The following is a 144,179-nucleotide window of genomic DNA, read 5'->3' on the forward strand; positions in this document are numbered from 1 at the left end:
GGCACTCCAAAAGGTCCCAGATACGTCACAAATAGTCCTTTTGTTCGATAAAGTCCTTTTTTATATCAATAAAAACTCCGTTTAGCTGGCTCGCTTCAGTAAATAATCCACCGGTTTCCCTCCTTCAAAATGCATACAAAATTAATCCCAAACGTTACCAATAAACGTATCCAAACAAGTCAACAAGGTTTATAACCAAAGCTTAGGTACCCTAATACATAACTAAATGATCAAATTTAAGACGGAGAATAGTATGTTCATTACCGGAGATAAATAACAAAGAACGTGCTTTCCTCCACGCGCATGGAAACACTACAGCCAAAATGGGAGCCACCTAGAATAACTACAACTTCTGGCTCATTTTTCCAAATACCAGCCTGAAACTCTTTCTAAAGACTGTTGACATCTAGTGGAAGCCCTAGGAACTGCAATCTGGGAGGTTTTCGCCTTATAATAAAAGTGACAGCCATTGAAAACAGTGGTAGGCTGAAAATGTTTTTTTTTGGGATGGTTTGTCTTTGGGGTTTTGCCTGCCATATCAGTTCTGTTATACTCACAGACATTACTTTAACAGTTTTAGAGTGTTTTCTATCCAAATCTACCAATTATATGCCTATCCTAGCTTCCGGGCCTGAGTAAAAGGCCGTTTACTGTGGACACGCTTTTCATCCGGATGTCAAAATACTGCCCCCTACCCCAAAGAGATTTTAAGGGGATCGTCGTCCAGTCAACAGGACAGTTGTAAATCATGCAACACCTTGTGTCAGGATGGCAGATTTTAGAGAAAAAAACAGATGTCGGTACATATAACTGTCTTATATCGGCTGAAAACTTAAATTCTTGTTAATATAACTGCAATGTCCAATTTACAGTAGCTATTACTGCAAAAAAAATGCCATGCTATTGTTTGAGGAGAGCTCCTAACAAAACACTTTTTTCTCCGCGATAGGTTTGATAAATGCACCTCCGAAAGTGAAATAAATGGCAAATGGCATTACACTTACAACTTGTCTATAAACACAGCATCAATATAAACATATACTTAAACATTCACTTCTTGGAGAGAGAGAAACGAATTACTTGTATTGACAAAGGATCAAGATTTATGACACCATCTCTCTCCAGCCTTGTGTGAGAATCTGCCAGGCTGAGATCTTATCAGATCTGCCCTGGAGCCACAGAGTCGCAAATTACTCTGTTCATGAGCAAGCTCCAAGAACCGTCTGGGATGACTGTGGGATGACTGTGGGATGACTCTGGGATGACTCTGGGATGACTCTAGAAGCTCGCCCCATGGCAGCACAATAAAACACCTTAATAAAGGCCACTATGGAAAACGCTGCGGTGGCGTGTGCATGCAAAAAGACTATGTTTACCAATACAGCAATTCAACTTCTGCAAAAGTATTTGTGCAACCAATGCAATAATAACACTTCTGACAGTAAGGAATAATAGGAACATATGATAAACAATTTGTTAACGCAGCATTGGCAACTCTTAACATTAAAGAATAGTAAACAACCATAACAGTAGAATATATGTCTGAAAGCTATCAAAGTAACATGAAGTAATGATAGGTCATTACACAGTATGTACAAAGCCCAATAAAACTTTCCTGCAACTTACATTGATGCACCGTGACATTCAGAAATTGGTGTTACTGTTGACAATTTTAAAAAAACGTCTTCAGAAATGTGCATCTTCTCCCTTCCCGACGACGATAACACTCTGACCTGAGTAGGCAGGTGTTCGTGTCCAGATGAGCATTTCCAAGCGCTCTGATTGGTTAGGAATGGCAGGGCTATAATAGGTGAGGAATAACTAAGGTAGGCCGAGCAGCCAAACTAACGGGATTTAAGGGAAACTGAAGAGACTGTGAGGGGAAGTTACGTCGAGAGGAGAGGAGTAGTACTGCCTTTTCTACAGTAGGAGTAAAATGTCTCTATTATCAGCACTTACGACCAAATGTATACTTCGAGACGCTTTGTGGATACGCTATGATACGGCCCCTGGTCTACCTGTTAGACACGGAGCACTGAGGTCTATGATAAGTGTTGTGGGTTAGACACGGAGCACTGAGGTCTATGATCAGTGTTGTGGGTTAGACACGGAGCACTGAGGTCTATGATCAGTGTTGTGGGTTAGACATGGAGCACTGAGGTCTATGATCAGTGTTGTGGGTTAGACATAGAGCACTGAGGTCTATGATCAGTGTTGTGGGTTAGACATGGAGCACTGAGGTCTATGATCAGTGTTGTGGGTTAGACACGGAGCACTGAGGTCTATGATCAGTTTTGTGGGTTAGACACGGAGCACTGAGGTCTATGATCAGTGTTGTGGGTTAGACACGGAGCACTGAGGTCTATGATCAGTGTTGTGGGTTAGACACGGAGCACTGAGGTCTATGATAAGTGTTGTGGGTTAGACACGGAGCACTGAGGTCTATGATAAGTGTTGTGGGTTAGACACGGAGCACTGAGGTCTATGATCAGTGTTGTGGGTTAGACACGGAGCACTGAGGTCTATGATCAGTGTTGTGGGTTAGACACGGAGCACTGAGGTCTATGATCAGTGTTGTGGGTTAGACACGGAGCACTGAGGTCTATGATCAGTGTTGTGGGTTAGACACGGAGCACTGAGGTCTATGATCAGTGTTGTGGGTTAGACACGGAGCACTGAGGTCTATGATCAGTGTTGTGGGTTAGACACGGAGCACTGAGGTCTATGATCAGTGTTGTGGGTTAGACACGGAGCACTGAGGTCTATGATCAGTGTTGTGGGTTAGACACGGAGCACTGAGGTCTATGATCAGTGTTGTGGGTTAGACACGGAGCACTGAGGTCTATGATAAGTGTTGTGGGTTAGACACGGAGCAACAAAATAAACAAAACACTGTGTCCCACACTGGAGGCTGTTGAAGGGAGGATGGCTCATAATAACTGCTGGAACGGAGTCAATGGAATGACATCAAACACCTGGAAACCATGTGTTGGCTACCATTCCACCTATTCCACTCCAGCCATTACCACAAGCCTGTCCTCCCCAATTAAAGTGCCACCATCCTCCTGTGGTGTCCCTCCCTACTAATTGGGGGCAATGCCATTGCACTCCAGGTACTTCTGGGAGTGAACCCGAAGTCCTCTGAAAATAAATGGCACATCTCAATTAATCTCATCTCCTAAATTGGAAGAGAATTTAACCCACCTAACCCTGTAGTGTCCCTGCTATCCCCCCCCCCCCTCTCAGGAATTTACTTTTCAGTGTGTCTGGCTCTCATGGTCATCAGCCTGTTGGAGACAGTCGTCATCACTAATGTGCTCCATTCCAACTCCAAGAAGTACCGCGAGGTGCCCCACTGGGTCCGTGTGGTCATCCTGAAGCACATCGCCCGTGTGATCTGCTACCAGTGGCCCGAGGAGCTTGTTCAACCCTCAGCCTCCAGAGGATCCACCCAGGATGACAAGACAGACAGACCAAACCCCAGAAGCCCTCCCTGGGTCCTTGCACCAGCCAACCCTGTGCACATCCCTGCCCAGCACACTACAAGCACCATTGGTGAGGAGCCATTCGCGGGTAGATTTGATTAGCAGACATGAAACTGTTATAAAGTAATAGTTTGGGATAATTTCCATTTCAACCTTCAAGTCAATTTAAAAAGTTCACAATTTAAATAATTTCCGGAATTTAAATTGACTGGGTTACCAGGGAACTGCCCCAATCCCTTCTATATAAGAAAATAGCATATTACCAGAAAGCTTAACACTTTCTTAGGTAATATGCTTAACCCTGTAGGTAATATGTTATTGTGAACATGTGCCAGCTCAAACATGATCAACTGCGTATTGAGCATCCAGTCTTGCTGACCAATAGCAATGTTTCAGCACCATAGGCTAAGCATCTGTGTTCATCCCTTTGTTGTTTTTAGGTCCTGGGGTGGTGTCCTCTGTGCCTGAGCTGCGTCAGATCTGCCAGGACCTGAGTGACTTGCGTGCCCACCTAACGTCGATGCAGAAGGAGGGCGTGCTTCAGGAACAGTGGTGCCACGTAGGCTACGTGCTGGACTTCCTGCTCTTCCGTATCTACCTCCTCCTCATCTCCTGCTACGCCATGGTCATTATCTGTATGTGGTGCATCTGGATCAACCAATGAGAGACCAAAAGAGTGCATTTGTTTTAGCTTGCCCATTCCATTGGTCTGAAAGTGACATCTCAGATCACCTCAGGCAGTGGGGCGAACTAAAACAAATGCACCCAGAGAGAGAATAAATAAGGGGGGGTGGAAAAGAGTGAGACCAATGTACCATAATTCTCTGCTTTTTTTTAAATGTAGTTTTAATTTCGTGAAAAATCAAGTTTACATATTTATTAGGCCACCTGCCGCCCCCCTCTAACCACTAGGCCACCTGCCGCCCCCCTCTAACCACTAGGCCACCTGCCGCCCCCTCTAACCACTAGGCCACCTGCCGCCCCCTCTAACCACTAGGCCACCTGCCGCCCCCTCTAACCACTAGGCCACCTGCCGCCCCCTCTAACCACTAGGCCACCTGCCGCCCCCTCTAACCACTAGGCCACCTGCCGCCCCCTCTAACCACTAGGCCACCTGCCGCCCCCTCTAACCACTAGGCCACCTGCCGCCCCCTCTAACCACTAGGCCACCTGCCGCCCCCTCTAACCACTAGGCCACCTGCCGCCCCCTCTAACCACTAGGCCACCTGCCGCCCCCTCTAACCACTAGGCCACCTGCCGCCCCCTCTAACCACTAGGCTACCTGCCGCCCCCTCTAACCACTAGGCTACCTGCCGCCCCCTCTAACCACTAGGCTACCTGCCGCCCCCCTCTAACCACTAGGCTACCTGCCGCCCCCTCTAACCACTAGGCTACCTGCCGCCCCCTCTAACCACTAGGCTACCTGCCGCCCCCTCTAACCACTAGGCTACCTGCCGCCCCCCTCTAACCACAAGTCTACCTGCCTGCCGCCCCTAAAGTCAAATGCCCCTACACTCCATGTAGGCTTACTACATGTTATTTATCTGGTATACTAAATGCCTGTGGAGATTTTAGTGAAACGCTACCATGTTCACCAAGAATAACACCCCACTGAAGGTTTAGAGGCCCCGAGGGTTTAGAGGCCCCGAGGGTTTAGAGGCCCCGAGGGTTTAGAGGCCCCGAGGGTTTAGAGGCCCCGAGGGTTTAGAGGCCCCGAGGGTTTAGAGGCCCCGAGGGTTTAGATGCCCCGAGGGTTTAGATGCCCCGAGGTCTGAATACACATTTTTCATGAACAATAAACTGAAGTACTCTTGACTGAAAGAGCTGTGTTCTGTGTGTGTGTGTGTGTGTGTGTGTGTGTACACACCAGCCCTTACTATGCCAGTCCTCATTACCCACAGGGCTCAATTAACACTTAAGCCTGCGAAGCTGTAAAATAACAAAATGGAAAACAGCTATAAATACACCTCCTAATTGTCTTGCCTTCTACTTGACTCCATTCGCTTCATTGGACTCCTGTCTAAATGTAAGATTGTGTCTTGTGGCAGAAAAACATCAAGCCGTGTTGACATCCCAATAACCTCTCCTTCCTCCTCATGTGTTCCCTCGTTCACTACTCCCAAGTTTTAAAGCATTAGATTGGTGTAATGCACGCGCTAGAGGGAGTTTCCATAAACCGGTCAATTCTTCTAAATTTCATGGAGGGAAGTGAGTGCAGTCTTCAGGAGAAACAAGACTGGGACGTAAACCAAAGCTACTTTGCCCCTAAGGGCTACCGTACAAACCACCCATCCATCCCACAATCCCCCAGGAACCAGCAACGACAACAGGAGAAAACAGTCTGACCAGTCTTTAATTGTCATCATATTTGAATTATATAACAGTACATAAAACACAAACAAACAATAGCATTTTCTTCCAGTAGTTTACTTAAAGCTCCACAGCACCCTACACGTTATGTTATATTTAATAAGGACGGGAGTCTGCTTGGATCGGGGAGGCCATCAGTAAAATCAACTGAAGATCAGGGCCTGTATTCGCAATGTGTCTCGGAGTAGAAGTGCTGATCTAGGATCAGTTTTGCCTTTCAGATCATAATGGATACTACTATATGGACAGGGGGACTGAACACAGGCCCAGACACCTTCCGGGCGACGATTATATCAATAGCGTTTCTATTTAAAGCAAGGCTTGTTAAAATGTTAGATGAATAAGGTTATACTCCCCTGGTTGGCAATAGACTACACACAAATATCTGTCGGGAAGGGAACATTGAATTATGAGTTTTATGAGGGCCAACACTATGCTGTTCTGGAGTTTGTTTTCTCTCCAGTCTGTATATATGTAGTCGTGTTATATTGTGGGCTAGTTTCCCACAGACACAAAGTCTAAAAGGAAATTCTCCATCCCAAAAGCTTCTTAGTCAAGAGGCTTAATCTGGCAGGAAAACCAGAGCAAAATGTTGTGTATTACCAATCGTCTTGTGAATGAGCACACTCCCCCACCCCAAGACACAACATCGCTAACCACAGCGACCAAACAGAAAACCAAATAGATTTGTCCCAAAACTCAAACACAACCGTTCCATCAGTCGTCATAAACATTAAAATGGTGAAACTTTGGATGATGGATTAACACGCTGTGGGGAAACCGAACAGACCCTCTGAATACAGCAAAACCATGAAAGACAGTAAAGCCCTTCAGGAATATTGGACCTCAGCCCAAGAGGCCCAAGTTGAATCCATGTAGCAACAAGATCAGGATGATCGTACGAGGCTGAACGGTACTATAACCTGTAAAGCCCTATATGCTTTGTGTGAGATAAAGATCACCAACACCCCTTGCCCCCCCCCCCCCCCCAACCCGACAAACCAGTGCAATTCAATTGAATAAATCAACAACAAAAACACTTCATATTTGACACAAAAACAGAAATATTAAGTGTCCAATTAGGCTGGTGCTTTTCAGCAGGTACAGACCCACACAGTAGACACACACTCCCACTCACACAGTAGACCCACACACTCCAACACCCACCCACACACCCACCCACCGCCCTCTCACACACACACACCCACCCACCCCCTCTCACACACACACACACCCCCACCCCCCCTCTCACCCCACACACACCCACTCTCACACACACCACACCCCACTCACACAGTAGACACACACACACACCCACTCACACAGTAGACACACACACACACACACCCACCCACCCCCACACACACCCACCCACCCCCTCACACAGTAGACACACACCCCCTCTCACACACACCCACCCCACACACACCCCACCCCACCCACCCCCCCCCCCCCCACTCACACACACCCACCCCCCCACTCACACACACCCACCCCCCACCCCCACACCCACCCCCCACTCACACACCACACCCACCCACCCCCCCTCTCACACACACACCCCCACTCACACAGTCACACACACACCCACCCACCCCCTCTCACACACCCCCACCCACCCACACACCCACCCACCCCCTCTCACACACACCCACCCACCCACCCACTCACACACCACACCCCCCTCTCACCCCCACCCCCCCACTCTCACACACACCCACCCACCCACCCCCACCCCCCACTCTACCCACCCCCCCACCCCCACTCTCACACACACCCACCCCCTCTCACCCACCCCCCCTCTCACACACACCCACCCCCTCTCACACACACACACCCACCCACCCACCCCTCTCACACACACCCACCCACCCACCCTGTTTTGTAGGATGCACACAAAGCAGGACAAACACGCTGCCTCATCTTACAAAATATCCGTAACTCTGTGCAACACTGACTGAAAGACTCCCTCCAAAGACCTGTCATTCCAACTCCTCCAGAACGACCAATGGTGCACCAGCTCTGCCAGTATAAGACCATTGGTCGCAGAGGCACTTGGCTAAAATAGCCTGAAATGGGTTGGAGTAAATCACACTTGGATTAAAGGGATTCTCTTTTTATTTACTGTGGTTGATTTCAGTATTTCTACCTTCCTTGTTCTATTTAAATTGATCAACTTGTTTATATAAATGGCAGGACTACATCATACGTTGGATATCTGCAATCAGACCAGAAAACCATAAAAGCAGCCAATATGTTAATATAATATGTTATTTAGTATATTGGCAAGACATTCAAAAAACAAAAAGCATGATTCCAAACCATCAGAGTTCATCCACTATCCAGAAGCTGGACTTTCAGGGGAAAGAGGGATGAATGGAGGGAGGAGTTGAAGGAATAAGGTCCCTACAATCATTGTCATGTTGTGCTCTTGGTTTTTCCATCTTTCTTTTCCAGCTCCCTCGTTTCCTCAGTTTCGTTGTCCTAGCTCCCCGCCACCCTCGTTCGTTTCCCTCAGTTCGTTGTCCTAGCTCCCCGCCACCCTCGTTCGTTTCCTCAGTTCGTTGTCCTAGCTCCCCGCCACCCTCGTTCGTTTCCTCAGTTCGTCGTCATAGCTCCCCGCCACCCGTTTCCTCAGTTAGTCTTCCTAGCTCCCGCCTCCTTCGTCCTCCTCCTCATCCTCCTGCTCCTCCATGTTCTTGCGTGCCATCCTCTCCCGCCGCTCTGCCAAGCGCTGGCACCGCGGACACTCCTTGCCTGCCTGAAAACATTTGCTGTGGAAACACGCCTTGCACTCTGAAAGACAAAACACAAAAGAAAGATATCAGAGGAAAAAAACTAGCACTCTGAAACACTATGTAAGAGAGAGACACACAAAAATGGGTGGGGTCCCGTTAAAAAGACATCGACTTGTGGATGTGTAGAGGAAGAAAACCAGGACATAAATGGACAACGTCCTTATTCGCTCAAAAAGGGGTGTTCCACCTCATAACGCCCCTGTTGACCAACTTAAGCAAACATGGGGGGAGCGTTCGGTAACGCTAATAACCGGTTTGACAACATTGCTCACAATGGGAAGAGGACTGAGGTGTTGTGATGTCAGGACAGAAGAGCCAATGATAGTCTCTGAAGCGAGGGGGGAGGGGTGACAGAAAACTATAAAATAAGAGGTAAGGCTGGTGGCAAAGGCAGAAGGTGGGACAGAGGAGTGGTAAAACACAGAAACTTGTCAAGAGTCAGTTTCACCACTCAAACCAGTTCAGACATGACCGCAATGAGAAGCCTCAATAGAGGCAGAGACACCGCTTCTAAAGCCCAAAAATGTGTGCCATGAACCATTTCAGAAAACACCTGTGTGGAAGCACACATTTTTTTAAACCCTATTTTTCTAATGAATATTAATTGTTCCCACGATAATGAAATGACAAAAGAAACTGAAATTCACAAATGTGTTTATTTGACATTTAAACAGAGAAGTTGATGCTTAAATAATAAATGGTGAACAGCCAGGCACACATCGAACGAACAACACTTTCTCTCAGTCCAGTTGATCCTCCATTACCCACATCTCTCTTCCCCACGCTTCACAATTATAAACCTGTCTCTTAAATAACACACAAATAACTACTTTCAAGTACTAAAAAACAACTTTTTTTCAGACAGGGCAGACAGCAATAGCAACTCTTGAAAATTATGCCATGTCACATTTGAAATTGATGAACACAGCTGACAAACACTGTAGCCGAAAAACACTCGGTTAAAAACAATGTTATCTGACAATGACCTCGAACACACACACATTCTGTACATCAGAAGGTGAGGCCAGTAGGACCTTTTGATCTTTCACAGCCATACTGAGTAGAGGCCAGAGCTCAGTGAGGCACCAAGGAGAGGCCAGAGCTCAGTGAGGCACCAAGGAGAGGCCAGAGCTCAGTGAGGCACCAAGGAGAGGCCAGAGCTCAGTGAGGCACCAAGGAGAGGCCAGAGCTCAGTGAGGCACCAAGGAGAGGCCAGAGCTCAGTGAGGCACCAAGGAGAGGCCAGAGCTCAGTGAGGCACCAAGGAGAGGCCAGAGCTCAGTGAGGCACCAAGGAGAGGCCAGAGCTCAGTGAGGCACCAAGGAGAGGCCAGAGCTCAGTGAGGCACCAAGGAGAGGCCAGAGCTCAGTGAGGCACCAAGGAGAGGCCAGAGCTCAGTGAGGCACCAAGGAGAGGCCAGAGCTCAGTGAGGCACCAAGGAGAGGCCAGAGCTCAGTGAGGCACCAAGGAGAGTCCAGAGCTCAGTGAGGCACCAAGGAGAGGCCAGAGCTCAGTGAGGCACCAAGGAGAGGCCAGAGCTCAGTGAGGCACCAAGGAGAGGCCAGAGCTCAGTGAGGCACCAAGGAGAGGCCAGAGCTCAGTGAGGCACCAAGGAGAGGCCAGAGCTCAGTGAGGCCAGAGCTCAGTGAGGCACCAAAGAGAGGCCAGAGCTCAGTGAGGCACCAAGGAGAGGCCAGAGCTCAGTGAGGCACCAAGGAGAGGCCAGAGCTCAGTGAGGCACCAAGGAGAGGCCAGACAACAGTGGCAGCCACAACCAAAGATGTCGGAACATCCTACAACTACCTTCCACCAGTAGTGCCACCCTGCACCATAAAAACCAGTCCAACCAACCACCATAGCGAGGAAAACCAGTCCAACCAACCACCATAGCGATGAAAACCAGTCCAACCAACCACCATAGTGAAGAAAACTCAATCCACCACACACACAGAAACGCAAAGAATTCCACGCAAGAAGTGATCAACATTGAAATTAACGAGGAAGTTTAAATTCTAGGCTGTTACTGCCAATGTGAATTGATACCCAAGTAAACAATATCCTAAGTTACATATTTCCCTACCAATTCACCTCGGTCCACACGTGTTTCCATCACAGCTAGTGCAAGTCAATGTTAATGTGCTACATTCTGCATCTCACAGTCATGTCTTTTGGAATTGAAGATACTTTCCTAAATCCAAATTGACCAGTAAGCCATAGGGGTTTGATTTGAAATACAGAAACTGATTAGTGATTGATTGTAACCAAACCTTTTCTGCTATTATCTTCATCCATTCATCCCACAATACTCAAGAGAGGGAATTTCTTTCTGTTTAGAAGTCATCTATGTTTTCCAAGGAGAGGGCAATGAAACGCTGCTTTCCTCACTTCCTCGCACTCCTCCCTCCATCCTCTGACTTCACTTCCGTTAGACTTGGCAAGAGAGCCTTGGTCACCGCCCTCCATCTATTGCTCTGTTCCTCCCCCTCTACTTCTCTCCTCCTCTTCCGTCTCCACAGTCCTCCATCTATTGCTCTGTTCCTCCCCCTCTACTTCTCCTCCTCCGTCTCCACCGCCCTCCATCTATTGCTCTGTTCCTCCCCCTCTACTTCTCTCCTCCTCTTCAGTCTCCACCGCCCTCCATCTATTGCTCTGTTCCTCCCCCTCTACTTCTCCTCCTCCGTCTCCACCGTCCTCCATCTATTGCTCTGTTCCTCCCCCTCTACTTTTCTCCTCCTCTTCTGTCTCCACCGCCCTCTCACCCCGGTTCTTTTCTCTCTCCCCCCTACCGATTGTTATCCTCCTGGCTTTGCGTGTTTTGCAGGATCTCCAGTTAGATGGGGTCTCCTGCTCTTCCATTCTCTCTTTTTCATCACTCATCTTCCTCCCTTCTTTCTTTCTGGTGTCTCTGGAGAAAACATTGAGCAACCTAAGGCCCAAAACCGGAGGTTTCACAGTGAACCATCCGTCCTTTCCTTCCACTACTACGCTGCTGTGAGTCTCTTGTTCTTCACTTTCTCCTTTGTCTGAACTATCTTTTTTAAAGAATTTCTCTTTACTGTCACACTTGTCTAATTCCTCTAGCTCTCCTTTCTCCTTTTTCCTCTCCACTTCCCCTTTTGAGAACGCTTTCGCTAGCCTCCCAACCCCTGGGACTTTCCAGAGTCCTCTCCTCTCTTCCTTCTCTGTCCCATCCACATCCCCTTGTTTTTCATTCTCTCTTTCCCTGCATCCTTTGTCCTTGGAGAAAGTGTTGGTTAGTTTGCTGACACCGAGGGCCTTAAATAAATTGCCCTTCTCTTTCGTCACGTGTCCTTCTGCACTTCCCTCACTGTCTTCCCTTTCTTTGTTCTCAACCTCCTCAGTTTCAAACTTTGCTTCCTCCTCCATTCCTTTCCCTGTCTTGGTCTCTCCTTCTTGCCCTCCTTCTAGATTCTCCTCATCTTCCTCCTTTCCTTTACTCCAAAAGGCCTTGGCCAGAGTTCCATGTTGGAACGCTGTGAATAACCTCCTCGTCTCCCCTTCTGTTCTCCTCCTCTCCTTTTCTCGCTCTCCAGTCCAGTTCTCATCTTCCCTTGCCTCACTCTCTTCCTCCCCCTCTTCCTCTCCTCCCTCTCCCTCCCTCTTGTCTTGGGACAGGGCCCTGGCCAGCCTGCGGAACTTCCAATTTCTCCAGGAGGGGGAGAGGAAGGGAGAGGGGGCCTGTGGGACTCCCAGTCCTCCCACCAGCAGGGGGGGCTCACCTTCGCAGCACGTGCACTTGTTCAACTGGAAGGGGAAGATTATGTCTTTGTCGTTGCCGCAGAACTCACACACAAAGCCCTTGGCCTGACACAGCTGTGGGAGACAAAGACAGGGATAAAGGGGAAATTGAGACATTGTGGGCAAGAGTCAAACACTGAGAAAACAATTATTATTATTTATTTATTTACTTTGAAAATGTCACGTTAGAACACCCACGAGTCCACTGGAACACATGGCGCAAACAGTCATTTGACACACTCAGTACTAGCCATCTTATAGAATGACAACTCCAGAATGTTAGTTCACAATCACACTGGCTTGGTGAAGACCAATCATCCTACTCATATGGATATTTTATTTAACCTTTATTTAACTAGGATAGAGTAAAAATACAATTCAAAATGTAAATCCCCATATCAAAATCAACAATGTATCTCAATTAGCGTATCTGAGAGTGAACTACTGTGACAACAGGACTATCTGGTTCATGATAAGCATTCTCACCACACAGCCAGCCACGTGCGCGGAACCCAATTTCAGAAGCTCTCGTAGCCGGGGGGCCAGCTCTCCGTTGCGCACAGCGTTGAGGTCGCTGAGTGAGAACAGGTGCAGGTCCTCAGTCAGGTGACCAGGGAGGCTGTCGAACTGGTCCAGCACGCTGTGGGGGCCAAACGCAGGGACACACGTCAGGGGAACTCATACCAACAATACCATTCCATAGCTGGAATACTTTACCTGTTAGTGCAGACACACAGTCATCTCAGAGGAGTAGCACAGGAATACTATTAGGAGACATGTCAATGGAATGGACAGTCTCATACCAACAATACCAGTTATTGCAGGACACACACACACACACAAACTACTTTAATGACTTTTTCCATTGGCAAGATAAACAAACTTAGGGATGATATGCCAGCAACAAACGCTGACACGACACATCCAAGTATATCTGACCGAATTATGAAAGACAAGAATTGTACTTTTGAATTCTGTAAAGTCAGTGTGGAAGAGGTACATTTTTTTTTATTGTTGTCTATTAACAATGACAAGCCACCGGGGTCTGACAATCTGGATGGAAAATTACTGAGGATAATAGTGGACGATATTGCCACTCCTATTTCCCATATCTTCAACTTAAGCCTACTAGAAAGTTTGTGCCCTCAGGCCTGGAGGGAAGCAAAAGTCATTCCTGTATCTAAGAATAGTAAAGCCCCCTTTACCGGCTCAAATATCCGACCAATCAGCCTGTTACCAACCCTTAGTTGGTAACAGTAACAATGCTATTTTACAGTAAACAAATTGACAACCGACTTTCAGCACGCTTATAGGGAAGGACATCCAACAAGCACAGCACTTACACAAATGACTGATGATTGGCTGAGAAATGAAAAGATCAAACGATAAAAAGATTGTGGGGTCTGTTTTGTTAGACATTATCGATTATAGTCTGCTGCTGGAAAAGTGTGTGTTATGGCTTTACACCGCCTGCTTTATTGTGGATAAAGAGTTACCTGTCTAACATAAAGAGTGTGTTCTTTAATGGAAGCCTCTCAAACACAATAATCCAGGTAGAATCAGGAATTCCACAGGGCAGCTGTCTATGCCCTTTACTTTAAAAAAAAATTGACTAACGATATGCCACTGACTGAGTAAAGCCAGTAGGGCTCTGTATGCGAATAACTCAACACTATAGTTACGACAGTGACTGAAATCACTGCAACACTTAACAAAGTTAGTTAGTTAGTTTTAGAGTGGGTGGCAAGGAATAAGTTAGCCCTAAATATTTCTAAAACTAAAAGCATTGTATTTGGAACAAAACATTCACTAAACCCTAAATCTCAAATAAATATTGTAATAAATAATGTGGAAATTGAGCAAGTTGATATGACTGCTTGGAGTAACCCTGGATTGTAAACTGTCATGGTCAAAACATATTGATACAGTAGTAGCTAAGATGGGGAGAAGTCTTTCTGTAATAAATCAATGCTCTGCCTTAACACCATCAACAAGGCAGGTCCTACAGGCCCTAGTTTTGTCGCACCTGGACTGCTGTTCAGTTTTTAGGATTTAGGAAAATTGCAATTGGCTCAGAACAGGGCAGCACGGCTGGCCCCCTCAGAACAGGGCAGCACGGCTGGCCCCCTCAGAACAGGGCAGCACGGCTGGCCCCCTCAGAACAGGGCAGCACGGCTGGCCCCCTCAGAACAGGGCAACAGGGGGCAGCACGGGCCCCAGAACAGGGCAGCACGGCCAGCACGGCTGGCCCCCTCAGAACAGGGCAGCACGGCTGGCCCCCTCAGAACAGGGCAGCACGGCTGGCCCCCTCAGAACAGGGCAGCACGGCTGGCCCCAGGGCAGCACGGCTCAGAACAGGGCAGCACGGCTGGCCCCTCAGAAGCACGGCTGGCCCCTCAGAACAGGGCAGCACGGCTGGCCCCCTCAGAACAGGGCAGCACGGCTGGCCCCTCAGAACAGGGCAGCACGGCTGGCCCCTCAGAACAGGGCAGCACGGCTGGCCCCTCAGAACAGGGCAGCACGGCTGGCCCCTCAGAAGCACGGGGCAGCAGCACGGCTGGCCCCTCAGGGGCAGCACGGCTGGCCCCTCAGAACAGGGCAGCACGGCTGGCCCTCAGAACAGGGCAGCACGGCTGGCCCTCAGAACAGGGCAGCACGGCTGGCCCCTCAGAACAGGGCAGCACGGCTGGCCCTCAGAACAGGGCAGCACGGCTGGCCCCAGAACAGGGCAGCACGGCTCAGAACAGGGCAGCACGGCTGGCCCCTCAGAACAGGGGCAGCACGGCTGGCCCCTCAGAACAGGGCAGCACGGCTGGCCCCTCAGAACAGGGCAGCACGGCTGGCCCCAGAACAGGGCAGCACGGCTGGCCCTCAGAACAGGGCAGCACGGCTGGCCCCAGAACAGGGCAGCACGGCTCAGAACAGGGCAGCACGGCTGGCCCCTCAGAACAGGGCAGCACGGCTGGCCCCTGGCCCCTCAGAACAGGGCAGCACGGCTGGCCCCTGGCCACGGCTGGCCCTCAGAACAGGGCAGCACGGCTGGCCCCTCAGAACAGGGCAGCACGGCTGGCCCTCAGAACAGGGCAGCACGGCTGGCCCCTGGCAGAACAGGGCAGCACGGCTGGCCCCAGAACAGGGCAGCACGGCTGGCCCTCAGAACAGGGCAGCACGGCTGGCCCTCAGAACAGGGCAGCACGGCTGGCCCCTCAGAACAGGGCAGCACGGCTGGCCCCTCAGAACAGGGCAGCACGGCTGGCCCCTCAGAACAGGGCAGCACGGCTGGCCCCTCAGAACAGGGCAGCACGGCTGGCCCCTCAGAACAGGGCAGCACGGCTGGCCCCTCAGAACAGGGCAGCACGGCTGGCCCCTCAGAACAGGGCAGCACGGCTGGCCCCTCAGAACAGGGCAGCACGGCTGGCCCTTGGATGTACACAGAGAGCTAATATTATTAATATGCATGTCAATCTCTCCTGTTGAATGCACCAAGCTATATGTTTGAACTACTGGCACACAGCTAAGACACCCATGCATACCCCAAAAGGTCTCTTCACAGTCCCCAAGTCCAGAACAGACTATGGGAGGCGCACAGTACTACATAGAGCCATGACTACATGGAACTCTATTCCACATCAAGTAACCGAAGCAAGCAGTAAAATTAGATAATTATATATTTTTTTAAACACCTTACGGAACAGCGTGGACTGAAGCAACACAAACATTGGCCCAGACACACACATGATAACATACGCACTATGGATTTTGTGTTGTAGATATGTGGTAGTGGTGGAGTAGGGGCCTGGGGGCACACAGTGTGTTGTGAAATCTGTGAATGTATTGTAATGTTTTTAAAATTGTATAAACTGCCTTAATTTTGCTGGACCCCAGGAATGCTAATGGAGAGCCATAATAAATACAACACAACTTACTCTCTAGCTAGGCGGCAGGTCTTGAAGAGGTTTTTCATGTGGAATAGCTGGACCCTCAAAACCTGAAGAATATTAGGAAAATATACTTAGTTCACAGAATGCATTTCAAACTCATAACCATAACGCGTTTTCCTTCTAGTACAGGTGAGTTACAGTGAACTGAAGTAAAGTAACTAAACAAACCTAAAATAAGATAAGCATTAAACAAACCAGCATTAAACTAACCAGGCAAGTGTAACAAAATCAAGTGCTCTCACCCGGACAGTCTCCAGGGCTTTGGTTTTCTTGTAGAGGCCACTGTTGATGTCGTTGGGGTTGAACAGGGGGTCTCCTGATATCTTGCCCAGCAGGTCCCGGGCAAAGTTGCTGACATAGTACTTGCTGAAGTCCCACTTCCTCAGCACACGGCCCGGCACCACCACCTGGGCGTTCTCATGGCAACACTGGCAGAAGTAGCGGCCCAGGTACTCACAATAGCGCATTCGCTTGATGTAGTCTGTCCGGTGGGGGGGGGGGGGGGGGTTAAGAGTTTTAATGTGAGTGAGGCAGGGGGGGGGTTGACACAAAATGGCCACCGTGGGATAGGGATAACATGGGTGGTTGTGCTATGGCAGCGGGCATCTTCAATGTGGTTTGTACCTGGGTCTATGCGAGTCCCGCATCCTGCACACCGGTAGTTCTGCTTGGCCACAACGATCTTCCTCCTGATAGAGAGAAAAGGGGAGGGAGGAGGGTTAGTGAGAGACAGGCAGAAAGACAGAACTAGAGACAAACTGACAGCGACACAGCGAGAGCGACAGCGCGCGAGAGACAGCTCGCGAGACAGCGACACAGCGAGAGAGACAGCGACACAGCGAGAGAGACACAGAGAGAGAAACAAAAAAGTGGGAGGCAAACAGAGAATAGTGTGAAGTCAGCAACTAAGTTTGTGACCCGTGTGTGTGTGTTAAGGACTCACTTGGGCGCGGGGTGAATGTTGAAGATTATCTGGGGTCGCGGCGGGGCCCACTCCAGGTTCCCTCTCACTCGGATCCTCAGCTTGTAGATATCAGCATGCTCCCCGTCATCAGGAGAGATGGGCAGGGAGTCAGGGATGGGCAGGAGCTGAGTGTAGCAGGATACAGGTCAGTGTGTGTGTGTGTGTGTGTGTGTGTGTGTGTGTGTGTGTGTGTGTGTGTGTGTGTGTGTGTGTGTGTGTGTGTGTGTGTGTGTGTGTGTGTGTGTGTGTGTGTGTGTGTGTGTGTGTGTGTGTGTGTGTGTGTACCTTTTGTGGTGCGTCTTGTTCTGGGACCAGCCAGTCGAGCTCTGAGGCTGCAGGGAGCTGCATGCCCTCAAACTGCCTGAGCAGGCCCATGGCCACCGACTCAGCAGAGTTAGACTGGAGGAACGACGGAGAACTGAGAGGGAGAGAGAAAGATTGATAGTCGGAATAGAGAACAAGCATACACCAAACAGTTTAATTTCAACTAGCGCAAACAATAGCCTCATTTCAACTAGCGCAAACAATAGCCTCATTTCAACTAGCGCAAACAATAGCCTCATTTCAACTAGCGCAAACAATAGCCTCATTTCAACTAGCGCAAACAATAGCCTCATTTCAACTAGCGCAAACAATAGCCTCATTTCAACTAGCGCAAACAATAGCCTCATTTCAACTAGCGCAAACAATAGCCTCATTTCAACTAGCGCAAACAATAGCCTCATTTCAACTAGCGCAAACAATAGCCTCATTTCAACTAGCGCAAACAATAGCCTCATTTCAACTACCGCAAACAATAGCCTAATTTCAACTACCGCAAATAACCTAATTTCAACTACAGTAAATAACCTAATTTCAACTACAGTAAATAACCTAATTTCAACTACAGTAAATAACCTAATTTCAACTACCGCAAACATTAGCCTAATTTCAACTACCGCAAACATTAGCCTAATTTCAACTACCGCAAACATTAGCCTAATTTCAACTACCGCAAACATTAGCCTAATTTCAACTACCGCAAACATTAGCCTAATTTCAACTACCGCAAACATTAGCCTAATTTCAACTACCGCAAACATTAGCCTAATTTCAACTACCGCAAACATTAGCCTAATTTCAACTACCGCAAACATTAGCCTAATTTCAACTACCGCAAACATTAGCCTAATTTCAACTACCGCAAACATTAGCCTAATTTCAACTACCGCAAACATTAGCCTAATTTCAACTACCGCAAACATTAGCCTAATTTCAACTACCGCAAACATTAGCCTAATTTCAACTACCGCAAACATTAGCCTAATTTCAACTACCGCAAACATTAGCCTAATTTCAACTACCGCAAACATTAGCCTAATTTCAACTACCGCAAACATTAGCCTAATTTCAACTACTGCAAACATTAGCTTAATTTCAACTACAGTAAATATCCCAATTTCAACTACAGTAAATAGCCTAATTTCAACTACTGCAAACATTAGCCTAATTTCAACTACTGCAAACATTAGCCTAATTTCAACTACCGCAAACAATAAGCAAGCATCTGCCTCTGAATTTACAAGGTTGCAAGTTCGAATCCAGCAATAGAAAGACAAACATTTTGACGATATTATTCCACACAGCTACAAGGATGCACTTTCATGCTAGGTTTATGACCTCATATTGGAGCTGATCGAGACCCAAGCTGATGTATAAAACAATCTTTCAATTATCTACAAGCACCATGAAACCTGTAACACAAGAAATTCATTTTGACTTGGTGAAAATCAGTTTTTAGGAGCTAACTTTTTCCATGTGGTTTCTTCCTTCACAAACTCCTAAATATTTGGTAAAATTATTCATTTTGTGTACGGTTTCCTAGAAAACAAGGGTGGCTCAATTTACCCCTTTGGCTCAATGTACCCCACTCTCCTCTACCAGGAGTCGGCAACCTTTTTCATGTGAAGCGACAATTAATCATTTATCCTACAATTTCTACCAATCTACATGCCAGTTATGATTTTCATATGTGCATTACAACTAATTGTGCACGTAGATTATACACTTTTGGAAATATTAGACCAAGACTTATCCTATCAGAGGGCAAGTTGGTGAGTGCTCTTGACCAGTTGGTGAGTGCTCTTGACCAGTTGGTGAGTGCTCTTGACCAGTTGGTGAGTGCTCTTGACCAGTTGGTGAGTGCTCTTGACCAGTTGGTGAGTGCTCTTGACCAGTTGGTGAGTGCTCTTGACCAGTTGGTGAGTGCTCTTGACCAGTTGGTGAGTGCTCTTGACCAGTTGGTGAGTGCTCTTGACCAGTTGGTGAGTGCTCTTGACCAGTTGGTGAGTGCTCTTTGCACAATTTCCACAAGTGCATAGGGCAAAGGATAGAGAGGTCGATTTGGCATTAGGCCAAAATCTTTGAGGCGAGAAGGGAGGAAGTAGTTCTTACATAGACTCTGATCTGAGGAAAGAGCGGCCACTGGATGTCACACCGCGCTTTATGTCTGCATCTGAGAGAGAGAGAGAGAGAAAAAGGAACCTCAACATAACAGCAGGACATATGCCCAGGCCGTGAGCAGAACAGACCCCCACTGTTACCCCCCCGCCCAAGCCCCATCCTGCGACCTAAGAGGTATGTATCAGATGCTCAACATGCTCTGCTCACACCTACTGTGATGGTCTGGGCCTAAACCACACAAAACAACACTAGACACTATGGAACACAAAGCTTTTACTATCTCATCCTGGAATATATACAAGGTCTGAGGTCATCTGTCTTTGACCTAAAGAGCAGGAACCCAGACATCAAAGAAATTGAAAATACAGACATTGTCTTCCTACAAGAAACATGGTATAGAGGAGATGGACCCACTGGTTGCTACCCAGAGAGCTAGTAGTCCCATCCACCACACTACCAGGTGTGAAACATGGTATAGAGGAGAGTGACCCACTGCTTGCTCCCCAGAGAGCTGGTAGTCCCATCCACCACACTACCAGGTGTGAAACATGGTATAGAGGAGACGGACCCACTGGTTGCTCCCCAGAGAGCTGGTAGTCCCATCCACCACACTACCAGGTATGAAACATGGTATAGAGGAGACGGACCCACTGGTTGCTCCCCAGAGAGCTGGTAGTCCCATCCACCACACTACCAGGTGTGAAACATGGTATAGAGGAGACGGATCCACTGGTTGCTCCCCAGAGAGCTGGTAGTCCCATCCACCACACTACCAGGTGTGAAACATGGTAGAGGAGACGGACCCACTGGTTGCCCTCTAGATTACAGAGAGCTGGTAGTCCCATCCACCACACTACCAGGTGGGTGGTATAGAGGAGAAGGAGCCACTGGTTGCCCTCTAGATTACAGAGAGCTGGTAATCCCATCCACCACACTACCAGGTGTGAAAACAGGGAAGAGACTCAGGGGGTATTGCTAATTTGATATAGGGCAGACCTAACCCACTTTTAAATTAGTCAAAAAAGTAACATTTTACATCTGCCTAGACATGAATAAGGAAATTCTCAGAAAAATGTGAAAACAAACAAACACCATTGTAAATGCAACCTATATTTATGTTGATTGATTTTCCCTTTTGTACTATAATTATGTGCACATCATTACAACATTGTATACAGACAATTACATTTAACATGTCTTTATTCTTTTGTGAGTGTTAATGTTTCCAGTGATTTATTTTATTTTACTTTTGTTTATTAATCTCTCTTCCTTGCTTTGGCAATGTAAACATATGTTTTTCCCTTGCCATTAAAGCTTCTTAAATTTTGAGAGAGAAACAGAGATAGATCGAGATTAGGCTCAGTGCTTTTAAAAAGCACAACTATCAAATCACCTGGTTCAAAAGAAAAGGCATCAAATTCAGACAATCACAAAAGAAAAAAATCACTACCTTTATATGCAAAAGGACTGATCTATCATTAACCCGTTAGTTCGCTGCGAATTCTGACATATTTCAACAAGTGTCCTTTGTCTTATGAAAGCCGTATGTCTCACCAATGCTGGAATTATTATCTTATAATTTATTGATAGCTACGCCCTTATAGAACACAGCAAATGCGATTAGGTGGCAGCCATTTTGTTTGTAGTCCATTGTAAAGGCTCTTAACTCTAGTCTTGCACGTGTCATATCTGATGTTTATTTTAAAGGAGATACATGTAATATAGTTGCATTGTCATTTCAGTAAATGTCAATAGATTTAGAGTAATAGTGGAATCATAGTGTTTCACAATATCCCCCCCCCAAAAAAAAACACAAAAAAAATGGGCCCACACAAAACATACTTTAGGTAATGAAGCAGATTATGTTGTTCCTTTCACGGGTCACATTATTTTACATGATGAAGTTTACCGTAGTTCCCCAGAACAGTTGAGACAGTCATGTGTTTGTTTGTATAGAGCACAACGGGAGAAAGCAGGAGCAGGAGAATCCAGCAGTGTATTTGGTTAATGAAAACTGGGATAGAGCCCAACCCTACCCTCCCAACCCATAGCTCCCTGACCTCCTTAGCCCCGCCCCCCACCCGATACCTGAGAAGAGGGAGGCGTGCGACAGGCCGCTCTTAGACACCGCCATCAGGGACTGGCCCTCACAGCCATCTGAGAGACAGATTACACTCCGCAACCAGCCCCACATATATACTACTACTACACACCACCACATATATACTATATAGTACTACACACCACCATATATACTATATATATATATATATATACACATATACATATACATACACATACATATACATATACATATATAACTACTCACCAACACAAACAGTTGAAGTCTTAAGTTTACACACACCTTAGCCAAATTCATTTAACCTCAGTATCACAAATCCTCACATTTAATCCTAGTAAAAACTCTGTCTTAGGTAAGTTAGGATCACCACTTTATTTTAAGAATGTGAAATGTCAGAATAATAGTAGAGAATTATTAATTTCAGCTTTTATTTCTTTCATCACATTCCCAGTGGGTAAGAAGTGTACATGCACTCAATTAGTATTTGGTAGCATTGCCTTTAAATTGTTTAACTTGGGTCAAACGTGTCAGGTAGCCTTCCACAAACTTGGGTGAATTTTGGCCCATTCCTCCTGACAGAGCTGGTGTAACTGAGTCAGGTCTGTAGGCCTCCTTGCTCGCACACACTTTCAGTTCTGCCCACAAATCTTCTATAGGATTGAGGTCAGGTCTTTGCGATGGCCACTCCAATACCTTGACTTTGTTGTCCTTAAGCCATTTTTCCACAACTTTGGAAGTATGCTTGGAGTCATTGTCCATTTGGAAGACCCATTTGCGACCAAGCTTTAAATCCGACTGATGTCTTGAGATGTTGCTTCAATATATCCACATAATTTCCCCCCCTCATGATGCCATCTATTATGTGAAGTGCACCAGTCCCTCCTGCAGCGAAGCACCCCCACAACAAGATGCTGCCACCCCCAGGCTTCACGTTTGGGATGGTGTTCTTCGGCTTGCAAGCCTCCCCCTTTTTCTTCCAAACATAACAATGGTCATTATGGCCAAACAGTTCTATTTTTGTTTCATCAGACCAGGGGACATTTCTCCAAAAAGTACAATCTTTGGCCCCATGTGCAGTAGTAGTCTGGCCTTTTTTGGAGGTGGCTTCTTCCTTGCTGAGCGGCCTTTCAGCTTATGCCGATATTGGACTCGTTTTACTGTGGCTATAGATACTTTGTAACCGTTTCCTCCAGCATCTTCACAAGGTTCTTTGCTGTTGTTCAGGGAATGATTTGCACTTTTCGCACCAAAGTGCGTTCATCTCTAGGAGACAGAACGAGTCTCCTTCCTGAGCGGTGTCACGGCTGCATGATCCCATGGCGTTTATACTTGCGCACTATTGTTTGTACAGATGAACGTGGTACCTTCTAGCGTATGGAAATTGCTCCCAAGGATGAACCAGACTTGTGGAGGTCTACAATTGTTTTTCTGAAGTCTTGGCTGATTTCTTTTGATTTTCTCATGATGTCAAGCAAAGAGGCACTAAGTTTGAAGGTAGGCCTTGAAATACATCCACAGGTACACCTCCAATTGACTCAAATGATGTCAATTAGCCTAAAAGCTTCTAAAGTCATGACATAATTTTCTTTAATTTTCTTTAATTTTCCAAGCTGTTTAAAGGCACAGTCAACTTAGTGTATGTAAACTTCTGACCTACTGGAATTGTGATACAGATATACAGTGCCTTGCGAAAGTATTCGGCCCCCTTGAACTTTGCGACCTTTTGCCACATTTCAGGCTTCAAACATAAAGTTATAAAACTATTTTTTTGTGAAGAATCAACAAGTGGGACACAATCATGAAGTGGAACGACATTTATTGGATATTTCAAACTTTTTTAACAAATCAAAAACTGAAAAATTGGGCGTGCAAAATTATTCAGCCCCTTTACTTTCAGTGCAGCAAACTCTCTCCAGAAGTTCAGTGAGGATCTCTGAATGATCCAATGTTGACCAAAATGACTAATGATGATAAATACAATCCACCTGTGTGTAATCAAGTCTCCGTATAAATGCACCTGCACTGTGAGGTCTGTGACAGAGGTCTGTTAAAAGCGCAGAGAGCATCATGAAGAACAAGGAACACACCAGGCAGGTCCGACATACTGTTGTGAAGAAGTTTAAAGCCAGATTTGGATACAAAAAGATTTCCAAAGCTTTAAACATCCCAAGGAGCACTGTGCAAGCAGTAATATTGAAATGGAAGGAGTATCAGACCACTGCAAATCTACCAAGACCTGGCCGTCCCTCTAAACTTTCAGCTCATACAAGGAGAAGACTGATCAGAGATGCAGCTAAGAGGCCCATGATCACTCTGGATGAACTGCAGAGATCTACAGCTGAGGTGGGAGACTCTGTCCATAGGACAACAATCAGTCGTATATTGCACAAATCTGGCCTTTATGGAAGAGTGGCAAGAAGAAAGACATTTCTTAAAGATATCCATAAAAAGTGTTGTTTAAAGTTTGCCACAAGCCACCTGGGAGACACACCAAACATGTGGAAGAAGGTGCTCTGGTCAGATGAAACCAAAATTGAACATTTTGGCAACAATGCAAAACGTTATGTTTGGCGTAAAAGCAACACAGCTCATCACCCTGAACAAACCATCCCCACTGTCAAACATGGTGGTGGCAACATCATGGTTTGGGCCTGCTTTTCTTCAGCAGGGACAGGGAAGATGGTTAAAATTGATGGGAAGATGGATGGGGCCAAATACAGGACCATTCTGGAAGAAAACCTGATGGAGTCTGCAAAAGACCTGAGACTGGGACGGAGATTTGTCTTCCAATCAAGACAATGATCCAAAACATAAAGCAAAATCTACAATGGAATGGTTCAAAAATAAACATATCCAGGTGTTAGAATGGCCAAGTCAAAGTCCAGACCTGAATCCAATCGAGAATCTGTGGAAAGAACTGAAAACTACTGTTCACAAATGCTCTCCATCCAACCTCACTGAGCTCGAGCTGTTTTGCAAGGAGGAATGGGAAAAAAATTCAGTCTCTCGATGTGCAAAACTGATAGAGACATACCCCAAGCTACTTACAGCTGTAATCGCAGCAAAAGGTGGCGCTACAAAGTATTAACTTAAGGGGGCTGAATAATTTTGCACGCCCAACTTTTTCAGTTTTTGATTTGTTAAAAAAGTTTGAAATATCCAATAAATGTCATTCCACTTCATGATTGTGTCCCACTTGTTGTTGATTCTTCACAAAAAAATACAGTTTTATATCTTTATGTTTGAAGCCTGAAATGTGGCAAAAGGTCACAAAGTTCAAGGGGGCCGAATACTTTCGCAAGGCACTGTAAGTGATATAATCTGTCTGCAAACCATTTTGGGAAAAATTACTTGTCAAAACTATAGTTTGTTAACAAGACATTTATGGAGTGGTTGAAAAACGAGTTTTAATGACTCCAACCTAAGTGTATGTAAACTTCCGACTTCAACTGTATATACCACACACACACCACCACACACACACTACCACACACACACAACGAAAATACTACTACACACCACCAGCCCCACAACGCCACATATACACTACCAATCAAGTTTGGGGTCACTTAGAAATGTCCTCGTTTTGAAAAGAACAGCCCGTGTAGATATTACTTTTTTTTAAATATAATTTTTTAATCCAGCTACAATAGTCATTTACAACATTAATGTCTACACTGTATTTCTGATCAATTTGATGTTATTTTAATGGACTTTTATTTGTTTGTTTTTTTGCTTTTCTTTTCTAAACAAGAACATTTCAAAATGACCCAAACTTTTGAATGAGTGTGTGTATACACTACCTATATACTACCTCACACCCCCACACGTAACCTTTAACCTACTACATACCCACACATATATACTACATCCTATACACTAACTACCCACAAAGCAGTACTTTGTGTACCCCTCACACAGATGAAGGACATGGGAACACACATGAAAGCCCACCCAACCATGCTGATAGTAAGCAATGTTTGGTAAAATGTGTATTCAAATGTTAGCCCACAAACCCAATAGTTAAGACTGGTACAGTATCTTAGAAGCAGAAAACATAACACCTCCTCTAATCTTTTTCATTCAAATAAGTCTGTGCGTGTAGGTTAAAAACACCCACCCCTTTTCGTGAAGCCACAGTTATGACTACCAGTCTGTGCCTATTAACCTTACATGAACCTGCCTTCGTATGCGCTTATCATAGATAATAAAAAAGATTTATAACTTTTACAAAACACACACACCAATCTATCTTTCCCTAACAGTCCAGAGAGCAATGTTAACGACTGCCAGTAAAAATGGGAGACGTTTTCCGGACTTGGTGGGTGAATATGATGGGACACCTGCCGATGAGGTGGTGAATGATATGGGACATGACGTGCATTTAATGTCTCCCCTCCCTCGCTCTACCTTTCAGCTCGCACTCCTCCACCTCCTCGGCCGAGCCAGAGTTGGACAGGTGAAAGGAATCCTGGGAGCTCCTGCGGGAGCATCCACTGTCTGTTGAATGGAACACTAAAAGAGGGGGAGGGGGGGAGAGAGAGAGAGAGCCAGATGGTTAAAATGAATACCAGCAAAATGACGACATGGGGAATAAGCCCAAAATGGAGGAGTTGTATGGGTGCCAGAATATGTGAGCGAAGTTGAGCGGTTGGAAATCGTGGTGCTGACGCAGAGCTCCAACCGCTCCGCTAAAAACCGCTCTGTGCTCACAGAGAAGAAAAAACTGCTGCTCCAAATTTGCTCCATACACTAAAAAAAATTTTTTTTAAATCACAATTTAACCAACACCCATCTATTTTTGTGACTACCGGGACCTACCATTTCATTTTTAAGTATTGAAACCAAACGATATGGATTTGAATGAAAAGTATTATAAGAAGGAACGAAAATGAATTTCAGCTATATTATTTAAATTATTACAAGGCTATAGCCTAGAAAGAAATACATTGTGAAGCATTTGCGAGCGCCACACAATAGGCTGTTAGGGACATAAAGCACTCAGCATTTAAACAACATTTCATTGTATTAAATCATCATAGTCTATACATTTTGAGAACAGCATTTGGAAAGTACTCAGACCCCTTGACTTCTTCCACATTCTGTTACGTTTCAGCCTTTTTTTAAATTTATTTTTATTTCACCTTTATTTAACCAGGTAGGCTAGTTGAGAACACCTTTATTTAACCAGGTAGGCTAGTTGAGAACACCTTTATTTAACCAGGTAGGCTAGTTGAGAACACCTTTATTTAACCAGGTAGGCTAGTTGAGAACACCTTTATTTAACCAGGTAGGCTAGTTGAGAACAGGTTCTCATTTGCAACTGCGACCTGGCCAAGATAAAGCATAGCAGTGTGAACAGACAACACAGAATTACACATGGAGTAAACCATTAACAAGTCAATAACACAGAGAAAAAAAGGGGAGTCTATATACAATGTGTGCAAAAGGCATGAGGAGGTAGGCGAATAATTACAATATTGCAGATTAACACTGGAGTGATAAATGATCAGATGATCATGTACAGGTAGAGATATTCTTGTGCAAAAGAGCAGAAAAGTAAATAAATAAAAACTGTGGGGATGAGGTAGGTGAAAATGGGTGTGCTATTTACTAATAGATTATGTACAGCTGCAGCGATCGGTTAGCTGCTCAGCTAGCTGATGTTTGAAGTTGGTGAGGGAGATAAGTCTCCAACTTCAGCAATTTTTGCAATTCGTTCCAGTCACAGGCAGCAGAGTACTGGAACGAAACGCGACCGAATGAGGTGTTTCTGTAGCTCAGTCCTTCTGTAGCTCAGTTGGTAGAGCATGGCGCTTGTAACGCCAGGGTAGTGGGTTCAATCCCCGGGACCACCCATACGTAGAATGTATGCACACATGACTGTAAGTCGCTTTGGATAAAAGCATCTGCTAAATGGCATATATTATATATATTAGGTGTTGGCTTCATGATCAATGAGATACACCTGCTGGAGCGCGTGCTACGGATGGGTGTTGCCATCGTGACCAGTGAGGCGGAGCTTTGCCTAGCATGGCCTTGTAGATGACCTGAAGCCAGTGGGTCTGGCGACGAATATGTAGCGAGGGCCAGCCGACTAGAGCATACAAGTCGCAGTGGTGGGTAGTATAAGGTGCTTTAGTGACAAAACGGATGGCACTGTGATAAACTGCATCCAGTTTGCTGAGTAGAGTGTTGGAAGCAATTTTGTAGATGACGTCGCCGAAGTCGAGGATCGGTAGGATAGTCAGTTTTACTAGGGTAAGCTTGGCAGCGTGAGTGAAGGAGGCTTTGTTGTGGAATAGAAAGCCGATTCTTGATTTGATTTTCGATTGGAGATGTTTGATATGGGTCTGGAAGGAGAGTTTGCAGTCTAGCCAGACACCTAGGTACTTATAGGTGTCCACATATTCAAGGTCGGAGCCATCCAGTGTGGTGATGCTAGTCGGGCATGCGGGTGCAGGCAGCGATCGGTTGAAAGCATGCATTTGGTTTTACTAGCGTTTAAGAGCAGTTGGAGGCCACGGAAGGAGTGTTATGGCATTGAAGCTCGATTGGAGGTTAGATAGCACCTTATTCGAAAACAGATTCAATAATTTTTCCCCTCATCAATTTACATACAATACCGCATTATGACAAAGCAAAAACAGAATTGACTTTATTTTTTGCACATTTGTTGATGTGCATTTGACAGCGATGGCAGCCTCGAGTCTTCTTGGGTATGAGGCTACAGGCTTGGTAAACCTGTATTTGGAGAGTTTCTCCCATTCTTATCTGCAGAGCCTCTCAAACTCTGTCAGGTTGGAGGGGGAGCATTGCTGCACAGCCATTTTTCAAGTCCCTCCAGAGATATTTGATCAGGTTCAAGTCTGGGCTCTGGCTGGGCCACTCAAGGACATTCAGAGACTTGTCCCGAAGCCACTCTTGTGTTGTCTTGGCTGTGTGCTTAGGGTCATTGTCCTGTTGGAAGGTGAACCATCACCCCAGTCTGAGGTCCTGAGCACTCTGGAGCAGGTTTTCTTCAAGGATCTCGGTTCTTTGCACCGTTCATCTTTCCCTTGATCCTGACTAGTCTCCCAGTCCCTGCCGCTGAAAAACATCCCCGCATCATGATGCTGCCACCACCATGCTTCATCGTAGGGAAGCGAGGCTTCCTTCAGATGTGACGCTTGGCATTCAGGCCAACATTTTAGTTTCATCAGACCAGAGAATCATGTTTCTCATGGCCTGAGAGCCCTTTAGGTTCCTTTTGGCAAGTCAAAGTGGGCTGCTGTGCCTTTTTACAGAGGAGTAGCTTCTGTCTGGCCACTACCATAAAGGCCTGATTGGTGGAGCGCTGCAGAGATGGTTGTCCTTCTGGAAGGTTCCCTCATCTCCATAGAGGAACTCTGCCAGAGTGACCATCAGGTTTTGGTCACCTCCCTGACCAAGGCACGTCTAGGATGACTCTTGGTGGTTCCAAACTTCATCCATTTAAGAATGATGGAGGCCACTGTGTTCTTGGGGATCTTCAATGCTGCAGAAATGTTTTGGTACCCTTCCCCAGATCTGGGCTTCGACACAATCCGGTCTGTGAGCTCTACGGACAATTCCTTCTACCTCATGGCTTGGTTTTTGCTCTGACACTAACTGTCAACATGTCCTGGTAAACCATCTGGCCAAGCGGTGAATGTTGACCTGTTTTAAGGTCTTGCTCACATCGGCTACGGAGAGCGTGATCAAACAGTCATCCAGAACAGCTGGTGCCTTCATCCATGCTTCAGAGTCGCTTGCCTCGAAGCGAACATAAAAGGCATTTAGCTCGTCTGGTACGCTCGAGTCACTGGGTAGCTCACGGCTGGGTTTCCCTTTGTAGTCAGTAACAGTTTTCATGCCCTGCCACATGCAACGAGCATCGCAACCGGTGTTGTAGGATTCAGTCTCAGTCATGTATTGATGCTTTGCCTGTTTGATGGTTTGTCTGAGGGCATAGCAGGATTTCTTATAAGCGTCGGGATTAGTGTCCCACTCCTTGAAAGATGCAGCTCTAGACTTTAGCTAGGTGCGGATGTTGCGGGTAATCCATGGCTTCAGGTTGGGATATGTGCGTATGGTCACTGTGGGGAAGACGTCGTCAATGCACTTATTGATGAAGCCAATGTCATTGGATGAATCCCGGAACATATTCCAGTCTGTGCTAGCAAAACAGTCCTGTAGCGTAGCATCCGCATCATCTGACCGCTTCCATATTGAGCGAGTCACTGGTACTTCCTGCTTTCGGTTTCGCTTGTAAGCAGGAAATAGGATGATAGAATTACGGTCAGATTTGCCAAATGGAGGGTGAGGGAGAGCTTTGTACGAGTCTCTGTGTGTGGAGCAAAGGTGGTCTAGAGTTTGTTCTCCTCTTGTTGCACATTTGATATGCTGGTAGAAAAGAGTTAAAACAGATTTAAGTTTGCCTGCATTAAAGTCCCCGGCCACTAGGAGTGCCACTTCTGGATGAGCATTTTCTTGTTTGCTTATGGACTTATACAGCTGGTTGAGTGCGGTCTTCGTGCCAACATTGGTTTGCGGTGGTAAATATAAGGCTGTATTTTTTTTTAACCTTTGTTTAACTAGGCAAGTCAGTTGAGAACAAATTCTTATTTACATTGACGGCCTACCCCGGCCAAACCCGGACGACGCTGGGACAATTGTGCGCCGCCCTATGGGACTCCCAATCACGGCCGCATGTGAAACCGCCTCGATTCGAACCAGGGACTGTCGTGACGCCACTTGCATTGAGATACAGTGTCTTAAGGCCGCACAATTGGCCCAGCGTCGTACGGGATTGTCCGGTGTAGGCCATCATTGTAAACAAGAATTTGTTTTTAAGTGACTTGCCTAGTTAAATAAAAGGTTAAATAAAATACAAAAAGAGGATGTCTTCCTCAATTGACCCTCCATAAACGTAACGGACATACCAGGAGCTGTGCCAGGCCTGCCACATCTGTTGACTCATCCAGCTGTAACATAGAATTCACTGGCTTGTAAAGCTGTAATTGTTTCAAAATATCTCCTGCCATGTCACTGACGCGTCGTGAAACAGTGTTGTTTGACTAAGGCATTCCCCGAGCCATATAAGCGGCAGCAGGAAAACTTAAGTCCTCCACAATAGTAAAGGGCTTGCCTGTCCGAGCCACCATGTAGCTCAACATATAAGGCGCTTCTAGCCCCTTCTTATTAAATGGCATTGTTGCTTTTACACGTCTTACTACTCGAAAGTCATCGTATTTATCGGCCAAAAAACTCCTGTCGCTTATTTTTCAAATGGGCATGTTTCATTTCTAAATGTCTGCGCAAACAGTGAAGGTTTCCTGCGAGAGAGTAACGGTTAACGTGATTGGATGTTCATTATTTGACTAGGCTGCCTGTATTTGACATTGTGTTGTTATTTTGCTGAACGCTAGATGGTTTCATTTTACTTTTGGCAGTGAAACAAGGCTACTCAGGCGAGAGAAAAAAAACATCACCCAAATGTATAACCTCGTTGGAAAATCTAAATGGACTGTTTGAAAATGTGAATCACATTTGGGCGTAACCCTCGACGGCATACCCACATACCCCGGTTTGTGAATAGCCGACGTAGTGAGAGGTAGTGAGAGGCTCGACGGCAGTGAGAGGCTCGACGGCAGTGAGAGGCTCGACGGCAGTGAGAGGCTCGACGGCAGTGAGAGGCTCGACGGCAGTGAGAGGCTCGACGGCAGTGAGAGAGGCAGTGAGAGGCTCGACGGCAGTGAGAGGCAGTGAGAGGCTCGACGGCAGTGAGAGAGGCAGTGAGAGGCTCGACGGCAGTGAGAGAGGCAGTGAGAGGCTCGACGGCAGTGAGAGAGGCAGTGAGAGGCTCGACGGCAGTGAGAGAGGCAGTGAGAGGCTCGACGGCAGTGAGAGAGGCAGTGAGAGGCTCGACGGCAGTGAGAGAGGCAGTGAGAGGCTCGACGGTAGTGAGAGAGGCAGTGAGAGGCTCGACGGCAGTGAGAGAGGCAGTGAGAGGCTCGGAGGCAGTGAGAGGCTCGGAGGCAGTGAGAGGCTCGGAGGCAGTGAGAGGCTCGATGGCAGTGAGAGGCTCGATGGCAGTGAGAGGCTCGGAGGCAGTGAGAGGCTCGATGGCAGTGAGAGGCTCGATGGCAGTGAGAGGCTCGATGGCAGTGAGAGGCTCGATGGCAGTGAGAGGCTCGATGGCAGTGAGAGGCTCGATGGCAGTGAGAGGCTCGATGGCAGTGAGAGGCTCGATGGCAGTGAGAGGCTCGATGGCAGTGAGAGGCTCGATGGCAGTGAGAGGCTCGATGGCAGTGAGAGGCTCGATGGCAGTGAGAGGCTGAGAGGCGATGGCAGTGAGAGGCTCGATGGCAGTGAGAGGCTCGATGGCAGTGAGAGGCTCGATGGCAGTGAGAGGCTCGATGGCAGTGAGAGGCTCGATGGCAGTGAGAGGCTCGATGGCAGTGAGAGGCTCGATGGCAGTGAGAGGCTCGATGGCAGTGAGAGGCTCGATGGCAGTGAGAGGCTCGATGGCAGTGAGAGGCTCGATGGCAGTGAGAGGCTCGATGGCAGTGAGAGGCTCGATGGCAGTGAGAGGCTCGATGGCAGTGAGAGGCTCGATGGCAGTGAGAGGCTCGATGGCAGTGAGAGGCTCGAGGCAGTGAGAGGCTCGATGGCAGTGAGAGGCTCGATGGCAGTGAGAGGCTCGATGGCAGTGAGAGGCAGTGAGAGGCTCGATGGCAGTGAGAGGCTCGATGGCAGTGAGAGGCTCGATGGCAGTGAGAGGCTCGATGGCAGTGAGAGGCTCGATGGCAGTGAGAGGCTCGATGGCAGTGAGAGGCTCGATGGCAGTGAGAGGCTCGATGGCAGTGAGAGGCAGTGAGAGGCTCGATGGCAGTGAGAGGCTCGATGGCAGTGAGAGGCTCGATGGCAGTGAGAGGCTCGATGGCAGTGAGAGGCTCGATGGCAGTGAGAGGCAGTGAGAGGCTCGATGGCAGTGAGAGGCAGTGAGAGGCAGTGAGAGGCTCGATGGCAGTGAGAGGCTCGATGGCAGTGAGAGGCTCGAGGCAGTGAGAGGCTCGATGGCAGTGAGAGGCTCGATGGCAGTGAGAGGCAGTGAGAGGCTCGATGGCAGTGAGAGGCTCGATGGCAGTGAGAGGCTCGATGGCAGTGAGAGGCTCGATGGCAGTGAGAGAGGCTCGATGGCAGTGAGAGGCTCGAGGCAGTGAGAGGCTCGATGGCAGTGAGAGGCAGTGAGAGGCGATGGCAGTGAGAGGCAGTGAGAGGCTCGAGGCAGTGAGAGGCTCGATGGCAGTGAGAGGCTCGATGGCAGTGAGAGGCTCGATGGCAGTGGCAGTGAGAGGCAGAGGCTCGATGGCAGTGAGAGGCTCGATGGCAGTGAGAGGCTCGATGGCAGTGAGAGGCTCGATGGCAGTGAGAGGCTCGAGTGAGAGGCAGGCAGTGAGAGGCTCGATGGCAGTGAGAGGCAGTGAGAGGCGATGGCAGTGAGAGGCTCGATGGCAGTGAGAGGCTCGATGGCAGTGAGAGGCTCGATGGCAGTGAGAGGCTCGATGGCAGTGAGAGGCTCGATGGCAGTGAGAGGCTCGATGGCAGTGAGAGGCTCGATGGCAGTGAGAGGCAGTGAGATGGCAGTGAGAGGCTCGATGGCAGTGAGAGGCTCGATGGCAGTGAGAGGCAGTGAGAGGCTCGATGGCAGTGAGAGGCAGTGAGAGGCGATGGCAGTGAGAGGCTCGATGGCAGTGAGAGGCAGTGAGAGGCAGTGAGAGGCTCGATGGCAGTGAGAGGCTCGATGGCAGTGAGAGGCTCGATGGCAGTGAGAGGCTCGATGGCAGTGAGAGGCTCGATGGCAGTGAGAGGCTCGATGGCAGTGAGAGGCTCGATGGCAGTGAGAGGCTCGATGGCAGTGAGAGGCTCGATGGCAGTGAGAGGCTCGATGGCAGTGAGAGGCTCGATGGCAGTGAGAGGCTCGATGGCAGTGAGAGGCAGTGAGAGCTCGATGGCAGTGAGAGGCTCGATGGCAGTGAGAGGCTCGATGGCAGTGAGAGGCTCGATGGCAGTGAGAGGCAGTGAGAGGCTCGATGGCAGTGAGAGGCAGTGAGAGGCAGTGAGAGGCTCGATGGCAGTGAGAGGCTCGATGGCAGTGAGAGGCAGTGAGAGTGAGAGGCGATGGCAGTGAGAGGCTCGATGGCAGTGAGAGGCTCGATGGCAGTGAGAGGCTCGATGGCAGTGAGAGGCTCGATGGCAGTGAGAGGCTCGATGGCAGTGAGAGGCTCGATGGCAGTGAGAGGCTCGATGGCAGTGAGAGGCTCGATGGCAGTGAGAGGCTCGATGGCAGTGAGAGGCAGTGAGAGGCAGTGAGAGGCTCGATGGCAGTGAGAGGCTCGATGGCAGTGAGAGGCTCGATGGCAGTGAGAGGCTCGATGGCAGTGAGAGGCTCGATGGCAGTGAGAGGCTCGATGGCAGTGAGAGGCTCGATGGCAGTGAGAGGCTCGATGGCAGTGAGAGGCTCGATGGCAGTGAGAGGCTCGATGGCAGTGAGAGGCTCGATGGCAGTGAGAGGCAGTGAGAGGCTCGATGGCAGTGAGAGGCTCGATGGCAGTGAGAGGCTCGATGGCAGTGAGAGGCTCGATGGCAGTGAGAGGCAGTGAGAGGCTCGATGGCAGTGAGAGGCAGTGAGAGGCTCGATGGCAGTGAGAGGCTCGATGGCAGTGAGAGGCTCGATGGCAGTGAGAGGCTCGATGGCAGTGAGAGGCTCGGCAGTGAGAGGCTCGATGGCAGTGAGGCTCGATGGCAGTGAGAGGCTCGATGGCAGTGAGAGGCTCGATGGCAGTGAGAGGCTCGATGGCAGTGAGAGGCTCGAGGCAGTGAGAGGCTCGATGGCAGTGAGAGGCTCGATGAGAGGCAGTGAGAGGCTCGATGGCAGTGAGAGGCTCGATGGCAGTGAGAGGCTCGATGGCAGTGAGAGGCTCGATGGCAGTGAGAGGCTCGATGGCAGATGGCAGTCAGAGGCTCGATGGCAGTGAGAGGCTCGATGGCAGTGAGAGGCTCGATGGCAGTGAGAGGCTCGATGGCAGTGAGAGGCTCGATGGCAGTGAGAGGCTCGATGGCAGTGAGGCTCGATGGCAGTGAGAGGCTCGATGGCAGTGAGAGGCTCGATGGCAGTGAGAGGCTCGATGGCAGTGAGAGCTCGATGGCAGTGAGAGGCTCGATGGCAGTGAGAGGCAGTGAGAGGCTCGATGGCAGTGAGAGGCTCGATGGCAGTGAGAGTGAGAGGCTCGATGGCAGTGAGAGGCTCGAGGCTCGATGGCAGTGAGAGGCTCGATGGCAGTGAGAGGCTCGATGGCAGTGAGAGGCTCGATGGCAGTGAGAGGCTCGATGGCAGTGAGAGGCAGTGAGAGGCTCGATGGCAGTGAGAGGCTCGATGGCAGTGAGAGGCTCGATGGCAGTGAGAGGCAGTGAGAGGCTCGATGGCAGTGAGAGGCTCGATGGCAGTGAGAGGCTCGATGGCAGTGAGAGGCTCGATGGCAGTGAGAGGCTCGATGGCAGTGAGAGGCAGATGGCAGTGAGAGGCTCGATGGCAGTGAGAGGCTCGATGGCAGTGAGAGGCTCGATGGCAGTGAGAGGCTCGATGGCAGTGAGAGGCTCGATGGCAGTGAGAGGCTCGATGGCAGTGAGAGGCTCGATGGCAGTGAGAGGCTCGATGGCAGTGAGAGGCTCGATGGCAGTGAGAGGCTCGATGGCAGTGAGAGGCTCGATGGCAGTGAGAGGCTCGATGGCAGTGAGAGGCTCGATGGCAGTGAGAGGCTCGATGGCAGTGAGAGGCAGTGAGAGGCTCGATGGCAGTGAGAGGCTCGATGGCAGTGAGAGGCAGTGAGAGGCTCGATGGCAGTGAGAGGCAGTGAGAGAGGCTCGATGGCAGTGAGAGGCAGTGAGAGGCTCGATGGCAGTGAGAGGCTCGATGGCAGTGAGAGGCTCGATGGCAGTGAGAGGCTGAGAGGCGATGGCAGTGAGAGGCTCGAGGCAGTGAGAGGCTCGATGGCAGTGAGAGGCTCGATGGCAGTGAGAGGCAGTGAGAGGCTCGATGGCAGTGAGGCAGGCTCGATGGCAGTGAGATGGCAGTGAGAGGCTCGATGGCAGTGAGAGGCAGTGAGAGGCTGATGGCAGTGAGAGGCTCGATGGCAGTGAGGCAGGCTCGATGGCAGTGAGAGGCTCGATGGCAGTGAGAGGCAGTGAGAGGCGATGGCAGTGAGAGGCAGTGATGGCAGTGAGGGCAGTGAGAGGCTCGATGGCAGTGAGAGGCTCGATGGCAGTGAGAGGCTCGATGGCAGTGAGAGGCTGATGGCAGTGAGAGGCAGTCGATGGCAGTGAGAGGCAGTGAGAGGCTCGATGGCAGTGAGAGGCAGTGAGAGGCTCGATGGCAGTGAGAGGCTCGATGGCAGTGAGAGGCAGTGAGAGGCTCGATGGCAGTGAGAGGCAGTGAGAGGCTCGATGGCAGTGAGAGGCTCGATGGCAGTGAGAGGCAGTGAGAGGCTCGATGGCAGTGGAGGCAGTGAGAGGCTCGATGGCAGTGAGAGGCTGAGTGAGAGGCGATGGCAGTGAGAGGCAGTGAGAGGCTCGATGGCAGTGAGAGGCAGTGAGAGGCTCGATGGCAGTGAGAGGCTCGATGGCAGTGAGAGGCTCGATGGCAGTGAGAGGCTCGATGGCAGTGAGAGGCTGATGGCAGTGAGAGGCAGTGAGAGGCTCGATGGCAGTGAGAGGCTCGATGGCAGTGAGAGGCTCGATGGCAGTGAGAGGCTCGATGGCAGTGAGAGGCAGTGAGAGGCTCGATGGCAGTGAGAGGCAGTCGATGGCAGTGAGAGGCAGTGAGAGGCTCGATGGCAGTGAGAGGCTCGATGGCAGTGAGAGGCAGTGAGAGGCTCGATGGCAGTGAGAGGCAGTGAGAGGCTCGATGGCAGTGAGAGGCAGTGAGAGGCTCGATGGCAGTGAGAGGCTCGATGGCAGTGAGAGGCAGTGAGAGGCTCGATGGCAGTGAGAGGCAGTGAGAGGCTCGATGGCAGTGAGAGGCTCGATGGCAGTGAGAGGCAGTGAGAGGCTCGATGGCAGTGAGAGGCAGTGAGAGGCTCGATGGCAGTGAGAGGCTCGATGGCAGTGAGAGGCAGTGAGAGGCTCGATGGCAGTGAGAGGCAGTGAGAGGCTCGATGGCAGTGAGAGGCTCGATGGCAGTGAGAGGCAGTGAGAGGCTCGATGGCAGTGAGAGGCAGTGAGAGGCTCGATGGCAGTGAGAGGCTCGATGGCAGTGAGAGGCAGTGAGATGGCAGTGAGAGGCAGTGAGAGGCTCGATGGCAGTGAGAGGCTCGATGGCAGTGAGAGGCAGTGAGAGGCTCGATGGCAGTGAGAGGCAGTGAGAGGCTCGATGGCAGTGAGAGGCTCGATGGCAGTGAGAGGCAGTGAGAGGCTCGATGGCAGTGAGAGGCAGTGAGAGGCTCGATGGCAGTGAGAGGCTCGATGGCAGTGAGAGGCTCGATGGCAGTGAGAGGCAGTGAGAGGCTCGATGGCAGTGAGAGGCAGTGAGAGGCTCGATGGCAGTGAGAGGCAGTGAGAGGCTCGATGGCAGTGAGAGGCTCGATGGCAGTGAGAGGCAGTGAGAGGCTCGATGGCAGTGAGAGGCAGTGAGAGGCTCGATGGCAGTGAGAGGCTCGATGGCAGTGAGAGGCTCGATGGCAGTGAGAGGCTCGATGGCAGTGAGAGGCTCGATGGCAGTGAGAGGCAGTGAGAGGCTCGATGGCAGTGAGAGGCAGTGAGAGGCTCGATGGCAGTGAGAGGCTCGATGGCAGTGAGAGGCAGTGAGAGGCTCGATGGCAGTGAGAGGCAGTGAGAGGCTCGATGGCAGTGAGAGGCTCGATGGCAGTGAGAGGCTCGATGGCAGTGAGAGGCTCGATGGCAGTGAGAGGCAGTGAGAGGCTCGATGGCAGTGAGGCAGTGAGAGGCAGATGGCAGTGAGAGGCTCGATGGCAGTGAGAGGCAGTGAGAGGCTCGATGGCAGTGAGAGGCTCGATGGCAGTGAGAGGCTCGATGGCAGTGAGAGGCAGTGAGAGGCTCGATGGCAGTGAGAGGCAGTGAGAGGCTCGATGGCAGTGAGAGGCTCGATGGCAGTGAGAGGCAGTGAGAGGCTCGATGGCAGTGAGAGGCTCGATGGCAGTGAGAGGCTCGATGGCAGTGAGAGGCTCGATGGCAGTGAGAGGCAGTGAGAGGCTCGATGGCAGTGAGAGGCAGTGAGAGGCTCGATGGCAGTGAGAGGCTCGATGGCAGTGAGAGGCAGTGAGAGGCTCGATGGCAGTGAGAGGCAGTGAGAGGCTCGATGGCAGTGAGAGGCTCGATGGCAGTGAGAGGCTCGATGGCAGTGAGAGGCTCGATGGCAGTGAGAGGCTCGATGGCAGTGAGAGGCTCGATGGCAGTGAGAGGCTCGATGGCAGTGAGAGGCTCGATGGCAGTGAGAGGCTCGATGGCAGTGAGAGGCTCGATGGCAGTGAGAGGCAGTGAGAGGCTCGATGGCAGTGAGAGGCAGTGAGAGGCTCGATGGCAGTGAGAGGCAGTGAGAGGCTCGATGGCAGTGAGAGGCAGTGAGAGGCTCGATGGCAGTGAGAGGCAGTGAGAGGCTCGATGGCAGTGAGAGGCAGTGAGAGGCTCGATGGCAGTGAGAGGCAGTGAGAGGCTCGATGGCAGTGAGAGGCAGTGAGAGGCTCGATGGCAGTGAGAGGCAGTGAGAGGCTCGATGGCAGTGAGAGGCAGTGAGAGGCTCGATGGCAGTGAGAGGCAGTGAGAGGCTCGATGGCAGTGAGAGGCAGTGAGAGGCTCGATGGCAGTGAGAGGCAGTGAGAGGCTCGATGGCAGTGAGAGGCAGTGAGAGGCTCGATGGTAGTGAGAGGCAGTGAGAGGCTCGATGGTAGTGAGAGGCAGTGAGAGGCTCGATGGTAGTGAGAGGCAGTGAGAGGCTCGATGGTAGTGAGAGGCAGTGAGAGGCTCGATGGTAGTGAGAGGCAGTGAGAGGCTCGATGGTAGTGAGAGGCAGTGAGAGGCTCGATGGTAGTGAGAGGCAGTGAGAGGCTCGATGGTAGTGAGAGGCAGTGAGAGGCTCGATAGTAGTGAGAGGTAGTGAGAGGCTCGATCAAACAGCAGCAGAACAGAGACATGCAGACACTTTCATAACAGGAATCAACATAATGCATAGGCTATTAACTGTTGACCGAAATTAACGGTTCTAGAACAATCTACAGGAACGTTATGTAGCAAAAATCACAGAAAATGTACACACTTAAGCAACATGCTTCAGTAAGAGAAAGACGGTGGGTAATTTTGAGTTTATCGTCCCAGCTCTAGCGTGTGTGTGTGTGTGTGTGTGTACGTGTGTACGTGTGTACGTGTGGGTGTACGTGTGTGTGTGTGTACGTGTGTGTGTCTGGCCCATGTGTCGGCTCTTACAGCGCTGTGAGGGAGGCAGGCGGGTCCGCTGGATCTGGCGTCTACGCAGTCGGATCTTCTGTTTGAGCTGCCGGATCTCTGAGTCACTGTCGTCACCCTCCTCCTCATCCTCCACCAGCCGCCGCAGGTTGCACTTCATCAGCTCGATGGCGGCGATCAGAGATTCCGAGATGCTGAAGTGGGCGTTCTCCTGGAATGAGATGCAGATGGCCGGAGGAGAGTGAGGCCTTGTTGTAACACTTTCAGTACGGACGCTCCCTTCTGCCCAAACTTGAAGTTGACTGATTTAACACAGTTGGGGTGGTGCACAAATTAAATTAATTATATATATTTACATTTTATTTATACAGATTATTCTCATTGAGATAACATATTTTTTCCAAGAGAGACCAGGTCTAATAGCAGCAGGGGAAAACAACTTACATGCACTAACATCATGAAACTAAAATATAAAACAAACGGTACAGCAATTAGATATTACATTAACACAAACATCTTGACTAAAAACAGCTGGCCTAAAAACAATTACACTCTTCTATGATATATACATCGATCAAGTTTTTAAACTCCACCAACGAAACTAGATCATCACATTTTAAAATGTTCAGGAGAGAATTCCAGGACCACGGAGTTAAGTAACCAAAACGATTTCTACCATGACCTGTTCTAGTTTTTGGTTCTGCTAGAAGCAAATCAGAATGGGACCATAATTTATATTTATTTACCAACCGGACTATAAAAAGAACAGAGATAAAATGGCATTTTACCCAACATGGCCTTATAAATCAGTGTATACCAGTGTTTAAGCCTACGCAAGGTCAATGACGACCAGCCAACAGTGCTGTTGAGATCACAATGATGTGTTAGACGTTTCTGATTTGTAATGAACCTGAGGGCTGAATCAAGTGCTCTCAGGGAAGTGGTTGAGGCCTGCATATATATAATATCACTACAATCTAAAACCGACAGTAATGTACATCGTACCAGCTCCTTCCTGGCCTCCAAAGAAAAACAAGCCTTATGCCAGTAATAAAAACCTATTTTCAGCTTGAGCTTCCTTATCAAGTTCTCTACATGCACAGTAAGCTCAGCTTGTCATCAACCCACACACCCAAATATTTGGACACTTTAACTTGCTCTATAGTATGTCCAGCCAATGTAGCAATGACATGATTAGTAACATGCCTGGCATTTGAAAATACCCGGCATTTTGTTTTACCCAAATTAATAACCAGCTTTAAAAATCATACAGATTCTGTTGTGATGTGAAATACTCTTTGGGCATTTTCAAAAGCTAAAGATAAACTACTACCACTTAAATAAAGAACAGTATCATCTGCATCAAAATAAAAAGTGGGTCAGAAGCAGGTTTATGAATCCTCCCCAAGGCTCACCTTCTCCAGGTCAGCACAGCTGCCGAAGTCCTGCTCTGACAGGTAGCTGATGAGGCTCTGTCCCTCCAACGGCTTCCGGAACATGCAGTCTGGAACACTGCTGTACTGGGAGCCGTCTGTGTAGACCACACGCAGCGAGAGAGACACACGCACGCAGCAAGACACACACACACACACAAACCACTGTTTAAACTTGAAGCTGCTGGTGTATGAGACTCCCCCTTGCCTTGTTCCACATGTTGTTGTGTTACAGCCTGAATCACCCAGAAACACATAATACCCCATAATGACAAAGTCAAAACAGGTTTTTTGAAATATGAAAATATATTGAAAATAAAATACAGAAATCTTTCATTTACATAAGTATTCACACCTCAGTTAATAGTTTGTAGAAAACACCTTTGGCAGCAATTACAGCTGTAAGTCTTTCTGGGTAAGTCTCTACGAGTGATTACAGCTGCGAGTCTTTCTGGGTAAGTCTCTAAGAGCTTTCCACACCTGTATTACACAATATTCTTTTAATTCTTCAAGCTCGATTAAGTTGGTTGTTGATCATTGCTAGACTGCCATATGCAAGTTGTCATAGATTTTCATGCCGATTTAAGTCTAAACTGAAACTCGTCCACTCAGGATCATTCAATGTCATCTTAGCAATTAACCGTGTATATTTAACCATTTGTTTTAGCTTATTGTCCTGCTGAAAGGTTCATTTGTCTCCCAGTGTGTTGGACAGCAGACAACCAGGTTTTCCTCTAGGATTTTTGCTGTGCTTAGCTCTATTCTGTTTATTTTAATTCAACAACAAAAAATAACTCCCTAGTCCTTGACAAGTGTAACTGGTATGAAATAGCTAGCTAGTTAGCGTTTCAATCAGTGACATCACTCACTCTGAGAACTTTAAGTACTATCCATTGCTCTGCAAGGGCAACGATGCTTCAAGGGTGACCTGTTGTCGATGTGTTCATGGGTCCCTGGTTCAAGCCCAGGAGACGGACAGAAGCAGAACTGTTACACGAGCATACCAATAACATGATGCAGCCACCACCATGTTTGAAAATATGAAGTGGTACACAGTGATGTGTTGTATTTGCCCCAAACATAACGCTTTGTATTCATGACATAATAGGTCATTTCTTTGCCACATTTTTTACAGTTTTACTTGAGTACCTTATTGCAAACAGGATGGATGTTTTTGAATATTTTTATTCTGTACCAGCTTCTTTTCACGCTGTCATTTAGGTTAGTATTGTGGAGTAACTACAATGTTTTAAAGTCAACATTAGCCTCATGGTGAAATCCCTGAATGGTTTCCTTCCTCTCCGGCAACTAAGCTACAGTTGCCGGAGAGGAAGGAAACCGTTCAGGAACCTTTCAGGGAAGGATGCCTTTATCTCTGTAGTGACTGGGTGTATTGATACACCATTCAACTTGTAATTAATAACCTCACCATGCCCAAAGCGATATTCAATGTGTGTTTTTGTTTGTTTTATGAACAATTACGTGCCCTCCTTTGCGAGGCATTGGAAAACCTCCCTGGTCTTTCCTGTTGAATCTGTGTTTGAAATTCACCGCTCGACTGAGGAACCTTACAGATAATTGTATGTGTGGGGTACAGAGATGAGGTAGTCATTCAAAAATCATGTTAAACACTATTACTGCACACAGAGTGAGTCCACAAATTATTATGTGACTTGTTAGACACATTTTTACTCCTGAATTTATTTAGGCTTGCCATAACAAAGGGGTTGAATACTAATTGACTCAGCTTTAAATTGTAAATTAATTAGTAAAAATATCTAAAAACATAATTCCACTTTGACATTATGTGCTATTGTGTGTAGGCCAGTAACACAAAATCTCAATTGACTCCATTTTAAATTCAGGCTGTAGCACAACTGGAAAAAGTCAAGGGGTGTGAATACTTTCTGAAGGCACTGTAGGTAACAGGAACAGGACATGTGTGAGGTTGGCCTTGAAATACATCCACAGGTACACCTCCAATTGATGTCAATTAGCCTAACAGAAGCTTCTAAACCATGACATAATTTTCTGGCATTTTCCAAGCTGTTTAAAGGCAGAGTTAACTTAGTGTATGTAAACTTCTGACCCACTGGAATTGTGATACAGTGAATTATAAGTGAAATAATCTATCTGTAAACAATTGTTGGAAAAATGACTTGTGTCATGCACAAAGTAGACATCCTACCTGACTTGCCAAAACTATAGTTTGTTAACAAGAAATTTGTGGAATGGTTGAAAAACGAGTTTCAATTACTTTTAGTGTATGTAAACTTCTGACTTCAACTGCAGGTAGTTTTAGTGTTAGGACCAGTCTACTCAGTACACAGCGAGGTAGTTCTAATGTTCGAACCAGTCTACTCACTAGACTCCATATAGAGGGAACTGGGTGTACTGCCATCACTGCTGCCAAGGGAAAAAGGGCTGTAGTCCTCCAAACGACAGTCCTCCGCAACCAATGATTCTGACACAGAACACACAGCTGACGTTAGATTGACCACAGAGAACGGACATTAGATTAGTGTCTTATCATCAAGTGCCAAGAAACAGCCTGTTTTTCCTGACAGGTTCTGTATTCAACGTGTTAAATGTAGCTAACAGACTGGTAACTGATCGATTGTGTCAGCAAATAGGGATTTCAACTTTACCTTCCATTTTGAGACATGCTCAATTAAGACACCCACAAAGGATATATTGAAAAGTACACGTCGGAATTAAAACTTCAAATGTTTTGTTATCAGCTAGGTAAATGACATCACAGGGTAATAATCTATCAAATATAAAGTCTTAAACATTGATGTGCATGTGGTGTACTCTCTGCAAATCCAGAGCAAATATTGTGATGATACAATGATTCTGGCCAAATTCTTATCTAATAAATGTCAAGTTATACTGGCCGCAGAAAGCATTAACAGAGACAAGGAAACAATTGATAGTAAAATGATGATGCATTCAATGAATGACCCCAAAAAAACATCAAAACATCACAACGTAATAAAAGTAAGGTGCACCAACCAACACAATGAAAACACAAAGCTGTTTTGGCCTAGCGTCTTGTTGTTTTGGTCAAACTAAGATCCAAAACAGCAACCAAGAAAACAACCGCACAAATGAAGAACTGGGGGCAAGGCCAGGTGAGAGGGGAAGAAGGAAGAATAGCATGCGGAGGGGCAGGGAAAGGGAGAGAGGAACAGGAAGTGATGGAGCGCAGAAGAACTGCACTGCCAACCTGCTACAGGATCCTCTATTATAACGCTGATTTCCCTGTGGCCCCCTCCTTCACGCAGACAAGGAAGAGAGACAGGGAGAGAGAGGAAAGATTACCACAAAGCAGAGAGAGAAAGAGAGAGCACAAGAGAAGGAGGAGAGAGATGCTCATCTCTTGGCAGTAGTACCTGTAGAGAAAACAAAGTCTTCAGTAATAAAATGATCACCGACCTCAACCCAAAGTCTTTTGGGTTCAGATCACAATCTACTTGAATGGAGCACTACTCAACCGTGAGGCATCGAAGACGAGCAAACTGCCTACTATTAAAGACATGTTATAGATGGAAGGAACAGCATGACAGAAAACATCTCATTGTGATTGAAGAATCCATCGAATCAAAGCACTTCTGGGTAATTTAGAACACACTAAACAAACACGGAGAGGTATTTATCCAAAATGGAGGTGTATGGGATAAACCACTTCTCCAATCTTTTCAGCCATATAACAATCAAAACATATACCTGATAATCTACTAAATCATCAGCTATTAAAGACAACCAAAACCCACTGGATTCTCCAATTACATTGGATGAGTTACAGGACCAAATGCAAACCCTCCAAAAGGCCTGTGGTGTTATTATTAGTGTTAGTGTTAGTATTATTATTATTATTATTATTATTATTACTACATATTCGTCACCAGACCCACTGGCTCCAGGTCATCTACAAGTCCATGCTAGGTAAAGCTCCGCCTTATCTCAGTTCACTGGTCACGATGGCAACACCAATCCGTAGCACGCGCTACAGCAGGTGTATCTCACTGATCATCCCTAAAGCCAACACCTCATTTGGCCGCCTTTCGCTCCAGTACTCTGCTGCCTGTGACTGGAACGAATTGCAAAAATCGCTGAAGTTGGGAGACTTATCTCCCTCACCAACTTCAAACATCTGCAATCTGAGCAGCTAACCGATCGCTGCAGCTGTACATAGTCTATTGGTAAATAGCCCACCCATTTTCACCTAACTCATCCCCATACTGTTTTTATTTTACTTTTCTGCTCTTTTGCACACCAATATCTCTAACTGTACATCACCATCTGATCATTTATCACTCCAGTATTAATCTGCAAAATTGTAATTATTTGCCTACCTCCTCATGCCTTTTGCACACAATATATATAGACTCCCCTTTTTTTCTACTGGTGTTACTGACTTGTTAATTGTTTACTCCATGTGTAACTGTGTTGTCTGTTCACACTGCTATGCTTTATCTTGGCCAGGTCGCAGTTGCAAATGAGAACTTGTTCTCAACTAGCCTCCCTGGTTAAATAAAGGTGTTCTCAACTAGCCTCCCTGGTTAAATAAAGGTGTTCTCAACTAGCCTCCCTGGTTAAATAAAGGTGTTCTCAACTAGCCTCCCTGGTTAAATAAAGGTGTTCTCAACTAGCCTCCCTAGTTAAATAAAGGTGTTCTCAACTAGCCTCCCTGGTTAAATAAAGGTGTTCTCAACTAGCCTCCCTGGTTAAATAAAGGTGTTCTCAACTAGCCTCCCTGGTTAAATAAAGGTGTTCTCAACTAGCCTCCTGGTTAAATAAAGGTGAAATAAAAAAAATTATACCACCTTTATTTCAACAAGGATCACAGCCTGAGACAAAGTTATCTTTTACAGCTGGGCCCTGCGTATACATGTTTACACATACAGTTTAGCTACAATGATTTTCAAAACTACACAAGACGAACAAAACCATCACAGATAACACAACAAAAAAATACTGCAACAGGTTACATTTACACATTTAGGTTATTCCCCCTAAACAGGTTATTCCCCCTAAACAGGTTATTCCCACTAAACAGGTTATTCCCACTAACAGCACAATAACTTGCATTACCCAAAAGTTACAAGCAATACAAAAATAAAAATGCTCATTTTAAATATTTAAAATGAGCAACAGGGGGACAAGAGTCTCAAGTCTAAGTTTAGTCTGCAGGCTTATTCCATAGGCGAGGAGCGTAACAGGAAAAGGCAGCCATACCTAACTAATGGCTCTGACTGGATGCTGTCGACTCTAACAGCCTGACTACTATCCTTAAGATAGTCATGAAACCAAACGACAGGCATCCAATCCCAGTCCTATCGACGACAGATTACCCAAAAGTATTGCATGGTCTACAGTGTCAAAAGCTTTAGATAAACCAATGAACAAGGAGGCACAGTACTTTCTATTATCAAGGGCATTAGTAATATCATTTACAACACGTACAGTGGCCGTAATAGTACTGTGTTTAGGTCTAAAGCCAGATTGATTACCGGAAAGAGTATTGTTAACAGTTAAAGAAGATTGTAGTTGCCTATTCACCAATGACTCTAGAAGTTTAGCCAAAAAGGAGAGCTTAGAGATGGGCAGATAATTATCCAACTCACTACCATCACCTCCCTTGAGGAGTGGTGAAACAAAAGCGGTTGTCCAAGATTTAGGAATCTTACCTACGACAAATGTTTGATTCAAAATATGCGTCACTACACCAACAATGTTGATGGTATACTAAACGATAAAATATACAGACCACAAATTCAAACTGGCTATACTTAAACCCTTCAGCATTACCCTCAGCTCTGGAATCTTCCCAAATATTTGGAATCGAAGTCCTGATCACCCCAAATCCACAAAAGTAGACTCAAATTTGACCCCAATAAATTACCGTGTAATATGCACCAGCAGCAATCAAAAAAAAATCCTCTGCAGTATCAACAGCAGACTCCACATTTCCTCAGCGAAAACAATGTCCTGCGCAAATGTCAAATTGGCTTCCTATCGCATACACCCTGCACACCCTTGTTGACGAACGAACAAAAAAAGAAGCAAAGTCTTCTCATGCTTTGATGATATCAAAAAAAGCTTTTGACTCAAAAGGGTCTGCTATATAAATTAATGGTGGAAAAACAAAATCAAATGTACACAAAGAACAAGTTTACAGTTAAAATGTGCAATAAACACACATATTTCTTTCCTCAGGGCAATAGAATGAGGCAGGGATGCAGCTTGAGCCCCACCCTCTTCAACATATATATCCATGAATTGGCGTGGGGATTAGAACAGTCTGCATCACCCGGCCTCACACTGCTAGACTCCAAAATCAAATGTCTACTGTTTGCAGACTACCTGGTAATTCTGTCCCTAACCAAGGAGGGCCTACAGCAGCACCTAGATCTTCTGCACAGATTCGGTCAGACCTAGTAAGACAAAAATAATGTTCCAAAAAAGGTCCAGTAGCCAAGCCAACAAATATCATTTTATCTAGACACCATTGCCCTAAGAGCACAAAGGACACCTAGCTCTGCCTAAACATTAGCACCAAAAGGAAACGTCCACAAGGCTGTGAAGGAACTGAGACACAAGACAAGGGCCTTCTATGCCATCAAAAGGAAACGGACCCCACAGAACCCCAGGACAGAAACACATTTAGACCCAAACAAAGCAAAAAGATAATTATTTCCCATGTGTCAAGTAATTAAAAAATAAATTTAAAAAACAAAGCAAACTAGAATGCTATTTGGCCCTAAACAGAGAGTAAACAGCAGCAGAATACCTTACCACTGACTGACCCAAAATGAAGAAAATCTTCTGACTGCGTACAGAGCCGCCATAGCCGGTCTTCTCTTGAGAGCCAGGTCTGCCTATGTGCACACTGCCCACAAAATGAGGTGGAAACTGAGCTCCTAACCTCCTGCCAAATGTATGAGTACAGAGACACATATTTCCCACAGATCACACAGACCCAAAGAATTTGAAAACAAATCAAACATTGATAAACTCCCATATCTGTTAGGTGAAATACCTCAGAGTGCCATCACAGCAGAAAGATGTGTGGCTGGTTGCCATGAGAAAAGGGCAACCAGTGGAACACAAACAACATTGTAAATACCACCTATCAAATCAAATTTTATTTGTCACATACACATGGTTAGCAGATGTTAATGAGAGTGTAGCGAAATGCTTGTGCTTCTAGTTCCGACAATGCAGTAGTAACCAACGAGTAATCTAACCTAACAATTCCACAACTACTACCTTATACACACACAAGTGTAAAGGGATAAAGAATATGTACATAAAGATATGAATGAGTGATGGTACAGAGCGGCATAGGCAAGATGCAGTAGATGGTATCGAGTACAGTATATACATATGAGATGAGTAATGTAGGGTATGTAAACATTAAGTGGCATTGTTTAAAGTGGCTAGTGATACATTTTTTCCATCAATTCCCATTATTAAAGTGGCTGGAGTTGATTCAGTGTGTTGGCAGCAGCCACTCAATGTTAGTGGTGGCTGTTTAACAGTCTGATGGCCTTGATATAGAAACTGTTTTTCAGTTTATCGGTCCCAGCTTTGATGCACCTGTACTGACCACGCCTTCTGGATGATAGCGGGGTGAACAGGCAATGGTTCGGGTGGTTGTTGTCCTTGATGATCTTTATGGCCTTCCTGTGACATCGGGTGGTAAGTGTCCTCGAGGGCAGGTAGTTTGCCCCCGGTGATGCGTTGTGCAAACCTCACTACCCTCTGGAGAGCCTTACGGTTGTGGGCGGAGCAGTTGCCGTACCAGGCGGTGATACAGCCCGACAGGATGCTCTCGATTGTGCATCTGTAGAAGTTTGTGAGTGCTTTTGGTGACAAGCCAAATTTCTTCAGCCTCCTGAGGTTGAAGAGGCACTGCTGCGCCTTCTTTACAACACGGTTTGTGTCGGTGGACCAATTCAGTTTGTCCGTGATGTGTGGAGATCAGCGGGGTGGAGATGTTACCTACCCTCACCACCTGGGGGCGGCCCGTCAGGAAGTCCAGTACCCAGTTGCACAGGGCGGTGTCGAGACCCAGGGTCTCGAGCTTGATGACGAGTTGAGGGTACTATGGTATTAAATGCTGAGCTCTTGTCGATGAACAGCATTCTCACATAGGTATTCCTCTTGTCCAGATGGGTTAGGGGAGTGTGGTTGAAAATTTGATTTGATTTGAAATTGCGTCGTCTGTGGACCTATTGGGGCGGTAAGCAAATTTGAGTGGGTCTAGGGTGTCAGGTAGGGTGGTCCTTGACTAGTCTCTCAAAGAACTTCATTATGACGGAAGTGAGTGCTACGGGGCGGTAGTTGTTTAGCTCAGTTACCTTAGCCTTCTTGGGAACAGGAACAATGGTGGCCCTTTCGAAGCATGTAGGGACAGCAGACTGGGATAAGGTTTGATTGAATATGTCCGTAAACACACCAGCCAACTGGTCTGCGCATGCTCTGAGGATGTGGCTAGGGATGCCGTCTGGGCCTGCAGCCTTTTGCGAGGGTTAACACGTTTAAATGTTTTACTCACGTCAGCTGCAGTGAAGGACAGTCCACAGGTTTTGGTAGCGGGCCGTGTCAGTGGCACTGTATTGTCCTCAAAACGAGCAAAGAAGTTATTTAGTCTGTCTGGAAGCAAGACATCATGGTCCGCGACGGGGCTGGTTTTCTTTTTGTAATCCGTTATTGACTGTAGACCCTGCCACATACCTCGTGTGTTTGAGCCGTTGAATTGTGACTACTTTGTATCTATACAGACGCTTAGCTTGTTTGATTGCCTTGCGGAGGGAATAGTTACACTGTTTGTATTCGGTCATGTTTCCGGTCACCTTGCCCTGATTAAAAGCAGTGGTTCACGCTTTCAGTTTCGCAAGAATGCTGCCATCAATCCACGGTTTCAGGTTTGGAAATGTTTAATAGTTGCTGTGGGTACGACGTCGCCGATGCACTTTCTAACGAACTCGCTCACTGAATCAGCGTATTCGTCAATGTTGTTGTTGGACGCAATGCGGGACATATCCCAATCCACCAGCATTGAACAGCCCTGAGCGCGGGAGCTTCCTGTTTCAGCTTCTGTCTATAGGCTGGAAGCAACAAAATGGAGTCGTGGTCAGCTTTTCCGAAAGGAGGGCAGGGGAGGGCCTTATATGAGTCGTGGAAGTTAGAATAACAATGATCCAGGGGTTTTACCAGCCCTGGTTGCACAATCGATGTCTTTCTGCTGATTTATTTTCCCTTTTGTACTTCAACTACTTGCACATTGTTACAACACTGTACAAAGCCAATAATATAACATTTGAAATGTCTATTATATTCTTCAAAAACTTTTGTGAGGGTTCCCCTTGTTAATTTACAAATTCTTTATTGCCTATTCAATTTACTTTCATAATGTAAACACGTGTTCCAATGACAATCAAGCCCGTTGATTTGAATTGAGAGGAGAGCGGTTAGCAGTGTGAAAATAGAGGATGAGGGTAAAGTAAAGTGGTTTTAGTAGCAGTGGCACTGTGGTAACTGAGCATCAGAGAGACAGGTAGTTTTAGAAGCAGTGGCACTGTGGTAACCGAGCATCAGAGAGACAGGTAGTTTTAGAGGCAGTGGCACTGTGGTAACCGAGCATCAGAGAGACAGGTAGTTTTAGTAGCAGTGGCACTGTGGTAACTGAGCATCAGAGAGACAGGTAGTTTTAGTAGCAGTGGCACTGTGGTAACTGAGCATCAGAGAGACAGGTAGTTTTAGTAGCAGTGGCACTGTGGTAACTGAGCATCAGAGAGACAAGAAATGTGCAGGATTTGATTCACACCCCCTAGGCATGCGGACCCTCTCTCTGCAGCATAGCCAAACTCTTACACAAACCTTGGTCTTACACACATTCAGCTGATGCAATGCAAGCACATCGGAATGACTTTTTTTTAACATTTCAATTCACACCAAAACAACATAAAAGACACTTACAGGCTTGCTCTCACGCTCAGAAAACATACCCTAGCCTCTCACCTGCTGCACACACACACACGCTCACCATGTCTATGTTTGCTGTTGATCCCTGTGTCGGACATTGAGCGGACGTGCCCTCTGCTGCCCCCCCGACCCGGCTCTCTCTGACCCTCTGAAAAGGATGACCTTCGAGGTGTGGGAGGTGGGACCGAAGCCAAGGAGCTCCTTCCAGGGGACTGGACCTGAATCTCACCATCCGATTCGCCGCCGCAAGGATCGCCACCGGGGGTGGAGCTTTGAGAGTCGCGGCGATTACTACGATGCCCCAGGTTACCGATAGCCAGATACTCGGGGCCGTCGTCGTAGTCGCCCTCGCCAGAGTCTAGGGCGTCGGAGTGGGCAGGGCATGGGGAGGCGGGCTCTGTCAAGGCGATGGAGGGGACCACCACTGAGGGACCGGGAGGGGGGCTCATGCCCCTTTCGCCATCTCCCTCAGACCCCCCCACACACCCCCAGGGGGCTCCCGAGGCCCTAGCGGCTGGAGTGGAGTCTAGAAGGGAAAAAAGAACAGTATGGGCTAAATCAGACTTAAAAATATAACTCTGTATTCAGACCCCTTGACTTTTTCCACAGTTTGTTAGGTTAAAGCCTTATTTCTAAAATGTATTAAATTGCCCCCCCTTCCCCCTCTTCAACCAACACACTATAAATGACAAAGCAACAACTTTTTTTTTTTGCACATTTATCAAAATAAAAAATAAAAAACTGAAATCTCACAAGTATTCAGGCCCTTAACTCAGTACTTTGTTGAAGCACCTTTTCTACCCATTATATCCCGGAGTCTTCTTGGATATGACGCTACAAGCTTGGCACACCTGTATTTGGAGAGTTTCTCCCATTGTTCTCCACATATCCTCGCAAGCTCTGTCAGGTTGGGTGGGGAGCGTGTTGGTTTACCACTAGAGTGACTCATTGTGGTCCAGAGTGACTCATTGTGGTCCAGAGTGACTCATTGTGGTCCAGAGTGACTCATTGTGGTCCAGAGTGACTCATTGTGGTCCAGAGTGACTCATTGTGGACCAGAGTGACTCATTGTGGACCAGAGTGACTCATTGTGGACCAGAGTGACTCATTGTGGACCAGAGTGACTCATTGTGGACCAGAGTGACTCATTGTGGACCAGAGTGACTCATTGTGGACCAGAGTGACTCATTGTGGACCAGAGTGACTCATTGTGGACCAGAGTGACTCATTGTGGACCAGAGTGACTCATTGTGGACCAGAGTGACTCATTGTGGACCAGAGTGACTCATTGTGGACCAGAGTGACTCATTGTGGACCAGAGTGACTCATTGTGGACCAGAGTGACTCATTGTGGACCAGACCAGAGTGACTCATTGTGGACCAGAGTGACTCATTGTGGACCAGAGTGACTCATTGTGGACCAGAGTGACTCATTGTGGACCAGAGTGACTCATTGTGGACCAGAGTGACTCATTGTGGACCAGAGTGACTCATTGTGGACCAGAGTGACTCATTGTGGACCAGAGTGACTCATTACCAGAGTGACTCATTGTGGACCAGAGTGACTCATTGTGGACCAGAGTGACTCATTGTGGACCAGAGTGACTCATTGTGGACCAGAGTGACTCATTGACTGACTCATTGTGGACCAGAGTGACTCATTGTGGACCAGAGTGACTCATTGTGGACCAGAGTGACTCATTGTGGACCAGAGTGACTCATTGTGGACCAGAGTGACTCATTGTGGACCAGAGTGACTCATTGTGGACCAGAGTGACTCATTGTGGACCAGAGTGACTCATTGTGGACCAGAGTGACTCATTGTGGACCAGAGTGACTCATTGTGGACCAGAGTGACTCATTGTGGACCAGAGTGACTCATTGTGGACCAGAGTGACTCATTGTGGACCAGAGTGACTCATTGTGGACCAGAGTGACTCATTGTGGACCAGAGTGACTCATTGTGGACCAGAGTGACTCATTGTGGACCAGACCATGACTCATTGTGGACCAGAGTGACTCATTGTGGACCAGAGTGACTCATTGTGGACCAGAGTGACTCATTGTGGACCAGAGTGACTCATTGTGGACCAGAGTGACTCATTATGGACATTGACCTGTTGTAATGATGACGCAAAAACATTGACATTTTACACTTGTCCACAGTGGTTTACAGGAGCAATTAGGGTTAAGTGTCAGTGCTCAGGGGCACGTCGGCTCTGACTTTCAGTTACTGGCCCAGCGGTCTTAAACAGCATGCTACCTACCGCCACAGAGCGCATGTCTAGTCTAACCTCCAAACTGTTGCTCCAATATAGTCTCCCCCACTGTCCCCCATCTCTCACCATCCCCCTCTACCCGCCCTCTCTCACCCCTCTCCCCCCTCTCACCATCCACCTCTCCCTATTTCTTTCCCTCCCCATTACCCTCTCCCTCCCCACCTCATTAACCCTCTCCCTCCCCACCTCATTAACCCTCTCCCTCCCCACCTCATTAACCCTCTCCCTCCCCAGTACCTCCCTCCCTACTAACCCTCTCCCTCCCCAGTACCCCTCCCTCCCCAGTACCTCCTCCCTCCCCCATTACCCCTCTCCCTCCCTCCCCCAGTACCCCTCTCCCTCCCTCCCCATTACCCCCTCTCCCTCCCTCCCCATTACCCCTCTCCCTCCCTCCCCATTACCCCTCTCCCTCCCTCCCCATTACCCCTCTCCATTACCCCTCTCCTTCCCCATTACCCCTCTCCTTCCCCATTACCCCTCTCCTTCCCCATTACCCCTCTCCTTCCCCATTATCCCTCTCCTTCCCTACCCCATTATCCCTCTCCCTCCCCATTATCCCTCTCCCTCCCCATTACCCCTCTCCCTCCCCATTACCCCTCTCCCTCCCCATTACCCCTCTCCTTCCCTACCTCATTATCCCTCTCCCTATGTCCCTTCACTCCTCCCTCACCTGAGTTGCTCTCTGAGATGGCCCCTGTGTTATTACTGTTGGGCGTGAGTCCTCCGTCTCGGTGGGGGAGGGAGCACTGGGAGGTGGTGAGCCTGTGGTTGAGCTCCCCTCTGGGGGGACCCTGACATTCCCCGGACCTCCAGCCGCCCCCCGGCAGAACACCCAGAGTCTGACTCTTCAACAGGCCCTCCATGTACGGAGAGCACATTAGAGTGGACAGCTGAGAGAGGAAGAGAGAGGGGGTGGATTAGAGGAGGGGTACTATAAGATATGAATACAGACACAGAAAATGAAGTATAGGGGAAAGAAAATTCAAGTAAAAACATGAAGAGAAAAAAGGAAATCATTTCAGATTGGCAAAGCTGAGAGGTAATGGAAAAGACATAAGGAATGAGAGGTAGAGAGAGGTAGAGAGAGGTAGAGAGAGAGAGAGAGAGGAGAGAGAGAGAGAGACAGAGAGAGAGAGAGATCAGCCACTGAAGAGCATATCAGGGATAGGAGCCTGAGACACCAACAAGCACACAGAGAGAGAATGATTGGTGTGCCTGCTCAACTCTATCTATATCTGCGTGTGTCACCTTAACTGTGTTGACAAGGGCCAGAAGACGGGGGTTGTTTTGCTCCACGGCCTCCAGACACTGGAACATGGCCGCCACATGGGGCTCACTCAGCAGAAAGGCCTCCACTGAGAGACAGAGAGACAGAGAGACAGAGAGACAGAGAGACAGAGGCATGGGGAGAGAGAGAGAGGAGAGAAAAGGGAGAAAGTCAAGATAAGATAGGGGCAGTGTAAAAATCAATAATACACTCAGTCAATCAACATCCAAGACCCAGATGATTGATTACATCATTCTTTCATCAAATTTCTATTTGCAAATGGTATTGGTTTGGCTCAACCTCACACCCACACAGAGAGACAGGGAGAGAATGATTGGTGTGCCGCCCACTCTCACTCCCCCGCCCACTCTCACTCTCACTCCCCCGCCCACTCTCACTCTCACTCCCCGCCCACTCCACTCTCACCCCCCGCCCACTCCCCCGCCCACTCCCACTCTCCCGCCCACTCCCACTCCCCCGCCCACTCCCACGCCCACTCCCACCCCCCCGCCCACTCCCACTCCCCCGCCCACTCCCCCGCCCACTCTCACTCCCCCGCCCACTCCCACTCCCCCCCACTCCCACTCTCCCGCCCACTCCCCGCCCACGCCCACTCCCCCCCACTCTCCCGCCCACTCCCACTCTCCCGCCCACTCCACTCCCCCCCGCCCACTCCCACTCCCCGCCCACTCCCTCCCCGCCCACTCTCCCGCCCACTCTCCCCCCCGCCCCCGCCCACTCTCCCGCCCACTCCCCCCGCCCCCGCCCACTCTCCCGCCCACTCTCACTCCCCCGCCCGCCCACTCTCCCGCCCACTCTCACTCCCCCGCCCCGCCCACTCTCCCGCCCACCCACTCCCCCGCCCCCGCCCACTCTCCCGCCCACTCTCACTCCCCGCCCCCGCCCACTCTCCCGCCCACTCCCCCCCCCGCCCCGCCCACTCTCCCGCCCACTCTCACTCCCCCCCCGCCCACTCTCCCGCCCACTCCCCCCGCCCCCGCCCACTCCCCGCCCACTCTCACTCCCCGCCCCCGCCCACTCCCCCGCCCCCGCCCACTCCCACTCCCCCCCCCCCCCACTCCCCGCCCACTCTCCCCCCGCCCACTCTCACTCCCCGCCCACTCACCCCCGCCCACTCTCACTCCCCCGCCCACTCTCACTCCCCCGCCCACTCTCACTCCCCGCCCACTCCCTCCCCCGCCCACTCTCACTCCCCCCCACTCTCACTCCCCGCCCACTCTCACTCCCCGCCCACTCTCACTCCCCGCCCACTCTCACTCCCCGCCCACTCTCACTCCCCCGCCCACTCTCACTCCCCCGCCCACTCTCACTCCCCCGCCCACTCTCACTCCCCCCACCTCACTCCCCCCCACTCTCCTCCCGCCCACTCCCCCGCCCACTCACCCCGCCCACTCACCCCGCCCACTCCCCCGCCCACTCTCACTCCCCCCACCCACTCCCCCGCCCACTCTCCCCCCGCCCACTCACTCCTCACTCCCCCCACCCACTCACTCGCCCACTCACTCCGCCCACTCTCACTCCCCCGCCCACTCATCAGGCAGATTTTTGTTGGGTTCAAATGCCAAATCTGTTTTGTCTCCCACTCTTACCATTGTAGTACTTGCTCGTGTGTCCCTGGTGTTTGAGCAGGGGTCGGAGCTGGGCTGACAGCAGGTGGACCTGTAGGCTGTGCAGCAGCCAGCGCTCGGCCTTGTAACCCTCCCCAACACTCTTCAGCCCACTGCTCAGCACAGGCTCCAGCTTACTAAACTACAGGGCCAGAGAGGGGAAGGAGAGAGGTGATGGTAGAGGGAGAGAGAGAGAGAGAGAGGGAGAGAGAGAGAGAGGTGTTGGTAGAGGGAGAGAGAGAGGGGAAGGAGAGAGGTGTTGGTAGAGGGAGAGAGAGAGGGGGGAGGAGAGAGGTGTTGGTAGAGGGAGAGAGAGAGAGGGGAGGAGAGAGGTGTTTGTAGAGGGAGAGAGAGAGAGGGGAAGGAGAGAGGTGTTTGTAGAGGGAGAGAGAGAGAGAGAGGGGAAGGAGAGAGGTGTTGGTAGAGGGAGAGAGAGAGAGAGGGGAAGGAGAGACGTGATGGGAGAGAGAGAGAGCGAGAAAATAGGAGTATATAGGAGAGAGAGAGAGGGGAAGTGATGGAATAGAAGGGTAAGGAGGAGGAAAAACAAAGAGGGAGAATAGATGAGAGGATGGAGAGAAATCAATAGAGAGAGAAAAACACTTGAATCAGTTATTTAACCCATTGCCCTTTACGGTTGTGAGGTCTGGGGCCCGGCTCACCAACCAAGAATTCACACAATGGGACAAACACCAAAATTGAGAACGCAGAGCAGAATTAGGTCGATATCCGCTAATTATCAAAATCCAGAAAAATAATAATTTGACAACCACCGAAAAAAAGGAAGCGATTCCCAAACCTTCCATAACAAAGCCATCACCTACAGAGAGATGAACCTGGAGTCCCCTAAGGAAGCTGGTCCTGGGGCTCTGTTCACAAACAGACCACACAGAGCCCCAGGACAGCAACACAATTAGACCCAACCAAATCATGAGAAAATTACTTGACACCTTCGAAACAATTAACAAAAAAAGAGAGCAAACTAAAACGCAAGTGGGCCCTAAACAGAGAGTACTCCGTGGTAGAATACCTGACCACTGTCGCTGACCCAAACTTAAGGAAAGCTTTGGCTATGTACAGACTCAGTGAGCATAGCTTTGCTATTGAGCTAGGCCGCCGTAGGCAGACCTGGCTCTCAAGAGAAGACAAGCTATGCGCCCACTGCCCAGAAAATGAGATGGAAACTGAGCTGCACTTCCAAAACTCCTGCCAAATGTATGACCATATTAGAGACATATTTCCCTCAGATTACACAGATTTAAAAAACAAATCCTGTTTTGATAAATTCCCATATCTACTGGGTGAAATACCAGTGTGCCATCACAGCAGCAACATTTGTGACCTGTTGCCACAGAAAAGGGCAACCAGTGAAGAACAAACACCATTGTAAATACAACCCATATTTATTTATATTCCCTTTTGTACTTTAACTATTTGCACATCATTACAACACTGTTTATAGAGACATATGACATTTGAAATATGAGAGAGAAACTCACATCAAAGCTGTGCTCACATAACCATTATATAAACAGGTGACCACTCTCTCTGTGGCTGATCCCAGTCTCTCCAGCTGTCTGAGATCTGTAACAGTAGTCTGGTCTGAGATCTGTTTGGTATGTAACAGTAGCCTGGTCTGAGATCTGTAACAGTAGCCTGGTCTGAGATCTGTAACAGTAGCCTGGTCTGAGATCTGTAACAGTAGCCTGGTCTGAGATCTGTAACAGTAGCCTGGTCTGAGATCTGTAACAGTAGCCTGGTCTGAGATCTGTAACAGTAGCCTGGTCTGAGATCTGTAACAGTAGCCTGGTCTGAGATCTGTTTGGTATGTAACAGTAGCCTGGTCTGAGATCTGTAACAGTAGCCTGGTCTGAGATCTGTTTGGTATGTAACAGTAGCCTGGTCTGAGATCTGTTTGGTATGTAACAGTAGCCTGGTCTGAGATCTGTTTGGTATGTAACAGTAGCCTGGTCTGAGATCTGTTTGGTATGTAACAGTAGCCTGGTCTGAGATCTGTTTGGTATGTAACAGTAGCCTGGTCTGAGATCTGTTTGGTATGTAACAGTAGCCTGGTCTGAGATCTGTTTGGTATGTAACAGTAGCCTGGTCTGAGATCTGTTTGGTATGTAACAGTAGCCTAGTCTGAGATCTGTTTGGTATGTAACAGTAGCCTGGTCTGAGATCTGTTTGGTATGTAACAGTAGCCTGGTCTGAGATCTGTTTGTGCTAATGTAAAAAGGGCTAGCTGAGTTAATTAAGAGAGCAGCAGAGGTTGACAAGGATGTTGATGAAGTATGACCCAAGTAAGAAAGTCACTATGGTCCTTTTTTAAAAACTCATTGTCAACCGTGGACCTACCAGTTCAGATTTAGCATCAAATTAGCACCAGGCCTCATAGTGGCATCCTACTCCCTATAAGATGCACTTCTATTCACCAGGCCTCATAGTGGCATCCTATTCCCTACTTAGTGCACTTCTTTTGACCAGGGGTCATAAGGTAGTGCACTAAGTAGGGAATAGGGTGCCATTTGGGATGCAGCTGATGTCTGTGGTCACAACAAACTGTACTGGATCCACCATAATATACACGGGGTGAATCGTCATTGGAAGGAGATAACATACCCGTTCTACATGAGAGGCCAGGTGAGGGCTGACGTACCTGTTCTACATGAGAGGCCAGGTGAGGGCTGACGTACCTGTTCTACATGAGAGGCCAGGTGAGGGCTGACGTACCTGTTCTACATGAGAGGCCAGGTGAGGGCTGACGTACCTGTTCTACATGAGAGGCCAGGTGAGGGCTGACGTACCTGTTCTACATGAGAGGCCAGGTGAGGGCTGACGTACCTGTTCTACATGAGAGGCCAGGTGAGGGCTGACGTACCTGTTCTACATGAGAGGCCAGGTGAGGGCTGACATACCTGTTCTACATGAGAGGCCAGGTGAGGGCTGACGGAGCGGACACGCCACACAAAGGGCCAGTAGTCTTTCTGCTTGTAGTACACCTGCAACGCAAAACCAGCCTTTTACTACAGTACAATGGCATTGGTATGAGGCTCATCTTCCAGCATAAAAAAAAATACTAAATAGAATCTGAGAAAAAGCAGAACAATTATGATCTGTTCATTGTCAGCAGCTCTTTGTCACGAGAAATTTTCAATCACAATGATAATAACTAACAATCAATAAACTTTGACTAATCCGAGGTTCGTAAAACCCTGGGTTTAATAATAATTGGGTAAAGACTCCGCTTATGCAAAAGGTTAGTACAGTTAATTCACGAAAGCCGCTCTAAAGTCAAGAATGCAAACACAGTCTTTATAACACACACACACACACACACACACACACACGTTAAAATATTAAGCCACGCCTTCCTCAGACAGTCAGTGTTTTTCCACTACACAGACACACTGGTTCTTTAATCCGCAACACGTTTCATAATATTCTGCCAGCCTAACAGTTGATTCCCTGCACGGGTGGAGACAGAATGTCCTGTAAGGAACACGATAGAACAACTTGTCTGTCGATAGCTCCTCTAATCATTTGTTTCCCACTTGCACCCTGCTTACATTCAGAAAAAGGAACAAAAAACGTCCTTGTTCTAATTCTGACAAACTACACAACATCAGATCATTTTTGTGATTCTAATTAATATATGTTTTAAGGTTGGAATATTTTAAATTATTACCTTGAAGCATATAATTCCCTGCTCACTCTTTTGCACCCTGACTCAAATAAAATGTAAGGAAGGAAAGCAGAAGTTCCATTGAGCAGATGCTCCATGGCAATAACATGACAGAGCGTCTGGAAAACAGACAAATAACAGTGCCTTGTGTAAGCCAAGCTTTTCTCAAAAAAACTACAAAATGACAATCGTAGAAGAGTAGTCATTCCAGTGGCCTGACCTGCTCGTGCTTGAGGCCGTGGCTGAGGATGTGGTTCATGTCCTTGTGCAGCCGCTGCAGACCCCCGTAGCGAGACCACACGTTGGGGTTGCTGCTGGACACCAGGCCCTCCACCGTGGTCTTTAGACTAGACAGCAGCTTCCAGTGTTCCCTCCTGGAGAGAGAGAGAGAGAAAGAGAAGTCAGGTTTGAATGAACTCGTGCTCCATCCAAAACAATCAAGAGCAGACAGTTGAGCAGAGAGATAAACGTTTGGAAGTCACTCCTCAGTAAAAGGCACCTAAAGACTCTCAGACAATGAGAAAATGATTTTCTGGTCTGATGAAACCAAGATTCAACTGTTTAGCCTGAATGCCAAGTATCATGTCCGGAGGAAACCTTGCACCATCCCTATGGTGTTGCATGGTGGTGGCAGCATCATGCTGTGGTGGTGGTGTTTCTTTTTAGAGTACCCCTTATAATTGGTGCAACAGAAAAGCCTCCTGGTGAAGTCATTAATCCCACAGTTAGCCTAGATGTGATTAGCAAAGAAGTGTTTCCCAATGGTTGAGAAAGTAGTAGTTGTTTTGTTTTTACAACATAGTGACCGTGCAGAGCATCTAAGACACTAGCTGTAGCCTACAGAGCCAAGGTGATGTGGGCGACAATCTCCACGGCTAATCGTAAACTCTTAAAACAACAGTTGACTCCAAAAAAGTAAATGCACAGACTAAAGAAAACATTAAAAACGCCTGCTCTTTCCCTGACATAGATTGTCCAGGTGAATCCAGGGAAAGTGATGATCCCTTAATTTAAAAATATTACATTACATTTAAGTCATTTAGCAGACGCTCTTATCCATATTTTACCTTTATTTAACCAGGCAAGTCAGTTAAGAACAAATTCTTATTTTCAATAACAGCCTAGGAACAGTGGGTTAACTGCCTATTCAGGGGCAGAACGACAGATTTGTACCTTGTCAGCTCGGGGGTTTGAACTTGCAACCTTCCGGTTACTAGTCCAACGCTCTAACCACTAGGCTACCCTGCCGCCTCTACACTCTAACCACTAGGCTACCCTGCCGATGCCACTTGTTAAATCCACTTCAAAATCAGTGTAGATGAAAGGGAGGAGTCACAGGTTAAAGAATGATTTTTAAGTCTAGAGATAAAGTGACATGGATTGAGGATGTGTGCCATTTCAGAGGATGAAATGGGAAAGACAATATTAAAGTGCCTCTGAACGGGATTTGGTAGTAGGTGCCAGACGCACCGGTTTGTGTCAAGAACTGCAACGCTGCTGTGTTTTTTCACGCTCAACAGTTTCACTTTTGTATCAAGAATTGTCCACCACCAAAGGACATCCAGCCAACATGATAACTGTGGGAAGCATTGTAGTCAACATGGGCAAGGATCCTTGTGGAACGCTTTCCACACTTTGTAGAGTCTTACGCCCGGACGAATTGAGGCTGTTCTGAGGGGAAAAGGGGTGCAACTGAATATTAGGAAGGTGTCCCTAATGTTTGGTGTACTCAGTGTATATTGTTATTCTGAGTGAGTGAATAGAACTGTGTTTCCGCTTGCATGGAGAAAAGCAGGAGAAACAAAAGTGAAATTGATAGCGAGATAAAAAAATAAATAAAAATAAATTTAAAAATAATCAGGCAGCCGTTTTGCGACATCCCTATTTTGTGATTCTTGTTCCATTTATCCTTACTTTATATTCATGAAACTTAATTCATCCTCATTTCATATAAACGACAAGAGCATTTGAACACCAGATCGGCATTTGCATACCCTGAACTACAGCTTCAACTCATTGCCCTGGGCCCTTTAATAGACTTCCAACAAGAGGAAAATGCTGGCATTACAGAGGCAGAAGAGGAAAACTGCCCATCTCTTCCCTCCAGTCTATATGCCAATGTACCCAGATTCCAGCTTCAACTTCAAAAGAGGGGGAGTCACTTGATAGTAAAATGGATGACCTCCGATCAAGGATTTGCTACCAACGGGACACTCGTAACTGCAATATTCTCAAGGCTTTCGGACAAGATACCCCCCACGGCTATCCGAGCTGATGGATTCTCCATTCACAGAGCAGACATCAGCTGGTAGGCATATTCACAGTCCACCCTCAACCACCTATTCATTTTAAAATGTACCTTTATTTAACTAGGCAAGTCAGTTAAGAACAAATGCTTATTTTCAATGACGGCCTAGGAACAGTGAGTCATCTGTCGTTCCGCCCCTGAGCAGGCAGTTAAGAGGAATACCTTCATGACCAAAAATATGTGGACACCTGCTTGTTGAACATCTCATTCCTTAAATCATGGGCATTAATATGGAGTTGGTCCCCTCTTTACTGCTATAACAGCCTCCACTCTTCTGGGACGGCTTTCCACTAGACGTAGGAACATTTCTGCTATAACAGCCTCCACTCTTCTGGGAAGGCTTTCCACTAGACGTTGGAACATTGCTGCTATAACAGCCTCCACTCTTCTGGGAAGGCTTTCCACTAGATGTAGGAACATTGCTGCTATAACAGCCTCCACTCTTCTGGGACGGCTTTCCACTAGATGTTGGAACATTGCTGCAGGGACTTGCTTCCATTCAGCCACAAGAGCATTAGTGAGGTCTGGCACTGATGTTAACCGATTAGACCTGGCTTGCAGTTGGCGTTCCAGTTCATCTCAAAGGTGTTCGATGGCGTGGAGGTCAAGTCTCTGTGCAGGCCATTCAAGTTCTTCCACACTGATTTCGTCAAACTATTTCTGTATGGACCTCGCTTTGTGCTCGGGGGCATTTTCATGCTGAAACAGGAAAGAGCCTTTCCCAAACTGTTGCCACAAAGTTGAAAGTACAGAAAAGTTTTGATTCTTTGCATGCTGTAGCGTTAAGATTTCACTTCACTGGAACTAAGGGGCCATGAAAACCATTAACTGCCCCAGACCATTATTCCAGCGTTTCCACTGCTGTCAAATGGTGGCGAGCGTTATACAACTCCAGCCAGCGGTTGGCAATGCGCATGGTGATCTTAGGCTTGTGTGCAGAAGCTCGGCCGTGGAAACCCATTTCACGAAGCTCCAGACTAACAGTTATTGTGCAGACTTTGCATCCAGAGGCAGAGGTCGACCGATTAATCGGAATGGCCCAAAAAAAAAAAAATCACACCTTTATTTAATCTTTATTTAACTTGGCAAGTCAGTTAAGAACACATTCTTATCTTCAATGACAGCCTAGAAACGGTGGGTTAACTGCCTCGTTCAGGGGCAGAACGACAGATTTTCACCTTGTCAGCTCGGGGGATCCAATCTTGCAACCTTACAGTTAACTAGTCGACGTAATAACGACCTGCATCTCTCTCATTGCACTCCACAAGGAGGCTGCCTGTTACACAAATGCAGTAAGCCAAGGTAAGTTGCTAGCTAGCATTAAACTTATCTTATAAAAAACAATCATAACCACAAGTTAACTACACATGGTTGATGATATTACTAGATATTATCTAGCGTGTCCTGCGTTGCATATAATCTGACTGAGCACACAAGTATCTGACTGAGCAGTGGTAGGCAGAAGCAGGCGCGTAAACATTCATTCAAACAGCACTCTTGTGCGTTTTTCCAGCATCTCTTCGTTGTGCGTCAAGCATTGCGCTGTTTATGACTTCAAGCCTATCAACTCCCGAGATGAGGCTGGTGTAACCGAAGTGAAATGGCTGGCTAGTTAGCGCGGGCTAATAGCGTTTCAAACTTCACTCGCTCTGAGCCTTGGGGTGGTTGTTTCCCTTGCACTGCATGGGTAATGCTGCTTCGAAGGTGGCTGTTGTCATTGTGTTGCTGGTTCGAGCCCAGGTAGGAGTGAGGAGAGGGACGGAAGCTATACTGTTACACTGGCAATACTAAAGTGACTATAAGAACCTCCAATAGTCAACGGTTAATTAAATACAAATGATAGAGGGAAATAGTCCTATAATTCCTATAATAACTACAATCTAAAAATTCTTACCTGGGAATATTGAAGACTCATGTTAAAAGAAACCACCGGCTTTCATATGTTCTCATGTTCTGAGCAAGGAACTGAAACGTTAGCTTTCTTACAAGCACATATTGCACTTTTACTTTCTTCTCCAACACTTTGTTTTTGCATTATTTAAACCAAATTGAACATGTTTCACTATTTATTTGAGGCTAAATTGATTTGTATTGATGTAATATATTAACTTAAAATAAGTGTTCATTCATTATTGTTGTAATTGTCATTATTACAAATACATTTTTAATAAAAAAACAAGACACAACATGCACAAACATTTATACTGACTCTACACACACGCATTCACATACAATCATTCATCTGATGCTACTCTGTCATATATCCTGATGCCTAGTCACCTTACCACTATACATATCTACCTCTACCACTCCAGTATCCCTGCACATTGTAAATATGGTACTGGAACTAACCCTGGAACTGACCCTGGAGCTGACCCTGTATATAGTCACCTTACCCCTACACCTATCTACCTCTACCACTCCAGTATCCCTGCACATTGTAAATATGGTACTGGAGCTGACCCTGGAGCTGACCCTGGAGCTGACCCTGGAGCTGACCCTGGAGCTGACCCTGGAGCTGACCCTGGAGCTGACCCTGTACGCAGCTTCTTGCTTTCTCATGTTCTACTTATTTCTTGTGAGTTTTTGTTCTACCTTGTTATTTTTGGTTCTATATATCGATTACTGCTTTGTTGGGTTTGGGGGTTGCAAGAAAAGGCAGTTCACTGTTACTCGTGACATTAAAAGGAGACACAACAGACAACGTCCAAGCTCATTTCCAGGACTTCCTTCCCTTTTTCCCTCAAGTCAGCAGCAACTGTAGCTGGAACTGGCCGTCTCTTCCCCACACACACCACTACAACACCAAGGTTTCTGGGTAAGAAACTGTGGCACCGGACATTTTAAAACAGATATTTGAGAAATGTACCAGACCCATATGCATTGGGTGCGTAACCTGATTAGGGCGTCCAGCCACGGTGTTGAGAATGACAGAAATCATACGTATAGTATGGTAATTCATATTAACAACAAACAAAAAAAATTCATGCAATTCGAGGACGTAACGAATTCCCGATGGGCACTTTAAAAACGTTAGAAGAACGGTCCATATTAACAGAAAACGAGACGAGTAACGAACAGCAGAATTACTAGCCTGTCAATCTACAATACCCCCGTAGTAAAAAAATATATAATTCACCGTCCTATTCGATTGGTCAGCTTGTTGAGAAAGAAATCACCGGGGCCTCCCGGGTGGCACAGTGGTTAAAGGCACTGTACTGCAGCGCCAGCTGTGCCATCAGAGTCCCTGGGTTTGCGCCCAGGCTCTGTCGTAACCGGCCGCGACGTCCGTGGGGCGACGCACAATTGGCCTAGCGTCGTCCGGGTTACGGAGGGCTTGGTCGGTAGGAATGTCCTTGTCTCATCGCGCACCAGCGACTCCTGTGGCGGGCTGGGCGCAGTGCGCGCTAACCAAGGTTGCCGGGTACACAGTGTTTCCTCCGACACATTGGTGCGGCTGGCTTCCGGGTTGTTAAGAAGCAGTGCGGCCGGTTGGGTTGTGTATCGGAGGACGCATGACTTTCAACCTTCGTCTCTCCCGAGCCGTACGGGAGTTGTAACGATGAGAAAAGATAGTAGCTACTACAACAATTGGACACCACGAAAAAGGGGAGAAAAAGGGGTGAAAATTCAACAACAAAAAAAACAAAAAAATTAAAAAGAGAAAGAAATCACCTTATTGTTAACAGACTCCGGGACAGTTGACAAGAGATCACAAATTCGTAAAACCGACAGGCCTAGTCAACATAAAAAAAGAAAAACGTTTAGACAGTAGGCCAGAAGCAAATGTTGGTTCCATAATGTAATTAGTGGCAAAACGCTGGTTAAAAAGGGCCCAGCAACATGAGAACTGTTTCATGTGACAGAGAAATGTAGAAAAAGGGGGAGATATAACAGACAACAACTGACATGGTTTTTCTAACATGCCGTTGATTGTGCCTTTGGCTACTGGACAATGAAAGAAAGTTGATAGAAAATAAACACCTTCACAGATAATGTTCTGATTTTGGCTTGGCTACTTTGAAGCAAGGTAAAACAACATGCCTTGCAATATGTATTAAAACGTTTAAGTTTCAATCAATTAAGAATATGTTTTAAAAATGGGATACAACCTCTAGCTAATTGCAAAGTGGTGTGATGCACTGATGAAGCCCACCTTCAGTTGCCTCTCTCCCACACTCTCCCCTTTCTGAAAACCCCACCTGCCCCCCCCACACCCACACTCTGCCCCCCCACACACACACTGTCCCACACACACACTCTGCCCCCCCCACACCCACACTGTCCCCACACCCACACAGTCCCCCACACACACACTGTCCCACACACTCTCCCTCTCTGCCCCCCACACCCACACTCCCCCCACACACACACAGTCCCACACACACACACTGTCCCACACACTCTCCCACTCTGCCCCCCCCCACCCACACACACACTCTCCCACACACACACACACTCCCCACACACACACACACACTCCCCCACACACTCCCCACACACACTCCCCCACCACACACACTCCCCCACACACAAAAGTCTTGGTTCTTCGCATGAATCAAATCTGGTGGAAAGTATGACAGAAATGATGCCTGAAACATCCCATTCAGGTTCAATAACAAAATACATCTAATTTGATTCAGGAGACGTGGTTGAGAGAAATGGCTGGTCAGCCTTATGGATGTGAAATAGGCTGAGTGGAGTAAACAAAGTCACATGACCATTACAGGCTCTTTCAGTGTGCTAAGTGAGCAGTACCAAAAGTGACGACTATCACGAGTTCAACCATGAACTGTTCGAATCAAATTAACATCCCATTTTAAACCAGAGAAAGGCCAGAACATGGGACAAACACATTCTCCCCATAGCAAGGAGAATGGATAGTTTTACAGGAGGAGGAGGTGGTTGGTGTGTGTGTGTGTGTGTGTGTGTGTGTGTGTGTGTGTGTGTGTGTGTGTGTGTGTGTGTGTGTGTGTGTGTGTGTGTGTGTGTGTGTGTGTGTGTGTGTGTGTGTGTGTGTGTGTGTGTGTGTGTGTGTGTGTGTGTGTGTGTGTGTGTGTGTGTGTGTGTGTGTGTGTGTGTGTGTGTGTGTGTGTGTGTGTGTGTGTGTGTGTGTGTGTGTGTGTGTGTGTGTGTGTGTGTGTGTGTGTGTGTGTGTGTGTGTGTGTGTGTGTGTGTGTGTGTGTGTGTGTGTGTGTGTGTGTGTGTGTGTCTGCGTCGTGACTACTGGAGTCGCCGCTCAGTGATTATAGAGTGGTCCAATCTCCCAAGCAGTCACACAGATGAAAGCAAACGTCAACAACATGGCAATGAGGAGAGGCATGGGCCCCTAGTGCAAACCCTCATATCTGTGTAGTTCAATAAACAAGTTAGGAATTATGTGTTGTTGTAATTAAAGGTCGGCTGATTAATCAGCAGGGCCAATTAATTTGGGCCGATTTAAGATTTCATAACAAAAATCGTTAAATCGGCCTTTTTGGATGCAGATTATGGCCGATTACATCCAGGAGGAAACTGCGTGGCAGGCTGACCACCTGTTACATGAGTGCAGCGTTTAAAAAAAAAAAAGTTAAGTAGCTAGGCTTGCATTAAACTTCTTATAAAAATACAATCCATCTTAACATCACCACTAGTTAACTACACATGGTTGATGATATTACTAGGTTAACTAGCTTGTCCTGCGTTGCATGTAATCAATGCGGTGCCTGTTCATTTATCATCCAATCACAGTCTACTTCAACTTCGCCAAAAGGGTGATGATTTAACAAAAGCGCATTTGCGAGCAGAAAAAAAAAAGCACAATTGTTGCACAATCATACCTAACCATAAACATCAATGCATAGAAGTATATATTTTTAAACCTGCATATTTAGTACAAACAAATTCATGTTCGCAGGCAATATTAACTAGGGAAATTGTGTCACTTCTCTTGCGTTCAGTGCAGCAGAGTCAGGGTATATGCAGCAGTTTGGGCCGCCTGGCTCGTTGCAAACTGTGTGAAGACCATTTCTTACTAACAAAGACCGTAATTAATTTGCCAGAATTTTACATAATTATGACATAACATTTAAGGTTGTGCAATGTAACAGCAATATTTAGACTTAGGATTTCACCCGTTCGATAACATACGGAACGATTCCGTCTTTCACTGAAAGAATAAATGTTTTGTTTTCAAAATTATAGTTTCCGGATTTGACCATATTAATGACCTAAGGCTCGTATTTCTGTGTTTATTATTTTATAATTAAGTCTATGAATTGATAGAGCAGTCTGACTGAGCGGTGGTAGGCAGCAGCAGGCTCGTAAGCATTCATTCAAATAGTACTTTACTTTCGAAACACGTTTGTCAGCAGCTCTTATCAATGCTTGAAGCACAGCGCCGTTTATGATTTCAAGCCTATCAACTCCTGAGAGTCTGGCAAATACTATAGTGCCTATAAGAACATCCAATAGCCAAAGGTATATAAAATACAAATGGTAGAGAGAGAAATAGTCGACGTGTCATAATTCCTATAATAACTACAACCTAAAACTTCTTAACTGGGAATATTGAACCACCAGCTTTCATATGTTCTCATGTTCTGAGCAAGGAACATTAGCTCTTTTTTTTTTTACATGGCCCATATTGCACTTTTACTTTCTTCTCCAACACTGTGTTTTGGCATTATTTAAACCAAATTGAAAATGTTTAATTATTTATTCAAACGAAATAGATTTTATTTGTGAAATTTATGAAAGTTAAAATAAAAGTGTTCATTGTTCATTCAGCATTGTTGTAATTATCATTATTACAAATATATATATCAAAAAAAGGTTTGTTTTTTTAAAGGCCGATTAATCGGTATCGGCGTTTTATCGTCCTCCAATAAATCAATATTGGTGTTGAAATATCATAAAATCGGTCGACCTCTAGTTGTAATTGTAAACAGTTGAGTCAGAGCTGGTCTACGACTAATGACCTTGTGCATCATACTCTGAGTGCAGCCACAATTCACTGATGCATTGATATACACACACAAAGAGAATGTTTGCACCAATTTCCATGTTGTCTTATAATACACTACATGACCAAAAGTATGTGGACACCTGCTCGACAAACATCTCATTTCAACATCACGGGCATTAATATGGAGTTGGTCCCCTCCCTTTGCTGCTATAATAGCCTCCACTCTCCTGGGAAGGCTTTCCACTAGATGTTGGAACATTGCTGCACAGACTTGCATCCATTCAGCCACAAGAGCATTAGTGAGGTCGGGCACTGATGTTGGGCGATTAGGGAGTCGGCGTTCCAATTAATCTCAAAGGTGTTTGATGGGGTTGAGGTCAGGTCTCTGTGCAGGCCAGTCAAGTTCTTCCACACCGATCTTGACAAACCACTTCTGTATGGACCTCACTTTGTGCACTGGGGCTGAAATAGGAAAGGGCCTTGCCCAAACTGTTCCCACAAAGTTGGAAGCACAGAAACGTCTAGAATGTCATTTTATGCTGTAGCATTACATTTTCCCTTCACTGGAACTAAGGTGTCTATCCCAAACCATAAAAACAACCCCAGACCATTATTCCTCCTCCACCAAACTTTACAGTTGGCATTATTCATTTGGGCAGGTAGCGTTTTCCTGCAATTTGCCAAACCCAGATTCGTCCGTCCGACTGCCAGATGGTGACGCGTGATTCATCCCTCCAGAGAATGCGTGTCCACTGCTCCGGAGTCAAATGGCGGCGAGCTTTACACCACTCCAGCCGATGCTTGGCATTGCGCATGGTGATCTCATGATTGTGTGTGGCTGCTCTGCCATGGAAACCTATTTTATGAAGCTCCCAACTAACAGTTCTGTTAGTGCTGACATTGCTTCCAGAGGCCGTTTGGAAATCAGTAGCGAGTGCTCTAGCAGGGCAGAAATTTGACGGACGGACTTGTTGGAAAGGTGTCATCGTCATATGACGATGCCACGTTGAAAGTCACTAAGCTCTTCAGCAAGGCCATTCTACTGCCAATGTTTGTCTATGGAGATTGCGCGGCGGTGTACTTGATTTTTCTTTTTTTTACAGCTGTCAGCAACAGCTGTGGCTGAAATAGCCTAATCTACTTATTTGAAGGGGTGTCCACATACTTTTATAAATAGTGTAGCACGGTACATTACATACAATAAGGTCTGTATTGTGGAAAGCACGAAAAGGATTGCTTTGATTGGCAGTTAGTTAATACAACATGGATAAAACGGTTGTCGCTATAGTCTATTTCTTCAGGACTGAGCCTCTTCCCAAAACTTAGCAAACAGAGGTGGCTTGTTGCTAACACCCTGGCCTTAGAACACTGTACAAATGTGGTGTTAGTTAGCTGCCGAATTACATAAACTGATCATTTATTGCATGCAAAATCCCTGCGTCATACACAGATGATAACACTGGAGACTAAAAGTCAATCAAATAGCAAAGGCTGACCTCAGCTAGTTAGGCGCCTGTCCCGCAAACACAAACAATGATTCATTAACCCCGGCAATGTTAATTCTATAAAACAGCTAACCCTTGGGGACGCATCCATTTGCCATACCAAAAAACATTGGTTTCTTCCCGAGTTTGCAGGTTAAGTAGCTATTTAACTAACGTTAGCTAGCTAGCTAGCTAGTTAGTTAGTTTAGCGAATGCTAGTTTAGCTAACACATATGAGGTATTATTGGATGTGACATGGTACTGAACTGAGGAAAACATTTGAAAAATATATATATTTCAGATGTTTTTGTATTCGTAAACATCCAAAATGTAGTCAACGAGCTAGCCGACTAAGCTAACTTTAGCTAACAAGCATCAACATTCAAACTTGGTTAGCTAGCTTGGTTAGCCGAGTCCCTCACCTGCGTTCCTCGGCTTTTTCCTCCGAAGTAATCTCCATTTCCTCGGTGCAGGGGGGAAACTGAATACGGTATCAGCTTCCCCCCCCAAAGTCTCCTTCCAGTATGCACAAGTCACCGGCCACTTACAGTCAGTTGGTGGCTTAAAATGAGCTCGTCGCGTTCACTTTTGACTAGGAGTGTGACTGTAGTCCAACATAAGCGCTGTCAAGTGTCAAAATCACAAGTCTAAACAGCAGGACAGGCCTGAACAGAAACACACAACCACATGACTTCAGTGGGCGGGCTTGATGTTTCTCAGGCTCCGACTCAAACTCTTTGACACAGGTTGATTTTGTCGGTGATAATATTGACTTTTTTTTTTTTTTTTTTGCTGGAGCTATTTAATGCAAACTAGCCTCATACTGATCTGATCTGTGAGTTATTCTAATGAACATGCCTGCATATTTTCTACCTTACCCAAGTATCCTCTATTCTCTGTTGAATCAAGTCTGGAACATTAAATGTAAAGTTTCACATTATTATTTGTAGCTGGTGGGGGATGAATTAATGACAGCCCTGAACGGCACTTTTTTTTTTTTAAGTGAAGTGTGATAGAGTGAGAGAGGGAGAGAGCGAGAAAGAACCCTTCACCACCAGCAGGTGTATATAAATATATATATATATATATGACGATGCCACGTTGAAAGTCACTAAGCTCTTCAGTAAGGCCATTCTACTGCCAATGTTTGTCTATGGAGATTGCGTGGAGGTGTGCTTGATTTTAAGCTGATACTATATATATATATAGTATCAGTCAAAAGTTTGGACACACCAACTCATTCAAGGATTTTCCTTTATTTTCACTATTTTCTACATTTTAGAATAATAGTAAAGACATCAAAACTGTGAAATAACACATATGGAATCATGCAGTAACCAAAAAAGTGTTAAACAAGTCCAAATAGATTTGAGATTCTTCAAAGTAGCCACCTATTGCCTTGACAGATCTGCACACTCGTGACATTCTCTCAACCAGCTTCATGAGGTAGTCACCTGGAATGCATTTCAATTAACAGGTGCGCCTTGTTAAAAGTGAATTTGTGTAATTCCTTCTTAATGCATTTGAGCCCATCAATTGTTTCTTCAAGTGCCAACTTGAAGAAAGTTTCTTCAAGTGCAGTCAAGCGCAAAACCATCAAGCTCTATGATGAAACTGGCTCTCATGAGGACTGCCACAGGAATGGAAGAGCCAGAGTTACCTCTGCTGCAGAGGATAAGTTCATTAGAGTTAACTGGACCTCAGATTGCAGCCCAAATAAATGCTTCACAGAGTTCAAGTAACAGACACATCTCAACATCAACTGTTCAAAGGAGACTGTGTGAATCAGGCCTTAATGATCAAATTGCTGCAGAGAAACCACTACTAAAGGACACCAATAAGAAGAAGAGACTTGCTTGGGCCAAGAAACACGAGCAATGGACATTAGACCGGTGGAAATCTGTCCTTTGGTCTGATGAGTCCAAATGTGAGATTTTTGGTTCCAACCGCCATGTCTTTGTGAGACGCAGAGTAGGTGAACGGATGATCTCTGCATGTGTGGTTCCCACTGTGAAGCATGGAGGAGGAGGTGTGATGGTGTGGGGGTGCTTTGCTGGTGACACTGTCAGTGATTTATTTAGAATTCAAGGCATACTTAACCAGAATGGCAACCACAGCATTCTGCAACGATACTCCATCTCATCTGGTTAGCGCTTAGTGGGACTATAATTTATTTTTCAACAGAACAATGGCCCAAAACACACCTCCAGGCTGTGTAAGAGCTATTTGACCAAGAAGGAGAGTGATAGAGTGCTGCATGTGATATAATGCAGATTACCTGGCCTCCACAATCCCCCGACCTCAACCCAATTCGTTCCCAGGCTGTGTCACAACCGGCCGTGATAGGGATTCCCATAGCGCGGCGTGCAATTGAGAATTTGCCTGGGGGGGTTGGCTGTGGGGGTAGGCCGTCATTGTAAATAAGAATTTGTTCTTAACTGACTTGCCTAGTTAAATAAAGTTTTTTTTTTAAGAGTGAAGGAAAAGCGACCAAAAAGTGCTCAGCATATGTGGGAACTCCTTCAAAACTGTTGTAAAAGCTTTCCTCTAGAAGCTGGTTGAGAGAATATGTGTCCAAACTTTTGACTGGTACTGTGTATATAAATATATATATATATATATTTTTATATATATAAAAAGTATTTAGTCAGCCACCAATTGTGCAAGTTCTCCCACTTAAAAAGATGAGAGAGGCCTGCAATTTTCATCATAGGTACACTTCAACTATGACAGACAAAATGAAGAAAAAAAATCCAGAGAATCACATTGTAGGATTTTTTATGAATTTATTTGCATATTATGGTGGAAAATAAGTATTTGGTCAACTACAAACAAGCAAGATATCTGGCCCACGGTATATATATATATATACTGTCTATACATACTGTCTGTGCTAGAAACCTAGAAACCTACATTTCATACAAAGCCTGCTAATATCTTGACAATGCTGCCATCAGCTGGTGCTGAAGGGTTCTCTCTCTTTCTCACTTTCTCCCTCTCAATTCAATTCAATTTGAGGGCTTTATTGGCATGGGAAAATATATGTTAACATTGCCAAAGCAAGTGAAGTAGATCATAAACAATAGAAAAATAAACAACAAAAATGAACTGTAAACATTACACATTACACTCACAGAAGTTCCAAAAGAATAAAGACATTTCAAATGTCATATTATGTCTATATACAGTGTTGTAACGATCTTGCCTGGGGGCCCGCACAATTTTGGGGGGAATGGTGACATATTGCTAATTTGCATGTTACGTCAATGATATCATGTCACAGTGTGGGACAATTAATGGTCCTGTGTAGCTCAGTTGGTAGAGCATGGCGCTTGTAACGCCAGGGTAGTGGGTTCGATCCCCGGGACCACCCATACGTAGAATGTATGCACACATGACTGTAAGTCGCTTTGGATAAAAGCGTCTGCTAAATGGCATATATTATTATATTATTAATTAACCTTTTCGGAGTAGGCGCCCTGATTCTAGTTTGTGAGCTAGGCAGGCTACTGCCTGGGAAGGTCTCCCACTCATAAGTACGAGATGGGGTGGGGGACAGGGGTAGGGTCTCCCCACTGGAAGCCCGAGGTAGGGGAGCGGGGGAATCTATCAAATAGCGCATCTCTAACTTTGTACAGTACTAATGCAATTAGTAAAATCAGCCACACTACGAAATGCTACCAAATAAGCCACAATTAATTCATAATACTGTGCATATATATTTTCACAGATATATTGTTAGCATTTTTTTCTGGTTTGTGCGAAATCGTTAAGAATAATATAAAACCAGTCTGCACAGCACCAAGGTGAATTGGTTTTGTCTTGACTCTTGATTGACAGTGTTGGAGGATGGGTAATTGCAGTCGTGACTCTTGGTTGACAGTGTTGGAGGATGGGTAATGTAGTCGTGACTCTTGGTCGACAGTGTTGGAGGATGGGTAATTGCAGTCGTGACTCTTGGTCGACAGTGTTGGAGGATGGGTAATGTAGTCTTGACTCTTGGTTGACAGTGTTGGGGGATGGGTAATGTAGTCTTGACTCTTGGTTGACAGTGTTGGGGGATGGGTAATGTAGTCGTGACTCTTGGTTGACAGTGTTGGGGGATGGGTAATGTAGTCTTGACCTGGTTGACAGTGTTGGGGATGGGTAATGTAGTATTGACTCTTGGTTGACAGTGTTGGGGGATGGGTAATGTAGTCTTGACCTGGTTGACAGTGTTGGGGATGGGTAATGTAGTCTTGACTCTTGGTTGACAGTGTTGGGGGATGGGTAATGTAGTCTTGACTCTTGGTTGACAGTGTTGGGGGATGGGTAATGTAGTCTTGACTCTTGGTTGACAGTGTTGGGGGATGGGTAATGTAGTCTTGACTCTTGGTTGACAGTGTTGGGGGATGGGTAATGTAGTCTTGACTCTTGGTTGACAGTGTTGGGGGATGGGTAATGTAGTCTTGACTCTTGGTTGACAGTGTTGGGGATGGGTAATTGCAGTCGTGACTCTTGGTCGACAGTGTTGGAGGATGGGTAATGTAGTCTTGACTCTTGGTTGACAGTGTTGGGGGATGGGTAATGTAGTCTTGACTCTTGGTTGACAGTGTTGGGGGATGGGTAATGTAGTCGTGACTCTTGGTTGACAGTGTTGGGGGATGGGTAATGTAGTCTTGACCTGGTTGACAGTGTTGGGGGATGGGTAATGTAGTCTTGACTCTTGGTTGACAATGTTGGGGGATGGGTAATATAGTCTTGACCTGGTTGACAGTGTTGGGGATGGGTAATGTAGTCTTGACTCTTGGTTGACAGTGTTGGGGGATGGGTAATGTAGTCATGACTCTTGGTTGACAGTGTTGGGGGATGGGTAATGTAGTCTTGACCTGGTTGACAGTGTTGGGGGATGGGTAATGTAGTATTGACTCTTGGTTGACAGTGTTGGGGGATGGGTAATATAGTCTTGACCTGGTTGACAGTGTTGGGGATGGGTAATGTAGTCTTGACTCTTGGTTGACAGTGTTGGGGGATGGGTAATGTAGTCTTGACTCTTGGTTGACAGTGTTGGGGGATGGGTAATGTAGTCTTGACTCTTGGTTGACAGTGTTGGGGGATGGGTAATGTAGTCTTGACTCTTGGTTGACAGTGTTGGGGGATGGGTAATGTAGTCTTGACTCTTGGTTGACAGTGTTGGGGGATGGGTAATGTAGTCTTGACTCTTGGTTGACAGTGTTGGGGATGGGTAATGTAGTCTTGACTCTTGGTTGACAGTGTTGGGGGATGGGTAATGTAGTCTTGACTCTTGGTTGACAGTGTTAGGGGATGGGTAATGTAGTCTTGACTCTTGGTTGACAGTGTTGGGGGATGGGTAATGTAGTCTTGACTCTTGGTTGACAGTGTTGGGGGATGGGTAATGTAGTCTTGACTCTTGGTTGACAGTGTTGGGGGATGGGTAATGTAGTCTTGACTCTTGGTTGACAGTGTTGGGGGATGGGTAATGTAGTCTTGACCTGGTTGACAGTGTTGGGGGATGGGTAATGTAGTCTTGACTCTTGGTTGACAGTGTTGGGGGATGGGTAATGTAGTCTTGACTCTTGGTTGACAGTGTTGGGGGATGGGTAATGTAGTCTTGACTCTTGGTTGACAGTGTTGGGGGATGGGTAATGTAGTCTTGGCCCCTGGTTGACAGTGTTGGGGGATGGGTAATGTAGTCTTGACCTGGTTGACAGTGTTGGGGATGGGTAATGTAGTCTTGACTCTTGGTTGACAGTGTTGGGGGATGGGTAATGTAGTCTTGACTCTTGGTTGACAGTGTTGGGGGATGGGTAATGTAGTCTTGACACTTGGTTGACAGTGTTGGGGGATGGGTAATGTAGTCTTGACCTGGTTGACAGTGTTGGGGGATGGGTAATGTAGTCTTGACCTGGTTGACAGTGTCTGGGGATGGGTAATGTAGTCTTGACCTGGTTGACAGTGTTGGGGGATGGGTAATGTAGTCTTGACTCTTGGTTGACAGTGTTGGGGGATGGGTAATGTAGTCTTGACCTGGTTGACAGTGTTGGGGGATGGGTAATGTAGTCTTGACCTGGTTGACAGTGTTGGGGGATGGGTAATGTAGTCTTGACTCTTGGTTGACAGTGTTGGGGGATGGGTAATGTATTGACTCTTGGTTGACAGTGTCTGGGGGATGGGTAATGTATTGACTCTTGGTTGACAGTGTCTGGGGGATGGGTAATGTATTGACTCTTGGTTGACAGTGTTGGGGGATGGGTAATGTATTGATGCTCGAGTGCCAAATCAACACAAATGGATAAGAAAAGGTCTAAGCCATCAGCTGGCCAGTTTAGGAAAAAGAAGAAGAGGAGAAACACGCAAAAGATAAAGATGTGCAGCTACGTCATCTCTTTGTGAGTATAATATTATGCATGTAATGAAATAGGCTAGGATAACACTTATGTTTGTTAGCCTATGTTGCTATTACACATAGGGCGACAATATTCAACAACTAGCTAACATAACATTGGTTATAATTTCACACAGTTTCATCATGATAATGTGTGTAGCCTGCAGCAAAACGATTACAACCTAAATCAAATCAAATCAAATCAAATTGTATTTGTCACATACACATGGTTAGCAGATGTTAATGCGAGTGTAGCGAAATGCTTGTGCTTCTAGTTCCGACAATGCAGTAATAACCAACAAGTAATCTAGCTAACAATTCCAAAACTACTACCTTATAGACACAAGTGTAAGGGGATAAAGAATATGTACATAAGGATATATGAATGAGTGATGGTACAGAGCAGCATACAGTAGATGGTATCGAGTACAGTATATACATATGAGATGAGTGTGTAGACAAAGTAAACAAAGTGGCATAGTTAAAGTGGCTAGTGATACATGTGTTACATAAGGATGCAGTCGATGATGTAGAGTACAGTATATACATATGCATATGAGATGAATAATGTAGGGTAAGTAACATTATATAAGGTAGCATTGTTTAAAGTGGCTAGTGATATATTTACATCATTTCCCATCAATTCCCATTATTAAAATGGCTGGACTTGGGTCAGTGTCAATGACAGTGTGTTGGCAGCAGCCACTCAGTGTTAGTGGTGGCTGTTTAACAGTCTGATGGCCTTGAGATAGAAGCTGTTTTTCAGTCTCTCGGTCCCAGCTTTGATGCACCTGTACTGACCTCGCCTTCTGGATGATAGCGGGGTGAACAGGCAGTGGTTCGGGTGGTTGATGTCCTTGATGATCTTTATGGCCTTCCTGTAACAACGGGTGGTGTAGGTGTCCTGGAGGGCAGGTAGTTTGCCCCCGGTGATGCGTTGTGCAGTCCTCACTACCCTCTGGAGAGCCTTACGGTTGAGGGCGGAGCAGTTGCCGTACCAGGCGGTGATACAGCCCGCCAGGATGCTCTCGATTGTGCATCTGTAGAAGTTTGTGAGTGCTTTTGGTGACAAGCCGAATTTCTTCAGCCTCCTGAGGTTGAATAGGCGCTGCTGCGCCTTCTTCACGACGCTGTCAGTGTGAGTGGACCAATTCAGTTTGTCTGTGATGTGTATGCCGAGGAACTTAAAACTAGCTACCCTCTCCACTACTGTTCCATCGATGTGGATAGGGGGTGTTCCCTCTGCTGTTTCCTGAAGTCCACAATCATCTCCTTAGTTTTGTTGACGTTGAGTGTGAGGTTATTTTCCTGACACCACACTCCGAGGGCCCTCACCTCCTCCCTGTAGGCCGTCTCGTCGTTGTTGGTAATCAAGCCTACCACTGTTGTGTCGTCCGCAAACTTGATGATTGAGTTGGAGGCGTGCGTGGCCACGCAGTCGTGGGTGAACAGGGAGTACAGGAGAGGGCTCAGAACGCACCCTTGTGGGGCCCCCGTGTTGAGGATCAGCGGGGAGGAGATGTTGTTGCCTACCCTCACCACCTGGGGGCGGCCCGTCAGGAAGTCCAGTACCCAGTTGCACAGGGCGGGGTCGAGACCCAGGGTCTCGAGCTTGATGACGAGCTTGGAGGGTACTATGGTGTTGAATGCCGAGCTGTAGTCGATGAACAGCATTCTCACATAGGTATTCCTCTTGTCCAGGTGGGTTAGGGCAGTGTGCAGTGTGGTTGAGATTGCATCGTCTGTGGACCTATTTGGGCGGTAAGCAAATTGGAGTGGGTCTAGGGTGTCAGGTAGGGTGGAGGTGATATGGTCCTTGACTAGTCTCTCAAAGCACTTCATGATGACGGAAGTGAGTGCTACGGGGCGGTAGTCGTTTAGCTCAGTTACCTTAGCTTTCTTGGGAACAGGAACAATGGTGGCCCTCTTGAAGCATGTGGGAACAGCAGACTGGTATAGGGATTGATTGAATATGTCCGTAAACACACCGGCCAGCTGGTCTGCGCATGCTCTGAGGGCGCGGCTGGGGATGCCGTCTGGGCCTGCAGCCTTGCGAGGGTTAACACGTTTAAATGTCTTACTCACCTCGGCTGCAGTGAAGGAGAGACCGCATGTTTCCGTTGCAGGCCGTGTCAGTGGCACTGTATTGTCCTCAAAGCGGGCAAAAAAGTTATTTAGTCTGCCTGGGAGCAAGACATCCTGGTCCGTGACTGGGCTGGATTTCATCTTGTAGTCCGTGATTGACTGTAGACCCTGCCACATGCCTCTTGTGTCTGAGCCATTGAATTGAGATTCCACTTTGTCTCTGTACTGACGCTTAGCTTGTTTAATAGCCTTACGGAGGGAATAGCTGCACTGTTTGTATTCAGTCATGTTGCCAGACACCTTGCCCTGATTAAAAGCAGTGGTTCGCGCTTTCAGTTTCACGCGAATGCTGCCATCAATCCACGGTTTCTGGTTAGGGAATGTCTTTATCGTTGCTATGGGAACGACATCTTCGACGCACGTTCTAATGAACTCGCACACCGAATCAGCGTATTCGTCAATATTCCCATCTGACGCAATACGAAACATGTTCCAGTCCACGTGATGGAAGCAGTCTTGGAGTGTAGAGTCAGCTTGGTCTGACCAGCGTTGGACAGACCTCAGCGTGGGAGCCTCTTGTTTTAATTTCTGCCTGTAGGCAGGGATCAGCAAAATGGAGTCGTGGTCAGCTTTTCCGAAAGGGGGGGGCAGGGCCTTATATGCGTCGCGGAAGTTAGAGTAACAATGATCCAAGGTTTTACCACCCCTGGTTGCGCAATCGATATGCTGATAAAATTTAGGGAGTCTTGTTTTCAGATTGGCTTTGTTAAAATCCCCAGCTACAATGAATGCAGCCTCCGGATAAATGTTTTCCAGTTTGCAAAGAGTTAAATAAAGTTCGTTCAGAGCCATCGATGTGTCTACTTGGGGGGGGATATATACGGCTGTGATTATAATCGAAGAGAATTCTCTTGGTAGGTAATGCGGTCTACATTTGATTGTGAGGAATTCTAAATCAGGTGAACAGAAGGATTTGAGTTCCTGTATGTTTCCTTCATCACACCATGTCCCGTTAGTCATGAGGCATACGCCCCCGCCACTCTTCTTACCAGAGAGATGTTTGTTTCTGTCGGCGCGATGCGTGGAGAAACCCGTTGGCTGCACCGCCCTGGATAGCGTTTTCCCAGTAAGCCATGTCTCCGTAAAGCAAAGAACGTTGCAGTCTCTGATGTCCCTCTGGAATGCCACCCTTGCTCGGATTTCATCAACCTTGTTGTCGAGAGACTGGACATTGGCAAGAAGAATACTGGGAAGTGGTGCGCGATGTGCCCTTTTTCGGAGTCTGACCAGAACACCGCCGCGTTTCCCTCTTTTTCGGAGTCGTTTCCTTGGGTCGCTGCATGCGATCCATTCCGTTGTCCTGTTTGTAAGGCAGAACACAGGATCCGCGTCGCGGAAAACATATTCTTGGTCGTACTGATGGTGAGTTGACGCTGATCTTATATTCAGTAGTTCTTCTCGACTGTATGTAATGAATGTATGTAATGAAACCTAAGATGACCTGGGGTACTAATGTAAGGGGTACTAATGTAAGAAATAACACGTAAAAAAACAAAAAACTGCATAGTTTCCTAGGAACGCGAAGCGAGGCGGCCATCTCAGTCGGCGCCGGAAGTCGAATCCGGAAGTCGAAACCTAACGAGCACATTATTGATTTGGTTAACTTTCATTGAGGTGACATCATAAAGGTTTTCTGTGATTGTATTGACTAGGTCCTGAGCTCAGTAAGGGGTATTTCCAATGCTATAGGCTAACTTAAAATAAGTCTATATTATGCTGTTATTTTGTACCTTTTGTGATATATTGAGTCTTAAGGGGTGTCTTATACCTAGACTTAGCCAAGGAGGTTGTATGGTTCATTTGGTTCCTATTCTGAAAGTTTGCTAAATTGTGCATAATGACATGTATATTTAATTGTGGAACAAAATGTATTTAGGGTGTCAGACTCATATAGTGTATTTCAAATTCAGGGGCACTTCTGAAATATTTTGGAGCACCCCCTGGCATTGGCCAGGATGAGGAGCCATCCACCTCCTCAGCCACACAGGCCTCTTCAGAAATGATCTCGGAGCCTCAGGATGAGGAGCCATCTACCTCCTCAGCCACACAGGCCTCTTCAAAAATGTTGTCTGAGCCTGAGGATGAGGAGCCATTTGCTTCCACTTCTCCCCAGCAGGATTCCTCAGGTGTGTTTGTGCGCATACGCACGTGTGTTTGTGTGCATCCCTGCATAACATAAACAAAATAAATTATTTCCCTTTTGCAAAGTTTTAAGTTTCCATATTGTAGGTAACAATGATGGTTTTATTATTACTGGGTTTGTATGTGGGCTGTTCCACCACTATAAATGCTGTGAATAACATGTGTAAACTAATGCCCTTGTGCTCTCCATTAGAAATGCCTGTAGCAGCATCTCCACCAAACCCTGCTGCTGAGGATGAATCACTGTCTACAGACCCTGCTGCTGAGGATGAACCACTGTCTACAGACCCTGCTGCTGAGGATGAACTACTGTCTACAGACCCTGTCTACAGACCCTGCTGCTGAGGATGAACCACTGTCTACAGACCCTGCTGCTGAGGATGAACCACTGTCTACAGACCCTGCTGCTGAGGATGAATCACTGTCTACAGACCCTGCTGCTGAGGATGAACCACTGTCTATAGACCCTGCTGCTAGCCTTCAGTTCTGACTGACAGAATTAGGACACAACTAGTTTGCAGAGGACCAAGAAAGGTACCTCCTAACTTTGTTTTCCAAGGAATGAGGAATGAGAGTGATGGAAGAAGATACCACCACCAGTATTTCAGGAAGACCTTAGTGAGTGGTGAAACAATCCCTAGGAGTTGGTTGATGTATTCTGAAAGAAACAACCGCCTCTTCTGCTTCTGTTGCAAACTTTTTACTAAGAACATTTATTTAACAAACTCAGGACTGACAGACTGGAAACATGCTGTCACTGAGAGCCCTTATTTTCTGTGGTAGAGTATGTCAGGGCGTGACTGGGGGTTAGTCTAGTTTATATTTTCTATGTGGGGTTCTAGTTTTGTTTTTCTATGTTGGTGATTTTGTATGATTCCCAATTAGAGGCAGCTGGTAATCGTTGTCTCTACTCATATTTAGGTAGCTTTTTTCCACCTGTGTTTTGTGGGATATTGTTTTTGTGTAGTTGCATGTTAGCACGCCATTGTCGTCATGGTTTCGTTTAGTCTTTATTGTTTTGTTGTGTGGTTCACTTATTTCTAATAAAAGATGTGGAACTCAGATCACGCTGCACGTTGGTCCGAGTGTGCTTCCAACGATTGTGACACAGGCAAGTTCTTTGCTGACTTCGCACGACAGCAGTCCAGAACACCAAAACTGCATGAAAACATGGAAAGAACTGGCAATGCAGATAAAAAAAGTGGAAACAATTGATCAGCATGAGATGGCACTTATGCAGGCTGAGAGGATAAGATGGAGAGAGGTGTTGACACGATTGACTGCTATTGTGCAGTCTCTGGCCATTACAAATCTGGCACTAAGGGGACACACAGAAACACTATACTCTCCATCAAATGGGAATTTCCTCAAAGAGGTTGAACTGACGGCACAATTTGATCCAGTCATGAAATAGCACCTTAACCGTGTCTAAAAAGGGACCTCGAGTCACACCACCAGCTACCTTGGTGTCACGACTTCCGCCGAAGTCGGCTCCCCTGCCTGTTGGGGTGGTGCTCGGCGGTCGTCGTCACCGTCCTACTATAAGTCGGCTCCCCTGCCTGTTCGGGTGGTGCTCGGTGGTCGTCGTCACCGTCCTACTAGAAGTCGGCTCCCCTGCCTGTTCGGGCGGTGCTCGGCGGTCGTCGTCACCGTCCTACTAGAAGTCGGCTCCCCTGCCTGTTGGGGTGGTGCTCGGCGGTCGTCGTCACCGTCCTACTAGAAGTCGGCTCCCCTGCCTGTTGGGGTGGTGCTCGGCGGTCGTCGTCACCGTCCTACTAGAAGTCGGCTCCCCTGCCTGTTGGGGTGGTGCTCGGCGGTCGTCGTCACCGTCCTACTAGAAGTCGGCTCCCCTGCCTGTTGGGGTGGTGCTCGGCGGTCGTCGTCACCGTCCTACTAGAAGTCGGCTCCCCTGCCTGTTGGGGTGGTGCTCGGCGGTCGTCGTCACCGTCCTACTAGAAGTCGGCTCCCCTGCCTGTTGGGGTGGTGCTCGGCGGTCGTCGTCACCGTCCTACTAGAAGTCGGCTCCCCTGCCTGTTGGGGCGGTGCTCGGCGGTCGTCGTCACCGTCCTACTAGAAGTCGGCTCCCCTGCCTGTTGGGGCGGTGCTCGGCGGTCGTCGTCACCGTCCTACTAGAAGTCGGCTCCCCTGCCTGTTCGGGCGGTGCTCGGCGGTCGTCGTCACCGTCCTACTAGCCGCTACCGATCCCTTTTTCGTTTGTCTGTTGGTTTTGTCTTATTAGTTTCACCTGTGTGTATTTTTGGTTTAATTAGCTTCCCTACATGTAGTAGTTTGTCCCGCCCTTGTTTTGTGCGTAATTGTTTTTTTTTGTTACTCTGTTGGTTGTGGTTTACATGTTGATATTCTCCGGACTGTTTGGTCCTGTGTTTGGGCTGGTCTGTTTTATGCGTCCTGTATGTTGGCGTGACCGTTTTTTGGCCGGATAATAAATTACGATTTACTGAACCCTGCTCTCTGCGCCTGATTCCAACCCACCACTCCTAGTAGGCTGTGACACTTGGCCACCAAATACAGAATGAACTCATTGATTTGTTGAGCAGCAAGGTCATTTCAATAATGGTGAGTGACATCAAGCTGGCAAAATGCTTCTCTGTCATTCTAGATTACACCTCAGATGTCAGCCACACTGAACAGTTGTCAGTTGTGATTAGAATTGTGTCACTGAAGGAGGAGCCCCACATAAAGGAACATTCTATTGGGTTTTGTGGAGGCAGGTGAGTCCACGGACCAACATTTGGCATCCCTGATTCTCAAAAGATTAGAGCAACTAAACATTCCTTTTGAGGACTGCAGAGGACAGTCTTATGATAATGGGGCCAACATGAGAGACAAAAACAAAGGTGTCCAAGCCAAACTCCTGGAAACAAATCCAAGAGCTCTATTTGTGCCATGTGGGGCTCACACATTGAACCTGGTTGTGGCTGATGCTGCTGGAAGTTCTGTCGATGCCACAGGTTAGATTGGCATGTTACACAAACTGTACACCTTGTTCTCAGCCTCCACACAGCGACGGGCCATCCTGAAAAAAACACGTGGACATCACTTTGAAGATGTGGACTGAGACAAGGTGTGATAGTAAAGTTAAGAGTGTCGAGCCACTGAGGTATCAGGCAGCAGCGGTGAGAGAGACACTGATTGAAGTGAGGGATCAAACCAAACACCCTGTGGTTGAGGCCCAGTCCTTGTCAGAGGAGGTGGGATCATACCGCTTCAGCATCTGTACAGTGATGTGGTTTGACATCTGGAGCCAGATCCAACACGGGAGCAAGCTGATGCCGTCTCCCAGGATGCATGTGGATGTAGGCAGTCAGTCTTCTCAGAAAGACAGAGAGAGGTCTCAGCAACTACAGGGCGACGGGCTTTATGACTGCACAAACGTCAGCCAAGGATATTTGCGAGGGTATGAATGTTGAGGCCGTTCTTCAACAAAAAAGGCTGAGGTCCACAATGCAGCACTTTTCCTACGAATCATTTGATCAGATCAAATCAAATCAAACTTTATTTGTCACATGCGCCGAATACAACAAGTGTAGATCTTTCCGTGAAATGCTTTTCTGACAAGCCCTTAAACAACAGCGCAGTTCCAGTAGAGTAAAGAAAATATTTACCAAGTATACTTAAATAAAAAGTAACACAATGAGAATAACAATAACGAGGCTCTATACAGGGGGAAGGAAAGATTTTCCTCATTGAGAAATGTGGGAGAGAAGTTTGGAGTGCTGTCAACCTTCCAAAGTCTCTCCAATGAGGAGCTGACAGAACAATGAGAGGCCCTTAGTATGACACTGCACTATGAAGAACACTCAGACTTGGATGGCAGAGAGCTTTTCACAGGAACTGAAGAACTTGTCTAACTTACCATCGAAGACCATGAACCTGCTTGAGCTGCTGCTATTTAAACACGGAAGGGAGCTCTCAGAAATGTATCCGTATTTGTGGACCGGCAGATTTCTTATGATGATGTAATTGATGACTTTGCGTCAAGGAAGGCAAGAAAGGTCAGGGTTCAGATGGCAGTTGTGTAATTTAGTTTGTGTGTTTCTTGTTTCAGTAGTTCAATAGTGTAATAATCAGGTTCTCTTCTTTATAAGTGTGTTATTCTATGTGTGTATTTGTGTCATAGAGGATTTGTACAATTGAGTTAGATTTGTGTTTTTTGTTTGCAATAGGGTAATAGTGTAATAATTAAATTATCTTTTTATTTCTATTTATATACTACAATTTGTTTCTATTTGTTTTTACTTATTTTGTGTATATTTATATCGTTTTAAATGTTATTATTATTTATTTGTGTTGTTCCAAATGTCTGAATAAAAATGACATTTAGTGCAGAATGGTGCTTTTTGTACGGGGGAGCCCAGGGAGCTATACAAGCTAGAACGGCCACTGGATGTGAAATGGTTAAAGTACAAAAGGAGAAAATAAATCAGCATAAATATGGGTTGTATTTACAATGGTGTTTGTTCTTCACTGGTTGCCCTTTTCTGTGGCAACAGGTCACAAATCTAGCTGCTATGATGGCACACTGTGTGGTATTTTCCCCCAGTAGATATGGGAGTTTATCAAAATTGGGTCACTCTCACACAGAGACACACACAAACAAAAATATCCTCCTGTATTTTGCAAGCTTTTCATCCTTGTACCATGTGTGAACTTTATTCACTGTTACTAGCCGGTTACCACCTGGTAGTCTACCCTGCACCTTAGGCCTGGCATTTGTACATAGAGTCATTGAACACTGGTCACTTGAATAATGTTTACATACTGTTTTACCCACTTCATATGTATATACTGCATTCTAGACAAGACTCATCCTATTTAACTACTGCTGTACACACCGTTTCTATTCATATACTGTCCATAATATCTATACACACCATCATATACATAAATGTTTATATCCCGGACTCTTGACATTGCTCGTTGAATATTGTTATATTTCTTCGTAACTTTCTGTTAATAATTTGTTAGATTTGTATTTTTTCTATATGAAGTATTTCTGGATCGTTGGCGCTAGGAACATAACGTGACATACACCCGTGATAAATCTGCACAATATGTTTGCGCGACCAATACAATTTGATTTGAATAGCTATTCCTAAACTGTAAGGGACACTGGCACTTTGTGCCCATCACTTGTTGCGGGCTCTGCTCAGTAAACTGTGGATATGCGTACTTCGCACACATACACGCGCGTATGGGCACACACACAAAGGATTGTGTCTAGGAGCCACACACATAATGAGAGGATTTTACATATTTACCTACAGGGCATTGCGTCTCTCGTTACTGGCCAGTAGTATAGCGATCCTAGCTACATGACCAAGGTTACAATTCCCCCTAAATGCGTTAATCCTTCTGGCACAATGCGTAGGGTGTTGGCCTTTGACGGGGTCCACTGCCCTACCACGCTGATCACTACATTGGTGTAAGAAGTGCGATCAGAACGCATGGCCCAGATGTGTGAGGGAGCTGAGTAGTCAACGTGCCTTCTTGTTTAGAGGTAGCTGTGTGAGCCATGTTACAATTCCCACCAAGTGGGTTATTCACCTGACACTTCCTACTTTGGTGACAAGAAATAAGAAAGGGCTATTAGTGTTATGTATCATATTTTTCCAGTAACTCTTAATAAACTTAATTCAGTAAGTTTATTTTGAGAAACTGTGTGACTTTCTAAAGACCACATAAAGAAACACATACAAAGATACTCAGGTGGTGGCAACATCTATCTTTTGTATCTAGGGAAAAGGTCATGGATTTGTGTCAAATGTTTTACAAAGTTCCCACATGATAGCGCTATGGAGTCATGGCTCAGTAAACTGGTCTAATAAACTGGTCTATGTGGAGACAGTAGTTGCTGTGGAGACAGTAGTTGCTGTGGAGACAGTAGTTGCTGTGGAGACAGTAGTTGCTGTGGAGGCAGGTTTGGAAAGGGTGGACATTAAGTCAGTTGCACAACTGAATGCATTCAACCCGAAATGTGTCTTCCACATTTAACCCAAACATCAGGCTTATTCAAGCATGTGCATGAGAGACCGTAATGAACAGTGAAGTCTTTGACTAGCCGGTTTCTCCACTGAAAGTGTGCCTTAGTCATGGGCCTGTATTCACAAAGCGTCTTAGAGTAGGAGTGCTGATCTAGAATCAGTTTTGCCATATTACATTATAATGAATGTACAGAGGGTACCTGATCCTAGATCAGCACTCTTACGCTGAGGAACTGAATGAATACGGTGCCAGCACCATCCACTCAGACGTGCTCAAGGCCACACGTCTTGAGGTGTTATGGACTACTGAGTGTTGGAAGACTTACACAATGATTTACACAACATTCACAGACACGTCCATGACAGTGTGAACGGTCACGTAGTGTAATATAAGATTTTCCGCCATAATTACTGCATCCAACTTCCTTCCTCTATTGCTGTCAAAATACTTTTTGTACAATCATATAGTTTTCATAATACTATATTGTACCTAATAGTATCAACTGGCATCACAATCACCTTTATTCATCCAATACATTTGCATGTACAGGAATTTGACTGGGTGAAATGGTGTCGCCACAATAAACAGGATATACAACCAGACTATAAACAGGATCTACAGCCAGACTATAAACAGGATATACAGTCAGACTATAAACAGGATATACAGTCAGACTATAAACAGGATATACAGTCAGACTATAAACAGGATATACAGTCAGACTATAAACAGGATATACAGTCAGACTATAAACAGGATATACAGTCAGACTATAAACAGGATATACAGTCAGACTATAAACAGGATATACAGTCAGACTATAAACAGGATTTACAGCCAGACTATAAACAGGATATACAGCCAGACTATAAACAGGATATACAGACAGACTATAAACAGGATATACAGCCAGACTATAAACAGGATATACAGTCAGACTATAAACAGGATATACAGTCAGACTATAAACAGGATATACAGCCAGACTATAAACAGGATATACAGCCAGACTATAAACAGGATATAGAGCCAGACTATAAACAGGATATACAGCCAGACTATAAACAGGATATACAGCCAGACTATAAACAGGATATACAGCCAGACTATAAACAGGATATACAGCCAGACTATAAACAGGATATACAGCCAGACTATAAACAGGATATACAACCAGACTATAAACAGGATATACAGCCAGACTATAAACAGGATATACAGCCAGACTATAAACAGGATATACAGCCAGACTATAAACAGGATATACAGCCAGACTATAAACAGGATATACAGTCAGACTATAAACAGGATATACAGCCAGACTATAAACAGGATATACAGTCAGACTATAAACAGGATATACAGCCAGACTATAAACAGGATATACAGCCAGACTATAAACAGGATATACAGTCAGACTATAAACAGGATATACAGCCAGACTATAAACAGGATATACAGTCTGACTATAAACAGGATATACAGCCAGACTATAAACAGGCAATACAACCAGACTATAAACAGGATATACAGCCAGACTATAAACAGGATATACAGTCAGACTATAAACAGGATATACAGCCAGATATACAGTCAGACTATAAACAGGATATACAGTCAGACTATAAACAGGATATACAGCCAGACTATAAACAGGATATACAGCCAGACTATAAACAGGATATACAGCCAGACTATAAACAGGATATACAGCCAGACTAGCATAAGGCAAACGATTCTTTGGTTTGATGAGACAAAAATGTATCTCTTTGCACTGAATGCAGAGCACTATGTCTGGAGGCACAGTGCATCACCGTCTAACACCATCCCTACCGTGAAGCACGGTGGTGGCAGAATCATGCTATGAGGATGCTTTTCGGCAGCAGGCACTGGGAGACTGGTAAGGATAGAGGGAACAATGAATGGAGCCAAATACAGGCAAATTCTTGATCACGACCTGCTTCAGAGTGCAAACTACCTTTACGTTCCAACAGGATAATGAAAGTCTTTGAGTGGCCCAGCCAAAGTCCAGACTTGAATCACATTGAAAAACTGTGGAAAGACTTGGAAGATTACTGTTCACCGCCACTCTCCATCTAATTTAACAGAGCTTGAGAAAATCTGCACGGAATAATGGGAGAAAATCCCCAAAGTCAGATGTGCCAAGCTGATACAGACGTACCCAAGACAACTTAACGCTGTAATCAACGCCAAAGGTGTTTCTACAAAGTATTGATTCAGGAGTGTGAATACTTATGTCAATTACATATGTCAGTGTTTAATTTTCAATACATTTGCTAAAATTTCTAGAAACATGTTTTTACTTTCTCATTATTGGGCATTGGTTCAGGCTGCAACACAACACAATGTGCAATAAGTCAATAGGTGTGAATACCTTCTGAAGACACTGTATATATATGTAGAGTCAGGTGTATAGGAATGTGTGCAAAGAGTAATATGCAGTTCTAGGATGAGAATATCATAGTGGACCAGGTGGCCAGTTGGTGAGGGCCACGGCGCTGGGGAAGAAGCTGTTCAGGTGACGGGAGGTTTTAGTCGTGATTGACCTGAACGGTCCGTTTGCCAAAGGGGAGTCTTTGGAAGATAGGGTGTCCGGGGTAGAATGGGTCGGTGATGATCTTTCCTACACGCCTCCATGCCCTGGAGTCATACAGGACTCTCGATGGAGGGCAGATGGCAGCCGATGACCCTCTAAGTAGAACAGACAATCCGTTGCAGGTTGCCCCATGGCCTGGACAGACGCATTCCGGAATCACACAGTGATCAAAGAGGTGAGGATGAACTCCATGATGGTTCTGTAGAATCCAATCAGTATTGTCCGTGAGAGTATTCATTTCTTCAGCTAACGCCTCAAGAAGTACATTGGCTGGTGTCTAGATAGGGTCCTTGAAAAATAAATCTGGCATTTGTTGGAAGGGAACACAGATTATCTATCCATTGTCCATGTGGTAAAGTAATGTGGAGAATTTATATATTATCAATTAGTCCATGAAATACTGAGACAATACTTTTGTGTAGTCCATGAAATACTGAGACAATACTTTTGTGCAAGTGATATTACCTTGACGAAAAATATGTTTAACTTTCCTGATTTTTCTCACTTTCGTAAAAATAATTGGAATAAAACTTTTTCTTCTATATTGAGGATACATGGCTTCTCATCTGTCCCAGTGTGACATATCATTTAACCTATATATCCTGTGTTTTTTGTGTAGAATAAGTGTGGTTTGTAATTATAACATCCAATGCTTCTACGTACTGTAACTGTGCAGTACAATACAGTCTGCTATTAGCAGACAAAATAAGATTAGATTCCTAAAGCTGTTAACAATATACAACGACATAAAAACACAGGGTCACAGTTGGTAGAACGTGGCACGTTCAACACCACAGTTGTGGGTTCGATTCCCACGGATGACCAGTGAGAAGAAGAAAGTCTGAAAGCGTCTGCCTTCTACTGCCAATCGGTCTGGGTGAAAGCGTCTGCTAAATGACATCAACGGTAAACACACCCACAGCATAGGTGAGTCAGAGAGACCGGTCTTGACACGTGCACCTGCCGTATGGAAACTAGGCTAGTGGAAGGATGTGTAGCTACAGTCAAAACTCAACGGAAATATACCCATGTGCATTAGAAACGTTTCCTATATCAGGAAACTCTTAGTGGTCGACCTATTAACTGCAGAGTTTACTACCTCATTTCACTGGCATATATTTAGAAATCCCAGAGTACAATGGTCATTACATTGTGGAGTTTCGTTTCTCTGGGATGCAATGAAACAAGCAACACGTAGCAACCATTTGGTACCAGGAAATGACCGTGTTGCATTCTTAGAAGTATGATACAGTTAGGCACACATTACCACATCATTTCTAAGGAAATACTAGCTAGTTATAACAATAACTCATCAATGTAACCCTCTGAACACCCCTTCAAATTGGTGGATTCGGCTATTTCAGCCACACCTGTTGCTGACAGGTGTATAACATTGAGCACACAGCCATGCAATCTCCATTAACATTGGCAGTATGGCCTTACTGAAGAACGCAGTCACTTTCAATGTGGCACTGTCATAGGATGCCACATTTCCAACAAGTCAATTTATCAAATTGTCTGTCCTGCTAAAGCTGTCGCGTACTGTACGTGCTGTTTTTGTGAAGTGGAAATGTCTTGGATCAACAACGGCTCAGACGCAAAGTGGTAGGCCACACAAGCTCACAGAACGGTCCGCCGAGTGCTGTAGTGCGTAAAAAATAGTCTGTCCTCAGTTGCAATACCCACTACCAAGTCCCAAACTGCCTCTGGACGCAATGTCAGCTTCAGGAATGGGTTTCCATGGCCGAGGAGCCGCACACAAGCCTAAGATCACCATGAGCAATGCCAAGCCTCGGCCGGAGAGATTTAAAGCTTGCCGCCATTCGACTCGGGAGCAGTCAAAACTCGTTCTTTTGAGTGATGAATCACGCTTCACTTTCTGGTAGTCCGACAAACTAATCTGGGTTTGGCGAATGTCAGAACACCACCTTCCCGAATGAATAATACCAACTGTAAAGTTTGGTGGAGGAATAATGATCTGCGGCCGTTTTCATGGCTCGGGCTAGGCCCTTCAATTCCAGGGAAGGGAAATCTTAATTCTACAGCGCGCAATAACATTTTAGACAATTCTGTGCTTCCAACTTGGTGGCAACAGTTTGGAGAAGGCCCTTTCCTGTTTCATCATGACAGTAACCCCGTGCACAAAGTGAGGTCCACGCAGAAATGGTTTGTCGAGATGGGTGTGGAAGAACTTGACTGGCCTGAACAGAGACCTGAACTCCACTCCATCGAACACCTTTGGGATGAACTGCAGCAACACTCCAACATCTAGAGGAAACACTTCCCAGAAGAGTGGAGAGTTGTTTTTAACAAAGGGAGGGGGGGGCAACTTCATATTACTGCCCATGATTTTAGTATGAGATGGTCTTGGTTATGTAGTGTACATTGGAAGCAGGCATGAACACCTCTGGGCACTTTCCTATTCTGCTTTTAGTGCCAACTTTACCATATTTCGTAAGAGTGCAGACCAGACATTTGTCTCATTGGCTCAATCAGGATCCTATTTCAGAATCTAAGTCAAGACACAAATAAACCTTGCTGCGAAACAAGAGATTGTCACACCTATATAAGCAAATATATCCTAGCCTAGTGTTAGTGTCAATTCAAAGTAAGATCATACAGCATCATGTGTCCTTGTTGATACTAGAGTGAAGTACATCAAGCAGAGACTGAGGTGAGATAGTTGACAGTATATACCCCTTGGACACACTATATACCCCCTGGACACACTATATACCCCCTGGACACAGTATATACCCCCTGGACACAGTATATACCCCCTGGACACAGTATGTTTCGTACTTGTACGTCAACCAGCTTAAATCAATCTAAGCCGATCGTTAGTCATTCATTGGAACATTTTTTTTTTATGCACTGGGCGAGACATTGACATTCTTAATAAAACAGTCATTTATTTATTTTTTACTGAAAACTGAAACCGTCAGAAGAGCACATTACAAGGGAATTGTTAAGATATTTTTTCCAAGGCTCAGTGATAAATCACTTTCATACAGTACACCTAGCATGTGCACAGCATCTCCTTCAAAAAAAAAAAAAATAAAATAAAAACCCGAAGTTGAAATCTAAATTCATCCTGCTAAAGATGACCGATTGTACAATTATAAGCCACAAAGAATAAACCAGGTCGCCAGACAACTGGCGATGGTGCAGGAGGCACAAAATTACATGTAACACAGACAGGACATACCATAATATGCTCATACAAGAATTTACCAGGTTCAAGCTGGAGTTGTGAAATGTGTACAACGTTTCCATTAAGTTAGAACGTTTCTTTATTGAAGTACAGATCGGTAAACTACAATCAGAATCTAAATGTTTGCATTCATCAAATACATTAAAACGTAACAAAACTTTTGTCTGCATATGAAATAAAAAAAGTTTTAAAAAACAACACTGTTTACATGAACAAAAAGATGGGTCAAACTTCATTTTCTGCTAATGTGAGCTTCTGACTCTCCCTTCCTCTTAATCCCCCATTCTCCCCCCCCTGTCCATTACCCATCGTTCAGACTGAATAACCAACTATACGTTACAATAAGAGCGTTGGATAAAAACATGAGGTAAGAAAGTGGTTTGATTATAGATCATGCAGAACATGCTAAACAGCATCCCCCCCCAAAAAAAATATTTGATGTGAAGGAGGAAGTGTAAAAAAAAAAAAAAAAAATTAAAGTAAAAATACATAGAAGTGTGCATTCAAAAATAATAAAAATATATAGGAATTACACAGCTTTGCGTCTTTGGTTACAAAGTAGGTTGAAAAAAATTCACAGCTTTTTTTGTTGTTTTTTTTACCCCCAGCCCAGAAATTAAATATGCGCAATAGAATTGTCAAAAAGGTTGGGGAAGTATGGCAATTTTCTCTACATTTTTTCCCCCAAAAAGAAACTATAGCAAAGGAAATGAACAGTGTTCTTCATCAAAATATAACCACCGAAAATTCATTGAAGAATATATATATATATTTGAAGAACTGGTGTTCACCTGTACAAACCCTCTACGCTCTCAATACTTTACACTCTACAAAATGTACATTCAAACCTGGATTTCATCTCATTTAAACGAACTGCCTTTTAGTGTTATCGGTGGAAATAGGAAATGGCCATTTTAAAGAACCTATTGCCTGTACAGAACTACTTGTTGCATTAGACTACCAAAAATGTCTGACCGATAATCATAAACAGAAACTTTTTTTCCTTCTTTTTTGTTTGTTTTTAAATATAAGTATTTCTGTTACATTGTTCATTTACATTATGAAAATAGCAGCCCCAAAATAAATAAATGCAAACAGTAAAACTGAACTAATGAATGTACGTATTTTTTTTTTTTTTAACTTGGGTCAAAGTGTGGTGGCTCTGGGAAAACTAGTCCCGCTCTTCTTACGGTGAGAGACACATTCCTCTTATGGTAGGGTGAGAATCCTCTTCCCCACCTCAGTCTCTTTGTCCCTCTCATTCCCCCCGTTCTTTTCACACTCACCAACAACAGCCCAGTGTTGATTTTTGGGGCCCTTTGGATCACCTCTAGTTATCCAGCCACAATACAGCCCATCACCTCTCTCTCCCCTGCGTGGGGACACAGGCTGCGATGTACTCGCCCCTGGACAGTTCCCCTTCGACTGAACACGGGACGCCCGGACAAAACAATGCTTTCACAGGATGATGGTCTAATACTGGGAAGGCCCGACGACAGCAGCAGCACACTGAAGCATGGCTCTTATTAACGCCACTCAAAAAGACAAGGGTGGCAAACAAAGGCCGATTTTGCTTCTCAAAAAAAAAAACATAATCAAGTGTTGATTATGTTATGGTTGGTTAGTTGGTCGTTTGGGGACTCCTCACGTATTTCGGGGAGGTGTTTTACCGGGGCAGGTGATCACGCTGAGGTGACGTTGGGCTGCTGGAGCAGGCTGAGAGCCTGGGCTGCACCCTCCAAGTGGGGTTTGGTATTGGCGGGGGGTTGCTGCTGAGGCGGGGAGGTGCTGCCGGCCGGGCTGATTTGGGTGGACGACAGCTGGGTGAGCTGATCAGTGTTGGCCAGGGACTTGAGCACAGCGTTCTCCCGCTCCAGCTGAGAGTTCCTCTCATACAGCTCCTTGATCTGCTCCTTCAGAACCTCCACCTCCTCCCTCACCGCATACATCAGGTGGCTCTTCACTAGGTCCTGAGGAGAAAGAGAGAGGGAGAGAGCGTTAGTACAACAACTCAGGAGCATATAACACTACAGAGATGTGAGGGGTCAGAGGGCTAGCAAGACAAAGAGATACTACCATGTCATGGGAGGGGTTACATCAGAGTGCTAGCAAGACAGAGCTACTACCATGTCATACTATGTGAGGGTCAGAGGGCTAGCAAGACAGAGCTACTACCATGTCATACTATGTGAGGGGTCAGAGGGCTAGCAAGACAGAGATACTACCATGTCATACTATGTGAGGGGTCAGAGGGCTAGCAAGACAGAGATACTACCATGTCATACGATGTGAGGGGTCAGAGGGCTAGCAAGACAGAGATACTACCATGTCCTACTATGTGAGGGTCAGAGGGCTAGCAAGACAGAGCTACTACCATGTCCTACTATGTGAGGGTCAGAGGGCTAGCAAGACAGAGCTACTACCATGTCATACTATGTGAGGGTCAGAGGGCTAGCAAGACAGAGCTACTACCATGTCCTACTATGTGAGGGTCAGAGGGCTAGCAAGACAGAGATACTACCATGTCCTACGATGTGAGGGGTCAGAGGGCTAGCAAGACAGAGATACTACCATGTCCTACGATGTGAGGGGTCAGAGGGCTAGCAAGACAGAGATACTACCATGTCATACGATGTGAGGGGTCAGAGGGCTAGCAAGACAGATACTACCATGTCATACGATGTGAGGGGTCAGAGGGCTAGCAAGACAGAGATACTACCATGTCATACTATGTGAGGGTCAGAGGGCTAGCAAGACAGAGATACTACCATGTCATACTATGTGAGGGTCAGAGGGCTAGCAAGACAGAGATACTACCATGTCATACGATGTGAGGGGTCAGATGGCTAGCAAGACAGAGATACTACCATGTCATACTATGTGAGGGTCAGAGGGCTAGCAAGACAGAGATACTACCATGTCATACTATGTGAGGGTCAGAGGGCTAGCAAGACAGAGATACTACCATGTCATACTATGTGAGGGTCAGAGGGCTAGCAAGACAGAGATACTACCATGTCATACTATGTGAGGGGTCAGAGGGCTAGCAAGACAGAGATACTACCATGTCATACTATGTGAGGGGTCAGAGGGCTAGCAAGACAGAGCTACTACCATGTCATACTATGTGAGGGGTCAGAGGGCTAGCAAGACAGAGATACTACCATGTCCTACTATGTGAGGGTCAGAGGGCTAGCAAGACAGAGCTACTACCATGTCATACTATGTGAGGGTCAGAGGGCTAGCAAGACAGAGATACTACCATGTCCTACTATGTGAGGGTCAGAGGGCTAGCAAGACAGAGATACTACCATGTCATACTATGTGAGGGGTCAGAGGGCTAGCAAGACAGAGATACTACCATGTCATACTATGTGAGGGGTCATGTGAGAGGGCTAGCAAGACAGAGATACTACCATGCTAGTGAGGGTCAAGACAGACAGATACTACCATGTCAGGAGGGGTCAGAGGGCAAAGACAGATACTACCATGTCATACTATGTGAGGGTCAGAGGGCTAGCAAGACAGATATACTACCATGTCATACTATGTCATACTATGAGGGTCAGAGGGCTAGCAAGACAGAGATACTACCATGTCATACTATGTGAGGGTCAGAGGGCTAGCAAGACAGAGATACTACCATGTCATACTATGTGAGGGGTCAGAGGGCTAGCAAGACAGAGATACTACCATGTCATACTATGTGAGGGGTCAGAGGGCTAGCAAGACAGATACTACCATGTCATACTATGTGAGGGGTCAGAGGGCTAGCAAGACAGAGATACTACCATGTCATACGATGTGAGGGGTCAGAGGGCTAGCAAGACAGAGATACTACCATGTCATACGATGTGAGGGGTCAGAGGGCTAGCAAGACAGAGATACTACCATGTCCTACTATGTGAGGGTCAGAGGGCTAGCAAGACAGAGATACTACCATGTCATACTATGTGAGGGTCAGAGGGCTAGCAAGACAGAGATACTACCATGTCATACTATGTGAGGGTCAGAGGGCTAGCAAGACAGAGATACTACCATGTCATACTATGTGAGGGGTCAGAGGGCTAGCAAGACAGAGATACTACCATGTCATACTATGTGAGGGTCAGAGGGCTAGCAAGACAGAGATACTACCATGTCATACTATGTGAGGGTCAGAGGGCTAGCAAGACAGAGATACTACCATGTCATACTATGTGAGGGTCAGAGGGCTAGCAAGACAGAGATACTACCATGTCATACTATGTGAGGGGTCAGAGGGCTAGCAAGACAGAGATACTACCATGTCATACTATGTGAGGGGTCAGAGGGCTAGCAAGACAGAGATACTACCATGTCATACTATGTGAGGGAGGGCTCAGACAGAGGGCTAGCAAGACAGAGATACTACCATGTCATACTATGTGAGGGTCAGAGGGCTAGCAAGACAGAGATACTACCATGTCATACTATGTGAGGGGTCAGAGGGCTAGCAAGACAGAGATACTACCATGTCATACTATGTGAGGGTCAGAGGGCTAGCACCAGACAGAGATACTACCATGTCAGACAGAGATACTACCATGTCATACTATGTGAGGGGTCAGAGGGCTAGCAAGACAGAGATACTACCATGTCATACTATGTGAGGGTCAGAGGGCTAGCAAGACAGAGATACTACCATGTCAACTATGTGAGGGTCAGAGGGCTAGCAAGACAGAGATACTACCATGTCATACTATGTGAGGGGTCAGAGGGCTAGCAAGACAGAGATACTACCATGTCATACGATGTGAGGGGTCAGAGGGCTAGCAAGACAGAGATACTACCATGTCATACGATGTGAGGGTCAGAGGGCTAGCAAGACAGAGATACTACCATGTCATACTATGTGAGGGTCAGAGGGCTAGCAAGACAGAGATACTACCATGTCATACTATGTGAGGGTCAGAGGGCTAGCAAGACAGAGATACTACCATGTCATACTATGTGAGGGGTCAGAGGGCTAGCAAGACAGAGATACTACCATGTCATACTATGTGAGGGGTCAGAGGGCTAGCAAGACAGAGATACTACCATGTCATACGATGTGAGGGGTCAGAGGGCTAGCAAGACAGAGATACTACCATGTCATACGATGTGAGGGGTCAGAGGGCTAGCAAGACAGAGATACTACCATGTCATACTATGTGAGGGTCAGAGGGCTAGCAAGACAGAGCTACTACCATGTCATACTATGTGAGGGTCAGAGGGCAAGACAGCAAGACAGAGATACTACCATGTCATACTATGTGAGGGGTCAGAGGGCTAGCAAGACAGAGATACTACCATGTCATACTATGTGAGGGGTCAGAGGGCTAGCAAGACAGAGATACTACCATGTCATACTATGTGAGGGGTCAGAGGGCTAGCAAGACAGAGATACTACCATGTCATACTATGTGAGGGGTCAGAGGGCTAGCAAGACAGATACTACCATGTCATACATGTGAGGGGTCAGAGGGCTAGCAAGACAGAGATACTACCATGTCATACGATGTGAGGGTCAGAGGGCTAGCAAGACAGAGATCACTAGAGATACCCATGTCATACGATGTGAGGGTCAGAGGGCTAGCAAGACAAGACAGATACTACCATGTCATACTATGTGAGGGGTCAGAGGGCTAGCAAGACAGAGATACTACCATGTCATACTATGTGAGGGTCAGAGGGCTAGGACAGAGATACTACCATGTCAAGACAGAGGGCTATACTACCATGTCATACTATGTGAGGGGTCAGAGGGCTAGCAAGACAGAGATACTACCATGTCCTACTATGTGAGGGGTCAGAGGGCTAGCAAGACAGAGATACTACCATGTCATACTATGTGAGGGGTCAGAGGGCTAGCAAGACAGAGATACTACCATGTCATACGATGTGAGGGGTCAGAGGGCTAGCAAGACAGAGATACTACCATGTCATACGATGTGAGGGTCAGAGGGCTAGCAAGACAGAGATACTACCATGTCATACGCTAGCAAGACAGAGATACTACCATGTCCTACTATGTGAGGGTCAGAGGGCTAGCAAGACAGAGCTACTACCATGTCGTACGATGTGAGGGGTCAGAGGGCTAGCAAGACAGAGCTACTACCATGTCATACTATGTGAGGGTCAGAGGGCTAGCAAGACAGAGATACTACCATGTCATACTATGTGAGGGTCAGAGGGCTAGCAAGACAGAGATACTACCATGTCATACTATGTGAGGGGTCAGAGGGCTAGCAAGACAGAGATACTACCATGTCCTACTATGTGAGGGTCAGAGGGCTAGCAAGACAGAGCTACTACCATGTCATACTATGTGAGGGGTCAGAGGGCTAGCAAGACAGAGATACTACCATGTCCTACTATGTGAGGGTCAGAGGGCTAGCAAGACAGAGATACTACCATGTCATACTATGTGAGGGGTCAGAGGGCTAGCAAGACAGAGATACTACCATGTCATACGATGTGAGGGGTCAGAGGGCTAGCAAGACAGAGATACTACTATGTCCTACGATGTGAGGGGTCAGAGGGCTAGCAAGACAGAGATACTACCATGTCATACGATGTGAGGGGTCAGAGGGCTAGCAAGACAGATACTACCATGTCATACGATGTGAGGGGTCAGAGGGCTAGCAAGACAGAGATACTACCATGTCATACTATGTGAGGGTCAGAGGGCTAGCAAGACAGAGATACTACCATGTCATACTATGTGAGGGTCAGAGGGCTAGCAAGACAGAGATACTACCATGTCATACTATGTGAGGGGTCAGAGGGCTAGCAAGACAGAGATACTACCATGTCATACTATGTGAGGGGTCAGAGGGCTAGCAAGACAGATACTACCATGTCATACTATGTGAGGGGTCAGAGGGCTAGCAAGACAGAGATACTACCATGTCACACGATGTGAGGGGTCAGAGGGCTAGCAAGACAGAGATACTACCATGTCATACGATGTGAGGGGTCAGAGGGCTAGCAAGACAGAGATACTACCATGTCCTACTATGTGAGGGTCAGAGGGCTAGCAAGACAGAGCTACTACCATGTCATACTATGTGAGGGTCAGAGGGCTAGCAAGACAGAGATACTACCATGTCCTACTATGTGAGGGTCAGAGGGCTAGCAAGACAGAGATACTACCATGTCATACGATGTGAGGGGTCAGAGGGCTAGCAAGACAGAGATACTACCATGTCCTACGATGTGAGGGGTCAGAGGGCTAGCAAGACAGAGATACTACCATGTCATACGATGTGAGGGGTCAGAGGGATAGCAAGACAGATACTACCATGTCATACGATGTGAGGGGTCAGATGGCTAGCAAGACAGAGATACTACCATGTCATACTATGTGAGGGTCAGAGGGCTAGCAAGACAGAGCTACTACCATGTCATACTATGTGAGGGTCAGAGGGCTAGCAAGACAGAGATACTACCATGTCATACTATGTGAGGGGTCAGAGGGCTAGCAAGACAGATACTACCATGTCATACTATGTGAGGGGTCAGAGGGCTAGCAAGACAGAGATACTACCATGTCATACGATGTGAGGGGTCAGAGGGCTAGCAAGACAGAGATACTACCATGTCATACGATGTGAGGGGTCAGAGGGCTAGCAAGACAGAGCTACTACCATGTCCTACTATGTGAGGGTCAGAGGGCTAGCAAGACAGAGCTACTACCATGTCATACTATGTGAGGGTCAGAGGGCTAGCAAGACAGAGCTACTACCATGTCCTACTATGTGAGGGTCAGAGGGCTAGCAAGACAGAGATACTACAATGTCATACTATGTGAGGGGTCAGAGGGCTAGCAAGACAGAGATACTACCATGTCATACTATGTGAGGGGTCAGAGGGCTAGCAAGACAGAGATACTACCATGTCATACTATGTGAGGGGTCAGAGGGCTAGCAAGACAGAGATACTACCATGTCATACTATGTGAGGGGTCAGAGGGCTAGCAAGACAGAGATACTACCATGTCATACGATGTGAGGGGTCAGAGGGCTAGCAAGACAGATACTACCATGTCATACGATGTGAGGGGTCAGAGGGCTAGCAAGACAGAGATACTACCATGTCATACTATGTGAGGGTCAGAGGGCTAGCAAGACAGAGATACTACCATGTCATACTATGTGAGGGTCAGAGGGCTAGCAAGACAGAGATACTACCATGTCAAGCTTTACCACTGATTTCAGGTCAAAAGGCATCGCCATCAACTTTTCAATGCGTTAGTAGTGCCTAGCTAGTGGGTAGAAAAGTGCAGAACTAGAGATTCACTCACCATCGCTTGCTCGATCTTGTTATCGATGGCTACAACACTGGCTCCAGAAGAACTGTGGAGAAAGAGTCAGAGAAAATAATATCAACATACCGAAGGAATGGGGAAAAGGCCCCCCCCCCCCCCCCCATTGCTTTGAAGAGAATCATCAATCCTCTACTACACATTCCAATGTATGTTTGTGTTTCCCCATGCAGCATAATGCAGGAATTTAGGCACAATCCAGTTTTTTGTCTGCTTTTCCAGCATGTAGAAGAATGCTGCCTTGCCTCTTAATACCATTTTTTAAAAACAGGCTATATGCAATTGGGATTTAGGCTAGTTGAACATAAAGGGGTTTAAGGGGGGGGGTTAAGTTTATAGCACAGAACCCAGTGCTGGAAGGGCTATGCAAAATGACGCTCCATTGTGTGGAAAGTCATCGTTTCATGATACTGTGAACTTCCAATAGGCCCAGGGCCAAAGTGAGACGCACATGATGCTTTTCAGCTGCACATTTACTCCAATATGATATCTAATCAAGTGTAAACATATGCTAAGGATAAGGGAATAAGCACATTTGCATTAAATTGTTATACTGTAGAATATAAAAATGCGTGGGCAACTGGTCGCTGCATTCTAGCGACAGAATAACATGCCATACAAAAACAGAACTGAAAACAAAAACAGAACTGATCCCGTTATTTGAAAACATTTACGTTTATAATGCATAGCTCACAAAAGGCGTGTTGACGCACGTGTAAAAACTGCGCATTGGTCACAACACCGTGTGACGTGAAAAAAAACGTTTTTTTATAAACACCATCCTCCAAATAATTATGTCAGATGTATATAAATATCATGTTGTTTTGACATGCTTTTGTCTCGACATTGATTTGAGGATAGTATTTGTTTTCGCAATGTTTTTGTCGTCTAGGCGACACACAGCATACTGTGTGCCCTTTTATGGCGGTTACCACCACTTCTCCTCCCTTGCTCCGTTTAGCGTATTACCCTTGTAGAAAATGCATTATACTCACGTCGTTCAGTGGCCAACGTCTCGTAGACACATTAAATAATCTCACAAATCTCTATTTAACCCCCCAAAATGTTGCGTTTCTGATCCTTTTAGCAACGCCCGGTCGATGCGTGTCGTCCACTGACTACACCCGCCCCATCTGAACAAAGGCGCAACACGCCGCTAGAAGGTGCACTGGCAAGACAATATATTGTCCAGCTCTGTAATTGTCTATTTTAAATATTTTACTGATCCTGCGGAATAAAATTGTATTATTCCTCCATATGCATGTGTGAAGTGAAACTATACGATTCATGCTATTCTGCTCCAAATAACAGTGAAAGTTTTAAGTTTCCTCGCTATACTTCAAAACATGAACAGGATACAGAACATTAATTTGCTGATCTATGTTCATATGTATTAAATATGTCCCTTTGCAGTTAGGACTTCTAGCGCATGTCTACATGTGATATGCATGTGTGTGTCGGCATATCATAATTCAACTGTTGCCTAAAATTATGCTGGCGCGCAATCTAACTAACAATTCGCCAAACGGTTAACAATATCATTTTCAAATGGAGGTCCTGATTACGACCATTAATGTCTTTGGCTCCTCCATTCAATGTAAACAAGTCATCGATCAATGGTCTACGACCACTGAATCTCCACAGCTACGTAGACTACGTGACTCGCTGCAGCTCAGCAAGGCGACGAGAGGACGTGCAGCTCAACAAGGCGACGAGAGGACGTGCAGCTCAACAAGGCGACGAGAGGACGTGCAGCTCAACAAGGCGACGAGAGGACGTGCAGCTCAACAAGGCGACGAGAGGACGTGCAGCTCAACAAGGCGACGAGAGGACGTGCAGCTCAACAAGGCGACGAGAGGACGTGCAGAGAGACAAGGCGACGAGAGGACGTGCAGAGAGACAAGGCGACGAGAGGACGTGCACAGAGGGAGCACTGTACCTCTAAGGCTATGTAGCCTACATGACCGACTGCAGCTCAAGACGACGACGAGAGGACGTGCAGAAAGGGAGCACTGTACCCCTAAGGCTATGTAGCCTACATGACCGACTGCAGCTCAACGAGAGGACGTGCAGAGACAATCACAACTGCCCAGTCAAAACACCACATTGAAGCTACTAAAATGCTACAAAGTCGCCAAAGCACTTAAATCACTACGTCTCTAACTTCATACAATTGCTAACAACGCCGTGAAGATAAGAGGTACCAACAAGCAGATACAGCAACTATTATCCAGGGTACACTGGCAACTATATCCTAACTGACAATATATAGAGCAAGAGCACAAGCAAGTTGATTTTAAAAAAAATGCTGCATATGCGTCTAAATACAATCGTAAAGACATCTACACAATGATGAGGGAATAGCCTCCAAATACTCAACACTATTACCTGCATCGTGCTCTGTAACGAACCACACGTCCTGCATTTGTGGGTGAGGATCCTGGCGAGTAGGGAAGAGTGTAGCTCATTTCGCAACGCATGATGACCAAAACTTCCCAAATTTACAACTCTCAGAAAAGAGTTGAATAAGAGTCCACGTTCTCTCGCTGACTCGAAGGTATACTCTCAGTGTTTTGATGGGAGTGAGTGTCTCCAGTCTTTAAAAGCCTTTTACGTCACATGGGACTTGCCTGGAAGAATGTTAGGGGAGGAGTTTGTTGCGTCTACATTCTAATTTGTCTACTCAGTGACAGGCTTATATAAATCATATTTACTTACTGCTGTTGCAAAACATAATCTCACACTGCATTTGTTAAACCACACCTTTATCAATCAACTTAAGTTTACTCATGCTTTGCATTATCTTGGCCAGGTCGCAGTTGTAAAATGAGAACTTGTTCTCAACTAGTTTACCTGGTTAAATCAAATGTGAAAAAAAATCAAATAATAATAATAATCTCTCAAGTATGTGCATGTTTGATTTGTATCAAACCCAAATTATAGCACTTTTGAATAACTATGGTTGTCAAATATCAATATGGTATTTCAGGGTGATACTATTTTCAGGTTGTGTGGGCCTGAATTTCCTTCGCCTAAACTTGACTTAATACCTCCTAAGATCAATGTCCACGCCCCTGCGGAAATATATATATACTTATTTTTTAAAGAAATCTAATCAATTTAAGCTAGATCTGTTTCTTTGCATTGGATTCATTTAAATCCACAGCATCCGCCTATGTAACACTTCTACTTCTGAGGTGAAAGGTGACAGAGCAAGAGCGGTATTTGTCAGACCATGAGACATGGCGAAAATCAGTCTTCTCACAAAATAGTCTGTAGCGTCCGAACGGTTATGACCCCAAACTTTAATGACCCCCTTTACAGAAAGATGACTCTCTCGAACACGATGGCGTTCTCAGTTTCGCTCTACAACCCCCACAAGTGTCTTGGAACTTGTCTGAAGTCGGTACAGCCGATCTGCCAACATCTGTCTGTAGCATCTGAACAGTTTGGGCTACACACTAATATGACCCCTAATGCTTTGAGTAAAGAACATGTTATTTGTAAAAACATTCAAGTTCTTGTTAATGACTATATGTTCAATTCGTATCACTTTGAGAAAAGGTATAATGCCGAAATCACTCTGCCATTTCCTGGTTGGGTAATCGAGTCATTTGAGATGGGAATTCCAACCCTCCAGTAGCCGCTAGATGTGGTTGTAAACAGGTTTCTGTTTTCTTCCGACAAATCTGTCTCTTTTCAATGGTTTAAGCTACAAATATTATGACATTATCACCGAGAGAGAAAACTCCCAGGAACATGTACATACAGTTATTATTATTATTATTATTATTATTAGTTCGGGTCAGAAGTTTACATCTTAGCCAATTAAATTTAAACTCAGTTTCACAATTCCTGACATTTAATCCTAGTAAAAATTCCCTGTTTTAGGTCAGTTAGGATGACCACTTTATTTTAAGAATGTGAAATGTCAGAATAATAGCAGAGATAATTATTTATTTCAGCTATTATGTCTCATCACTTTCCCAGTGGGTCAGAAGTTTACATACTCAATTAGTATTTGGTAGCATTGTCTTTAAATTGTTTAACTTGGGTCAAACGTTTTGGGTAGCCGTCCACAAGCTTCCCACAATAAGTTGGGTGAATTTTGGACCATTCCTCCTGACAGAGCTGGTGGTAACGGAGTCAAGTTTGTAGGCCTCCTTGCTTGCACACGCTTTTTCAGTTCTGCCCACAAATGTTCTATGTGATTGAGGTCAGGGCTTTGTGATGGCCACTAATACCTTGACTTTGTTGTCCTTAAGCCATTTTGACAACTTTGGAAGTATGCTTTGGGTCATTGTCCATCTGGAAGACCCATTTGCGACCAAGCTTTAACTTCCTGACGGATGTCTTGAAATGTTGCTTCAATATATCAACATCATTTTCCTTCCTCACGAAGCCATCTATTTTGTGACATGCACCAGTCCCTCCTGCAGCAAAGCACCCCACAACATGATGCTGCCACCCCCATGCTTCACGGTTGGGATGGTGATCTTCGGCTTACAAGCCTCCCCCTTTTCCCTCCAAACATAAAAATGGTCATTATGCCCAAACAGTTTAATTTCTCCAAAAAGTATGATCTTTTTCCACATGTGCATTTGCAAACCGTAGTATTTTTTTATGTCGGTTTTGGAGCAGTGGCTTCTTCCTTGCTGAGCGGCCTTTCAGGTTATGTTGATATAGGACTCATATTACTGTGGATACAGATACTTTTGTACCTGTTTCCTCCAGCATCTTCATACGGTCCATTGCTGTTGTTCTGGGATTGATTTGCACTTTTTGCACCAAAGTACATTCATCTCTAGGAGACAGAACACATATCCTTCCTGAGCAGTATGACGGCTGTGTGGTCCCATGGTGTTTATACTTGCGTACTATTGTTTGTACAGATGAACGTGGTACCTTCAGGAGTTTGGAAATTGCTCCCAAGGATGAACCAGACTTGTGGAGGTCTACAATTGTTTTTCCTGAAGTCTTGGCTGATTTCTTTTGATTTTCTCATGATGTCAAGCGAAGAGGCACTGAGTTTGAAGGTTGGCCTTGAAATACATCCACAGACTCAAATGATGTCAATTAGCCTAACAGAAGCTTCTAAAGCCATGACATCCTTTTCTGCAATTTTCCAAGCTGTTTAAAGGCACAGTCAACTTAGTGCATGTAAACTTCTGACCCACTGGAATTGTCATACAGTGAATTATAAGTGAAATAAATCGGTCTGTAAACAATTGTTGGAAAAATGACTTGTGTCGTGCACAAAGTAGACGTCCTAACCGACATACCAAAAATATAGTTTGTTAACAAGAAATTTGTGAAGTGGTTGAAAAACGAGTTTTAATGACTCCAACCTAAGTGTATGTAAACTTCCAACTTCAACTGTACCTACTGCTTCCCTCTACTATGTCTGCAAGCTGTTAGAACAAGACCAGGCACATTTTCTACACAGAAGATCACACAACATTGTCTAATGATCTTCTGAATTTCCCAATACCTTTATGATGCATCAGTCACTTCAAACCATCTTGAGATTGACAACTTTGTCCGACTGATTTTTAATAAGACTCACAGCCCAAATTGTAAAAAAGTCAACTTTGGCAGTTAATTACATAACGTCGTTTTTTTTTGTACATGGTTGGGGGTCACAGAAACATTTTGCTATCAAAATGGGGTCGCAGGACAAAAAAAGTTTGGGAACCCCTGCATTAAACAAATCAAATATCCAACAACTTTCCTCATATCACCAAGGTCCTTACCCTCCAGTCTTCTGTGGCTATGTTTCAAAATGCAAACATCCAACTAATCAAAAATCAGGTATCAAAATATGGAAAAATAGTGAAAATGTGGATCGTTTTACCTTTCCCAGTGTCTCTAGTCAACAGTGGACATCTGGGAAGCCCTGTTTGTGATTACCTACTGTAAACATGTTTGGTATGCATTGGGCTTTATGTTGGCTACGCATACCACAGCTATACAGACCAGGGACTGAGAGGAATGCCATGCCAACAGGTCCATGATAACACGCGAGACAGCTAAATGAAGTGACCGCATTCCACACAGGGGCCTGAGTTCATTTAAATCTGACTGGTTGATAAACAAGGAGAGAACAGCACATTCTCCCCCCACCCCTCCCTTTGAACCCACCAATTAACACATCCAGGACAAAAGGAGGAAACAGAATGCCCAACGGTTGAGTATGGAATGCGTTTATCCATAACACATGGACAGCAGTCGGTAATGTCCCAATAGGAGCTGGGGAAGGATGATGGACAGGGAGTGGTTAACAGGAGGGGAGACACTGGCAGCCACATCTAAGGGAAAACAAGGCGGCCGCTACATTTCATTAAGGGAGGGGACCTATGGGCCGTTTATATAAAAGAGACACGGCTTGCTCTGTGTGCCACACACAACAAGGACCTGTTCTGACCACAACAGTGCATGTGCCCCCCCCACGCCAGGAACACAACAGCAGACATTCCAGTCACCCCCCCAGACCCCCAACACAACACACCCACACGTGTATCACCCCCGCGACGCAAACCCTAATATCCAAGTCACCTCACTCCCGACGGGGAATCGGCAGAACCACAACACCCCACATTTGGGTCAGGGGTGCTGACGGGATACCAGGGACACAAAAACAGAGAACACATGCTTTCAGAGATGAAAAATCTACTTATTTCTTGAAGAGGGGACAGATGCACAGGCACACTTCGCCCTGTAAAACACCACACCAGGCGGCGGCAGCTGAACAAATCATACTTCAACCCCTCGGCCAATGGAGGAGGCGGGGGGGCGGGGTTTAAGAGATTACTGACTGACGCAGTCTCTCAAATAGCCGCCTGTCCCTTTTAATAGCTGGCACACGTGTCAGCAAATAAACACTGGTCTAACTGAAATTGTTTACAGTTAACTTCAGTGAGTACTGTAAAGGTTGAGCAACAGAAGAGAGAAAGAATACCAACATCATTGCCATGGATGAAACAGCAATTTGCGGTTTGACAATGGTCGGCTCGACTGGCAACAAGATCTCACTTCGGTATTCAATGTTTGTCCAGTGGGATAAACATCTGTGGGTGAAGTTAAAGTAGGTAAATGGTTAAAGTTGTTAAAAACCGAAAATAACTTCACGGTTAAGCATTAAAAAAAAAAATGACAGTTAAGTTGCACCTAGTGGACGGTATTTAAAAAGGCATCATCCAATGTCCTGTGGACGATGGACAAACATTGAATACTGAAGTCTATCTGGTGTGATCGCGTTGCAACTACGGGGGGATACCAAGGCACAAGAGGGAGAGTGAAGCGTGAAACCTGGGGTGTATGATAGGGAAAGGGCGATACAACCAGTCACTTGTACGAATGCAACAAGACAGCGCCGGAGAACAAGGCTGACGTTTTACGTATTCCTAACCAATTGTGTTTTTTTTTTGTTTTTTTCTTTGCATTGTTTGTAACTTCTTTTGTACATAATGTTGTCGCTACTATCTCTTATGACCAAAAATAACTTCTGGACATCAGAACTGCGATTACTCACCACGGACTGGCAGAATAATTTTTTTCCTTTAACAAGTCTGACAAGCCCGGCCTGAATGGTATACTGCTTTCTCAGGAACAGGCCCAGATTCCCATCATTTATGTGAAGAGGAGGCGGAGATAAAAGGGGCTGGAGGGAAGGCGGGCTGCCTTCTGAGAATTCGTAGGCCATCGAATAAACCACCAATTCCTTCTATTCTGCTAGCAAACGTGCAATCTTTGAACAATAAAATAGGTGACATACGCAGAAGATTAATCTACCAATGGGACATTCAAAACTGTAATATCTTATGCTTCACGGAGTCGTGGCTGAATGACAACATTATCAACATACTGGCTGGTTACATATGGCTATATGGCTATCAACATATGGCTGGTTATACACTGTATCGGCTAGATAGAACAGCGGTGTCTGGTAAGATAATGCATTTTGGTAAATAACAGCAGCTAATATCTAAGGAAGTTTCAAGGTTTTGCTCACCCGAGGTAGAATATCTCATGATAAGCTATAGACCACAATATCTACCCAAGAGCGTTTATCTGTATTTTTCGTAGCTGTCTACATTCCACCACAGAGCGAGGTTGGCACTAAGAACTCACTGAATGAGCTGTAAACAGGACAACGCTCATCCAGAGGCAGCGCTTCTAGTAGCCGGGGACTTTAATACAGGGAAAATTAAATCGGTCTTACCAAATTTCTATCAGCATGTTAAAATGTGCAACCAGAGGGGAAAACAACCTCTGGACCACTTTTACACCACACAGAGACGCAAAGTTCTCCCTCACCCTCCATTAGAGCAAATCTGACCATAATTCTATCCTTCTGATTCCTGCTTACAAGCCAAAATTAAAGCAGGAAGTGCCAGTGACTCGGTCAGTAAAAATGTGTTCAGATGAAGCTGATGTTAAGCTACAGGACTGTGTTGTTTGCACATACTAGAATATGTTCCAGAATTCCTCCGATGGCATTGAGGAGTACACCACATCAGTCATTGGCTTCATCAATAAGTGCGTGCTGAGTCCCATCCTGTACTCTCTGTTCACTCATGACTGCATAGCCAGGCACAACTCCAACACCATCATTAAGTCTGCTGATGACAATAGTGGTAGGCCTGATCACCGACAACAATGAGACGGCCTATAGGGAGGTCAGAAACCTGGTCGTGTGGTGCCAGGACAACAACCTCTCCCTCAACATGATCAAGACAAAGGAGAGGATTGTGGAGTACAGGAAAAAGAGGACTGAGCACACCCCCCATTCTCATCGACAGGGCTGTAGTGGAGCAGGTTGAGAACTTCAAGTTCCTTGATGTCCACATCACCAACAAACTAACATTGTCAAAGCACACCAAGACAGTTGTGAAGAGGGCACAAAACCTATTCAGAGGGTACTGCGTACCGCCCATTATATCACTGGGGTCAAGCTTCCTGCCACCCGGGACCTCTATACCAGGCAGTGTAAGAGGAAGGCCCTAAAAATTGTCAAAGACTCCAGCTACCCTAGTCGGCAAACGGTACCGGAGCGCCAAGTCTAGGTCCAAGAGGCTTCTAAACAGCTTCTAGCCCCAAGGCTCCTGAACATCTAATCAAATGGCCGCATCCCCCCCCCCACCCCCACTGTTACTCTGTTTTCATCTACGCACAGTCACTAATAACTCTACCTACATGTACATATTAGCTCAACTAACCAGTGCCCGGGTTATTAACTCTTTACCGGTACAACCCTGTATATGGTCTCGCAATTGTTATTTTATTGCTGCTCTTTAATTACTTGTTACTTTTATTTTTTTTACTGCATTGTTGGTTAGGGGCTTGTAAGTAAGCATTTCACTGTACGGTGCATTTCACTGTAAATTAGATTTCATCAACTGAAACGTGTCTTCCACATTTAACCCAACCCCTTTGTATTAGAGAGGTGGGGGGGGGGGGGGTTGCTTTAAAACAAAAAAATACAAAAACTACATCCATGTCTTCGGTCACCTGGGGAACAGTAGGTTATCTGCCTTCGGTTACCTGGGGAACAGTGGGTTAACTGCCTTCGGTTACCTGGGGAACAGTGGGTTAACTGCCTTCGGTTACCTGGGGAACAGTGGTTTAACTGCCTTCGGTTACTGGCCCAACATTCCTACCCGCTATAGCAGCCTAGTCTTTGTAAGTATGATCTGCAATGTATTTGTTATGTTTATACTCCTCACACCAGTTAGCAAAAGTATAAAACATTTTAGTGAGCAAAAGCAATGAAATGTGTCGTTTTACCAGGTCAGCCATAGTAGTACGGGGTCACTGGCTCAAATTAGGGCCTTGAATGGCCCATCGACAGAGTTTACAGCATATGGGGGGAAACCTTATTTATACTAGGAGTTTACCGCATATGGGCCTCTCTACTCTTCTCAACAGCTGCACTACAGTCGCTAAACCGGAGGATGTCAGCAGAGTGAGTTAGCCATTATCCTCACTTTAACCAGATATCATCAGCAGAGTGAGTTATTAGCCATTGTCCTCACCTAAATCAAAGTCAACAAAACTACTTCAGCCGACTGTGAACCATGTCAAAAAGAACAGAAGCCTAGTTAATCAGGTATGTTAAATGTTAAAAAGACCATTCATGTCTAGCCATTTGTTCACCCAAGACCAGACGACTAAAAGGGACAATGGTCCTGCATGGTAAATATAAAATCATCAAGCAAGACAAAAAAATAAATAAACCAGCTTTGCTCCTCCACTACCTTAATTGTTGGTGCCCATTATGTAAGTAAACAGCCCAGTATATAAACCTTCCCAGGGGACAGTCTTCTAGGGGTATTGTAAGGGCTATTGTTTACCTCTACAAACAGAGAGAGAGCCAGGGGGGGGGAACATTTGGAGCGTATTCAGAATGAAGAGAATTGAAGCAGAGGCATCGCAACAAAGTTTCAATGTTAATTTTTTTCCGTCTTTCATGGAAGTCGGCTGAGAACAAACCCCTCTCTTCACATGAGATAATATATATATATATATGCCATTTATCTTTCAATTCTATTTTGAAATGATAAGTAAATGTAAAAACAATACGCACCATAAAAGTGGAACAAATTGAAAATTAATCTTAATATATGCCATTTAGCAGACGCTTTTATCCAAAGCGACTTACAGTCATGTGTGCATACATTCTACGTATGGGTGGTCCCGGGGATTGAACCCACTACCCTGGCGTTACAAGCGCCATGCTCTACCAACTGAGCTACAGAAGGACTTGATATGCAAGGTTTATATATATCTATATCTATATCTATATATATCTATATATATATCTATATATATATATATATATCAAAATCTTTGTTTTTGTGTGCATAAAACTTTTTTATATTTTTTATTAAGTTTCAATTGACATAATACGTAAATACACTTTTCTATTTACATAAGCAAGGGGACTGTCATGTACCGAGAGGGGGTTTGGGGGGGCTTGAAGCAGCATGTATGTACGCAGCCCCATGACCTAGAAGGCGTATAAACTCACTGGCTGACGTATTTTGCTTTACCTTAGATCCTACATGGTGCTCTCCAGGGAACAAGTGCTGCTGATGGTATAAATGTTGACATTCCTGTTTGGTAGGGTTTTATAATGAATAGCAACATTGACAACATGGCCTTAATAGAGGTACATACAGAGACAAGTACATGCAATTTTGGCTACAGGTGCAGTCGAGTGGCTACAGGTAAGTCTTCTACCCGCCAAGATGTACACTACATGACCAAAAGTATGTGGACACCTGCTCGTCGAACATCTCATTGTGGTCCTTCTGTAGCTCAGTTGGTAGAGCATGGCGCTTGTAACGCCAGGGTAGTGGGTTCGATTCCCGGGACCACCCATACGTAGAATGTATGCACACATGACTGTAAGTCGCTTTGGATAAAAGCGTCTGCTAAATGGCATATATTATTATTATTATTCCAGAATCATGGGCATTCATATAGAGTTGGTCCCCCCCTTTGCGGCTATAACAGCCTCCACTCTTCTGGGAAGGCTTTCCTCTAGATTTTGAAACATTGCTGCAGGAACTTGCTTCCATTCAGCCAGTAGAGCATTAGTGAGGCCTAGCCCGAACCATGAATAACAGCCCCAGACCATTATTCCTCATCCACCAAACTTTACAGTTGGCACTGTGCATTCAGGCAGGGCACGTTCTCCTGGCATCCGCCAAACCCAGATTTGTTCGTCAGATTGCCAGATCTGAAAGTGTGATTCATCACACCAGAGAAAGCGTTTCCACTGCTCCAGAGTCCAATGGTAGCGAGCTTTACACCACTCCAGCCGATGCTTGGCATTGCGCATGGAGATCTTCGGCTTGTGTGCGGCTGCTCGGACACGGAAGCCCATTTCACGAAGCTCCCGACTAATAGTTATTGTGCTGACATTGCTTCCAGAGGCAGTTTGGAACCCGGTAGTGACTGTAGTGACGACAGAAGATTTTAATACGTTTATGTGGCCTACCACTTCACAGCTGAGCCGTTGTTGCTCCTAGACGTTTCCACTTCACAATAACAGCACTTACAGTTGACCGGGGAAGCTTTAGCAGGGCATAAATTTGACAAAAATTACTTGTTGGAAAGGTGGCATCCTATGACAGTGCCACGTCGAACGTCACTGAGCTCTTCAGTAAAGCCATTCTACTGCCAATGTGTGTCGGCTACACACTAGCACACACCACCGCTAAGTAGCTAGCCATTTCACATCGGCTACACTGGCTCCTGACCCTGCAGCAGTGACATCCTGGATTGGCTCTGCACAGGGACCTTCTGAGGAGCAGGCGCATCAGGCTAGCGCTTCCGAGCATAACGGCAGAAAAGTTGAACACAAGCTGCCAGTTCATCTCGACCTGCCTTTCTTGAGACCACATGGTGAATTCACCAAGCTCCTTTATATTCTCCCTTGCAGCCTTTTCACTGTGTTGTTACCACCCATATGGCATCTTTCTGGATGCTCTGCCACCTGGAGTGAACAAGAAAGTAATTACTGTCAGCCAAATCAACAATTTAAAAAAAAATGTCCATGCATAAGTTAATTTAGCGTCACCAACCAAAACATCAAGTAAAATAACATGCTATACTGTCCTATACCTGTAAGGGGTATTTTGCTGGCCTGAGCACCTCGACTCAAGAGGAGTTGGTTGGACTTGAGGGAAACTAGGGGCAGAATGCTCAGATTTGGGGCTACTGACGGGACCCGAGGTTGGTGTTGCTGCATTGCTTTTCGTCAGAGTCTGTGTGGGAGAAATTGATAAGCAAAGTTACCCAACAGGATACATTCACTATGAACAGTGATTTTTGTAAGCAAGCAGCTAGCATTCCCCGATGTAAAGTTGTGGTGAAATAACTCAACGGCAACTAGCTCATAGTCATTACAAGCATTTGGGTGGGAGTGATAAGCAAAGTTTACAAAAACAGGCTAGCAATGTTTTGTTAGCAGCCAGCTAGCAGACGACAACGTTAAGTAGTGATACTTTAGATTCATATAACTTAGAACTAGCTAGCCGTCTGGCTAATACATTAGGACATAGTGTCCGGATGACTTTTCATCCGGACAGTTAATTTTACACAATTAATAAAAAGTACTTGCCAAATTCTTGCTCTTCATCTGCTGCAGTTACCCTGGCCTCCGTAATGTGGGGCGGGATGGAGGCAGGTTGCGTGATGAGGAAATTGTCCAATTCCCTATTGAATGGACAGGCCTCTCTGCCAATACTACTCAGTCCATTCTCATCTTTGGTCCGGCGATACGCATATTTTTCATGTCTGGCGCTGCTTCCGCTAAAGGATGGTGGCAATGTTCAAGCAACGCCGCAGATGTCTTTCTTTCTGTAATTAGTGCAACAACCTCGCTAGAATCCAATCACTTGACCAAATGGAGATCAAAAGCTTGGTCTCCGCACCGGACCAAGTCCGAACAAGTCGTTTTGCTATGGTGTTGTCGATATCGATACGGATATGTACAAACAGCAAGCGTGAATGCAAAGCATAGGGATTTTCTCTGGCAAACGTCAGTTTATACATTGTGCCCGGAAACGTCCTTCGACCTTAAAACACCTTACATCACCGCTCACGCGACTACAATACACATGGGCCGGTAAATCTCTTCACACCACAATGCTCGGAGTGGAGGTGAATCTCAAGCAAAGCTCGTCCGCAGTCTTCAAACGGTGGCGTAGAAGACAAGATTGCAAATTTACATTACAAGTAAAAAGGTCCTAGCTGAGGGTATTTTCTCAAAACCTCTCCTTAGCTCTCGTAGTGCGAACACCTAAGTAACGAGCCCAGTATAAACCTGGTCTATTGGGCTAATATTTAGCCAGGGGGAACATTAACATACAGGTTGTTATGTTAACAACATACAGTAGCTTGGATGAATAAGGTGCCCAGAGGAAGCTGCCTGCTACTCAGGCCCAGTTGCTAATATATGCATATTATTAGTATATTTGGATAGAACTGTTTGAATGATGTCTGAGTATAACAGAACACATGGCAGGCAAAAATCTGAGAAAAAAAATCCAACCAGGAAGTGGGAAATCTGAGGTTGGTTGTTTTTCAACTCATTCCCTATTGAAGATACAGTGGGATATTGGTCATGTTGCACTTCCTAAGGCTTCGACTAGATGTCAACAGTCTTTAGAACCTAGTTTGATGCTTCTACTGTGAAGTGGGGCCGAATGAGAGGGGAATGAGTCAGAGGTCTGGCAGAATGCTTTGTGCTCGTGGCGCGCGGTCATGTTAGTTAGCTTGCGTTCCATTGCTTTTCTACAGACAAAGGAATTCTCGGGTTGGAACATTATTGAAGATTTATGTTAAAAACATCCTAAAGATTGATTCTATACTTAGTTTGACATGTTTCTACGGACTGTAACGGAACTTTTTGGACTTTGTCCGGCCTTTCGGGCTGGACTTGCATGCGCGTTTGGATTTGTTTACCAAACACCCTAACAAAGGAAGGTATTTGGACATAAATGATGAACTGTATCGAACAAATCAAACATTTGTGGAATTCCTGGGAGTGCATTCTGACGAAGATCAAAGGTAAGTGAATATTTATAATGCCATTTCTGACTAATGTTGACTATACAACATGGCGGATATCTCTTTAGCGGTTTGTCTCTGAGCGATGTACTCAGATTATTGCATGGTGTGCTTTTTCCCGTAAAGTGTTTTTGAAATCTGACACAGCGGTTGCATTAAGGAGAAGTTTTAATTTTTATTTATATTTCTGGGACTCCTCTCTTTGGCTGGAAAAATTGCTGTTTTTTTCTGTGACTTGGCGAGCACAACTTTTTTTAAATGAAAAATAAAAAACTTTGCGACTGAATACTCGACTAATAAAAAGAACTGTCGACCAATAGCCTATTGACCAAACAATCGACCAGTTGACTAAATGGGGTCATCCCTACTACAGGACGAAGCGTGCATAGTTCAATCTAGGTAATCTGTCCTTACAAACATGTGCCACAAAAAAAATATAATAATTATATGCCTACACGTTGAAGGGATGTTAAATTGGTTAGCTGCCAAAAATACATCTGACCGGTCATGCTTATCGGTCTATAGGTTAATTTGCATAATCTAGTGGAATTAAATTGGCATGTGTGTATTTTCTTAAGTAGTACAGCATACAGAGCCTAATTTGAGGAGCGGCATAGTGCTGTCAGTGTGAGAGCAGCTCCTCAAAAAGCTGGTACTGGAGTGAAACAAGCGTTTGTAAGCCCAATTATTGCGCAACAAATACAACCGCGTGTTAATATTTTTTTATATATTTTTTATTAACTGTTGAGAGCCACAATAAATAAATAAAACGCTATTTTTTTATTTCTCAATTTCAACTGGTAATTAAAGCGTGCCTCTGCTATCGCTACCGGTAGGCAGGCTATCAGCTTGGCACCCACCACATCGCGATGGGAGCTTGTGTTTGAAACCTCACATTGTTTTACTTTACTTCAAATAATCAGGCATCTCTTATCTTGCTTCAATGTAGCCTATCCAAAATCCAACCCATAGAAACGTGGAGGCAATTATTTTATAAAGACTTCCTCGTGCAGTTACCCAACATTTTTCTCCTGTTCTGATTGGTTTTCATATTAACTTTCTTTCGTTGTCCAGAAGCCAAAGCCACAATCGTAGTCATAGCAAACCATCCTAGTTGTTGCCATTAGATACCCCCTATTTCTAAGTGGAACACCACATTGAACACCACATTGAACACCACATGGAACAGCGCTTATTAGGTGCACTATTCAGAACAGATTCCATTTTGGCAAATGTTTGAAAATGGCATTTTATTAGCCACTTCCTTATAAGAGTTCCATGTTCAATCATAGTGAAAAAGGCCTTTTGACAAAGACAGCCTTGCTATTTATTGTTTCCATTAAGCTCTCAATTAAAAAAATGTTGGTTCCATGTATAGTATTTTCTCAGCTACAATTATTTGAATAATTCAAAGGCTGTTTTGTGCACCCTGGTGATGACTAAAGTGTCTAAGGATTTTTATATATTTTTTGTAATTGTACCCCCTTTTCCTCCCTAATTTCACGACATCCAGTCGGTAGTTACGATTTTGTCTCGTCGCTGCAATTCCTCAACGGGTTCGGCAGAGGCGAAGGTCGAGACATGCGTCCTTCAAAACATGACCCACCAAGCCGCGCTGCCTCTTAACACACCGCTTGCTTAATCCGGTAGCCAGCCGCACTAATGTGTCGGAGGAAACAGTTTGACTGCCAACAGAGGTCAGCTTACAGGCGCCCTTGCCCGCCACAAGGAGTCACTGGAGGGCTGATGAGCTAAGGACACCCCCCCCCCCAGACGGCACTGCCCTCCAGGGGCTACCAGCCAGCTGTGACAGCCTGGTATCGCCTTGGGCAGCTCTATTAAGAATGTTCAAATCTGACTTCTCTATGTGGCCGTCTATGGAAATGGTCTTTCTGACCCGGGCGTTAGTTAAACTGCAGTACCGTGCTTCTACAAAGGAACCAACCCTGGCCCCTTCTTCCTTGGAAAGACGGCATGAATTGAGACAATAACAATTGAAGGATGTGGAATCTGGATGAACGGGTTCCTCTGAACAAGCATTTTCTTTTCTTCTGGGCTGCATTTTTAGGACGTCATCTACTGTAAATGGGGCATGGTTGACAAAGAAACAAAAGAGCCTCAACCGCCCAATGCCTGTACATCAGATCACAGGCCCATGCTACTTTCCATTGCAAAATCAGTCATGAGCATTGTCCCTCCCAAGGCTATTCTGTAAACAGGCCTCAAAACGTCTTCAGGATCCCCTCCCTGTGTGACGTTGAGCTAACGTAGGATAATGCGATTAGCAAGAGGTTGTAAGTAACAAGAACATTTCCCAGGGCATAGACATACCTATTGGCAGAAAGATCAACAAGAATTTAAGCTAACTGCACTGTCTAATTTACAGTAGCTATTAGTGAAATAATACCATGCTATTGTTTGAGAGTGCACAGTTTTGAACATGAAAAGTTATTAATAAACAAATTAGGCACATTTGGGCAGTCTTAATACATTTAACAGAGATGCAAATGGTTCAATCTTAAACTTTGCACATACACTGCTGCCCTCTAGTGGCCAAAATCTAAATTGCAGCTGGGCCAGAATACTACATGGCCTTTCTCTTTCATTTCAAAGAAAAAAGTTAATTTTTTCTTTTACCAGATCTATTGTGATACATTCTCCTATATTCCTTTCACATTTCCACAAACTTCACAGTGTTTCCTTTCAAATGGTACCAATAATATGCATATGCTCGAGTTACAAGCAGTTAGATTTGGTTATGTCCTTTTAGGCAAAAATGTTTAAAAAGCGTCCGATCCTGAAGAGGTTTTAATAGAAACCCGATGCCGGCCAGCTTGTTCGCTGTCCTGCTGCATAATCCTCGGCCGAGTACACACACAGCAGCTCTGTCTGCACATGTTCCTTGCATGCAGCGGTGAGAGCTTATAGGTTGTCCTCCTTGAGACATACTGGGGGTCCTGGTAGGCAGGCTGGAATGAGAGTGTGTGTGGAAAGGTATACATAACTGTAGATGTTTTGGATCTGAGTGACGAGAGTTTGCACACACACATACACGTTAGACCCTACTAAAGTCTGACAGAGCTATATTATTGTAAATAAGAATGTTCTTAACCGACTTGCCTAGTTAAATGAAGGTTGAATAAATCAAAAACAAAATTAGGCTAAAATGTTCCACTAAAGTAACTTTCATCTAGGATGCTCGTTAAATGGAGGAGAAGCCTGGCTTGCCAAGGACCGAGTGTTCACCCCCTGGAACTAATGGGCACATGAGATGGTAAAGAGGCCAGGTCTGTAAAATCAAAACAACTTGATTTGTGTGATTTCACCATCAAACTCCATGTGACAGAGTAAGTAGTGGTGCCAGGTCAGTAGTTAAGAGGACTAGCGTAGCGCCTGGCCCCTAAAGATCCTCTGTATTCATTGGATCATTATCACAGAATCAGCACCGCAATTAGAGGCTTCCCCTCTGGTATGGAGGTGCCACGGCTCCCCTTTCAACACGGAGACCAGGGGTTAGGCCCTAATCTACATCTCGTCTGCTAGTAGTGCTACTTACTCCGTTTATGTAATGTTATTGATTTTTTACCTTGATTAAACTTAGACAAGTCAGTTAAAAACAAATTATTATTTTAAATGACAGCCTAGGAACAGTGGGTTAACTGCCTTGATCAGGGGCAGAACGACAGATTTATACCTTGTCAGCTCGGGGATTCGAACTTGCAACCTTTTGGTTTCTAGCACAACGCTCTAACCACTAGGCAAACCCTGCCGCCCGTGTTGTTTCTTGCTGTGATGCGAGACCTTTTGTAAATAAGAATTTGTTCTTAACTGACTTCATAGTTAAGGTCAAATCAGAAAATTAAATACTTCTTGCCCTTATGATGCTGACAACTGGGAGATTCTCCATTTCTCAGAGCCCCCTCGATTGGCCACAACAGGGTGTCAAGAAAAGGGCAGCAGTCACGTTGGAGACGTTTGCCAAGATTAACATTCTCACTCAGCTGGCAAGGAGGAGGCATATTCTAGGAACAGTGTCTCGTCTTACATACGTATATATATATATTTATGTATATATATACGCAAGACGAGACACACATAATATATATATTTATTTATTATCCCCTTTGCCATGATGACCAGCCTCCTTTCCTCCCCAAGTCGTAAAGGAAAAAAATGTGCTCCTTAATAAGATGCTTAGAAAAGGACAGTTAAAATAAAATCGTAGCTCGGGAGGCCTCCCTGTAGGAGAGGCCGGTTAGCAATTATACTCTTGGTATAGGTCCATCTTCTATTTTAGGGTATTGGTTAAAAATGAAATCTGAACTATTTTATTTCATTGTTGTTGTTGGGACAGAAAAAGCAGCATCATTGTATGAGTTGCACAAAGGGCTAGAGTAAGTAGTGGTGCGAGGTCAGGTGCCAGGTCAGTAGTTAAGAGGACAAACGTAGCGCCTGGCAATGGTTTTCTAACTCAGCCAGCCGTCTATGGACATGGCAGGAATCCATGCTTTTGTTTAGTTTCCCCTGGCACGGTTTCCAAATGCTAAAGTTTCAGCATACGTGGCACAGATCCCATTCAAGTCATGGAACCGATAGTATTTTTTCCACGCATCATGTTCAAAAATCATCTATACGTGATTTTGTTGAGCTTCACAATACATTTTAGATACTATCATATGACTTGGACTTTATGCGCAGAAATTTCTAATGATATCAGTAATAGAATAGTTTGTTTCTTGCCATAAATGTGGGCCACATACATGATCTAGGTCAAATCACCCTCCATACCAGACAGCAGGAGACACTTATGGCTCATAAATCATAAAAGTATTTTATTCAGGGCAGTAAAAATAGAGAAGGCATCTGCTACTTTAACTTGGTGACAAGTTCATTTTTGGTGTTGCCGCCTTGTACAGCGATCCCATTCAGCACGCCATTCAGCACGCCAACCAGCACGCCAACCACTAACTTTCCATTCAGCACGCCAATCAGCACGCCAACCACTAACTTTCCATTCAGCACGCCAATCAGCACGCCAACCACTAACGTCCATTCAGCACGCCAATCAGCACGCCAACCACTAACGTCCATTCAGCACGCCAATCAGCACGCCAACCACTAACTTTCCATTCAGCACGCCAACCAGCACGCCAACCACTAACTTTCCATTCAGCACGCCATCCAGCACGCCAACCACTAACTTTCCATTCAGCACGCCAATCAGCACGCCAACCACTAACGTCCATTCAGCACGCCAATCAGCACGCCAACCACTAACTTCCATTCAGCACGCCAATCAGCATGCCAACCACTAACTTTCCATTCAGCACGTCAACCAGCACGCCAACCACTAACTTTCCCGGAAGGTTTACACACACGCAGTCAGCGTGATCACGGATTCGGTCATGGTGACCCAAAATGTCCTCATCTATCGGTTTTTGCTGTTAAAAAGGAAGCCCAAAACAGGTAGAGATGTGAGTGGATGGAGTCACTTAAGTTCAAACGACGACACTCCCTTTTTAAAATAGCCAAAGGAAACACGAGACCAGAGTTGTCGGCTTACTCCAGTTGTTTCACAAAAAGAAAAGGGTAGAATGGCTATGATAATACAACTTAGGGATAAAGCCATCGGTGGCGACGTAAAACTATGACTGATCCGACCCACCTACAAGTTGCCATTTGTACATTGTATATTTAAAAAAAAATCTATATTATTTCCTAGAAAGAGTAGGTAGGGAAGCGATACTAAGGTACACAATAGCACATTTTGGTAGACAGAAGGTGATCTTTGGTAAAAGGGGTGAATTGGTCATCAAAAAGAGGACCAAGTCACTTCATATAGCGGCAGGGTGGCCTAGTGGTTAGAGCGTTGGACTTGTAACCAAAAGGTTGCAAGTTCAAATCCCCGAGCTGACAAGGTACAAATCTGTCGTTCTGCCCCTGAACAGGCAGTTAACCCACTGTTCCTAGGCCAGTTAACCCACTGTTCCTAGGCCAGTTAACCCACTGTTCCTAGGCCAGTTAACCCACTGTTCCTAGGCCAGTTAACCCACTGTTCCTAGGCCAGTTAACCCACTGTTCCTAGGCCGTCATTGAAAATAAGAATTTGTTCTTAACTGACATAAAAGGTCAAATCAATAAGAAATATAATGAATTAAAATGCCTTTATTTGTTAAGGCATATTCTATAGAAATAAAGTTTAAAAATCCGACGCGTTTCGGCTTTCGTCAGGCAGTACAAAGAAATAATACAATGTCCTCTTTTGAACAGCTTTTCCAATTAGCCCTAATTGGAAGAGGGAATGGTTACAAAGTTGATTGGACACACCTAGTAAGCAATACTATACACATCTATATAACAAATTATTTCGAAGGAATGTTTTTCCCCTAAAATTGCTTTAGAACAAGTTAGCTTAGGGCTGGTTGATATGGCCAAAATATCTAATTTGACGGTATTTTCTGTTTTTGAATAATACAAATTTGAAAATGTGCTTTATGTGTAGTGCATAACCCAGGTTGACAACACATATTTTAAGTGATTTCAATGGGTCGCTCACCATTCGGATTGTTTAATACTGTTCAATTAAACTTAAACCAACAATTGTCTTTATTTTTCATCAATTTCTGCATTTCCTGCACTCATTTGAGAGCATTTCCACACGATATCGGCGAAAAATCTAGGCCTTATTTTTATCCAAATGTTGCAAATGCGATTTGACTTGCAATTTAGATCAATACACAACTTTTGGAAACATGGAAATTGAAAGATTATTATTGAATACCGATTTGTTTGACACGACAACGAATGAAAATGTCAAGGAGGAGTTTGTGACAGGGTAGGAACCAAAATCTTAGTCCGTGTTTCCTAGGGGACCCTATAATCTTCGGCTACATTAAAATGTTCTCTTAGGTCACTTCATGTAGTTACCGTTTATGCTTTGCCCAATCCTCTTTGATTTAGAAGATACCAGTTGCACAAAAAACCTACTGATTTAGGCCTACACCGTCACTGGTATCAGGATGTATAACTAGCTACGTTTGTGCTGACTCACTACATTTATTAGCTAGCGATTAGTATTAGCGGATAACACGATTTAGCCACAACTTGCTAAGAACAGACAAACTAGCTGTTTGCAGATGTAAGAAACACAAGCTAATAGCAAAGTGAAAACAGCATCGTAGTCAACATGGTTGCAGGTGCTGCATTGACAAAACACGCTACGCCACCTAGTGCGACATTAGCCCCATTCCAACAAGTCGGTCAGTGCAAAGGAGTGAGAAGTTAGCAGACTCCAGACAAAAATGGAGGGTGGATGGTAGAGGCACCTCTCAGGTTTACCTGTGATTAGATTAAGTCAGTTAGGAAAAAAGCCAAAACCGTTTGTCACTGCAGCCCAAATCAAATCAAATTTATTTATATAGCCCTTCGTACATCAGCTGATATCTCAAAGTGCTGTACAGAAACCCAGCCTAAAACCCCAAACAGCAAACAATGCAGGTGTAAAAGCATGTGTAAAAGCACCAGGGGGCACTTCAGCTGGGTGGGGATCAAACATGTAGTAAGTGGTGAGCCACAACTCTTACACAACACAGCTACTGTTGTTTACCCAAATCCAACCAATTACAACAGCAGGGACGGTCAACCGCCATCTATCTCTTGCCAAGTGCACCAGTGTGTTGTTGGTGCACTGGGAGTGTATATTGTAACTTGTGCTTTGATCACAATAGGCCATACTACGGGATGACAGCGGGGGGGGGGTTCAAGGTGGGCTGTGTTTTCTATGGCAGTGACCTTGCATGAACTTGAATAGACATAACTGTTGAGAAAGGCCTTAGGTATAGAGTGCCGCCGAGGTGCATTCTTCATGGGTCGACCGCTCCTTACCTAAATCATGAGGTCAGAGCGTTTGTATAGCTACGACGTCTTGACAAAACAGACCTGAATGAGACGCGTTCCTGCCAGCTAACCCGTAAAACAAAAAAAAAGGCACTGGCTCACGGGCAATACAGTACGTGGCGGAGAGAAAGCCCTGCAGGAGCATGAGACAGCACGTGGGAAAGTCTTTCATGTGCCTCAAACCTGATCAGAACAGGGGCATGAGTAATACACGCTAGTCTCCGAACAAAGTACATTGCCGCCACGTAAATTGTATTTCATGGAATTATCCAACCCAATATTATCTCCATTTTAGTCATTTAGAATAAACTCATATTTCAGAGAAACTTATAGTGAGTACATACAATGTATACGGTCACCCCGTGGGAATCGAACCCACAACCCTGACGCTGCAAGCAACATGCTCTACCAACTTGAGCCGCACAGGACCTAATATTGTCACCTGTTTTGTCAAAAGTACCGCAGCCATTTCATTACAAAAGGATATTCAAATGGTTGGTTATACAACATGTTTTCAGTTCCAGATGGGATGGATGGGATACAACGTCGACCTATACTACCAAAAACAGGCACTTATTATATTGAGGTAGGCCTAAAGTTGTTACCGAGGCAACACACACAAACAACACACACACACACACATTATCCAAGTGTTTCAATAATGTGAGTTATAAGTGAGTCAATATAATGCAAGTGAATGACTTAACTCCCATAGGAGTTAGGCGAGGTCACTTAAACAAGCCAAACCATGTGACTGCATCACTTCAGTTGGTTATGTCCGTAACGCCCAACAAAACTGAAGCTCCATAAATCACGTCAACATACAAAATATCTGTCCTCCTACTGCCTGGTTTGTCTTAACAGTTCAATATAACACTTGGCTCTTCAGTTTTTGTACATAATCATTTTATATGCTACCGAGATATTTTAGATAATCAAATCACTAAGGCTAATGGATGAGACAAAAATACTTTGCCTAAGCTAAAGGAGGTGAAGGTAATTCACCAATCTGCTCCTCTTCAGCTCTCCCTAACATTGCAACAACAAAAAAAAAACACAAAAAAAATCCAGCTTTCAAAATATTACGTAAATCGCATCGTATTTCATGGGATATTACACTAAGTAATAGGTGATCTTCTATTTGGAGTGGCTAAAACCATGTGGTGCTACTCTGTCTGTACAGCTGCGGTGCCAAAGAAACTTAATCGCTGGGTCCTCGTCACTGATAGATTACCACACTAAAAGTGTCAACGAGTCCTGAAGTGTGAAATTCCGACCTGCACCGACACTTCCCACAATGCCATGCTTCTAACCATGCAAACTTGGGGAATCGCCAGCCATGGCTGGTCCACACACACACACCAGGCTTTGCCCCCCCCCATAGTAGGAAAGGCTTGGTAGAAAGCAGGACAGGTTCCTGCATATAAACATAGAAATAAAATGGAAGAGAAACATGAGTATGGGGAAAAGCAGCTCCCTAAAGAAAAGAAAGGAGGTAGAGAACTAGACTGATAAGGAGTGAAGCTGAGGTTTAGTGACTCAGTCCAGGCTGAGCTCTCACGTCAGAAATTATATGATGTTCCACAGCTACAATCAAATCAGCGCTAAAACATGCTTCCAGAATAAATAAACATTTGATCCGAATGGTATTTAATGCCAGTCAAGGGATCCAGGCATACAATTAGCTTTAAAAAAAATCTCATGCCAGACGTTTTGTTGCAAAGACTGGTGGAAAAAAAATAATAATAATATTGGACCAAGGCTACACGTGCAAACAGAATCCTCTGTGAAAGGTATAGAATGATCCATTTTCTGAGTGCCGGACACAGCCCTTAGCCGTGGTATATTGGCCATATATCACACCCCCGAGGTGCCTTACTGCTATTATAAACTGGTTACCAATGTAATTAGAGAAAGTAAAAATGAAATGTTTTGTCAGACCTGAGGTATACGGTCCGATATACCATGGCTGTCAGCATTCAGGGCTCGACCAACCCAGGTTATTAAACGGTCAGTTTACTCATGTACCTCACAAGGTTGTTAAATCTGTTACAAAACACTTACCATTACCTACATGTACTTGGCTTTAACTGAACATGTTTCAGTTAAATGTTCTTTTCATGTTGTTTTAGCGCTGCTATGTCCTGACTTGGAAATCTAGTTTAAAGGCCTAGGTAGGCCCTAAGGCTGAAATGGGTTCAACTACAGCCTGTCATTTGGTTGAGAGATGCAGTATGTTCACTTTGTGAGATACCAGTAATTGTTCCTTTGCAGGAGAACATCACAAAGCACCTTAGTGATTATTATCACCCAAATATCACAACGTTTGTACACCACACTGCAAGGTATGAGTCCCTATTCCTTTCATGAGATGCACCCAAATTAACAATTTATAGAATGAGACTTCTTGTATTTTTTTGCTAATATCCTGCAATTATATAGGATTTTGCCATGGCTAATACTGTGTTTTGCTCAAACATAATACAATTTATTCTGCTAAAATGCACTGTCTAGCTTTTATTTTGGCAACTTCTCTCTCAGATGTATTTTTTTAAAGTACATATTTATTTTTACTTTGTTGTTTGGACGTTTTTTAGTTCCCCCCCAAAAATGAACCCCCTTTTTCGCCACAATATCAATCTTGTCCCATCGCAGCAACTCCCCAACGGGGTCAGAAGGCGAAGGTCGAGTCATGCTTCCTCCGAAACGTGACCAGCCTAACTGCGCTTCTTAACACCCGAAGCTAGGCCAATTTTGCGCCTTCCTAAGGGACTCCTGATCCCGGCTGGTTGTGATACGGACCGGGATCGAACCTGGGTCTGTCGTGGTGCCTGTAGCACTGCGATGAAGTGCCTTAGACTGACGTGTCACTCAGGAGGCCCCATGCCAAAGATTTTAATGGCATTAAAAACATCCTTGAACGCATTGAGCATCTTTATCCTAATACAACATAGCCTTTTAAATAGAATTAATCTATAGACCGATTTATAGGATGACAAATGTTCGTGAAATTGCGTAACACAAAAAGAAATGTCCTCAGTGTCAACTGCATTTATTTTCAGCAAACTTAACATGTTTAAATATTTTTATGAACATAAGATTCAACCACTGAACAAGTACCACAGACATGTGACTAACAGAAATGGAATAGTGTGTCCCTAAATCAAAAGTTTGAGTCTGGTGTGGCCACAAGCTGCATTAAGTACTGCAGTGCATCTTCTCCTCATGGACTGCAACAGATTTGCCAGTTCTTACTGTGAGATATTACCCCACTCTTCCACCAAGGTACCTGCATGTTCCCGTCATTTCTTGGGGGAATGGCCCTAGCCCTCACCCTCCGATCCAACAGGTCCCAGATGTGCTCAATGGGATTGAGATCCGGGCTCTTCGCTGGCCATGGCAGAACACTGACATTCCTGTCTTGCAGGAAATCACACACAGAATGAGCAATATGGTTGGTGGCATTGTCATGCTGGAGGGTCATGTCAGGATGAGCCTGCAGGAAGGGTACCACCAGAGAAGAGGACTGCAGTACTTAATACAGCTGGTGGCCACACCAGACTGTTACTTATGTAGCGCAGTCTTAGGAGTCTCACAGTACAGACACTGCAATTTATTGCCCTGGGCATCTTTCTTTTGGTGTTTTTCCAGAGTCAGTAGAAAGGCCTCTTTAGTGTCCTAAGTTTTCATAACTGTGACCTTAATTGCCTACCGTCTAAGCTGTTAGTGTCTTAACTGTTCCACAGGTGCATGTTCATTAATTGTTTATGGTTCATTGAACAAGCATGGGAAACAGTGTTTAAACCCTTTACAATGAAGATCTGTGAAGTTATTTGGATTTTTACAAATTATCTTTGAAAGACAGGGTTCTAAAAAAGGGACGCTTCTTTTTTTGCTGAGTTGATAATCCTCATGGGAAATTAATTCAATATATTAAGTGCATACACAAAACATAACGGTGATTCACATGACAAATATAATTTGTGAAAAAAAATGAGAAAAAAAATTCAGTTGCCTGCGTGCAAGCAACTGCATAGAAAAGTTGGTTCCCTGAAGCGAATTTGAATGGATATTATAAAAAGGGGAGGGACATTAACTACAGTGTAAAAACACTTGATACACTGAGTCTATATCTCAAAACAAGAGCAGGGCTGGTCTCTGGAAGTATAAAACTGGACTGCTCTTACTGCACGAGGGGGCCCCCAACAAAAAGGTCCCAGAGGGCTCACGTAGCTTAGCGCAACATGAGATTGAAACTGGAATAGCTGAGTCCTCCATCCACTCTCGGAGAAGACTTCCGTGGAGACTGAACTCAACTGATTAATGGCTCTTCTCTACAGTGCATTCGGAAGGTATTCAGACCACTCGACTTTACCACATTCTGGAACGTTATAGCCTTAAGCTAACAAGGATCGAAATTGGGGGTGTTCCCCCCTCCATCTACAAACAATACCCCATAATGACAAAGCAAAAACAGGCTTTATAAATGTTTGCAAATACATTATCAATTAAAAATAAATAATAATACCACATTTTACATAAGTATTCAGATCCTGTACTCAGTACTTTGTTGAAGCACCTTTGGCAGTGATTACAGCCTGGAGTCTTCTTGGGTATGAAGCTACAAGCTTGGCACACCTGTATATTTGGAGAGTTTCTCCCATTCTTCTCTGCAGATCCTGTCAAGCTCTACCCGAATGGATGGGAAAAATTGCAGCACAACTATTTTTCAGGTTTCTCCAGAAATGCGCGATCGGGTTCAATTCCAGGCTCGAGCCGGGCCACTCAAGGACATTCAGAGACTTGTCCAGAAGCCACTCCTGCATTGTCTTGGCTGTGTGCTTAGTGTTGTTCACCTCCCAACAGGACAACCTTTGCCCCAGTCGGAGGTCCTGACTGCTCTGGAGCAGTTTTCATTGATGTTTTCATAGAGGATCTCTGTACTTTGCTTTGTTCATCTTTGCCTCGATCCTGACTAGTCTCCCAGTCCCCACTGCATTCTGCCACCACGCTTCACCATATGAATGGTGCCAGGTTTCCTTCAGAATTGACACAGGCATTCAGGCCAAAGACATCAATAAGAACAGAGAATTTTGTTTCTCATGTTGCCAGTCTTTAGGTGCCTTTTGGCAAACTCCAAGTGGGCCGTCATGTGCCTTTTGCTGAGGTGTAGCATCTGTCTGGCCATTCTACCATAAAGGTCTGATTGGTGGAGTGTTGCAGAGATGGGAGAATCTTCCAGAAGGACAACCATCTCCACAGAGGGACTCTGGAGTTCTGTCAGAGCGACCATCGGGTTGGGTTCTTGGTCACCTCCCTGACCAAGGCTCTTCTCCCCCGATTGTTCAGTTTGGCCGGGCGGCCAGCTCTAGGAAGAGTCTTGGTGGTTCCAAACTTATTCCATTTTAGAATGATGAAGGCCACTGAGTTTCTGGGGACCTTCAATGCTGCATACATTTTTTGGTACCCTTCCCCAGATCTGTGCCTCGACACAATCCCGTCTCAGTTCTCTACGGACAATTCCTTCGACCTCTGGGCTTGGTTTTTGCTATGACATGCATTGTCAACTGTGGGACCTTATATAGACTGGTGTGTGCCTTTCCAAATCATGTCCAATCAATTGAATTTACCACAGATGAACTAAAATCATGTTGTAGAAACATCAAGGATGATCAAAGGGTCTGAATAGCTATGTAAATAAGTTTTTTTTATATTGTTAATACATTTGCAAAAATGTCTACAAACCTGTTTTCACTTTGTTGTTATGGGGTTGTGTGTATAAATTGGAGGGTACATTTCAGAATAAGGCTGTAATGTAACAAAATATATAAAAAGTGAAGGGGTATGATTACCTTCCGAATACACGGTATATTTTAGCTCATGACAGATTTATTTTTCACCGTGCCTCTGAGTCTCGCTCATAACCCATGTTGTGGAATTACCTCAAGTAAGTGCTGTAAAGAGGCATTTTAGCTTGCAAGTTTCACTTCAACAAATACCTCAGAGAGCAGCTGTGAAGAGGTCACTTGGTAACTACCAGAGTAAGAAACCAAATGACTGATTTTAAAGAACGAGTCAGTCAGACACACCTAGTGCCCAGAATGAATTCATTAACGTACGAATGAGACCAGACAGAAATGGAGAATAAGTTTTAAGAGAGAAGGGGAGAAAAAGTCAACTCGGAGATAGTTAAAACTTGTAAAAATAAAGAGATATTTGTTTTGATGGGCGAGGGAGAAATAACTTGTAGTATTGGTCACCGTGACATGACAATTAGCTAACGTAACGACAAGCCAGTGTAAATGACCAGTGTTGTATCAAGGTGCTTCCCACTGAGCAGCTGTATCACGGCGATGGTGGTAGCTAACATGGCCAATTTGTTCCATTCCACTTGATTATATTTAGAGTGGGAGAGCACCCTACACAAGAAATAGCCTCTCCCGCTTACATCAAACAGTAAACAATATTGGATTAAATATATGCCAACATGTAGAGACTGCAGTGAAATAATTGCTTTAGGTAAATGTGTGAAGTTTGGGAATGCTGCCAGGCAGAGGCCACAAAATAACACTTACTATCTGGGTGACCTATAGCCCAGAGTCCACATGGGAAACGTCACCAGAAACGTTGTGCGTACCTTTGGCATTGCCTTGTCAGATAATTACAAGAAAACAATTGTATTTAGAGCACTGCTGCACTTGAGTGGCAGGTAAAATCACATTAATCAAAACAGAGTGATTGCAGACACCTACAAGTGCACTGAGAGCAGAAAAGTATTGGTCCTAGGATACAGCCTTGGGGTACACCTGTCCAGGCTAATATTATGTATTGGATCTGGCCCGAACCGTGGGTAATCAAAACAGTACCAAGAAATACAAGGTCTTTATTGTGCTATTCACTGAAGAGCGCGCATCATAATGACAACCGTTAAAGAGAGAGTCTTGGCCCCATGATGCCTGCTTGACAGGGGATTTAGAAACAAGCACTTCAGTAAATAAGAAGCTTTGCACAACAATACCTTTATACAAATGAAAAAAATCTGTGTTCTTAAGGGTTTTACCCATTGGCAGCGGTTACCAAATACCTCAAATATTATATAAAAGGTGATGAGTGAAACGGTTCTTTTACATAATTTATGTATTGTATTTCAGATTAGGTTAAATAAAGAGAATATTTGATGTCCATTTCTTATTGAGTAAGCAACCTAAACAAAACTAACTTGAATACATTTACCCTGACAGGTCAAATGCATCAACATGTTACCTGGAAAAAAACCTGAGGCAGAGTTAACATAATCAACATTATTTCTCTCATTTTGGGGGCCTAAACCTCTTTCGAAATGTGGTGTGAACAGAATATGAACGCAGCCACTCAAACTCAGGTCACTCAGCGGAGTGAATCCTCTGAAAAACTGAACCCCCCCCCAGAAAAATCTAACCACAAGCCACATACACAAGACACTGTCCTCTTAAGCAGGAAAACAAAATGATCCTGTACACAGAATGCAATGCAAGTGGCTTGAGGCCAGGTGGCCGCCATTGTCTGGTGTTCCCCATCCAGCGTAGCGGCCTCCGCCATTCCCTGCGCTACTACTTCCTTGAGAAAATATCCATACAGGATATGAACCAGAGGTAATGTGAGCTCAGTGCACAGAGACGGATGACTGAGGCAGAGCGAGTCAGCTGGATGGGGAGTCGAATAAAAACAGTGAACCCTGCAGTAGTACGGGCAGAGCCGATGCATTACGCTCTGGGAGATTGGATGGCTCAAGGACGTGACTCTCAGTAGGGGGCCAGCTGTACCAGCTGTGCTGCTAAGCACCAACCATTCCTGCCTCTGTTCTTTAGGGGTCAGGACATGGAGGAGGGTGAGGTGGATCACCGTTGGCAGGGCGTGGATTGAGTCTTCTGACTCAACGGCACACAGTGTTACCAGACAGATGGCTCCCCAGTGTCTGGCTAAACGTTAATTCAGTGAAAGGTTGGCGCCAAAAATGCTCCACAGATTAGAAACAGCTCTGTGCCAAAAGGTGATGAATTTCTTGTGCATCTTTGCTGACACTGTCACAATGAGTCAATCCAAGAGAGAAAAACAGCTACTATATTAGGCCCACTCAGCCCAGCCCACTCAGCCCAGCCCACTCAGCCCAGCCCACTCAGCCCAGCCCACTCAGCCCAGCCCACTCAGCCCAGCCCACTCAGCCCAGCCCACTCAGCCCAGCCCACTCAGCCCAGCCCACTCAGCCCAGCCCACTCAGCCCAGCCCACTCAGCCCAGCCCACTCAGCCCAGCCCACTCAGCCCAGCCCACTCAGCCCAGCCCACTCAGCCCAGCCCACTCAGCCCAGCCCACTCAGCCCAGCCCACCCACTCAGCCCAGCCCACTCAGCCCAGCCCACTCAGCCCAGCCCACTCAGCCCAGCCCACTCAGCCCAGCCCACTCAGCCCAGCCCACTCAGCCCAGCCCACTCAGCCCAGCCCACTCAGCCCAGCCCACTCAGCCCAGCCCACTCAGCCCAGCCCACTCAGCCCAGCCCACTCAGCCCAGCCCACTCAGCCCAGTGCAACAAGTAACTGATGACATTAGCATGGTAACCGGTACAAAAGACACGCCATCTGCTCCATTTCACCAAATCAGGGTCTAGTTCATGGACTCTGCCGGTTAAATAAAGCACAGAATAGGGTACTGAAGCATGAGCGTGACACACTGAACTCCCTGTGTGTGTCCCCCTCAGGTCTGCTCTAGTGTGTCCAGACAATTCCCTTTAAACACAGTCGGTCACTCTCCAGTAACTGCCTGAGGTCCAATGAGCAGGCCCGATGCACAGCAGAGAGCTAATGAGAAGTGTACAACAGAGCGCAGGCAACAGAGCGCAGGCAACAGAGCGCAGGCAACAGAGTGCAGGCAACAGAGCAGGGCAACATGACAGACTGGGCTGATACAGCGCATCACAGTTCATCCCTGCTTGTGCCACATTATACAGTGGCAGCGAACGAACAGGACACCCAGTGAAACGCTTCAGTTAAAAAGGCTTTGTGCAGCCAGGCGGCATGTGACACTCAAACACATAACTTGTATCCGGAAATCTTTAAAGCTGTGCTTAGACAGCTAATAATCCAGGCCTGGACTGTACATAACATTACTAAATGACTACAGGGCCCAAGAATCCCAGGCCTCATCTGCGCTGCAGCTAACATACGAGTGTGACAAGTCACACACAAAAAAAAACCTTTACATACCGTACTCCCTGTGACAGACCCTTTAGACAGCACACTGGATGCCCACGAGCCAACCTTTATGGAAATCAAAGCAACCATCACTTCAGGCTTTAGGTGGCTGTCAACGTTGCAGTTCTGAATGAAAGGGACGACGCAGAGAGAGAGGGATTTGAGAATGAATGCACCGTGATTATGTCGTCAGGGTTTCATGTGGCGTCTTTCCGCATCCTTTTTCTATTCAGCCCTCGTAATGCTCCGAAACGGTCAATTATTTTATTGGACGTGGTCTAGTTCAGTTTTCCACATTCGGGACATGACACTGACCGCCATTGGTCACGGAGAGGGTAAAAACCATGTCTTGGATCTAGTGCGTAGAGGCAAGACTCAAAGGGGCTTAGTATACATTAGCCACCACACACTTGAAGGCATAGAAGGTAGGTTGAAGGACAGAGTTGATAAGAACCAACAGTGCATAACAATTTCCTAAATCTGTCCCACCCCTCTCCCCTTCTCATGGGACCTATAACTAAAAGGAGAGTAGGAAAGGAGTGAGGTCACCCAAATGGCTCTGTCACCAAATAACAGGCAGGATTAACACCAGCATTTACACTACTTGGTGAATGACAAAACACACACACGCACTGATTAAATACTAGTCTGTTGTGAAACGGTGTCAGATTAATGAATTCAACTGCTACATCTCTCTACTCCGCCAGTATGAGTCACGTCCGTTGACCTGCAGAAGCTCGGCACAAGAGGGGGAACAGGAAGTGCACAACGCTGACAAGATGAAACATTAGAAACTAAAGTTTTTTTTTTAAACGAGGATGTAGTTTGACAAACAAACAAAAAAAAAAGCAGACATCAAAGCAGGAAAGTCAATTCCTTTCAGACCGATCTGAGCAGAGAATAAAATGCACCCAGAATAATTTACATCGCTCTTTCAGCAATGTCAGATTTAAAATAGCTGAGAATAACCCTCAGTGTGGCCTCTATATATATTTTCATCCTCTGTCGCCACTCAATGTGAACCTAAAAAGCCCCAGAGGGCGGGAGGGTTCCCCTACACAGTTGACACAGCCTCCCATCGCCTCTCGAACAAAGTGTGGTTTGTAATCATCGCTGCGGTGATTTGACATGCTGTATATTTTCTGTCTCAAGAGTCTAGTAGGTCCCCTGGCCCATAATCAGACACACACAGAGAGGCAGAGTGGGTTGATCAATATGACAAACAGTCCACATCCAAAACAGTTCAGAGTGTGATTGATATCATAGCCCAAACCGCCTGACACTGACAAGAAGAGGAACTAAAAACAACCTGATCGAGTTGTTCCTCAACTCACACATACACTCAAAACATCTCTCAAAACATCTCTCAATCCAAGTGACAGATTCCTCTGACAACCCAATCATAGTTGTTGTTCAAGGAGGCCATCCACAATGAGGCTACGATAGAGGAAACATTTTTGTTTTTGTCCAAATGCCAACAAACTTATTTTTAGTGATGGGGGGGGGGGGGTAAAGAAACTGCCCGGGGTAAAATAACTGACAGTAACAGGCTACAGCATGGGGTAGGAAAAGGGCCACAGCGTAACGCGAGATAGGAGAGACGAGGAGAGATTAAATATGACGGAGGCCCATTGATTAAAGACTGCCCATCTCTCAACCACACCATGGATGCTTTCATGTGGCACTCACTCAACACTACCGCCGCTCACAGGAGGAGCCCGCTGTCAAAGCAGGGCGAAACAATTGTACAGGTGAACTACTCCAGTACATGTATAGTTTGCATGCATCAAGGAATACAATGTACAGGTTGCACTCTGATCTTTCCCCTCCAACCGTGGAGGCAGGTGGTAAGGCAGGTGGTAAGGGTAGGCAGGTGGCAAGGGTAGTCTGCCATGCTGATCCTCAACACAGGGGCCCCTCAGGGGTGGGTGCTTACTCCCCTCCTGTACTCCCTGTTCACCCACGACTGCATGGCCAAGCGCGACTCCAACACAATCATTAAGTTTGCTGACGGTGGTAGGCCTGATCACCGACAACGATGAGACCTGGCAGAGTGGTGCTAGGATAACAAGCTCTCCTTCCACGTGAGCAAGACAAAGGAGGTGATCATGAACTACAGGAAAAGGAGGGCCGAACACGCCCCCATTAACATCGACAAGGCTGTAGTGGAGCGGGTCGAGAGGTAAGTTCCTTAGTTTATTGGTGTTGTGGACACCAATAAACTATCAAAGTCCAAACACACCAAAACAGTCGTGAAGAGGGCACGACAACACCATTTCCCCCCACAGGAGAATGAAAAGATCTGGCATTGGTCCCCAGATCCTCCAAAAGTTCTACAGCTGCACCACCGAGAGAATCCTGACCGGTTGCGTCACCGCCTGGTATGGCAACTGCTCGGCATCTGACTGCAAGGCGCTGCAGAGGGTAGTGCATACAGCCCAGTACGTCACTGGGGCCAAGCTTCCTGCCATCCAGGACCTCTATACTAGGAGTGTCAGAGGAAGGGCCCAAACATATTACTGTTCTCTCCGCCACCGCACGGCATACATGGCCTCCACGTGCCTGTATGACCTCCCTACAACGCCTGGGCATGCTCCTGATGAGGTGGCGGATGGTCTCCTGAGGGATCTCCTCCCAGACCTGAACTAAAGCATCCGCCAACTCCTGGACACTGTGGTGCAACGTGGCGTTGGTGGATGGAGCGAGACATGATGTCCCAGATGTGCTCAATTGGATTCAGGTCTGGGAAACGGGCGGGCCAGTCCATAGCATTAATGCCTTCCTCTTGCAGGAACTGCTGACACACTCCAGCCACATGAGGTCTAGCATTGTCTTGCATTAAGAGGAACCCAGGGCCAACCGCACCAGCATATGGTCTCACAAGGGGTCTGAGGATCTCATCTCGGTACCTAATGGCAGTCAGGCTACCTCTGGCGAGCACATGGAGGGCTGTGCGGCACACCAAAGAAATGCCACCCCACACCATGACTGACCCACCGCCAAACCGGTCATGCTGGAGGATGTTGCAGGCAGCAGAACGGCATCTCCAGACTGTCACGTGTGCTCAGTGTGAACCTGCTTTCATCTGTGAAGAGCACAGGGCGCCAGTGGCGAATTTGCCAATCTTTATGTTCTGTAAGCACAACCCCCACCTGTGGATGTCGGGCCCTCATACCACCCTCATGGAGTCTGTTTCTGACCGTTTGAGCAGACGCATGCACATTTGTGGCCTGCTGGAGGTCCTTTTGCTCTGGCAGTGCTCCTCCTTGCACAAAGGCGGAGGTAGCGGTCCTGCTGCTGGGATGTTGCCCTCCTACGGCCTCCTCCACATCTCCTGATGTACTGGCCTGTCTCCTGGTAGCGCCTCCATGCTCTGGACACTACGCTGACAGACACAGCAAGCCTTCTTGCCACAGCTCGCATTGATGTGCTATCCTGGATGAGCTGCACTACCTGAGCTACTTGTGCGGGTTGTAGACTCCGTCTCATGCTACCACTAGAGTGAAAGCACCGCCAGCATTCAAAAGTGACCAAAACATCAGCCAGGAAGCATAGGAACTGAGAAGTGGTCTGTGGTCACCACCTGCAGAAACACTCCTTTATTGAGGGTGTCTTGTTAATTGCCTATAACTTCCACCTTTTGTCTATCCCATTTGCACAACAGCATGTGAAATTTGTCAATCAGTGTTGCTTCCTAAGTGGACAGTTTGATTTCACAGAAGTGTGATTGACTTGGAGTTACATTGTGTTGTTTAAGTGTTCCCTTTATTCTTTTTCAGCGGTGACACAGAAGGGGCGTGGCTCACATGCACACACTGAAACCAGTCACTTTGTTAAGTAGGGCCACCACAGGGGCACAGGACTATAAATGCTGGGTCCTGGAGTGACCATGACTGTAGCTCAAGTCAGTGTTGCCTAGTTACTGGGTTTTCCTCTTAAAGTAGCCCAGGTATTTATAAAAAAAAACAACTGTGATAAAAACAGGTTAAACAATTGATTGCCGATTAAGATGTAGTCCTAAATTAGGATCCAACTACTACGCCCCCCTAACCTCGCAATTGAGAGTCCGGCTGTGCAGGGAGTTATAATTCAGTTGAAGACCATACCATTCTGTTGAATGGAGCCAATTTGTCCCAATGGAATCCTCACTGGTTTATTTGGCCTAAAGGACAGCATTGAGCATAGAAGACGCCAACCTTTCCAAACTGAAGACTCAATCACTCCCCAGTCGCACTGCGCCCACCAGCGTTGTTTTAATAAAGACCAGAACAAACGATGAGACTTGGCCCTGACCTGGTTTCACATTGGAGTTGAAATTGTGTACAGAACAATGTGTCTCTGGCTGTAGGAGTAAACATATCTCTCCCTAGAAGATGTGACATGATTTTAGACGTGTTTCTTACATTTGGATCATTTTGAATTGTCAGGAAGTTTTATATATTTTATCTGAATATTAGCTGATACCATAATAATCTAGAGCCTAGCTGGCTCTGTTTGCCTGCTATCTCCCCTTTAGGCTACGCACAGGCTAGCCTCCCAGCACACACTCCAAGGTTAACCAAACTTCAGCACAGGAACATTCTACACAAGTGTAGAGCCTCCAAAAGTCAATAAACAGTGGCCTGTCCTCTCCACCAACGTCCTGCTTCCCAAATGACATCCTATTCTCCATAGGACTCTGGTCAACGGTAGTGAACAAGGTGTAACTTGGGATACAGACCTGCTGTCATCATGGCTCCATGGTCGGTTATATAGGGCTCCACTGATGTCAAGGCCAACATCCGAGAACGATTAGTAAATGGGCACGGGCTGTTCCCGATGACATTACACTGGCAACAACTTGCTCTGTCCATCATTATTTCTCCCTCTCTACCCCTTATTTATGAGGTGTCATGCTAGGAAGAGATCCAGAGTTACTCTACCCCAAAACAACAGAGTGCTCCATGCTAGGAGAGTATTCACTTCAGTGAAAGTGTCAGCATTACTTTTAGTGTAATTTATTTAAGAGCCCTCAACACAAAAAGGAGAGGGGGGGGGGGGTAAATATGTGGTTCTGAGTGTCTATAACAAAGTGGGTTGTTGTCCAGTGTTTTAGGGCCGTCCCCAACCAAAAAATAATAATAATAAATCGATGGACAAGTCTGAATTTTATTTTTCCCATATAAGGGAAATCGTCGATCCATGTCTTCGGCACCCGGGGAACAGTGAGTTAACTGCCTTGCTCAGGGCAGAACAGATTTTTACCATGTCAGCTCGGGGATTCAATCCAGCAACATTTTGGTTACTGGTCCAATGCTTTAACATACTCACACTGTGTTTTTATTTTTTTTAAATCAACTATATGTAGACTACGGAGCTTGTCTGATGCTTTAAGCACACTGTGATTAAATAATGACACGCATGACTCAAGAGGAAGCCAGAGATCAAGATAGTTTTTTTTCCTTCTGGTTAGGCTGTTCCCGAACCACCACCCACTGCTACTGGACTTCACAGATTCTGCCATTAGCTCCCAGAGTTGCTGGTAATAGGCTACACCAGGGGTTGGCAACCTTTTTGGATTTGGAGTGCAAATTTATCTTACCATTTCTACTGATCTGCATGTTATGGTTTTCATATGCTCATTTTCATGGTACAGTTTCATTTATAATAATGACCTCATATCTTAAAATCATTGAATTGTCATTAATAACTAAAGTAAATTTACACAAATCTAAATGCAACTTATTTACCTCTACCAACATATTACCTCAACTAACTGGTGCCCACGCACATCAACTCTGTATCGGTACCCTCTGTACATACAGTTGAAGTTGGAAGTTTACATACATTTAGGTTGGAATCATTAAAACATGTTTTTGAACCACTCCACAAATTTCTTGTTTAACAAACTATAGTTTTGGCAAGTCGGTTAGGACATCTACTTTGTGCATGACACAAGTAATTTTTCCAACAATTGTTTACAGACAGATCATTTCACTTATAAAACTCACTGTATAACAATTCCAGTGGGCCAGAAGTTCACATACACTAAATTGACTGTGCCTTTAAACAGCTTGGAAAATTCCAGAAAATGTCATGGCCTGAAAAGCTTCCAATAGGCTAATTGACTTCATTTGAGTCAATTGGAGAAGTACCTGTGGATGTATTTCAAGGCCTACCTTCAAACTCAGTGCCTCTTTGCTTGACATCATGGGAAAATCAAAAGAAATCAGCCAAGACTTCAGAAAAACAATTATAGACCTCCACAAGTCTGGTTCATCCTTGGGAGCAATTTCCAAACGCCTGAAGGTACCACGTTCATCTGTATAAACAATAGTACGCACATAAAAACACCATGGTACCTCGCAGCTGTCATACACCTTAGGAAGGATACGTGTTCTGTCTCCTAGATATGAATGTACTTTGTTGCGAAAAGTGCAAATCAATCCCGGAACAGCAGCAAAGGACCTTATGAAGATGCTGGAGGAAACAGGTACAAAAGTATCTATATACACAGCAAAAACGAGTCTTATATCAACATAACCTGAAAGGCTGCTCAGCAAGGAAATAGCCACTGCTCCAAAACCACCATAAAAATGCCAGACTACGGTTTGCAACTGCACATGGGGACAAAGATCGTACTATTTGGAGAAATGTCCTCTGGTCTGACGAAACAAAACTGGAACTGTTTGGGCATAATGACCATCATTATGTTTGGAGGAAAAAGGGGGAGGCTTGCAAGCTGAAGAACACCATCCCAACCGTGATGCACGGAGGTGGCAGCATCATGCTGTGGGGGTGCTTTGCTGCAGGAGGGGCTGGTGCACGTTGCAAAATAGATGGCATCATGAGGTTGGAAAATGATATGGATATATTGAAGCAACATCAAGACATCAGTCAGGAAGTTAAAGCTTGGTCGCAAATGGGTCTTCCAAACGGACAATGACCCCAAGCATACTTCCAAAGTTGTGTCAAAATGGCTGAAGGACAACAAAGTCAGGGTATTGGAGTGGCCATCCCAAAGCTCTGACCTCAATCCTATAGAAAATGTGTCGGCAGAACTGAAAAAGTGTGTGAGAGCAAGGAGGCCTTCAAACCTGACACAGTTACATCAGCTCTGTCAGGAGGAATGGGCCAAAATTCACCCAACTTATTGTGGGAAGCTTGTGGAAGGCTACCAGAAACATTTGACCCAAGTTAAACAATTTAAAAGGCAATGCTACCAGATACTAATTGAGTGCATGTGAACTTCTGACCCACTGGGAATGTGATGAAAGAAATAAATCACTCTACTATTATTCTGGCATTTCACATTATTAAAATAAAGTGGTGATCCTAAAATAACCTAAGACAGTATTTTTACTTGGATTAAATATCAGGTATTGTGAAAAACTGAGTTTAAATGTATTTGCTATGGTGTATGTAAACTTCCGACTTATTTTGTTACTCCTTAAATTATTTGTTATATATTTATTTATTTTCTTAAAATCTGTATTGTTGGTTAAGGACTTGTAAAGCAAGCATTTCACTGTAAGGTCTACCTACACCTTTTGTATTTCAGCACGTGACAAATAAAATGTGATTTCTATTGCCAACTATGTACAAAATAACCTACATAAAGCCAACAAATAAAAAATGGCAGCCTGCAGGTAGAAAATATCCTGATAAAAATACAGCTACACATGGCCTGTCTGCAAGGAACTTCAAACACTGCATAAAATATTCTGGATCCTCAGTTTCTGCGCCAGTGCGCTCCAGACAGACACAGCTGTATTTGCACAAAGGAGAAGTAATGAGCTAGGCCTATTTGATGACGTTTCCACCAATTCTGAGCATGACTTTTTTTTCAGAAATACTATCAGATCTCCAAATGAGCACATTTATAAGCCTACATTTGCATGCTGGCCAGGTAGTCTAGGCATAATTCTGTGCGTAATCAGGTGCGAGTCCTTACTCAACATTGACAGGAGCGTTCCAAACAAAACACAATGAATAAATTGACAAGTCGTAAATGGAATGAAAAACTAAAACTTGTTTATCACAAGCGTAGCCTAAGTTGTGCACTCCGCAAACAACGTGTCCACTACGACATTGACAATAAGAATAAAAAGAATAAATTGAATGCCTTTCACAGAAATTACAGTAACCAAACAAACATTGGATATCTGAAATTATGGGAATTAACGGCAAATGCACTACTGGTGAGCCATTTCTGCAGTCTTGACTAAAAATAATTTTAACAAAATGTTATATATATATATTATTATTATTATTTATTTTTTAATCAACCAGTAGGCACTAATGAAACACATTAAAAAGGATTCCTCCCTCCATGCCAGTTCTCTCTGGCGCAGTTCTCCCTGGCGCAGTTCTCCACATGCCACCCCCCACCCCACCCTGCCCTTCCCCAAACTCCACATTTACCTTCTGAACACAACCACGAGAGATATTTTTACATACAAGTAAACATTTCCAGGAATAGCATACCTCACACTAGCCTTGGCAAGAGGAGGCCTTCACTACACAACATTGAGTATGACCGCACTGCTGCAGAATGCCACGGGAATGTATAACATGATGGCAGTCTTCCAGAAACAGCCCTCAGTGCTACTCAGTTTTCTAACACTTGAGTTTTGTTTACATCTTAACATGATGCCCATTGACAACCCATTGAGAGTGAATGGATAAACACCTTGGCTGGACACTACACTACACAGATAAGGTTTGAACATTGAGCTAGGCCCCCCAACATTTGAAGTGAATTTAAAACAAATCTCTTACCCATCCTCATCTCCATCCATGGGAATGGCTATCCCGAACAGGCTGTTGACGGTGGGAGAGGCCAGCTGCAAACTCTCAGGGATGAAAGGCCTCATGACATCTTTTCCAGGGGTTGCATTGGGCTGAGGAAGGGTGTCCGACCTCCTGCGGCTGTCGTCCCCCTGGCTGGCCGTGGGAAGGCCCTGCCCGGATGCTCCAGCTGTGGCCTCAACGCGAGCTACCTGGGCCAGGGGGAGTCCTCCTGGGTCAGGGGCCTGGCTTGGCATGGGGGTGTTGGTGGCACTGGGCACTGTGGCAGGCACATTCTGGACAACGGAGGCCCTGCCCACTCCTCCTGAAGGCTGAGGATGACTCACCGGCTGCTGTTGGGCAGGAGACATAACGGCCCCGCTGGCTACCTGCAGCAATAGGCCATGGGTCGAGGCTAATGGACCGCCGTGCAAAGACCCAGACAGGTCCCCAGCCTGAGGGGTGTTGACAGACGAGGGGCCCTGACTCGACAGAGGCCCCACAGAGAGGGAGGCCATGGGGTGGGTTTGAGGGTTGGAGCCCTGAGGCTGTAGAGGGACTAAGTTCTGCTGTCGGTAGTCCAGCTGACTGGGGTGCATTCCAGAGGGATGAGTGGAGTAGGCAAACTGCTGGGCCTGCGTGGCAAGAGGCACAAGGGGGGATTTTTGCAGCATGCCACCTTGGGGCACGCCATTGAGGCCAATAGGGTGAAGCATTTGGGGGACAGCGGGCTGCACGTTGACCTGTGTCTGCGATACCGTCGCCGAGTACCCTGTGGGTTGTAAGGCATTCGCCCCACTCCCTGACTGGGGCTCTTGGCTGTAGCCTTGCTGCTGAAGCTCCGGAGGGTGGCCATGGTGGAAAGTGTAGTAGCCACTATCACCTGTGGACTCCTGAGCCTGTGTGCAGAGATTACTAGGAGCAACCACATTGCTTCCTGTGGTCCCTAGCCCACTGTCTGCATTATGGTCAATGGTGACAGCATGTTTTATGCTATCCACAGTCCTGCTCATGCTAGAGCCCTCAGAATCTCTCTCATAGAACTCAATACATGTCCATCTGCCCCGTCTGAAGGGCTCTCCTGTACTGTGGTCAAGTTTAATGACCCTGAAACGTGAACTACAGCTTGTCGTCGTTGTAGAGCTAGGCGCCGCTGTGGGCGTTTGAGATACACTTGGGGAAACATTCGCTGCAGGGCCAGCGTTGATTGTTGTCGGCTGCTGGGCGGCCGAGGTTGGAATGGAGGGCTGACTCTCAGCTGGTACAGGAACACTACCCCCTAAAAATTGTGGGTTGATATGGCTCAGGCCTGTACTTCTAAGAGCATGGCTCCCATTAAAAGGACCTGTAGCAGCTACTGGCTGCCCCTCTTGAAGTAAATGTAAGGCCATGACAGCTGCCTCCGCCTCCCCTGCATTGTTTAAAGTCTCCTCGGATGAACTTCGATCACATACTCCCGGATCGGCCAGGGACACGTCGAATATTTTGGATGACACATCCTCGGTCCTGGATTCGTCCGGATCGTCCAGACTCTCGGTGTCATCCGTGATGCTACTGGCCGCCACCTGAGCCTGTGTCACACTCGTGATCTGAAAACAACTCTTCTTCTTTGCTGGCATTTTTGACATGTTGAATATCTTCGCTAGTCACTCAAGTGACTGTCTATTTCCTTGATAAGCGTTTCGTCTGAGCTCAATAAGTGATACCTTTTAACGAGCTAACTAAAGAATTTACAGATTATTGCAAGCAAGTATGCGACATATTCCTTGTTCCCCTCTCCTGTTGCAGATTGTCTGTTTAAAAAAAAAAAAAAAAAACAGCCCAACGTCCGAAATCGGACAGGGTAACGTTAGCTTGTCGCTGTGTGACAAGTATCCCGATATCACCACCTCCTCTCCTCCAGTTCTTCCCGAACCTGGCCTCCTGCGTGCGTTATTGTCCCGGTCCCGGAGTTGTAAGCAGCCCCCTGTTGCAGTTACCGCTCACCAGCTGCTACCAACACTTTAGTCTGAGGCGGGCTCCGTTCACCACTCTCCCTTTTAGCTGGCTAGCTAATGTAGCTCAAAGCTAACCAAATAATAGCTATCGGTGTCGTTAGTTCGATCCTTACCTATAAACAAGCCTGCACGACATCATGTAAACAAGTCCCAATGTTCTTCCAAATCTTTACATTGAATCTATATCCTCCGATAAGACAGATATTCCTGAATTTAATAAAGTTTATCTTCCTCGTCCTCTGGTTGTCTCACTATTTAGAGCTGCTGCTATTATGTCAGAAACCTACTTTACTAGCAGCAAGCTAACCGCCGCTCTGCTCTTCCTCTTACCACTCGACAAGATGGCAAAAAAAAGAAAACGAACAGCACTCTGGGAAGGTTGCGCACTGACTTACGTAAATCATTGGAGAATTCGAATGGGATACGCTGATTTTACTTTTTAAATCGTAAAAATGAAAACGAAAATGTGCTTTTTTTGTTGTCTTAATTTAAGTTTGGTTGTTATGCATAATGTTAGAAGTGTGGTTAAGGATT

At 45.8% G+C, this 144,179-nt stretch overlaps 3 protein-coding genes across 6 annotated transcripts in view; 1 reads left to right on the forward strand and 2 right to left on the reverse strand.

Moving 5' to 3' along the window:
- Positions 1 to 4,432, forward strand: part of LOC123995590 (5-hydroxytryptamine receptor 3A-like) — an 11,515-nt gene extending 7,083 nt beyond the window's left edge. Inside the window, exons 7-8 of the mRNA XM_046299220.1 lie at positions 3,247 to 3,555; positions 3,926 to 4,432. Of these exons, the coding sequence (XP_046155176.1) occupies positions 3,247 to 3,555; positions 3,926 to 4,149 (533 nt within the window). The 3' untranslated portion in view covers positions 4,150 to 4,432. The remainder of the gene's footprint in view (positions 1 to 3,246; positions 3,556 to 3,925) is intronic.
- A 3,523-nt stretch (positions 4,433 to 7,955) lies between these two features.
- On the reverse strand, positions 7,956 to 71,054 carry LOC123996802 (run domain Beclin-1-interacting and cysteine-rich domain-containing protein-like). 3 transcript variants are annotated; one of them, XM_046300525.1, is made up of 22 exons: positions 70,765 to 71,054; positions 59,825 to 59,978; positions 58,838 to 58,921; positions 55,902 to 56,061; positions 54,273 to 54,379; positions 53,695 to 53,914; positions 50,807 to 51,271; positions 43,979 to 44,026; positions 43,115 to 43,213; positions 40,732 to 40,847; positions 39,338 to 39,527; positions 26,252 to 26,356; positions 19,750 to 19,810; positions 17,602 to 17,734; positions 17,296 to 17,441; positions 16,977 to 17,041; positions 16,595 to 16,833; positions 16,338 to 16,399; positions 12,898 to 13,051; positions 12,393 to 12,486; positions 8,500 to 8,651; positions 7,956 to 8,463 (listed from the first exon to the last, which is right to left on the reverse strand). In XM_046300525.1, exons 1-21 carry the CDS (start codon positions 70,800 to 70,802, stop codon positions 8,503 to 8,505), a joined length of 2,889 nt encoding a protein of 962 aa, XP_046156481.1. In that variant the 5' UTR covers positions 70,803 to 71,054; the 3' UTR covers positions 7,956 to 8,463; positions 8,500 to 8,502. The 3 variants fall into 3 exon arrangements, with proteins under 3 accessions (XP_046156481.1, XP_046156470.1, XP_046156490.1); XM_046300514.1 differs by having other exon boundaries at positions 7,956 to 8,651; XM_046300534.1 differs by lacking the exon at positions 43,979 to 44,026 and having other exon boundaries at positions 7,956 to 8,651; positions 70,765 to 71,053.
- Positions 71,055 to 92,529: 21,475 nt separating this feature from the next.
- LOC123996814 (TSC22 domain family protein 2-like) lies at positions 92,530 to 143,990 on the reverse strand. Of its 2 annotated transcripts, XM_046300548.1 has the most exons (3): positions 141,640 to 143,990; positions 101,157 to 101,208; positions 92,530 to 94,821 (listed from the first exon to the last, which is right to left on the reverse strand). In XM_046300548.1, exons 1-3 carry the CDS (start codon positions 143,274 to 143,276, stop codon positions 94,534 to 94,536), a joined length of 1,977 nt encoding a protein of 658 aa, XP_046156504.1. In that variant the 5' UTR covers positions 143,277 to 143,990; the 3' UTR covers positions 92,530 to 94,533. The 2 variants fall into 2 exon arrangements, with proteins under 2 accessions (XP_046156504.1, XP_046156513.1); XM_046300557.1 differs by lacking the exons at positions 92,530 to 94,821; positions 101,157 to 101,208 and adding an exon at positions 132,901 to 133,005.
- Between the last annotated feature and the right edge of the window lie 189 nt (positions 143,991 to 144,179).

Source organism: Oncorhynchus gorbuscha, linkage group LG02 (genome assembly GCF_021184085.1).
Source record: "Oncorhynchus gorbuscha isolate QuinsamMale2020 ecotype Even-year linkage group LG02, OgorEven_v1.0, whole genome shotgun sequence".
Classification (NCBI taxonomy): Eukaryota; Metazoa; Chordata; class Actinopteri; order Salmoniformes; family Salmonidae; genus Oncorhynchus; species Oncorhynchus gorbuscha.

What these genes read in the sequence shown, in the direction of transcription:
- LOC123996802 (XM_046300525.1), bottom strand. Translation starts at nt 70,802, where the DNA reads ATGGAGATTACTTCGGAGGAAAAAGCCGAGGAACGCAG. An exon ending in CAACAGCAAACATAGACATG is followed by an intron (nt 44,027 to 50,806) that starts GTGAGCGTGTGT and finishes GTCTGCGTGAAG; the next exon opens with GAGGGGGCCACAGGGAAATC. An exon ending in AACATTCACCCCGCGCCCAA is followed by an intron (nt 17,042 to 17,295) that starts GTGAGTCCTTAA and finishes TCTCTCTATCAG; the next exon opens with GAGGAAGATCGTTGTGGCCA.
- LOC123996814 (XM_046300548.1), bottom strand. Translation starts at nt 143,276, where the DNA reads ATGTCAAAAATGCCAGCAAAGAAGAAGAGTTGTTTTCAGATCACGAGT. An exon ending in ATGGATGGAGATGAGGATGG is followed by an intron (nt 101,209 to 141,639) that starts GTAAGAGATTTG and finishes CTTTCTCCACAG; the next exon opens with TTCTTCTGGAGCCAGTGTTG. An exon ending in ACAAGATCGAGCAAGCGATG is followed by an intron (nt 94,822 to 101,156) that starts GTGAGTGAATCT and finishes CTTTCTCCTCAG; the next exon opens with GACCTAGTGAAGAGCCACCT.